Source organism: Suncus etruscus, chromosome 11, assembly GCF_024139225.1.
Source record: "Suncus etruscus isolate mSunEtr1 chromosome 11, mSunEtr1.pri.cur, whole genome shotgun sequence".
NCBI classification, from domain to species: Eukaryota; Metazoa; Chordata; class Mammalia; order Eulipotyphla; family Soricidae; genus Suncus; species Suncus etruscus.
The window spans coordinates 52,297,952-52,442,130 of NC_064858.1; the positions used below are offsets into that span (position 1 = coordinate 52,297,952).

At 35.4% G+C, this 144,179-nt stretch overlaps 1 long non-coding RNA gene and 3 other non-coding genes across 4 annotated transcripts; 3 read left to right on the plus strand and 1 right to left on the minus strand.

Annotated features, from left to right (window-relative positions):
• Positions 1-15,356: 15,356 nt before the first annotated feature.
• Positions 15,357-15,463, minus strand: LOC126023618 (U6 spliceosomal RNA). Its single transcript, XR_007500727.1, has one exon. It is a non-coding gene; the product is annotated as a U6 spliceosomal RNA (small nuclear RNA).
• An 18,455-nt stretch (positions 15,464-33,918) lies between these two features.
• Positions 33,919-72,199, plus strand: LOC126021979 (uncharacterized). The gene is made up of 4 exons (XR_007500258.1): positions 33,919-34,108; positions 67,927-68,089; positions 68,186-68,418; positions 71,407-72,199. It is a non-coding gene; the product is annotated as an uncharacterized LOC126021979 (long non-coding RNA).
• A 453-nt stretch (positions 72,200-72,652) lies between these two features.
• LOC126023623 (U6 spliceosomal RNA) lies at positions 72,653-72,759 on the plus strand. The gene has a single exon (XR_007500731.1). It is a non-coding gene; the product is annotated as a U6 spliceosomal RNA (small nuclear RNA).
• Positions 72,760-113,800: 41,041 nt separating this feature from the next.
• Positions 113,801-113,907, plus strand: LOC126023556 (U6 spliceosomal RNA). The gene has a single exon (XR_007500671.1). It is a non-coding gene; the product is annotated as a U6 spliceosomal RNA (small nuclear RNA).
• Positions 113,908-144,179: the final 30,272 nt, after the last annotated feature.

Here is a 144,179-nt window from a genome sequence, read left to right on the forward strand (position 1 = left end):
ATTGAAAAATCAATTCTGAACAATGATTATTGGATTCCATAGAACCACAGAAACTTGGCAGTGAAATTTTTCTGGAGGTGAGTGAGGGCATTGATTTTCCTTCTCATGCTTGAAGACATATGACACAAAGGATAAAGGCTAAATTTAGACTGGAAACAAAGCTAATTTGAAACAAAGTCTGAAAAACGAATTAATGACAATTTATTTTCTAAAAATAAGGAAATAGAATGAAGATTTGAGAATAAACCTGGTTTTCTTATATTTTTCTTACATTCATTTCTTTTCAGTGTTACTTTGATTAAATGATCAAAATTTTGCATGTAATTTAGATTTAGTGATTTCCTTGTGTGATAAGTTGTCTTTAGAGTCCAGAAGTCTGTCTCTAAAGCTGATTGTTAAGAATACAGTCACTTAACTTCTAAAAAAAAGTGTGTTATGTACATGATCACACTAAACTACTGGCAATCATTTGTGCATTTGATCTGTGTTTTACAGCTAACAATACCAGGTTTTCATGACATATATGTGCTTATTTTTTATTTTACAATTTCTTCCAGGGTTTGCAAACTTGAAAAGCTATACATAACACATGCGTTGTTTTACTGCATTGCTTAGCATTCAGTCCATGCAGGCAGACGGTGTTCCTAGGTTTGGAAGTATAAATCCCAGGGGAAGTGAGCTGAAGAACATTTTATGCATCACTCATTCTATTATGAGCCCTGCACTGTTTCATCTCTCTATAAGGCAAAAAATTTATTGTAAGTCAGCTTACAGCAATAGAGAAAGATGTATGCTAATGGCTCTTTCTTCAAAGTGTATGTTTTTGGAACTCATAAGGGGGACCATAGAAATTGTTTTATAAGCCCAATAACGATGGGAACAATTTGAGTTCCTTACACGCATACTAGCAAGCTCATCTGTCCCCAGGTAGTATTTGCTTGTTCTACCCTGGGAACCACACGGTGTAGTATCGTCTTCCTTGTGTGAAACGATATAGTAAATTGGTCATTTTTATAATGAATTTGCCTGAGTCAATGATCAGGGAAGACAATTCAGGCTTCATAGTAGAAAAATTACCAAATTGCCACTTTTCTTTGTTGAAGGGTAGAAATAATTTGTGTTTTATTACTATACAGGTTCACAGATTAGTCATAAGAAAGTTAAAACATAAAATAGTTCATGAGGTCAGAGCAATAGGAGAGCAGTAGGGCATTTGCCTAGTATGCTGCCGATCCAGGACAGACATAGTTCAATCCCCAGTGTTCCATATAGTCACTCGAGCCATGAGTGACTTCTGAGCACATAGGCAGGAAGGAGTAACTCTTGACTGTCACCGGGTACCCCTCCAAAAGAAAACAAAATAGTTGAGAGTTCATGGTAGTGTAAATAATTTGCTCAATAGTAATGTTTCCTTTATTTCTGGATAAAAATATTTTTCTGTCTTGGTGAAAATTTGTATTCTTTATTTCTTATCCTGAACTTTTAGAGTGGTGGAAACAACTAAACTGCTTACGATTCAATAGCCTCACTTTGAAACACCTAGTTCTCTGAATGTTTAACCTCATTAAAAATATTCTATAAGAAAGACCATATATTAGAGACTGCTACTGAATTCACAATTAAAGAACTGGAGAAAATACAAGCTTCTGGATGTCCCACTAATGAGGTAAAATATTATCATGTCCCGTACAATGGCATTATATTTGAGTTTATTCATCATTATCCCAGTCTCAAGAAAGTTTATAATTTTCAATTTGACATACTTGACATATATATAAATGTGTGTGTATACATTGTCACCAAAGTATTTAATTAGGGGATTTAAAACCAGGCTACTTAATATTTTATTTATGATTAAATTACCCAAATTGTGCTATTCTCCCATCCTTTTCTACTTTGAAAATTTTAAGTCAGTGCCATATGCTATATATAACTAAATTAAGAAAACTAGTTACTTTATAATTCTTGTTGGGAGCAGACATACAGTTCTTTAATTTTTTAAAATTTGCTGTGTGTAAAGGACAATGCCATGTTTTTAAATTAAAATGGGAAATAAAGGGCCGAAGCAGTGGTGCGGAGCGGTAGGGTGTCTGCCTTGCCAGAGCTAGCCTAGGACAGACTGCAGTTTGAACCCCTAGTGTCCCGTGTGGTCCCCCAAGCCAGGAGAGATTTCTGAATGCATAACCAGGAGTGGCCCCTGAGTGTCACCAGGTGTGGCCCAAAAACAAACAAACAAAAAAAAAGTGTGTCTATATGAAAAAGTAAGGTACAAAAGGTTCCAGAGAGAGGATGGAGTTTAGACATATTAAAAGTTCCAGGTGACTGTTGTTAGAATAAATGCATATTCAAATAACTTAAATTGCCTGCTTTATTTGGTATATATACTATAAGCCATCTAAGTGATCGGGTGATTTTGGGATTTCCCTTCATATTTTAAAAATATTAGCCTTTCAATATCACTACTTTTTATGTTTTGCCCAAATTGCCAATGTAAAAAATACATTTTATTCAAGTCTGTGTTACAAAATACTCATTCTTTGGGTTAAGCACATCCTATGAATTTTCCTAGAAAGTTGTAAAGATGATGTTCATTGTGTAATTTGTGGTTTTTAAATATCATGAATTTCTGTGGCTATTAACAAAAGAAGTGACATGCAAAACTTTCTATTAACTTAAACTGTATCATGAAAAAGTTGCAATTAATTAAAGTTAAATTATACCCAAGGTGAAAATACTTTTGAATGCCAACTTGAATGAGCACAGTGTCTTGACTCATTATCATTTTAACTTAGGTTTTTCATCTTTTGAAGTCTTACTGGATCCATCTTCTTTCAAACAAAAGATTTTTCTATTATGTTTTAGTTGGAAGTTAAAGAAAAGAAAAAAGAGCAATAATAGTGAATGGCCACATTTTCCCAGTACCATAAACAGAGAGTTGATCTAACTAATATTTTGAAAGCCTGGTCCATTTCATTCACCGTAGGCATAACAGGTAAAAATATTTTTATATTAAATAACAAACTGCTTCTTTAGGTTTTTGGTTTAATTTCTCATTTATCAGTTGGAAGGAAAAATAAAACGAGATTGGGTGCCAAATACCTGGGGTATTTAATCAAATGCCCAGCAACTCTTGATTATAAAATGTAGGCAATTCACTTTTGAGGATTAACTATGGTGGATTTTTGTCAACCCAGGCAGTATTTCCTTCTATACTGCACGATGGTGGGCTATTTTTTTTTTACAACAGCCTAAGTAAGATAGAGTTGATGAGTCCAAATCATTTTAATCATAATTTGTGGATTAACAGAAATCAAATTATAGGGTGAGCATTCTTATTAGCTAAAGGTATTTGCAAAATTCTTTCATCATATATTTTACATGAATTTTTTGCTTCTATTAGAGAAAGGCATTGAGTAGTTTTTTCACTGTGCTTTATTAATTTGATTACTATTTTCCAAATGGGAAATGTAAACATTATTGAATATTTTATGAAGCTCTTTTAATCAGGGCAGCTCAGAAAGCACATTCTGATATTGATCCCTAGCCTTTTGACTTGTTCCTCTGTCATGCTGGATGCCCTTTTCTCGTATTCTTGAAGACGATCGCTTAGGGAATAGAAAGGCTGTATCCCTTCTCTCTGAGCGGCAGGGGATATCCTTAAGAATGACAAAACTGAGATGAATGATATTAGTTTACATTTCTGCCATATGTATTTAGGATGAGTAAGATTGCTATAAGTGTCAGTTAGATTATATAAATGTAATATGTTTTTAAGCTAGGAAGATTGAAATTCTGATATATGATTGACTATTGTGACCATACCATAGCATATTGTATAACCAAATTAATATATTCATTAGGAAGCATTCCTTGAAATAAATTTTACAAAGCCTCTTCCTCCACTAGAATTATAGCCTTTATATACACCATTTAACTGAGGAAAATATCTTATATTGTTTAAAGTTCTCTGACTATCCGATGGATAGTTCTTGTTAGTCTGGTTTAAAAATTAACTGTGAATACAGTGGAAAATTTATTATTTTTTACTTTGAAGTTTGATGCAAATTTTCTGCATGAGTACTCAATAAATAGCATAGGGGTTAAGGTTGGCTTGCATATGAGTGGCCTTGATTTATTTTCTGTTACCAAATGCCACTTTGAGGGTTGTGGGTATGGCACTGGAGGAACTCAAGATTACCAAGTAGTCTGGATAATCCCTGGCATTGCAAGCCCCAAGAATGCATTGTCATGTCTTACAAAGAACCTGTTTAGTTTAGTGAGAAACTCCAGGAGGGATTTATAGGACTCTTGAACACCACTTAGAAATCCTTCTCTCCCTTTAGATGTATGAGTGAATAAAGAACCATATTTTGATATTTTTTTTGTTTATGGGCCATACCTGGCAATGCTAAAGGCTTAGTCCTGACTATACTCAGGACTCACTCTTGGTTAATTTGGGGGAACCATATAATGTTCTAGGGATTGAACCCTGGTAAGTCACTTACAAGGCAAGCCATCCTACCCACTCCATCCTCAAACCTAAAAATACCTGGGGTATTTTTAAGAACATGGAAATTCCAGGTTAAAGAGATAGTACAAAGGTTAAAACACTTGTCTTGTATATGACCAATCCTGATTAGGTCCCTGGCACTAACTATGTCCCCCCCCCCCCCCCAATGCCTTTTGCAGTGTTCCCTAAGCACAGAGCCAGTAGAACAGAGCCCTGAGTACTGCTGGGTATGGCTCTCCCCTCCCCCGCCATCTTCCAATATGAGGCCTCTTTTGTTGTAGCAATGAGACAAATTATTTAGTCAATTTGGTCCGCAGTTGAAAAGATTTTATTTTTAAATATTCCTTAAGTTTGATGAATCTCTGATACTCATTTATCTTCAAAAGAAATTAGGATCAATACATTTTAAATCTTACAAAATGTACTGTGTTTATCTAAAAACAATTATTTTGGACATTTGGCACAACTACTTATATAGCACACTTTGGGTACTAAAAGATCTCCTAGTTGTCTCATAGCATGGGTACTCAAATTTGTTTAGATATTGTTGTCTGTTAGTTTTATTTTAAAATCCTCTGGAATTGTCATGTTTCACAAGTAAGAGTGGAAGATAAAGGGTGAGGATGATTTTTGAGTGTGTCCCTTTTCCTCATTTGCTAGGTGAAAAATATAACAAATAAAGTGTTTTATTTTTATTTAATTTAATATTTACATGAAACCTGAATCACAGTGTATTTTTACTGGGAAGGAGACTGGCCCTTAGTTACTGAAATTCTTAGGCATTCACTCCGTGAGCTGTTAATAGTCTAAAGGAAAGATTGGTCATTTTCTATACAAAAGATAACATTTCTCTTAAGCAGATTCATTTGTGAATGTGAAGGGCAGTGTCCCACGATCCACGTTAAATATGCACACACATTTTCATCTGTATATATTGTTCAAATGTTTCAACCAAGTAATAGAAATGGGAGAGAGGAGAGATATAGAACCTAAGGGTCTGGGAAGTGGAAAAGGTAGTGAATCAAAGAAAATGCCTTTATAATAGGAAGTTTGGGATTTTGGCTTAGAAACTCACATTTTACATTCTTACATTCTATTCCATTATGGATCAACTTGTGATACTATTTAAAAAGTTTTAATATGCTCTGCTTTTAAACAAATTTGATATTTAATATGGATGTGTCATAGTTCTCTATTGTGTCTCATACAAAAACTATTTCTTGAACTTCTGCTTTGCTCAGTCACTCTTTTCTCCTCCCCCTCACTACTCTCGCATACACTCTCATAGTACTCTCATATAGTTTTTTTTTGTGTGTGTGTGGTTTTGGGTCACATCCGGCAGTGCTCAGGGGTTATTCCTGGCTCCAGGCTCAGAAATTGCTCCTGGCAGGCACGGGGGACCATATGGGACGCCGGGATTTGAACCCATGACCTCCTGCATAAAAGGCAAATGCCTTACCTCCATGCTATCTCTCTGGCCCCATACTCTCACATAGTTATATTCAACTTTGGAAAGAGCAAAATAGTGAAACATAAAGTCGTGAAACAGATTAATTGGTTCAATACTCAGGAATCATTGCTGGTGCTGCTTAGGGTGACCATATAAGATGCCAGGGATTGAACCACATGCAAGGCAAATGCCCTACTCACTATTCTATTTCTCTGATCCCTGTATGTACATTATTTATGCAGGTATTTTAGATGAAAATTATTTGAGATAAGCAGAAAGTCCCATCAAAAGTATAAGTCTTTGTTGAGGCCATTCCTCTAAGCTTCAGAACAGTGTATCCCAAAGTGAGCAATATTGTCACCTCTCCTTCCCAAAATGGGACTTTGTTCACTTCAATGCATGTCTCCAGTGGGGAACTTAAAGTGATTGTTTTTTTTCTGAAAAGGGGTCAGAAACCAAATAAGTGTGGTATCCTCTGATTTAGACTGTTACTTTTCAGAGATATAGAATGCTATTTCCTGTTCTGATATTTTTTTTTGGTGAATCCTCCACTATTGAAGAAATATATCCTTTTGTTTATACTTTTTACCTCATAGTTTCTATCTGTTCTAAAGATAAGTTTTAGAAAAAAAATTATCTTTTGTCTTTGTTAGTTCAGTGTGTATATGTACATGGTCTGTGTTAAACCCTGAGATGACACCATAGTGGATGGGATTTCTTCCTTTCATGCCATGTATGCTAAAATCATTCTAGCTAAATCAAGTGCAGACATTTCATATCTAAACTGTGGCTAGGTTACATATTTGTGTTCTTGTTCTGTCTTTTACTAGCTGAATGAAGAACATCTAACCCTGCTCTCACAGCTATTGCATAAGAACAGCAGCCAGAATCTCCCCCCATTAGATTGCTACAAAAAGTAAACAGAATAATGAGTGTAAAGAACAGTGTGTGACATATGGAAGCAATCAATAAAAATGAGCAATTATTTTTCAAATTACTGTTATTTATTGTATGTCTATGCAATATAAACAGACTGGCATGAATGTTGTTTCTTATGATGTATTATACAAAGAACTATATATCTAGTTAGGTAAACCCAATAAAGGCAATGCTATACTGACAGTATTGCCAATTTTTCTTGAGAAAGGGCACTGCCTTCTGCTTCCTTTGATTGTTCAGTGCACGCACTTCTTTTCTTCTTCCCTTTACTCCAGAAACCTAATTTTAAGTAAGACCCCAAATTTCAGCTGCACAAAGGTCTGGATGGTGAACATTTAGGATGTTGCCCTGGTAAAGATCACTGACTCTAAAGTGATGAGATTGCTAGCATCCAGTAGCAGCTGGTAAAATTTATTTGACAGTTTTGTCTTACTTGCCTTCTGCGGGTTTCCCCAGAGTGAGGATGGTTAACTGGGCCAAGGGCTAATGCTAGTTCTGCTGCTGTGGTTGTCTTCTGGGGCTCTCCTGGGGGCCATCTGACATCCTCAATGGCTGCCTCTCTCTAAGCCTGGGGCCATTTAGGGTTGTCTGTCAGCTTGGCCTGCTTTTTTTTTTTTCTCTCCCATTTATGTCTGTGGGTTTTGAATCTACTTAGATCTTCTATCACAGGCTTTGAACATTTCCTCCTAATATTCTTCTCTATTTTAGAATAAGCATTCCTATCCTCCATCTCCCCACCAACATTAGATCCAATTATATATATTAATATACATATGTTAATGTATATATATTCATTACATATAGAATGAATATATATTCATGTACAAATAAATATATATATATACATATATGAATATGAATACATGTATATTCATTCTTGGTTGACCATTGTGTTTTTGTCACAAAGGCCTGTGTTCATGAAGGTTTTTTTTTCCATGCTTCAAATTATTATCTTGAGATATTCTTCTTGAAATGGTCTTGTTAAATGTGGCTTTACTTCACTTGTATTGTTTCTATTCAGATTTGGAATTAGAAGACTTGGGTATAGAAAACTTGGGATTGGAAGGCTTTTCAGGTGGAAATGTGTGCTAGAAGTCTGGAAAGCCAGCTCGTTCCTGACTCTAGTCTTACTAATGAAGTGTTAGCAGGAGGATCTGCTCTGGCATTGAGAGAATTATTTTACAGTGTTGTGTATACACAAAACTGTTATGGAAATTTGAGAAGGGACTTTTGTTTTTGGTATTAAACCAACCTCTGGGGCCGGAGCTGTGACACAGCGGTAAGGTGTTTGCCTTGCACGAGGCTGACCTAGGATGGTTTGAGGTTTGATCCCTGGTATCCTATATAGTACCCAAACCAGGAGCGATTTCTGAGTGCATAGCTAGGAGTAACCCCTGAGTGTCACCGGGTGTGGCCCCAAAACAAAACAAAAATAAAGCAACCTCCTCAATTATTGTATAGTTTGTGATAGTGAAAGGATTATCTTTTTTATTTTTTTATTTATTTTTTTGGCCTTTTCACTCATTACTTGAAATAGCAGTTTTCTGTGAAATCGCTGCCAGTCTCCATTGTCATTACAGTATTTAATGCAGGTCAGGGAGAATATGCTTGCAGATGAAACGTTAAGAAGAGAAATGTCCATTACTGAACACTGAGATCAATTTTAATGGCGTTGAACTTCCCTCCAAAAATCTAGATCATTTTTCAGAGCATGGTTTCTTACATTTTTCTACTCACAACCTCTTTTGGCCTGAGGATTTTTATACATGAGACCAGATATAAAAGGAAAAAAAGCATTATAAATTAAACATTTACTGATAGTAAATCATAAGTTTATTATAAAACTATTTTTGATGATTCCCACATTCTTGAAGTGGCAACCCAATTTAGGATCTTAGTGGGTTATAAATAGACAAAAGGGCTAGTGCATGCTCTGTTTGTTCTCTGGTAGAGTCTGACTCCAAAACACCAAGCAAGAAGCACTGCCAGGCATGGTTGCATGTCTCAGAACTCTATCACCTCTCCATAACACCACCACCAAGCTAGACTTTTGAGTACCTTTATGTATAGGATCAAGCTATGCTGTTCTCAGGTTACTTGAAAGTTCAAAGCCTTGAAGCAAATTATTTCTTTACTTTGTTTGTTTTGTTTTTCGGTCACACGTGGTGATGCTCAAGGGATATTCCTGGTTATGTGCTCAGAAATCCCTCCTAGCTTGGGGGACCATATGGGATGCCAGGGATCGAACCCAGGTCCATCCTGGGTCAGCCACTTGCAAGGTAAACCCCCTACCACCATGCTATTGCTACTGCCCGAAAGCATACTATTTCTATAATATTTTCATCTACATAAGCAAAAAAAAAGATTAAAGTTGATTTTATCTCATATCTACTATGCTGTACTATGTGCAATACCATTTTCAGTCATTGTCACTGTTTCTTTTTTTCTTTTCTTTTTTTTTTTTTTTTACAAGAACATACTGGCACACTTAGTTATCAATTTAGCTTTAACTGGATTATTAGAGCTATGTGGTGACAATGGTATTGGCTTGACTAGGAAATTAAGAGCTTTGGTCATACCAAAGTCAATGCATTCTGTTTGATTTTTCCCAACAATCTTAAGATAACACTTTGTACATTTTGCAAACGAGGTAATTGGGGCACGTGTGGATTAAGTGACTTGTCGCCATGGCATTGTGAAGAAGACCTGAACTTTAGGAAGGTCAGCTACACACAGACCTGCATTATAATTCTTAAACAGGACCACCTCTCTCTTCATTTGATTTGGAGTAATACCTTTACAAAATAAAAATAAAATTGAATTACTGGAAAAATAAAAAAAGATAAAAAGACAGAAAACATAAGCTCATTCTTTTCTATTAGATTCAATAAACATGCAATTACATTGTCACATTGCACTTTTGAACACTGGCTCACAATTTCTGGCTTAGGATATGGTGTACAGACAAGAAAAAACTGTAGCAGCATTGATGCATAATCATGCCCAAGGCAGTAACACATATTCTTTTTGGACTTCAATACAATATAGTTGAACACAGGGCAGTTTCCATACTTATTGACAGAAGTCTTAGAGACATACATTTTGTTCAGTTTTTACTCATCAGGTCTTGGTTACTAATAGACTACTAAACGACAGTTCAAAGTTTAAAGTTATGGCCTCAAGTTTTGTGAATTTTTTTAATCCTAAAAGTTAGAGTCTTAATAATATTATAATAGGAGCTAAATCAACTTTATGAGAAATGCACCTATTCTTTGAAAGTCTTTTTTCATAATAGCCCTACATAACCAAGATATGCATGCTACTGTACACTAGCTTATTTGAGATACTAGAGTTAACTATATTGCAGGCAAAGCATTCACTGGAGGACAGATTCACTGTTGTCGTGATTCATTAATGCCCTCTCCTACTGCATCCAAGGTGAAAGAAATTAAAAGAAGCGTAACAAAGCCAGCAAAGCCAGCATTCTAGTTAGTTTCCACAGTGACTGGAGAAATGCTTGGAACTTGCTTCTACTGGCTGAGCAGAGTGAGTGGCTTAGTGGCAATCCCTTTTTCATCACTCCTGAAAGCGAATCTTAAAATAGAATGACCATGAAAAACAGTGAGCATGTAATTCCCAGGGGAGAACTGGGTCTACAGCAGGTGCTTCTCTCCACACCCCTCTGTAGACATGTCTACAGAAAATAGAAAGGTTTAATATATAGAGAACATCCAAGTAGCTATTTTTGATGTTTATTTAACAATTTCATATTCTGAATTGAAATTCAAGATCATGCTATATCCCTCTAAGAATATCATTGACTTTTCAAAGGCTAAATTTGCAGGGTATTATTATTCCCAGTTAGGGTTAATCTGAATTGGTTTTAATTGCATTGATGAGGAGCTAGATTAGAGGATATGTTTGGAGCTACCACTGAATTATAGTCAATGAAGAATTTCCCCTGCATTCGAGAGATAATAATAATGGCAGAGATGCAGAAAATCCTTATTCATCCTTATAATGGACTTTGCTGATTCTTACACTGTGTCATTCTATTTACAGAAATATTCATTCTTACTTAAACACCTTTCTTTAACAATTTACTTTATCATTCAAATTTAATGTAATCATTGGTATTTCTTCGTGGAGTATTTTATGTGTTCTGGATTCTATTTCATTTGTGATGTGTCCTGAACCCTATTTGATTTGTAAGAACTAAGGATAGCAGTAGTTTCAAAACACTGTAGGACTTGTTGTACAAAGGGCCTATTGGCTTCTAAAAATATAAAGAAAGTAACAAAGAGTCTGTAAAGACAGGAAATGCTTTGAAAAATTGGGGTTTACAGCATAGCTTAAATAAATATGATATATTAATGAGCCGGTGATGTGGGGCTAGAGGTAAGGTGTCTGCCTTGCAAGCGCTAGCCAAGGAAGGACCACGGTTCAATTCCCTGGCGTCCCATATGGTCCCCCCAAGTCAGGGGCGATTTCTGAGCGCTTATCCAGGAGTAACCCCTGAGCATCAAATGGGTGTGGCCCCCAAAAACAAAAAAAATAAATATGATATATTAAAATGTAGTCATGATAATAATTAAATGTAATTGTACAATATGCCTTTCCTGAGCTCTTTTAATTTATGACCTATTTTAAGAGGAAATCTTAATCTCTCAGTGGAGCTATTTTAATCAACTCTTTTATATTGTTTCTTTGCCTATCTTTATAAACTTCCTTATATCTGGGTAGATAAAACTTAATACAGATTAAAGTCAATTTTGTTAATTTATTCAATATCTCCTTAATATCTCCTTATGTTGATAGACAAAGATCTTTCTACTTTTAAAAATTCAGCATCTGGAATTGGATAGATAATACAGTGAGTAGCTTTCAGGCCTTGCATGTGGTCAACCTGGATTCACCATATGAGCACCACAAGGTATTCTCTCAAAACCGACAGCATCTCCCCTAAAAAACGTCATTGAAGCATCTGCTGATTTTTTTGGCTTCCTTATTTCTTGAGTTAAATGAACTCCTAATCATAAAATCAAACAGTAACCTTGCCCTCAAAGATCTACAAGACAATTAAGACACATTGAAATATGATTTAATTTAAAATTAACTGATTCAGTTATATTAATTAAATAATGACAAATGGAGATTTTTGTTTTAAATAGAATATAATTATGTTACCTATAGGGTAATTAGATAATAATTTTAAACATCCCTTTTTAGACATCTCAAGTGAATAATAGTACAAATAGAGAAAATAAGCATTTTGAGGAATTAAAACTATCACCATATATTGCTCACTGGCAAATCTGACAAGAACAGCAAAAAAAATAAAAAAATAAAAAGATAAAGTATAAGAAGAAAAATTTTCTAAGTAAACCAAATAGGCTGCTTCAACATGCTTTGTTACTTCGTTACTAATCATATATTGCATGGAGCCATAAAGAATGTTAAGGTCAATGTCAGCTAAAGTCACACAGTCAATAACTTATGTCATTGTGACACAGTCAATGTCAGCTAAAATGTGAATGTAGAAAATCTTCATAGTTGTCAAGAAAGTGGCAAGACTAAATCTCAATCTTTACTTTTTATTACCATTCAGATCCTTGGAGTTCTGATATGAATTAAAAGTATCCAGACATCTGAAATAGAGAGTAAATGTGAGAGAAATAACAACCTTTGTTCATTTATTAAAATAAGTAAATGCAATTAAAATGTCATTTTTTTTGGTTTTGGTGCCACAACCAGTGACAATTAGTTACTCCTGGCTATGATTATTGCTCCTGGCATGGGGGTGGGGACATATGGGATGCCAGGGATCAAACCTCGGTCTGTCATAGGTCAGCCACGTGCAAGGAAAGCACCCTACCACTGTGCCACTGTTCCAGCCCCTAAAATGCCATTAAAAAATTAAAGCTTGGCATCAAGCTTTTACGTGCACCCAATGGACACAAATCTTGGGATTGGGCATACTCTAGTCAATGACAAACCCTCCTCATCTCGTACCATTTTTGACCCATGGGAAATGAAATTAATCTATTGATAAGCAGAGGACAAAAAGGTAAGTGGGGATACAATGCTGCATCTAACCTGGAGAAATAATCATAACATGGAGAACTAGTCATAACATGGAAAGCTATGCCAGACAAAGATTTTGGGAAAATGCCTGTGGTAGACAAGTTTTACGTTGGAGCTGAAGCATCAGTGAAGCTGAAGCTTTCCGGGAGTGAATTAAGTTTGTTTGGGTAGAACTTATCATCTAAGTACAGTATGTAAGAGAAAATCATACTGAACAAATTATATAAACAAGTGTGGATGTCATAATAGTCTAGACTTAGTTAAATTATAGAATATAAGAATATAATAATTGAGATATAATTAGTTGTTCAAACAAATTGGCAGATCTATAACTAATGGTAACTCAAACCTTGCCAGGGGAAAATTTAGAAGAGCCTCTTGTTCTATTTTAACTTCTTTCTCTAATCAGTACATGGTGAAATATAAATATAACAATGTGTGGATTGTTAAGATGAATGTTCTTTGTCAGCAATAAAGCATAGGTGGGGATACATTTTAAATTTTATTAGTTAATTTCTAGTAGTTAAATTTAAAGGGGTATTATTATTCTTATATTTATTTTCATTATATCATAGATATCCTAATATATACAGATATTCATTCAAGATATGAGGAAAGGGAAAATAAGTGATTGCTTTTTACTTATTACTCTCCTGAGTGCTGCCTTATGGAAAGACAGAAAATGATGCTCTGATTTACACTGATTAGAGAAGGAAAGAATGAAGGAAGTTGCATAGGATGGATTACCTTCCTGTTAACTTTGATCACTTCTCTTTGAGAGTCTTGCATTTTAATGTCCATATTATGTTCACTTTTATTTTACTATGTAGTTGGTTGTATAATCATCCCATGCTCTGTATCTCCAACTTCAGATGAATGAGTCTGAATCAGTGTCGTGCAGGAAATAATCCAGACCAGGCTAAGGATGAAACATGTATAGTCTGGCAGTCTTCTACCTTGTATTTCCAGTAAGCTGCCTACCAGAACTTTTTTTATTGAGTAGATAGACCACCCCCAAATGGGGCAGTAAGCTCAGGCTATTCTGAGCCTGTCCCTCCTAGGATTACAAATAAGACTATCTTTGTTTTGTATGAAACCAAGTTGTAAACAAACAGGTTCAAAGAAACCAGGGATGATCTTTGTTTTGAGTAATATAAGGTGTAACATAATAGTTAGTGACTTAGGAAAGACTTTAATGGGAAAATATATGGCTTTTGTGTTCATTGGGTATTTTATACTTAAAAGTAGCTAAAATTTTATTTTCTGATGTGGACAAATTATTTAGGATATTAGTGAAAGATCAATGTAATGATTTCCCGTAAGATATTCACAAAGCAATGAAAAATAAAACACTTCTATTATTAAGCTTATAGATACAAAGGAGCATCAAAAGAGTCTGAGTTGGGATTGCCTAAATAATCAGTACTGAGTATAACTATTCAAAAGAACAATTGCAGATGAACCTGAGTTTTGACAAAAACTTAAACAAAAATTGACAGCTGCACTGGGCTCTTTTCAGGACTTTTTTCTACTGCAGTGTAGCAAATGTTCCAATATGACAACACACTGAAAAGAATTCTCATGAAAACAGTAACACTTGTTTTTTTATAAGAATGAATACCCCAAATTTCTTAATATGAACTAAAAATGATTTCTTTCATGTAAGTAATAGTGACAATGCCAAGCATTGCAAAAAAATTAACTAAAAATACATATTTAGGTGTTTCATGTTAATAATAAAGTGGGTAATACACCAATACTTTCTTTTTTCTAACATCACTATTAATTTTATATATTTTATAATTTTATAATTTTATCTTCTCGAGATATTTTATATAATGCAAATATTTTTCAGAACTTAATTTTTTTTCATAGAACTCCATGACAGGTTTAAAATGGATTTAAGAAAACTGCTTGTGAAGTTCCTAATTAAAAAAAAATTAACTTTGATTTTTAAATTTTTAGATTTGATGAAAGATGGGCCCAAGAAGATGATAGTAAGATGCTTAATTTTTATGTATAAACACAGTTTGGTCCTCAGCACATCGTAAAGTTTCATGAGCACTACCAAGACTAATTCTGAGTGCAGAGTCAGAAGTAATTCTTGAACATCGCTGGGTATGGCCCAAATCCAAACAACCAAAAAAATTGATGAAAAGAAAATATGACCAGATTTAGTTTGTCTGAAATGTAGTCTTTTAGTATATACTACAAGAGGAAAATTATGAAATAAATTAAAGTATGAATATATAAAAATTTTAAAGAGTCAATAACATAAATATATAAACCAGTAAATATAAAGTTATTTTGTTGTAATACCATTAAAATATTTTCAAGATATAGAGAGATAGTAAAATAACTAACAGTCTTTTTTTTAATATGGAACGTTTCATGAATTTGCGTGTCATCCTTTCGCAAGAGCCATGCTAATCTACTCTGTATCGTTCCAATTTTAGTATATGTACTGCCAAAGCGAGCACAATAGCTAACAATCTTGCTTGCATGCAGCTGACCTGGATTTATTACTTAGCATGACATGTGGTTCCCTAAACTCCCCCAGGAGTGATTCCTTAGCAGTAAAACCTGAGCATAGTGGGATGTGGCCCCTAAACAAACAAGCCTAAAAACAACCGATTTTCATTGTTATCAGTGTATTTAGGGGTATGTCTAATTCTTAATATCTAAATCAACTAGGAAGATGAAGCAACTGCTAAAATATTAGATATTATGTTAGACTTATAATAATGAATAAATTATTGTTAGATGCATCACGTACCTTTCTAAAATGGTTCCCCCAAAATTTTATATTTTATGGCCTATTTTTTCTAATTTGTAAAAGTTAATATAATGAATGCAATGTAATTAAAATAATGGTCAGCATTTTATGCTATCTAAATTTGTTATCAGTTTTCAATGATCAATGTAATTCATATGCTTATTAAAATGTTTATCAGTTAATAGGGTTTTGAGAAAATATTACATTTGCAATACTGAAGGAAACTCAAAGTAGAGATCTCCACTATTAGCAATATGTAAAGTTCTTTTGTTTTGTTTTATTTTGTTTTTGTTTTGTGTTGGTAGTGCTCAGGGCTTACTCCTGGTTTTGCACGTAGGAATAACTCCTGGTACGTGCGGGGGGTGGGGGGAATGATATGAGGTGCCATGGATTTAGTTCAGTGAGCAGAGTACAAGGCAGTTGCCCTAATGTTTTACTATCTTTCCTGTCCTACATGTTGTAACTTTCATTTTCATTTGTTCTTTTTGAGAAAGTTGAGTTCTTGAATGGAGGAGGTGGTATTTATGTAGCAGCAGAACATATTTCCCTTCAACTTGAGTACCATAGATGGAAACTTGGCAAAGTAGCTCTCATTTTAAGTAGAACAGAAGAGTTTATCAAAGGGAATAAAATGAAACATGGAAAAGTTAGAGAAGAGTGACACCATAGAAACCAAGAAAAAAATGGATTTTTGAGCTGTAGTCCTATTGGTGTCACTTTTACTAACTTGTCAACTATTATGAAAACCAAATATCAGCCTTCTGTTTAATATAAGGAAGTCTATGATCATCTAAAAAATGTGAATTAGTAGAAATGTACAGACTTAAAAAGGCTAAGAGGCTGCCTGTACTTTTACACATTTGATACTGAGGAGAGAGGTAAGTGGTAATTGAGTCAAAAGAAAGCTTTTAAGCAAATAAGAATTGAGCACATTTTTAGAAAAGGATATATATGAGAAAAGAAATAAGCACAAAGCTTCAGTGGGAAATATAGGAAGGTGGGAAATTGCAGAGGCCTGAAATCCAGTAACCAGGGTTAAAAACAATGACAACAAGTCATTTTCTTGGTACAAAAATGTACTCTGCTTCCATAGGAGAAAGTAAAGAATCAAATAGTAATTAACAATTGACTAACTAAAGATATTTATTTCTTCTTTTACACTTTATTCTGAAAGTGACAGGGAATAGTCAAAATTTTTGTTTGTTTGTTTGTTTGTTTGTTTTTTGGGCCATACCCGTGACGCTCAGGGATTACTCCTGGTTATGTGCGCAGAAACCGCTCCTGGGGGACCATATGGGACACCAGGGATCAAACCCAGGTATATCCCGGGTTAGCCACTTGCAAGGCAAACGCCCTACCACTGCGCTATCCTCTGGCCTCAATAGTTAAGATTTTTAATGGCTGCTTCAAAGACTTAGGAGAGAGCTGAAAGGAGCCAGTGAGTTTATGATATCATTTCTTTGTAGAGGCAGCAGCCTGCTCAAGAGTGTCAGCTTTTTCATCATCATTCAATAGCTTTGTACCAGTATTTGAGGTCTATTAATTAAATTATCTAAAGTTAGAAATTGATCCAGGGTTATGATAGAAGGGCAGGAGGACACAATATAAAAGCTCAAAGGTGGCAATATGGCGGTGAAGGGTGGTAGAGACTAAATAATCAAAGCTTTTAACATTGCTTTGATTTGTCATTGCTCTCTTAGATTTAGGCAAAAAAGGCTTCAGTTATTCTTAGGAAGCTTTAGAAGAAGAGATAAATATTTAGACAGGAATCAGTGCCTCTTCTTTACTAGATTCATCATTGTGTAAGGTGTAGACAGGGAGGAAAATAGACTTGCTGACCTAATTTTCTCTAGTTTTTGAAGTAAAATTAGTTTTCAGAAAGCCTATGTAATTGCCTGAATGAATTCTTATGTGTCTAGTTAGTCAGGGTCAGTAAAGATATACCTTTGGGACAAAATAATCAAACTTTATTCATGAAGATTTCATTTTAGGCAGCAAATGGTACTAGCATTACTTAGTTTGCTGGAATGTGGTCAAAACTTTAATTTATTGTTGTGAAAATTGTTAAAGTCTCCAAGTATAGAAAGCTTTTCCATTAATGTATTCTCTAGCCTCTTCTATAGTGGCCTCTATATTGAAGGCCTGGATGTGCTCTCAACTCTGAATTTGTCATTATTTTATGTCTTAGAGCTTCTACAGCATTAGTGTGAAAACAACGTTACTTTTCTCTAAGGTTCAGTCTGAGATCCTGCCTTGAAGAGAAATCATCTTATAATCAAATCCTCTTAGATGTTACTATGTTCTTTCAGTCCCCTCCCTTGCCTACTTTCCCTTCTTCCTGTCATACTGATGAGGTCAGAAAATAAATATATAAGTAACATCAAAGCATTTCTACTTTTCATCACTATTCCTTAAACACAAGTGTTCTTCTAGCTTTATGTAACTGCTTCTCTTGCTTTGTTCCTTGTACAATTATATTCCATTCATCCTGTTAACACATATTTATTGAGTACATATTCAGTGAATTTCACTTTCCTGAGTACCAGGGATACATTTGAATTTGAGCTATTCTCCATAATATTTTCTTTAGCCCACTAAGTTGACAACATATGCACATCCATTAGCAGTAGTCAACCAAGGCCATAAGTCCCTTTGTGTTCCATCAGGATATTCAAAGAGGGCCATAATGGGAATATCATGCAAATGGAAGGTATAATACACATCAGAGTAGGAGGCCAGTTAGTAGGGCCTAAGGCCACAGGAAGAAAATAAGGTTGGAAGGGGGCCATTTTTAGTGAAAAGTTTGGAAAACACTGCTCTAGACTATACCTACCATAAGAAAAATATATTACTTTATTTCTTAAAATACCCATAATCCAGCACAGTTTAATATATAGTGGAAGATCAATAAATATTGAAGGAATAAGTTAATGTGTGTTAGTACATTTATAATAAATACTTATAATACTTATAACTGATGGAATATATTTAGAAGATATGACTACCTCTTATAATGTAGAGATGTACTTTTAAGTAAAAATAATCACACTTAATTAACTTGATTTATTTAATGACTTAAAATAAAGAAACTGATTTTGTGATTTTGGTTATGCTTAAAATTCCAAAGGAAGCATTTTTAAAAGGTTCAAGAATAGACAGAACCATCAAATTGTTATGAAAGTAAGAGATGCACAGATTAGTCTCACAGGGAAAATATTATCTGTAAATGTTATTGTTGCTATCTAATAACTGATTGTTGTGAGTCACTTGTTTGCTTTGTAGTTGAGCAGGTCATAAAATGAATTGAACATCCGCAGATGTGTAGCAAATGAAGATGAACCATCACTTTACTTAATGATACATTAAGTAAAAGCATCATTAATGCTTTTACCTCATAAAAAATTGAATTTTCAAGCTGGTTTTAAAAGTTGGTGCTTTGTATGCTTATAATACCATTCATTATTTTAATATGCCATTATCTTGTTTGAGTAGAATGAGAGCTTATTTGAAAAAAATATTTTCACTAGATTGGCAGTCATTTGTATCCATTGCTTTGATCCTTTATCAGACAGGAGGTACTTCTTGAACTGCGGTACGTGATACAAACACCATGTGCGTTTGCTCTGTAACATAACACGCACCAAAAAAGGTAAGACTTTGAAAACAAAACAAAACAAAACAAAAACAAAAACAAAACCAGGGCCTGGAGAGATAGCACAGCGGCGTTTGCCTTGCAAGCAGCCGATCCAGGACCAAAGGTGGTTGGTTCAAATCCCGGTGTCCCATATGGTCCCCTGTGCCTGCCAGGAGCTATTTCTGAGCAGACAGCCAGGAGTAACCGCTGAGCAAAGCCGGGTGTGCCCCCCCCCCAAAACAAAACAAAACAAAACAAAAAAACAAAAATAGTTTATCACTAATTTATTTGACTTTCTTACCAAACAAGTTGGTAGGCTGAATTTATTTTCCATGAGATTTTTTTTTACATCTTGTTGTGTTTAGCTTTGGAACCAATACTCAGTGGTGTTTCACAGGGTACTTCTCTAAGTTTGTGCTCAGGAATAATGGTTGGCAGTGATTGTGAAATCATACATAGTGCTGGGGATCAAACTGAGGTTGACAGCATGCTAGACAAGTGCCTTAATCCCTGTACTATATCTCCAGCTTCTTTCAAGGTATTTAAATTGAATTTAGTAGTCCGATTGTTGTACAAAGACAATTTTTGCACAGAGTTCCATATTTGGATTGTTTACCTCTTCTAAACTTATCATCATTTATTTCTGCTTTCACTAACTTCTTCAGTAATGGCAATAGAAATTCAAAAATTGTCATACACTTCAAAGTTGAAATTTCTTACATTATTTTAACTTCCAGTTGTTTAAGGTTATAGATTAGAGAGGACAAAAATAGCTTAAGAAGGATGATTTTTACTGGGAAATTGCAAAAGTCTTTGTGAATGGTTCTCCTCTCCTATTTTAGTTAGATGGAAAGTATTCTATAGATTCTCTCTTTAGAATTTCCTGCAATTATTTTTATTTTCACATTTTCTGTAAATTATGCTATGACCCAAATAAAGTTTCATTGTTTCATATGACTCATGCATGAAATAATGAGTGTCCTTTTGAGGAAATGAATACAACAGAATTGAATATGAAATTTATACATATCTATCTATCTAATGATGCTACTTGTAGTTAAAAATTTTAGTGTAGGCTAATGAGAATGATTGCTTTATAATAAGCACCTTTTGTTTATATGAATTTGCATATACTTTTAGCTATTCTAAACACCTACCCAAACCTCAGGACTATATTCCATATGTATAAAATCTTACATTTAAAATTTTAAAAATTGGTTTCATGACTACAGAATAGAAAGTCAAAAGTGTAAACAAGCACATCTTTGGAAGCTCTAGATGATTCTTTTATTGCTACATTTCATCACAACATATATTGAATGTGTATTATGAACTCTGTGTTAAATGTGGAGCAATAAAATGAACGGACCAAAATTTTTGGATTTTTTTGTTTATTGTTTACAGCACAGCCATTAGGGTTTATTCTTGGCTGTAAGCTCAGGGCTCTCTCCTGGTGTTGAACATGTGCAAAGCAAGAGCCTTATCTGATATACTATCTCTCTGGCACCAGAGCAGAATTCCTATATTTATAGAACTGCTTTTCTAATTAATTATAAATTCAACCCAAAACAAACCCAATAAAATTATTCTGAGAAAGAGGTAATTCATATTTGTATTATAATTTCTAGCTATAATTTATCACTGCTCTAATGAACTTTAGGCTTATGGACATATATTTTGAGGTTCATTTTTGATGATATGGATAAAATATATTAATTAACTAATTGGACTGTTTATAGGAGACAACATCCTGATATTTCTCAAATTATCTCTCACAGTTAGAAGTGTGCATAAGATATGAGGGATAAAACTAAGTCAATTATGCCCAGACAACATGGGGTATAAAATAGGATAGCTTATCTCTATTGTTTGCGATTTAATTCTTAGAAAAGCCAATAGACAGACAGACTTTACATTATTTAAAAGTAGGACTGAATCAAAGATTGGAAATCTGTTGTGATTATTAGTGCAGGTCTTGTAGTAGTACTAAGGTCTGAACTTAGGGTCTCAAGCCTAAATGACGGTTTTTATTTCCAAACTGAAGAGTCATTTTATAGAGAAGAGGCTTTCAAGACTCGAGATTACTGGGCCAGAGCGGTGGCACAGAGGTAGGGCATTTGCCTTGTCCGAGGCTGACCTAGGACAAACCACGCTTCCGTCCTCTGGCAACTCATATGGTCCCCCAAGCCACGAGCGATTTCTGAGAACATAGCCAGGAGTAACCCCTGAGCTTCACCAGGTGTGGTCCAAACACAAAAAACATAAAAACAAACAAACAAAAAAGAGAGATTGTCAGCTTTAGATTTGCTGAAGCTAAATCAAAAAAAAAAAAAAAAAAAAAAAAAGAAAGCAGTCAGGATCTAATAAATTGGAGACAATTAAAATGTGTCTTGGATCCCATAAGCTGTACTGTACCATTTTTTTTTGTAATTAAACACTAGAGCAATTTATGTTTCCTAAGGGTCCAAAATCAACTGCTTCCAATATCCTTATAGATTCTTGACCTTCAAGGTTTTTTAGCGTTCTTCAACACTAAAAATACCTCTCTATCTATTAAATTTATAGAAAAAAAGAGAATAATTACAGGCCAGATACAGGTAATGTTTATCAGATATATGGAATTTACTTATAAAGGTGACAACATGGAGATTTGCTATCTAAATCCATTTTCTTTTCAGGACTGATGATGACAAGTTATTTTAATGCTCCAATATTAATTTCTGTGGCATATCTATATTTCATCACCTAATCTTCTATGAATTTTCTGGATTTCGATTAGCTTGTCCTAAATTCCTAGCAAGCTAAATTTCTCTAACAATCTTCAATTCATTGCATTAAATGCCTGTTCAACCTTGAAAGATATATTGATTTTCTTTTCTCAGTAAAGTGACAAATACCATTTTCATGACTATAATAGAGATTGATTACATATTATGGAATGAAGAGAGAGAGCACTGATCTAGTGGGCCAACTTTCAGGCATACAAAAATGAAAAAAGCATTTAAATTAATAATGAAGTTAATGAATTCATCTGTTACTGATGAAGTGAGTGTTCTGAAAACATGAAAACTTGTACAGCTGCACAACCATTGTGAAAAATGTAAGATGCGTTTCAGTACTTTGGAAGTGCTAATTCCATAAGATGTTTTAAAAGTGAATAAGTGTTTTCAAAGTTCACAGTATGACATTAACCCAGCACACCTGGGCATGCTGTGCTATAGTAATTATATTGAAATATACTTTTCAATTAAGTCATGGCACATGTAAATCATGATCAAAGTCAACTAAATTTGAATTATTGAGCTCTCTATGGAGAACAGTATTTTTGATTTGACTTCTGTGGCTTTGATTGAAAAATAAATTGGTTTCCTTTTCATTGTAGGATTTTTTGTCAACTAGAGCAAATGCCTGTATGGTTTCATGGGTTTGTCTTATTCTCCAGTATCTTTTATTGGTAACCCAGGGTAGAGCTAAAAATAATAAAAAAGAAAAACTTGTATATACACCATAAATTTATGTAAAGAATACATACTGCATTTCCTTTAGAGTAAATTTCAATAAGAAACAAAAATATATTAAGGAATTGTAATCAACTAGGCAAAGCTGTAACACACTACTATGGGAGATTAAGAGACTAGCTCACTGAGTCATTTGTTAATTGAATCACTTCTAATCTTCCCATCATATACTGTACCTACTATACTAGCAAACATGTAGAATGTATAAGATTTGTTAAATGCAAAAGCGATTTTCTGGAACCAGAGATCTAACTAATAGGATTTAGTACAGGAGAGTAGGATTTGATCTTCAGTACTTCCTGGTCCTTTGTGTACCACTAAGAGTAACTTCTGGGCAGAATTAGTGGTTTAACCCTCATGTAATACCAGGTGTGAAAACAACTTTCCCCCGAAAAATACAGAAAAGGCACGTTTACTTTAAGAGTGAAAAGGAGTAAAATCCATCACAATAAACAATGTTTACTAAGTTACTAATATATATTATGGAATTTTATCTTGTTTTAGTCCTAACTTTTATAATTCCTATATGGCTACTAGGGGATAAGTCTGGGGTGATAATAGGATGAGGAAAAAATTTCTCAAGCACTTCATATATATCTTCTCTATTGTCAGGTCATTCCTTAAAAGTAATTTAAATAAAACTATAGAGAGAGATAGGTACGAAATAGTCTCACTCTTCTATGAGTTTTCAGAAAAATAAAAGACAGTATGATAATAATACTCAGAGACAATAGAGATGAGGGCTGGAAGGACTGGCCCATGATATGAAGCTTACCACACAGAAAGGTGAGTGCAGTTAGAAAATTAACTACACTAACAACTAGCATGACAATGGTAGTGAGTGAGAGAAGTAGAATGCAAGTCTCGAAGATGGGGGGCATTGGTGGAAAGAGACTGAGATCCAACCATAAGCATGTTTGTGGCCATGATGATTGAATAAAGATATTATTAGGAAAAAATAAAATCAATGTACAAAATATAAATAAATAAATAGTTTTATTTGTAGTGCTGTAGTATTTGCTAAGCAAACTCTTATAATCAAATGTTTTTATAAAAAGTTTTATGTTATTTCTTTTTAATGGATTTGCCTGTTAAAGCTATTAACTTATACAATGACATAAAGTTAGCAAAAAGTGTGCCTTTGATTTTTATTACTAAATATGTAAAAATATGATTTAATTTAACATATCACTTTTTCTCTTTCTTCCTAATGTTTTAAAATGTGGGTACAACTACAACTTGAACTTGATTAAAGTTAATTTCTGAAATTGAAAACGAAACTACAAAAATACATAACTATTCATAAATTCTCTATTATTCATAAAATTCTCTATTAATTTTATGAAGATGATTTTTCTATAATGTTGAATTAAATTTTTTGGCATTAAAATGCATGAATTGGTTTTTCTTAATTTTCTTAATTGCTGTCTTAGTATGGGACAAACTATTGCTTTTACAGATTATAATTTAGTGATTTACACAGTATCTGTTGGATTTCATTTGGATAATAAATTACTCTTAAACTTAATTTTAAGCAAGGTGTTCATTTTCATCAGTTCCATATGTTATCATATATTTTATGTAGTAAATATATAACAGTGCTAAATTATGAGTTAGGAGGCCTTTGAAGGGTTGCACATTAAAGACAAAAAGTAGATAGATTATATAATTTATCCTTAAAACTCCAAAATTTTGTGCAAATGTTTAAAGTCTCCTCTATTATTAAAGGCACTATTATTAAAGGCAATAATAATGTCATATTAAAATTGTATGAAGATCAAAGTCATTCTTAAAAATATACTAGAAGCTGAAAATAAAAAAACAGTGGGTTGGGTTCTTGCCTTTCATAGTTGGCTGGATAGTTGGATCCTGATTGAATCCCTTATAGCTCAGATGATTCCCTGATCCTTGCTAGGGGTGCTCTTTGAGTTCAGAGCAAGAAGTAATCCCTGAAAACTTCCGGTTGAGATCCAAACTGCTGTCCCCCACTGAAAAAGTATATCATATTAGATTGATTGTATGCTAAAGAATCTGATGAGATATTTTTAAAATAAATGAAAATATTTTGCTTGCCTAGTTTGAGGTGAATATTATGACCCCATATTTGGTTTAAAATAAGAACTTCTGATTCAGACCTGTTCTTTGCCCTGAACTGCTTTAGATCGCTCAGTTGTCCTTTCCCTCATCCTTATAACTCATATCTCAGTTTATTTCTCTCCACATACACTAACATTTGCCTTGTTGCATCTAAGAAATTAGCAAATAATAAAGTTGTGTGTTCCTACTTTTTCTCAATTATTTTTCCACAAAACCATGATTCACAATGTATGTAGTGAGTTAAGTCAGGGGATATTTCAGAAGAAATGCCAGGCAATTATTCAGACTACATTCTTAAAAGGAGTCAGGGTATATTGTTTATGTGCATGTAAAGTCTTTGTTGTTTTTTTCTTTTTTTGTTTTTCTTTCATTTTTTTAAATAGTGAAGTTTTCTTTAGGAAATAGGAGGGAATAGTAGGTGGTTAAGGAGAGAAACTCTGGGGTTCCTTGCTGTTATTTATGTTTCATGTGTACTTCTTGTCTGGATCCCTCATGGTGCATATTGCAGATATGCCTTGTTCTTGATTGTTTGGGTGGTTGGTTGAGTGAGTGTACTGTAATTAGACTGCTTAGGGGCAAGTCAAAGGCTGCACTTCAACCCTGATAAGCCACTTCTTAACATTTTGTAACTTGTTCTATTCCTGAGAGTCTCTAATACACTTGATTCAAATTGAACTGCGTCTTTTATTTTATTTTTTTAGTGACTAGAACAAAAGCTCATGTCGACTATTTATTTCATAGGTTAATCATGTATTTAAATTACCTCAATGTCTGCTTGGGGAAAATTAATACATACCAAAGGCAGAAAATTAAAAAAATATTAGAAATCAATTGAGTATAATTCCATATGGGTATTTTTCTCCAGTAGATCTGAGTTGCCAAAAAGCATCTGCTTAGCTTTTTTAAAGTGATTTAGATTGGGGTGGTGCTGGAAAGATAGTACAGAGGGTAGGTTGCTTGCTTGTCTTGCATGCGGCTGACCTGGGTTCGATTTCAGGTATCACATATGGTCTTAGCACTGTTAGGATTAATTCTTGCATGTAGAACAAAAAGTAAACTGAGCATTACCCAAGTGTGTGACCCCAAAACAAGACATAAAACCAAAATAATGTGATTTATTTATTTAATTTATTTATTTTTATTTAGGAGTATTGGAAAGCACACCCAAGAATGCTTGGGGAGGTACCATGTGGTTCTGGAGAAAGAACCCAGTTTCCTGTATGCCAAGCATGTGCTCCATCTTTATGCACCATCTCCTTGTACCTTAATTTAGTTTTCTTAAAATAAAATTGTGTTTATGGTCAGAATGACTTCTCATCAGTAGTTAGAACATAACATTGCTGTGAGATGATTAGAATAAATGTAGCATTTGTCACGGCATTGAATCTTAAGTGCACTCAATTACTTGCTGAATCCTTGCTATATAGAATCAAATAATATAATTCAGCATAACTATGTGTGTAATTTGGCACCAAGCTGCTAAAAATTGAGACACACTTTAGATACTGGAAAAAAAAAATCTATAGTAACAATGTGATTCAAACTTATCTCAAGGAAAGGCCTATACATTTGAAAAAAAAAATTGACCATGAGGTAGACATCTTCCGAAACTGCTTTTGTGATTTGGGGAATTTTACACTTTTTGCTCTCAATTTTTGGAAAACAAAAAGCCAAGTAGTTTTAAGTCACCTTGGGCAATAGAGGCAAGATATTAATTTGGCATTCTTTCCAAGCCCCCCACACCCCACCCCCAACTAAAACATCTTGACAAACAGAAAGCTGTTTGGACATACATGTTCTTTGCTCTTCAAACTAGCAATTTAATCCATTAGTGAGAGTCTTTGGCCAGGCCGATCTCCTGGAGGTTGGACTGTGGAGGAAGGAGCAGGTGTGCGCTTGCAGAACATCGTTACAAGTGTCTCTGGGGGACTTTCCTCCCACGCCTCGGCAGGAGACAGCTCATCTGTTTAATCCTTATGTTTTAGTCAACCTTTCTTATTATGCAGACAGGGCTCAGAGTCTCAGCTGGATTTTGACTCTTCGAATGAATTGATGGGTCTCTTTGATCTTCACCGTGTATTGCATCTGTTTCATCTTTCCTCTTAATGCATAGTCTTCCAAACTCTAGTTCTAGGTGATGCTCTTAAATAAAACGTGCATTATACAAACAAACAAAGAAAAGATACCAATTAAAATTAGGGTTCAAATTCTCCTTTTCATTTTGGACTCTTTTCTTTCATTATAAACCTGTGTATTGGGGGAAAGGGGAATTCCTAAAGCAAGCTAATTATGCTGTAGCCAGACAGTCAGAATGAGGACTGTTGAATCTGTGTACAAGTATATAGAGGTATTGTAGGTTCGTATTTGTAAAGAAAATTATAAAAATGTCTTTGCAATGTTAAAAATTGTTTGATAGCATGAATCTTTCTTATTAGATACTAAGAACAAAAGTGTACCATCTACTTAGAAAAATTTGCCTTGGAACTATAACATTCCTGCCAAGCAATATCTCTTTTTTGATGAGAGTGAGAGAGGTCAGGGTGAAAAGACAGTGAGAGTCAGAATTAATCCATATGGAGAAATAATTCTGAGATGCAAAAATAACATCTTTTTGTAGACAAATGTTTAAAGTGAAAGCTTAAACCTTTTGCATGATGTGCGAGTAAAAAGGAAAAGCAAAAATTATTTGTTATTTTCCCCACATATAAGCATTTGTGGTTTTGATTAATTGAACCAGAAAAATATCAAGTATTTATCTGATTAACCTTTGATATTTTAATCTGGTATTTTGGGGACTTGCATTTATGATTTTTAATTTTAATCCCCTAATCATCATTTATCTTTAAGTATAATATAATCTCATGATGATAACATAATGCAAAATCGAAATCTGATGTTTTACAAGAGCCAGAAGTCCTTGAATCAGTTATGAAGAGACCTTTAAAAGAAGAAAATTGTAGTATGGTCTTCTAGTCTGTTAAAGATATTAATTTATCCTTACACACATACAAATGTAATATTTGGTAACAGTAAATTCTCAAACTACACATTTTTCTTAGGAACCTTTAGAGATAAAGTATATTAGGAATTTGAACTGTAATTAGAAGTACATAATATTACTATTAAAAAGTATTTTGCTAACTTTTTCTAAAAGTCTCATCCCACACACAGTGCTCAACTCTGAACTCTGAAAAAATTAATCACTATTTTTGTACTTCCCATATGGAATTAAGAATAACTGTGCAGGAAGAAATCGGAAAGGTTATCCAGTACTTCTTTAGTCAGAACTACAGTAAAATTTACTAAAGAGGGTTACATCCTTTTCCCAGATAATTTCTTTTGCTGCCAATCGGAATGAGTTTTCTGTGTATATACTTATATAGGCATTGACTAATTAATGGTTCAACTGGAAGAAAAAAAGATCTAGTAGACAAGTTAATAAAGTTAATAAAATTTTGAAATAAAATTGGGAAATTCATGGTTTAAGCAACAAACAAACCAATGCCACTTAATTGGAAATCCACACATAATTTTTGACCTAGCCAAAATTTAACTATTGGTAGCCTAACCTTTTCATATACAAGAAGCACATTTAATAAATTTTTACAAATGATATACATGTACTCATGGATATTACATACTATATTCTTTAAAAAAAGTAATCTAGAGAAAAAAAGTCATAGTGTATCATAGTTTTTCATTCTTATTTTACATAGGGTGGAAAGAAAATGAAGAAATTAAACTTTTCCTTCCCCTACATAAGTATATATGAACATTTTGAAGCTCTTTTAGTCACAGGCAAATTGTATTTCAATTAGATCTCTTTAAATTAATTGGCTTTCTTTACTTATATCACATACATTTGTGTTGTGTTCCTTTTAGTGCCCTTTTTATCTTTCATTAGGTTTACCAACGTTGGTCTATAGTCATTCTTAGCTTTTATTATTATTATTTTATAATAGTAATTCATCTGACTTCTATTACACTATGTAGCTATGAAAGAAAAGAGACAGTTCTTATATTGAGTGTATTTATAGAGATATGGTTTTGAACTATTCATTGCCATGAATAACCTTGAACCCTTTCCATCTATGACATCACATTGTGTGCTTGATGCTTGCTTGACTATCTCTTGTATTCATATATTTCCTGAGAATCAGCCTTAGCTTCCAAAAATTATCCAAGTCCATATTACTTTAAAACTTGTAAGTTTGAATCAACATAACTGATCATAACTAGCACTATAATAAAAAAGCAAAAGGAAGAATCAAAATATCAAAATATATCTTTGAATATGGTATTTGCTAAAACTTTTCTTACTGTGAATCTGTTGATGAATATCAATACAAAATAAAGCTGTATTAGATCATAGAATCTCCAAGAAATGTTAGCCTGGAGGCTGGATTTGGGGATTAAATATATAATTTAATTATATAAAAACTAATTTTTTCACCAGCTTACTCACATAAACAAAGAAATTAACTCTTAACAATAGAAATGATGATAACTGGGGCCGGAGCAATGGCTCAGTGGTAGGGCGTTTGCCTTGCAGGTAGTTGACCAGGACAGAACATGGTTCAATTCCCCCGGCATCCCATATGGTCCCCAAGCCAAGCAATTTCTGAGCTCATTTCCAGGAGCAACCCCTGAGTGTGGCCCCCCAAAAAAATCAAAAAAAGAATGAAAACTTAGCACATTTTTCTAGAATTGTTAAGTGCTAGACTGTGTCATCTTACTATATTATTATTGATTAAACTTTAGATTTAAGTAATTGTTTTAAAGAAAGGTAGAGATACTTAATTATACAGGAAGTATACAGACTACAGAAAAGGAATTTCATTTATACATTATTTCTTTGTTGTGCCAAACTGGATGGGTATAAATTTTGAGGATATATTTGTGCTATGACAAAAAGACAATAATAATTATTAATACTTTTTTTGGTTTTTGGGCCACACCCAGTGATGCTCAGGGGTTACTCCTGGCTATATGCTCAGAAATCGTTTCTGGCTTGGGGGACCATTTGGGATGCCAGGGGATTGAACTGAAGTCAGTCCTAGAGTAGGTCGTGCAAGGAAATCTCCCTAATCCTTGTGCCACCACACGACGCCTAATTATCAATCTTTTAAAGGAGCACAAAGTTAAATATATGCCATTCACTTTAAAATTTTGTGAATGTGACTTTTTCTTCCATCATGAAATATATAATTGTTACATTTTTCTTTCTCATTGTATCCATAAGTTATTATATTTTCAGCATATTTTCATTTTATTTCAGTGCTTTTGAAATATTTTAGGCTTTCAGTGATGTGTGCGTGAGAGAGAGAAGTACACATGATAATTTGGTCATATTCACAAACAAATGTTTTAATATTCACTGTATTCATTTACCATGTGGGACAGTTAGACTCTGTACAGTTCTCCGTGGTATATATGCTTGGCACACTGTGATCACCAGCACTTCTGGGCATATCCAAAATATGCAATGCCAGGAAAACTGAATAAACATTTCAATCTTAATAATATTCCCAAATGATTTACATAATCATTAAAATATATCTTCTTTTTACAATATGTTACTATATTGCACTTCCCAATGATTTCATCCCATAACATTTCCCCTTGGTGGGCAGTTAGGAAGAAGAAGGAACAAGTAGTATATCTAATCTCAAACTGCAATTGACCAATGAAAGAGTTTAAAATTAATAATGACAATGTACTGCTGGTGGCACCCATTATCAAATCTCCCAACTGCTGGCTATCAAACTAAACCATTTAATAACCATCTTTCTGGGACCAGAGCAATAGCACAGGTCAGTAGGAAATAGACAAAGTTTTATACACATGATCTGGTTAAATAGAAAAACTCTTTTCAGCAGGAATTAAGTTTCCATTTTACAAATGTATCATTTCATTTTTGTTATCACTCATTTTTGTAAAAGAAGACTTTCATCTGACATAACGCATTTGCTGATTTGGCTGTTTTGTTGTTGTTGTTGTTGTTTGTTTTTTGGTCACACCCGGTGGCATTCCGGGGTTACTCTGGGCTCAGAAGTTGCTCCCGGCAGGCTTGGGAGACCTTGTGGGATTTAGGGATTCAAATCAGGTCCGCCCTGTGTTGGCCGCGTGCAAGGCAAATACCTTACCACTGTGCTATTGCTCTGGCCCCTGACTTGGCTGTTTTTCTTCAAACCTTTACCCATATATACGCAGCGATCAATATATATATATATATATTTACAATGTATTCTGATTTATTTTCTTTGAGAAATTCTTATGTTTCAAAAGGTTGGCTAATGTCATCCTTTTTATCACAATGAGTTTTGCAAGTCAAGGTCATAATTTTGTTTTTGTTTGTTTTTAATATTCCACTTGGAAAACGTTTGGTTATTTCTATTTTTTTTAGACTATTGCAATAGCAATTGTTTGTGTATGCAGCAAGTCTCTTTACATTTTCTTGGGAAAAGTATTTTTTGTGGTTAAAGTTATTCTTTCAGAGAATTATTTTCACAGGAACAAATTTGTGGTATTAATCATTGAAACAGTTATATTGTACTTTTTGGAGAATTGTGTTTCAACAAATATTTCAAACTACTTTAGATATTACCTCTTTTTCAGTATCTTAAAGTTATAACTTAAATAAATGTATACCATTTAGTTTGTTTTTTTTTGGGGGGGGGCACACCAGTAGTTCTGACTAGACCTACTAGTCAGATGACTAGACCATGTGCCACTGATGTTGTCTTTTCTGGTAGAGGCTCCCATAGGCAAAGCTGGTTTTCCAGCCTGTTACCCATCTTTTGGCCCCTGTGTATATGTCTATAATATATAGTCATTGACATAAGACCTGAGTGCAGTTTATTTTCACATCATTTTATTTTAGAGTAAATAAATTGGTCTTTAAAGTAGATAGTGGGAACAACAAAAATATTTATTCTTCATCTCAATCTGTATATCTTGAGAAGACAGATTTAAGAAAATTTTATCCTCATCCTCAAACCTCCTAGCTTCATTATTCCTTGGCTCTCACAAAATCTGACTTATTTATAAAATTAATTCGTTCAGGACAAGTAATGAAGGATAAAAAGATTTTACGTTTAGATATGTTTGAGAAAGAAAAAAATTGAAGAAATCTGAAACTGTATTTTCCACTTCCATCGTTGTTTTAAGAAATACCTTTATCTGCTTAATATTTTTGCAGTATTTTACAGTGTGGTTTGGGGAAAACCTATAAATCATTTTGTTCCTATTGCACATACATAAGATTATAAATTATATCTAGTAACATTAGTCTTTCCTCATGTTTATTAAATAAATCAAGAATGATGATTTTAGAATCTCTATTATAGGAACATCTCAATGTGTTAATAATTCTAAATATTATTGCATTGTCTATTATTCTTTTTAAATTTGGCAGTGCAAACTACTGTGTTGATGCATAGACATTTCTTTGTGGAAAAAAATCCTTAGGTCGCTGTTGTATCAATTATTGTATCAATGTAATGGTTTATCGTATAGGTCAGATCTTTAATTATTAACTAGAGGTTTGCCTGCCAAATTATTATTAGGGTCAAAGAGATAGTATAGATGTTAAAGTATTTACCTTGCACATAATTTGAATCCTGACATGGCATATAATTCCCCAGACATCAACAAGAGTGATTTCTTTTTGTTATTGTTGTTTTTAGGTATTTTTTTGGGGGGTCATACCTGGTGATGCTCAGGGGTTACTCCTGGCTCTGAGCTCAGAAATTGCCCCTAGAAGGCTCAGGGACTATACAAGATGCCGGGATTCGAATCACCTTCCGTCCTGGATCAGCTGTATGCAAGGCAAATGCTCTACCACTATGCTATCTCTCCAGCCCCAAGAGTGATTTATGAACACAGAATCACGAGTAAGTCCTAAGCGCTGCTGAGAACAACTCTTAAACAAAACATATGTTGTTATATAATTTTATGGAATATTAGTATTATGTGTTAACTAATGTTTATTTTTTATTGATTATATGTATGATTCTACTTGTAGACGAGCTGATGAATAGACAGATTGATACTTCTATATGATTTTAGTAGACTGACCTTTCCAAAACATCATTTTGTTGGACTGAGATTTCGAAAGAAAATTTTGCTTTGATGTAAAGACATTTGCCTCTCAACTCAAAGCGATGAGTTATTTTTAGCTGAGACGTCCAAATTAATTTCCTCATTATACTGTACAAATATGACTTGAACTGGTAAGAGAAGCAAAATCCCAGGAGCTGGAACTTAGAGCATTTTTGATGAAAAAGGAATAGCTGGAAATAACTGCATAATGTCAGATTACTGCTCTCATGGGTTGACTTGAGGCTACTTACCTCTAATGCTGGCTTTGCCTGGTAGCTACCCTTAGTCATTACCAAGATAGCACAGAGGCAGAAAGAGAATTAAAAGGCACCTGAAAAAGGAAGTGTGTGATATTTTAAAACATTCTCCCTAAATGTCTAATTCCCCATATTTCTAATATCGGAATCAAAATGCTTCCTATTGCAACTTTGTACGTACCCTTCTATTTGAACTCAAAACCCCAGAAACTACATGTCTGAGATCTGAAAGTATTCTTGGTCCCAAATCAATCTTGTCATTCTTAAGAAAGCAATGCAAGATAATAACTAGTATTCACCTGATTGCTTTCCTGCTCTGAGACAGCTGGTGACGTGTGTCTTCCTGATAACCAGGAGTTTTCAGATCTAAGGCAGGGATAAAGGGAAGCTGGGAGCTTGCAGAATCTAAATTTGACAGTCCATGGCTGAGGAGAGGGTCAGAAGGGATAGAATCTGTGACACTTATGGAAAAAGAACAAAATTTATCTGTTCTGGTTGCAATGATTAGATGTCTTTTTGTCTGGCTTTCTTACAGCTTTGACTGATTGTACTCACCAGCTGGCTAATATCATAATTAACAAAGTTGCTTCTATGTCTGCAAAGTTTAATGGAGAAATTTGCCAGTACTATGATGATATTGTCACAAAGATTACAAGAGGACACGCAGCTGACTTTTGCTCAAGGTGGAATGGCAAACCTGTGTAGACAAGATGAGAAATCTCGAACTTACTCACCCCAAGGTATGTTTATTTTGTAATGCCACATCCGGAGCTTTCTTGTTAATATTTTGTTTTTGTTTAATTGTTGGAGAGTTCTATTTGTTTTGTGACCTAAATCATATTCATATAAAGATCTAGTTATCTGGATCTTCATACTTCTTGGGCGTTTATAGAATTTTTTTCTGAAAGCTTTAGCACTGCTATCCCCCAAACTAAAATTTCAGAAATTCATATATATTAAAATAGCTTCTTATGCTGAAATTCAACATTTATAATGTGTAGCATGAAATTTATTTTGCTCAACTATGTAAAAGTCACTGCTTTTAATTGTAAGTTTAATTCTATGGTGTCAACCTAGTTAGAGGAGACGGAAATGAAAACAAACACCATTATAGAATCTACATAAGTCCTATTTTAGTTTTAAGAAATGCTTTATCTAGGGACAGGGAGGATAGAGAGCTTGACTTTATTAAAACAAAGTAATTAGGATTTTTAATAATATTTAGAAAAACTAGCATTTCTTGCTTTATGTGCTATAACCCAATGCCAGTCTGAATAGTAACATTATACCTGTGTTTTCTTTTTACTCTGATTTACCTTGCTTGACTAAGTATAAAGGCTCTAGGGAGTTTCCCAAATTATAGTTTCCACATATTGCTTATTAATAAACATGAATATTGATGAGGAAGTGCATGTGGTGCTGTGTAGACGGTTGTGTATTTCCTCTGAGTACAAAGAGAGGGGAAGGCATCTCAAAAATATGCAGAAGGGAAAGTTTGGTTTATTTATGTCGTGTCACAGTACCACTACAATGCCAATATTTATATACAATGTAAGCAGATTATATATATTAGAATTTTTGGATTTTGGTTTTCACTTTTCTTCTATGATAATGGGGTAATTTTATCACCAAAGAATATCATTGTTACCCATCATTATTATTTTTGATTAAATATCAGATTGAACATCATGATATAAATTTTAGAAACAAATTAATGAACAGCATGATCTTTTATTAATCCCTTTTAAACATTCTCCTGGCTTTAATTCTAACCATGAGAGGCTTGTTAAAGTATACGTATTTTAAAATTTGGAAATCAAATTTCATATTTTCAAATTTAAAACAATGAGCCATTATACAAAATCACTAGTTCAGAAATGTGTAAAAAGAAAAATACAATTTAGTTGAATTTCAGTTAAAATTTGACTTGACACATTTCTCATTTTTACTTAAACTAAATGGCATTGCTAATAATTTAAGAGATGTTTTAGCTATTATTAATATGTTTTTAACATCAATTTTCAAGAGAATGTTATTTTCACAATAATCTTTTTGATTTTTCCATTATACCCTTACTAAATTTCGGCTTATAGTAGATATTTAGTTTATACATATCAAGTGAATGAATTTAGGTCTTTCTCCTGTTACTAAAATATGGTTAGCATTTTCCCCCCAAATCAATAACTTTTATATAAAACAAACATTATGGACAGATACAAGAAGATGGGTGGCATAATCTAAGACAGTAAGGGGGATTATATTTCTAAAAAAATTTGCTGTTGTTTTAACGTAACGCTCCATAATATTTGGTGTAATTGAGATTTGCTATTCTAAGAACTCAGTGGGAGTATCAGAGGTGTGTGAGGATTAGAAAAGGCCAGAGAAGTGTTTCACAGCTGATGCATGCGTTTTTTAAAACAGGATTATGTCTTGAGATGTGTAGAAATGAACTCTTGTCACAGTTTCAAAGGAACTAATATTTTTGGTTAAATGTGCTAATATAAAGAGTTAGCAGATTAGTGAGTCATTATGAAAGCAATGCATTCTTTTGCATGGAAATAAAAATATAATAAATTGTCCTGCAGGTGATTGGGGCTGTAGCAATTTTATTAAAGATTAAAGTTTGATTGACCTTTGTTAGGGTGTTTAACCCTTCTGAAATTAAAAGCCTGAGCTGAATTATTCTGACCAATTTAAATGCAAACATTGAGTAGGCCATATGCCATTCACATAATAATAGTAAAAAAAAAAAAAGCCCTATTTTAATTCTCATTTTTGCGAATCTAAATTTGAATCAGAAGACTCACAGTGTTGGCAACAACATTATCATGGCAGAGACTATAGAATAATGTATTGGTCATTGAAAACATTTGAGAAGAATTCCAGGAATCACTCCCCTCATTTAAATCATTACACCAAGCTCACCAACAAAAGCAAGAGTCTAAAGACTATCTCCTTACACTGACAATGCTTTATCTCCAAAGGAAAACAATGTAGGGATATCAGAAAAAGATTCACAATAAACACCAGTGACATCTCAGTTTAATCCAGTGCCCATCACCCATGCCTCACTTAATTTACCTGCTCTCTCATGAAAATAATATGTTTGAAGATTGTTATGAAGATCTTAATAATAGCTCTTAATAATTCTTTCCAGTGTCTGGAATTTTATTTTCAATGATTTCATAGTCTATGAATCTATTCCCATTTGTAATAATTAAAAAAAAGTTCTACAATAAAGCAAACTCTTAATACTTAGTCAGTTAACTGGATCATTTTATTTTTCTTTGAAACTTTCGGAGTCTTTTGTTAAAAGCTGCATGTTCAGCTTTCTCCAAAAAAGACCATTTCCATTTTTCAGATCATATTAAAATTTTTCATTACTATGACAGTGAATATTTTTAGTTTTAGGTTCTATCTTATAGTGCATGCTTCATCTTTTTATGTGCTTATGGACTATTAAATGACAATAAAGACTCTCCTCATTCCAAGTGTAATTTATTTCTTTTTTTCCATCAAAGATTTCACTCTGAATATGTCAAGGTAGAAAGGTCCAAGGTATTATAGTGAAAAATTAAGAAGTCTGAAGTGCTGTAAGTTTATTTTGCACAAGCTTTTCATGCACTCTTTAAACAAGCTTCTAACAGCAAAGCAGCTCTTCCAGACTTAGGAAGAAAGTCAAAGATAAAAAACTTGCTAAAATATGTGTAAGAGTATTCAGCTTGCAAAGTGACTCTGGCATTCTCCAGAGATCTGCTTAATACCTTGAAGCATAGATTAATAACATGTTTAACTAAGATCTGTTTGCTAGAAGGATAATATTCTAACTCTTAATATTTGTAGGGCTAGTATTTAAACATAAATTGCAAACAAATGCAATGTTCTGTACCTTGCCTGATAAAATGTAGATTATTAGCTTCGCTGTGGTACATTGGATTAACAAACTAACACCAAATTCAGCAATTCCATGATAATACTTTTTTCTTAGTGAACATAATTTTCCCAAGAAAAAAACACAAATAAAATAAATCCCTAAAATAAACACTATTAATTCTTCAGATATAATTCAACAATTTTCTTTAATGTGATTATCTTCATTTCATCACTTACCAGAACAAAATTAAGTTTTTGCATGAAAACATATTGTAAATACAGTATTCCCTAAACAGAAAAAGCTAGTCTGTGAAGCCACTGAGGATCCTTCCTTATGTTGTCATTAATTATCAGAACATTTTTCATTAAAAAAGATTCTAGATCAAGAAGAACTTTGTTTTGCCTTAGAAATAAAGAATTGGCAAAAGAGCAAAGGCAAATAAGATTATATTTATATTTTGTTCACTTCCAAATTCAATCATTTGTTTTGCTTGAGTGGGCTTAGAATGCATTATTTTATTTCAATGCCTAACATGCAGCTGCTAAAAGATGTGGAGAATATATATAAATATGAGTAATACCTTTGGCAGGAATGCACAGCTGAATAAAGAATTTTTCCTTGTATTTTTTGTCTTTTTTAAAATATCTTTATTTAAGCACCATGATTACAAACATGTTTGTAGTTGGGTTTCAGTCATAAAAAAACACGCATCTTCATCAGTGCAACATTCCCACCACCAATGCTACCCATATCCCTCCCCGACCCCTCTGCCTGTATTTGAGACAGGCATTCTACTTCTCTCACTCATTAACATTGTCATGATAGTTGTTAGTGTGGTTATTTCTTTTATTTTAAATTTAAATCTTTATTTAAACACCATGATTACAAGCCTGTTTGTAGTTGGGTTTCAGTTATAAACAGAACACCACCCCATGACCAGTGCAACATTCCCACCACCAACACCCCCCCACCCCCCCCACCCACCCCACCCCCGCTTTCCCCACGTCTGCCTGTATTCTCGACAGGCATTCTACTTCTCTCATTCTTTAACACTGTCATGTTAAGTTGTTAGTGTAGTTATTTCCCTAACAGAGTTCACCACTCTTTGTGGTGAGCTTCAAATTGTGAGCCAGTCCTTCCAGCCTTTCCAGTCCTTAACTCTATTGTCTCTGGGCCTTATTACAGTAATGTCTTTCATTTTTCTTAAAACCTATAGATGAGTGAGACTATTCTGTGTCTATATCTCTCCCTCTGACTTATTTCACTTAAAATAATAGATTCCATTTATATACACGTATTGGAAAATTTCATGACTTCATCTCTCCTAACGGCTGCATAATATTTCTTTGTTGCTTTTATTTTTGCCTGTTTGTTCCCTTCTAATCCATTCAATCTCATACCTGATATTTTCTCTTATAATTAGGAAATACTGAATTGATCATGTACCCATTTTTATTGGAATCCTTTTTTCTAAAGAAGTGAGTGGTGTCCTTTATATTCATTTCCTATTTTTTTGTTGTATGTCCACAATATTTTAATTTCTCAAAAATTTAGAGTAAACCTGCCTTGAGCTATTTTATTGTTAGAGTTAAAATGAGAGAGAACATGTGGCAAACTCAATATTTTTCAGGGACATAAAATCAATAATAGCTAAAAAGTTGTTGCAGGGGGATTTTCAAGATGCCCTTAACAAGCAGTCATTAAAGAATAAAATTATTTCATTGATTTTAGTTAAATTACTTATTATAAATTGATGAAGTGATAAAAGTACATCTTTAGAGACAAGGGTATAGTACAATGGCCAGAAGCATGCCCCACACTCATCCCACTGGGTTCCAGCCTTAACACTATATGGTCCCTGCAGTGTAACTGGTGCAGCTTAGTGGCAAGGGCTACGAGGTACCCAAGTAAACCCGGTACCATATCCTCTCCCTACCCCCTATTAAAACTCCAGAACCCTCAGCAGCATGTTCTTGCACTTATCCGTCATGCCAAGTAACAGTATTGAGCACACACACACACATAACACACACACACACAAACACACACACACACAAGCGCACGCGCGCGCGCGCGCACACACACACACACACACACACACACACACACACACACACACACTGGTCAGCACCGGTGGGGGAAAAAAGGGTGTCATCTCCTTTCTCCTCCCATACACATACCCATGGCCAAAAAGAAAAGGGTCTTCTAAGATCTGACTTTTTTTGGGGGGGGGTACACAGAGTGACGCTCAGGGGTTACTCCTGACTCTGCGCTCAGAAATCACTCCTGGCTCAGGGGACAGTGTGGAACGCAGGGGGCTCAAACCACGATCCTTCCTAGATCAGCAGCATGCAAGACAAACGCCTTACTGCTATGCCACGGCTCTGGTCCCTTAACTTAGACTTTTAAAATGTTTTCATTTTAAAGTCAGAGGTGTCTTTCTCCAGCCATATATTATTATTGGTTGAGTACTTTGTCAACTCTTAAAATAATGTACCTCCATATTTTATCACTTTTGATCTTAAGCCTGGATATGAGCATAAAGTCTGTTAGATTTCTGTCTCACAGAGAATCCTAAAAATTGTTTATGATAAATATGGGATGGGAGTCTGGAGAGACAAGATGGATGTCTAGAAAGGCACTGGCTTTGCATATGGCCTACCTTGATTTTATACCCCAATAGGGTCTCCCTGAGTCTTCCAGTTATTCACTGTGATTTCTGAATACAGAGCAGGGGAAAGCCTTGAGCACTGCTGAATGTGGTATAAACACAAGGAAAATAAAAAGAGAATATGTGAGAAAATATAAATATATATAAAAAATATGGGGCCGGAGAGGATAGCACAGCAGTAGGGCATTTGCCTTGTACTAGGCTGACTGGAATGGACCCGGATTTGATCCTCCACATCCCATATGGTCCCCTGAGCCTTTGAGGATTTATTTCTGAGTACAGAACCAGGAGTAACCCCTGAGCGCTGCTGGGTGTGGCCCAAAAACCAAAATATCAAATAAAATAAAATAATAAAATAAAAAGCATAAATTATAAAGGCTAACTACAATATGAGAAATAAAACCATCATCCTACTTACCAAATTGTTCCAATTTTTCAGTGTATTATGAGAACAAAAAAAAAATAGCATTGATTAAGCAATAACTAAACTTGTGCAAAATTACCTAGGAGGTTTCATAGGTTTGCAATTGAAAATTAGATTTTTTTTCTTGTACCACTTGGTTTATCTTTAGAAATTTGATTCTTGGGGCCAAAACGATAGCACAGAGGTAGGGTGTTTGCCTTATATGTGGCCAATCCAGGATGGACCTTGGTTCGATCCCCGGCATTCCATATGATTCCCCAAGCCAGGAGCGATTCCTGAGAGCAGAGTCAGGAGTAACCCTTGAGTGTCACCAGATGTGGTCAAAAAAACAAACAAACAAAAAAAAACAAAAAAAAAAACAAAAACAAAAAAACCCGAAATTTGATTCTTTCAGTCTATACATTATCTGAGTATGAATCAAAGAAGGTTCTAGGAATTCTATCTTTGGATCTATCCAGAGGACCTAAAAGAGTGACTAAAATGTGGCCGATATCAAAAACTTGTTAGCTATATTTAAAATGACTATTACGCTGCCCCTAAAATAAATTTAGAGGTACTGTACTGAATCTTACATGGAAAGATTTACACTTGCTCTACAAAATTAATCAAAACTGCAAAGCCTAAAAGAGAAAGGATTAGGTAATTGTAGGTAAAGAAGATAGATGATCACTAGCTACATCGTTTGATAAGTAGCTTAAGAATGCCTTGAAAAATAGGCCATTTCTCTTTTTATATTTGTGTCACACCCGGCAGCACTCAGGGGTTACTCCTGGCTCCATGCTCAGAAATCACTCCTGGCAGGCTCGGGGGAACATATGGGATGCCCGGATTCAAATCAATGACCTTCTGCATGAAAGGCAAATGCCTTACCTCCATGCTATCTCTCCAGCCCCTATTTCTCTTATTTTATGTGTTACTCTAGCCTTAATTAGTTGGTCATTTATTATTTACCAATAATTAAACTGTTTTTCTCAACTGTTTAGTGCATGAATAAAATTCACAGATTAATTTATACTTGTAGAAAAATAGAAAAATGTTTATAATATTTATATTGAAAATAAATGAGAGGCTGGAGAAATAGCACAGCGGTAGGGTGTTTGCCTTGCATGCAGAAGGATGGTGGTTTGAATCCCGGCATCCCATATGGTCCCCTGAGCCTGCCAGGTGGCGATTTCTTAGTGTAGAGCCAGGAGATCACACCCTGAGCACTGCCGGGTGTGGAAACCCCCCACCTCAAATAAATGAAAACTCAACTAACTCAGGGGCACTGTATGGAATTGGAAAATCATGGGAGTAAATGCAGGTAAATAAGAAATTATTGTAACTCTAACTACATATGAATGTAATACTCCAGCAGAGAAAAAATTAAACTGTATAATAAAACAAGATAGAGTAAAGACATTTTCCCTCAGAGATGCTAGACAAGATGAAAGAGCACATTTGACCAACATCTCTTCTAATTTATAAATACTTGAGCATTCATTAACCATTTGAGTCCTGCTTAATGGTGATTAAACCCTTAGGCAGATGTGAATCAGCTTTGCTATGTGGAAACATTGAGGCAAACATTTATGAAAAGTATGATCCAATTTCTGAGCATACAGACCAATTATAGTTTGAGATTTAATTTAGGAATTTTTACTTTGCAGAAGATTATATATATATAAATATATATGCATATATTAATAATGATTTTTTGTCCATATTCTTTATTTTCCTAAGCCGATGGAGAATTTTACTTATTGACATATGACTGAAGATTCTAGTTTTCCTACAAAATTACACATTTTTTGCATAAATGTGCCTAATTACCTGAATTCAGTTTTGATTAGCAGTGTTAATTGATGCAGCTGTGGATGGTATCTGTTTACCTAAATTACTATGTGCAAACAGCAATATGTCTGGAAGTGAATATGCTAAACTGAAAATACTAATTAGCTAAGACAGATTGTTATTCAAGTCACATAGTGGAGCTTTCTAATGAAAGCCTGGATGTGTCAGGGTTTTATGATATGCAGACAGAAATGTCTATATTACATATGATTTCTAAATTTAATTCATAAGAACAGATGGGATGTCAGCCAGGACTCTTCTTCTTTATTCCAGTATTAATGTGAATATTTTACACAACTGGAGATAAATTTATTGAGCATTTTTTTGTAAGAAGCTTGTCACGTGCTTTGACAATGTTCCAACCCTGCACATCTAGATTCATCTATTTCTTGACCAATATATTCACAGATTATAGCCACCTACACTGCACAGAAAATGAAGATAAATAAACCACCTTGCAGGTTTAATCACATCAACTGGGTAATTTAATGGTATCAAATAGCAGAAAGGTTAGATAAATAGACAACTTATTCTGAATAGTATTTTATGGGGTTTTCATTTTGCATCCAAGTGAATATAATGAAATTTCAGTCATAGATTTCTTGAGAATCAGTGAGCATTTCACAGGGTTGAAAGGTGAGTTAATATTGCATTCAGCTTGTCTTATCTTCAATCATTGAAAAATTGAGAACAAAGAAGAGCTTATTTTCAAAAGGACCCACTTTTTTGGTTTGGGGCTAAGTATCTCCCAAACAATGCTCAGGTTGATCAGGGCACCATTCTCCAGTGATACTCAAAGTTCATCCAAGGTGCTTGCGATTCCACATTGTGCTGAGTATGGAGTTTGAGGACTTTAGCTTGTAAGGCTATGTATGTTCTGGCCATATGAGTTTTTACCTGACCCTCAAGCACACACAGTTTTTAAGTGGTGTAGTATTTTTTGGTAAGCATTGCATCTGTCCTAGCTACCATCTGCTGTTTTGAATATGTCTCTCCACGTAGGATATGAATCTTAACTGTTTACTGTGGTGTGACATAGCACATTCATTAAAGGCTATGTGACCTGGAGATAATCAAAGCTGTAAAACCCTGTACATCATCTAGTGAAGAAATAATGACCTTTGTTCCTTTCCCAAAAGGTTGAATATATGCATAGTACATAATAGCTCTGTTCCTCTCAAAGGCTATGAAAATAGGGCCTCTTGACTCAAACTTAAGAGTTTAAGATCCCTTATTAGATATTTAAGATGCCACGAGCAAAATGGGGATAATTTTCATGATGCAAATTTGAACATAATTATAGTTTGGTATATGTAATCTAGGTTTAAGTGTGAATTATAATTACCAAAAATTGAATTATTTTAATTATGCTAATGTATTTCCCCAAAGTTTTGTGTAATTTGGGTTATCTAAGAAAGATTTAGATATAGCTAACTTACAATGGAATTTAATACTAAAGTAAGATTTGTGAGTGACTCTGCTATAGTTATATCTTAGCTGCAAATGTTAAAATACAGGTTATTTATCCAGGAAAAAAGACAAATTGCTCAAAATTGCTTAAAATTAAGGTGGAGAAATGAATATTAAGTACTTTGTGGAACATTTGCATTCCATTTTCTGTATCAATAGCTATTGTAGCATATTATTATTACTCATGTCTAATCAATGAGACTAATCTCAGTGTTTGGAAAATACAATTCATGTATAGTGAGTACTGTTTAATAGAACATTTTGAAAAGTCACCTGAAGAATTGCCTGACCTTTGATCATTGTTTTAGCTCTCATCCTTTCAAAAGGATTATTGCAAAATGCCTTTATTCTTAGAATTTTTTTATTCTTGAAAACTTGAAAGGTTTTATTTCTTCATGACTAAGTAATGTTGACAGATGACAATTCAAGTTCAAAATAGTTCAGTGGTATAAAGACTCTGTGTGTGTGTGTGTGTGTGTGTGTGTGTGTGTGTGCGCGCGCGCACGCGCATGCACGTGTTCACATGTGTGAGGTCACTCAATTTGATTATAGTCAACGAGTGAATTTAGACACCAGTTTGCATGTTTAACTTTTATTGTCAAGTTGGTTTATTTTTCTGTGCTCCTGTATTCACTAAAACAAAAAAAAATTGTAAAGAAACATGTCTGTTTTCAGCGCCTCAATTAAAGAAGACACCTTATCCCCATAAATTCATTTTCTGTTTCATCCAAGCCTTTTTAGGCACTCATCATGAGAGCATCAAACTGAATATTTTAGGTTTCTTTCTTTTTTTTTTTGTTACCATCTCTCTTTTTAAAAAATTTTTTATTTAATCATCATGTTTACAAAATTTTTATTCTGCAGTTTGTTACTATCTCTAAATGTGAACATGTCCAATGTCAGAATCTTTTCTATGATCTTTATGAAAATGCATATATGGTAACCTTAAATTTGGAAAACAGGTCAGTGATGTGAAATGTGAGAAGTTAATTCATTCAAATATTACAGTGAATTTTCTTTAGGCAAATAATTTAACTTCAGTGTGCAAATTAATTTTTAGAATAAATATAACTATATTCATGAGTTATTAGGGATTTATCACCGTGCCCAAAGTTCAATGAATCTGCAAATGAACATACAGATTTTTCCTTTGAACTCTAATTGGCATAACAGGGGAAGCAGGTCAGACTGAGTCAAGCTGAGGATCTTAATCCTTTGATAAAATTTTGATTTAGTTTTAGTACTTATAAGTATTGCTAATGAATTCTATGATTAGTCTGACTCTTTGTTTATTCTTGTATGCTATTTAATTTTCACATAGGTAGGCTTTAGGTAAGTTCTCTGAGAGATAACTTCTGCTGCTTGGTTAAAGTTATTTTCACAGTGTTTTATCAAATGATAATTAATCGCACACAGTAAGAGCCCTGCAGGTTCTTTTTCAATGATCTGTAGTTACCAGAGAAAAATCTAGGTCATTAATTCCATTTAAACTTTCAGTAATAAGTATTACAGAATACTAGTATTACCTGACCAAGGTCTGTAATTTGAAGAATGAAAGCTTCTGGGAGAGATTGCTTATGGGATTAGAGACTTTGCTTTGCTCACTTAAGCCTTGGGCTCAGTCCTCGGTACTGTTTAATCATCTGAGCACTTCAGCGAAAGAAACTATCACCAAATCTCCAAATACACTAAATATAACCACAAAGTTTAAACAAACAGACAGACAGACAAACAAATACATTTCGCATTATTTTAAAATAGTTTCCGATTTAAAAAAAATTAGTTAGGCTCTGGTCAAAAGAACCCTAACCCTTCACAAGGGAACCCTAACCTTTCACAAGTTCACAAAGGAACATGGTCCCTAAAAAGTAAAACATATACTACCCTTTTTATTTTTTTTTAATTTTGGGTCACACCCAGTGATGCTCAGGGGTTATTCCTGGCTATTCAGAAATTGGTTCTGGCTTGGGGGACCATACGGGATGCTGATGGGTGGGGTCCTGAAGGGGATGAACCGTGGTCTGACCTGGGTTAGCAGCATGCAAGGCAAACGCCCTACTGCTGTTCCAGAGCTCCAGCCCCATGCTACCCCCTTTTAATGAAAATTTAAAATAAATGGAACTTGAATTAGCAAACATCTTTTTGAAGAAAAACAATGATCATTTGGCCCCATGATGAGTGATTTAAGGGACATTTCTAAAATTCTTTGCAAGTGTTGTTTATTCACATATAAATGAAATAATATATACTGATGTAAACTATATGATTAATAAACTACATCATCAATATAAACACCATAACCCAGTTCCTAGCATCAAGTTGATACTCAATAAGGGATAGATATGTCTGTTATAAAAATACAGTAGATCCGCATCAAAAAACCATGAAGGTAATTAAATGTGTCAATTATTCTTAAAGATTTATTCAGTTAAGTTATTCTTATTTCAACATTCCAAAATTATGCAAACCTATTCTGTTACAGATGTAGCTGTATGTATTTGTGTGAATATACATGCACATATCATTTATATCAAAACAAAATTAAACTCCTGGTTTCTTAAATAGACAGTCTATAAACTTGCATCTTCCTTCTTTTTTTTAAATAATATCTATACTTTTATAAGTAGTACAGTATATCCAAAGCTAATTTTTACAAACTTATCATTATAATCTTCAAATAAAATAATATCACATTCTTCTTTATGAACATAATATACAGAGATTTTAGGTGACTTTTTTTTTTTTGGTCCACACCCGGTAACGCTAAGGGGTTACTCTGGCTATGTGCTCAGAAATTGCTCCTGACTCAGGGACCATGTGGGGTGTCGGGGATCTAATCAGGTCTGTCCTTGGTTAGCCACTGTGCTATCTCTTCAGCCCCTTTAGGTAACTTCTTAATGTCTCTTATGATAATGAGGGATAGCAAAACATGAAGAGTATTTCTTTAGTATATTTGTAGAAACAAAAGCAATAATGCAAGTTCTTGGAATAGTGACAAAAGATAATGTTTTACATGATTATCATTACCTTAGGACAGAAAAATCAGAAATAAGTATATTATAAAACCCGTGACATTATCCTGGTTTTGGCATATAGAGTCAAATTTAATTTTCCTCAATAAACAATTGTCCAGATATTCAAATCTATTGTATTTTTCACAACAGTTAGACATTAACATTTTCATTGCTATAGGGAATATTGGGAGAAAATGATACAGAAACCTCAAGTCCCCTATGGGCTTGGAAAAAGACCTCAAAATCTAAACATGACCACAGGTCTAGAGATTTCTTATGAGATTGGCAAACAGAAACAAATCTTAAAAAAATATTATTTTGCTAATTACAGAAGAAGGATAATGACCTTAGGAAGCCATTCTATTCATTAATATTTATTATATTGAGCTAAATATTTCACTGATTTAACAGATATTCCACAAATGATTTGTAGTTTTGAGGTGCTACAAAAGATACTATAGAGGTATTAAAGGTTTAAGAATTAAAATAAAGTTCAAGAATTTTAAATAACAATCTCATCATTTTTAAGCTATCATTATAACAGTGATCTAATTTAAAATATAAAGTTACTCCTTTAAACCAAAAGATGTTAAGCAATGCATTAGCCATCCATGTATTTGCTTATGTAAGTGCTTATTTCTCCTGGCATTAAAAACTGGAATATAAATTGGTCTTTGGTATCAGATAATCTAGGTGTAGATCATTTGTTTGCCACTACATAGATATGGCCAAATTATTGAAATGTTCAACTTTCTTAGCTATAAAACATAATTAATCTTAGTAGGTTGACATGGAGTTTATCAGTATATGTAAGGCGCTTCGTACCAGATGGAATACATACGAATGATCTTTCATGAAAATGAATGTACCAATGCTCAAGGGATATCAAAATAGTTAGAGTAGAAGTTTGCATATGTAAAGAAGTTAAAGAATGTTAACGAAACTGTAGCAAAATGCTCACTCACCAGTGTGGTGCCTAGATTCTAGCCATGTGTTTGTTCAAGATATTCAGTCTGATGAACATCTCCTAGAGACCCACACCATTTGTTCAATTTATATAGGACCAGACTTCAAATCCCAGAACATATTCAAGGCAATTTCCTATTCAATGTGGCTGAATAGGACAACATCCATCCGTGGATTTTGGTTCATGAATTGCATGGTCTTAAGTGACATGGGGTCATTGTCTTTTCAGAGAGCACACATGGTAAAACTTTGGTATATTTGGACTTGTTCAGGGTTCTTATGTCTAGAAATTCCAAATTAGATTTTTGTCATTAGCTTGTCAAGCTTGTGTTAAGCCCCCTTAATGAGGCCTGTGGGTGGAATGTCTTTTATGTTCTGGCCCTTGAGGCTTAGCCTCAGCTACTCTAAACTAAAGCTGAAAAGTTAATGAAGTTACCACAGTGCTCACTTGTTGTGGAAGCTTTTGAGAACACACCTCGTATGTGTTTGGTTATTTAAAGTCTGTTTTCTAGCTTTTAGGGTTTATATTCTTATGGCATTCAAGAGCGATGGAAATAAGACCAGATGAATATGACAACCAGCCATTTGGGAAATTTTAGAAAACCAGTGTGCATATGTCTATCTGGATGTGTTCATATGCTGGATCATCTTTGCAGCATCCAAATGTATAGGATTTCAGTGAGGCAATTACCTAAAATATTAGTTAAAAAATTTCTTGCAGAGAAAAAGCCAGGTCTGAAGCTACCATGGCTGTTTTTTGACCATGACTGATTTTGTGATCAGATTGAAAGTTTGCTATTATTTTCCATTAATATTTTATTGGATTTCAAAATGTTTATTTATATTTAATTTTCTCCACTATATTTATTGTTACAGATTGTATATTCTAAACTTGTTTCATCATTCACCTGGAATGTAAACTCTAAAAGGACAGGAAGTTTTGCTGCATTGATTATATGATATTATATCATAGGGTTTACATTCTATGGTAAACTTTTTGTGTAATCATGAATATATTAGCTCTCACTGAGAGAGTGAGATATTTAATTACCCCTGTGTTAATTATCCTGACATAGTAAGAAAGACAAATAATATTTTTGAATCTATTAGATAAATATCTAATTGTAAATAATCATGATCATTCTAAGAAATATTTACTTTGTGCCATGTGCTATTCTAAGCATACACAAAGACTTTTGATCTAAGGGCTATTAAACTTTTTAAATAGGAATGAGAAATCCAAAATACAAATAGCACTATTTGGTTGCCAAGATTGAACTTCTGATTATTGTTGAGACATGACTTCCGTGATTTGAAAATAAATCATTTGAGAAATTTATCTACACTTTTAATAGCAAAACCCATCATGTAACTATGATATCACTATTTTATATTACTTTAAAATCTTTTTATTCCAATGCAGTGGAGTCAGGAAAATTACTCTCATTTTACTCTCAAATCTGTGATTTTTTTTTACTTTTCATTACTTTCTTCATTAATTCGCCTACCTATTGTTCTTTTATGAATAAAAGGTAAATAAGAGGATACCTGCTATTAATAAATACTTCACATTTCTGTACTTATTAAAATGTGGTACTAACAAGCACATGCAATTGGATTCTACCTTGGTTTACTTATGATTACTAGAGTTTCACTTTACTAAAATAAATGGTGACAGAACACCCAAATTTACAATAGGAAGATTATATATTATAGAGCTTTTTAGAAGAAATGTGCTTGATCAAATGTGGTTCATTAATTAAAATTAAAGATTAGTTTTCTACCTCAATACAGATTTGCCCATGTTTGTGTATGATTTGTTTTGAGTGCTGAAAGAAAGAAAAAGGTCAAAACATGTTGCAACACTCCTACAAATTGGTTAAAAATTACCTCTAGACACAAAGGTAATTGGGAATAAACAGTGTTTAGGATGTAATAACCGATAATTCTGCTGAAGAAGGACTTAGTTTGCAGAAATGCATTTATATATTGGAGGAACATTGTTCTACCATAGCCAGGAGTACTTTGTCTTCATTACAACTGGGAATTATACTAATTATCTGTACATTTTCCTGAAACCTTGCTTATTGCTATCTACATAAAAGTACTGTTTTACCAATCTATTTCCCTGAGTCCTCTTTTTATTAGTCTGATGGCAAAATCAGTTGTTTTGTACCAGTTCAGAAATAACAAGCTTTATAAAATCCCATTCAAATATGAAATAAACTTATTTTTGGCCAACTGGCTACCATTAATTACTTTCAGATAATATATATTTTGTGTTTTATACTCTTGATATTAGTATGATGCAATAAACATCCCTGCCCTAATAATTGGATGCTATAATTTATGAAAATGTGTAATAGTAAGCCCATAATAAATACCAATAAATAGCAGCTTTTACCTGTAAATATATTCAAACTCATAGAAAATAACAGGAGAAATATATTTTATACAAGACTTTTAAAAGGAGACCATGTCTTCACCTTCAGAGTCAGATATACAAAACTGCATGGTCATTTTTTAATATAATTTTTATTTTGATCATAGTGGCTTATATATTGTTGACAATAATATTTTAGGTACATATTTCATAAAATCAGGGGGATTCCCATCATCGATTTGTCCTCCCTACACCTCCGTTTTTGTCCTACCTCCCATATCCTCTTCCCTCACCCCCTGGACTGCTAGAAAAAGTGGTCCCCTCTGTACTTAGTTTACTACTCAGTAGTCTTGCACCTGTTTGGTCTTGGTGCCTCCCTTATTTCCCATTCTAACTGGGAGGCAGGACTAGATAGTTCAATTTATGTGGTTTTGTTTGAAGAAGAGAAAAGTAATACACGGGTAAAAGTCTAATATGCCGAAAATGGGCGGAATCCCTCTAGAGGCTCTCTTCATCGGTTTGAGAGACGCAGGAGAAAAATTAGGTGAAACACCCCAACAGTACAAAAAGAAGTGTCAAATATCCAGTGAGCACTCCAAGAATAACAATGATAAGCACCACAAAAATAGCCATGGTCTTGAGATAAAAAACATGGCAGGGCACATAAAGAAAGAAAAGAAAAGAAGGAAAAAACATAAATATAAATGGGGACATCAACTTCAATAACCACACCAAAACAAAGAAATCGACAAAAAGTAGATAGCTAAATAAAATAAAAAATAATAATAATAATAAATGAAGATACAAAAATAATATATAAAAAATAAAAAATGTTTTGTGCTTTTTGCCTTTTTTTTCCCTCCTGCACTGGCACAGTAAATATTGGGGTCATTCAAAAAGGAAATCACTTGGCCTAAGAGATATGGGATTTCTCCACCCTTGGAGTATATTGTCATGGGATTCACTATAGACTCAGTTCAGGTTCATTTACTCTCCCCTTGGTGCTTTCATGGTGTTTGGAAGACTTCTGCTTCATCCTGGGTGATAAAGTCAGACCTCTGTATCCAGAGATCTCAGTATCTGCACAGGTCCAGGAGTGGGACTTATGATGAAGTCTTTCTTTGTGGTTCTAGAAGTTCTGTTTCCTCAGTGTCATTTTAATCCGTCTTCTGTGGTTGGTGGTCTTGGAATTTGTACTGATCCTAGGATGGAACCTAGTATAGTGTCTTTCATTGTGTTTTCAGAAGCCACATTCAGTTGCAATTGTCTCAGCCAGACCTTTGGAACTGGGGATCATGGTTGTTGTGCAGGTCGCGTAATTCAAACCCTAGACTAGGGCTTTTTTATTGGTCCCAAGATATATGCAGTCTAGTCATGGTTCTAGTAGCCAGTCATCTGTAAATTGCGATTTTGGCTTTTGGACTGTGCATGGTCATTTTTAAGTCATGATCTTATTTCTTATAATTACACTATCTGTAGACTTGCTTCTTAATATCGTTATATATTATGCAATCATTTCTTCCTCTTTTAACAATAATCATTATTACCATATGACCATATATAAAAAATAAAGACCACTCTTAATAATTATGAACTAATTTACAGTTTAAAGTTTCAATTTATAGTTTAGATTTTTTTGTTTCCACACCCTCTCTGGTTGACATTGCATATAGAGGAAACAAATCATTGTTTCTATTGTGGACCAGATTTAAGATTTAAAATGTGATTCTCAGATTGTATTTCAAATAATAAATGGGAGACTTTTTTTCATTTATTAGTACTGCAGAACATTTTTAGTAATACCTCTAGACACATTCTACCTTTATAGAATAAATTTTAGAAAAAGCCATTTTTCAAACTGATGAGCTACTAAACCTGACCCCCAACTTAACCATGTCTCTTCTAGCATCTCGAAGTTAGTGACTTTGGAAAGGATTCTTACTATTGACTTTCATCTATCAAGTAGCTCTTCTCCAAGGCAGAAAGAAAGTAGTTGAATATTTTACTTTTTATTAGGATTGTAATATGACAGGACCAGAAATAAAACAGGTCATAAAAATGTCATGACTTATCTTTAAATGCAGTTAGCTTCCCTACATAAATGAGAGGATACAAAAGTTTCAAAAGATAGAAAAGTTTTTCATATAACTACTTCTGTATATGTTCAGATCCCCTTTATATGTTCATATATGCCCTGAAAGCAGAAAAGACATCCCCTCATTCCCTAAAATTGTCTGCCTTCACCAAATTTATTTCCACCTTCTCCTCAGTCATCCATCTTTCAGCTACTACTGAAGAGGTCATTGTCTGCTATGGTGCAATATTATCAATCAACATCATCTATCAGAATCATACACTTTACCAAATAGAAACCTATTTTAATGTATTCTATTGACCAGAAGTTTGTTATTTACCTGTAGGTTCATTCTTTGTGTTATGTATTCTATGATTTCAGACAAATGTCTAGTGATATATATTTATATATATTTATAATCATAATATCAAATCAGTGCTTTACTGCCTTAACTATTTCAAGTGTTTTGCATACTCATCTTTCCCTGAAATCCTGTCATAACATTCCTGGCAACCACTAATCTTTTACTGTCTGTATTCATAATTTTGCCTTTTCTGGAGCATGATACTGTTGGAATAAAGCAGCATGAAATATTTCCAGATTGGCTACGTTTTACATAGCAAATATGTGTTGAAGTTTCTTCCAAGTCTCAGTAGAGCTTTACAGAATATATTTAGTATAAAATAATATTACAGTTTATTTATTTACATACTGGAGGAAAGCTTGCTTATTTATTTACATACAGGAGGAAAGGTTGCTCAGTTTATAGCATTTGGTGAAGAAATAAAAGGACAAACAAATTATCTTTAGAAACATAATATTATTGCAATTCCAAGTATATATGCATAGTAGCTTGATAGTTGAAGAAAAGATGAATAAGGGCATGTTTACAGAATGTTTCTGTCATGGGGTAGGAAGTAAAATGGGAATATGCCCATTCCTTATTTAAGTGATAGTTACCTAGCTGACATTACATTCCAGATAAAAGGACGAATTTATCTGTGCATACAATGCTAAATGCTTAGTCATTGTAGGTAAAGAGAAAATGGGTAAAGTACAAGGCTGATCTAAGTGTACTGAAGAGAGGTGCATTAATCAATATTATCAGTTGTTACTATTTTTCCTTCAAAATCCAAATGGGGCTGTCATCGTCATCCTGAAGAGTTTGTATCTAAGCAGATAAGTATAACAGTTTTTATTGATTTATGTTCCTACTGATCAAGATTATTTGAAAAATACATACTTGAGGACACTTTTAGCCATTTGTGTCTTCTCTGCCCTAAAAGCAGCTTTCCCACCACAGCCCCTCATTCCCTAAAATGTCTGCCTTCACCAAAGTCATTTCCATCCCCTCCTCAGTCATCCATCTCCCAGCTACTACAGAAGAAGTCACTGACTGCTATGGTTCAGAAAGGATCAGAGATGCCCGCAAACGAAAACCTTAGCATCTTGGAAGCCTCATGTCCCATGATCTCACAGTAGCTGAAGCTGCCCCAGTCCGGTGGCTGGCACTGAAGCTGGAATTGGATTTGTATTGAAAAACCTTATCATTATTTATGCCAAAAAGAAACAGCTCTTTTCCTGCACCATTTTGGCCTTATTGCTCTCTTAGGTCACCAATTAGTAACTTTATTCATCTTCTTTACCATATGAAAACGTCTTGACTTTTAATACCTACTTCTCTTGTGTCTCTTCTGCTCTGTATACTTATCTTAATGAACTTTCTTTACCACCTGGGAAAAAATAGTTGGCATGAGCTTTGATAGAAAGAAAACAAATACTGTATTAATAAGAATAAAAATAAAAGAAAGAAAAATACCTGATAATGATCAGGAGTTACTCCTGGCTCTTCACTTTCTGGGATGTCAGGGATTGAACTTGGGTCAGTCACATGCAAGACAAGCATGCTACCCATTATGCTATTGTGCCAACCTAGAAAGATATAATTTAAGGAACAGGGATGAATTTATTTTTTATTAGTATATACTTAATCAAGAAAATATAGTGTTTAGCTAAATTTTTGTGGCTGATCATTTTCTGGTGACTGATGAAGGCAAGCCTATTTTCTTATTATATGTAAAATAAATAAAGTTTACCAAAGATAACCAAGTAGAGGTTGTCTTAAACAATCATTTTATTTTATACAACTTTCAAAGTGGAAACTTTCAAACATAAATTGGGAACATTAGAAAACAGAAAAAAAATGTTTATTTAGAATTTGTAGAGTAGCAGTTTTGTCCATTCTGGGATGTTCTCCTTGAATGGTTTTAAAGCCTGAAAAGATAATAAAACAAACACATCTGCACACTATTAGCATGAAAACATGGCCCTGTAAGAAGGCAAATTATCCTTAAGGGGGGAAAAAAAGGTTGAGCTGCAAATCCTTTTTGGATTGCAGCAGAGAACATGTTTTACTTACCATATGACTGGTAAAGCGTTGAGAATACTTTTTGTATACATATGTATTCATTTGATTTGTAAAATAAGCCCATTCCTTTCATGGTTGGAGGCGCTGTTCTAGAAGGCAATCTCAATATTTTCAAATCCCCAAAGCTAAACAAGCACTAAGTTTAGGTTTCTCTACTGAGCTGTATCTTTCATAACATTTTCCTTTAACAGCTGGCCCTAAAGGACAATAAACTATGCCATCATTAGGCCTGAAAGAATTAAAATATGATGGTGTGAAAGGGCATCCAGCAACACTGTTCTCAAATGTCTATTGCCAGATATTTACTTAGTCAAGCAGATAAGTTCCAACAGGAAATGTAGACAGGACAATCACTTGCATTTGAGCAAAACAACTAAGAATTTCCTTGAAGTATGCTATCACAGGTTCAGCTAGGGTAGCATATTTGTCAAAAAAAAAAAAAAAAGATATGTGACTTTTTCGTCTTGATTTCACTCTTCTATGAATCATTTTTTTTTTTTTTTGGTTTTTGGGCCACACCCGGCGGTGCTCAGGGGTTACTCCTGGCTGTCTGCTCAGATATAGCTCCTGGCAGGCACAGGGGACCATATGTGACACCGGGATTCAAACCAACCACCTTTGGTCCTGGATTGGCTGCTTGCAAGGCAAACGCCACTGTGCTATCTCTCCGGGCCCTCTATGAATCTTATTTCTCGTAGTAGCAGAGAGGTGGGTGAGTATATACATTCAATAAATTGAACTTAATTTTTCTGGAAACTTAATATAAAAAGTAATGTGAAAAAATATATATAAAGAGGTAAAAATATAAAAAAGTGAGACCGGAGAAATAGCATGGAGGTAAGGCATTTGCCTTTCATGCAGAAGGTCATTGGTTTGTATCCTGGCATCCCATATGGTCCCCATGCCTGCCAGGAGCAATTTCTGAGCATGGAGCCAGGAATAGCCCCTGAGCACTGCCAAGTGTGACCCAACCCCCAAAAAATATATATATAAAAAGTAAAATTTATATTTATATAAAAAGTAATATATATAGTAATGATTAAAGTATAGGTTTAAATCCTGTGCTATATAGAATGAAGGTAGTAATCCAAAAAGTTTACTTTCATATTTCTACAGGATTTAATTTTTGTTTATATTGTCGTGGTGTCTCTTATTGCATCTAGCAGTGTTAGAAATCGTGTTTAGCATTGGAGGCTCATGCCAAGGATCAAACCTCACACGAGCAGCTTTTAGGTCTCTATTATTGACTCATCACTGAACCCTACAGAATTCAGTATTTTATAAATAATATACTCCTTTCCCTTTTACATAGCAAGAGACATACATATACAATGTTTTCCAGTAATTAGCATCAATCAAAATTTGGAGTTGAAAATAAGTTGAAGTGAGGCCAGGAGATATTACTGCAAATAAAGAGCTTGACTTGCTTTAAGATCAGACTTGGATTCAATCTCCAGAATCTCAGATGGCCCCCTAAACCTGTTTAGAGTGATCGTTTAGTATAGAATCAGAAGTAAGCTCCGAGCACAGCTAAGGGTGGCCCAAAATCCAAAAGTAAAAAGAAAGTAAGTTGAGAAATTAAGTGATATGTTATTGGCAAAATGAAACACAAACAATTCTGTTTTACCTGCTCTATTAACTGCAAAGGGAAAAAACCTTAAAAGAACTAAAATAAATGGTGTTCAGTCATAGCAGCAATGACTGTTGTGATCGTTCAACATAGGGCTTGTTCAGGGAATTCACCTGATAGTTCAAAAAATTGTCAGACAATTTAAGGTATGATTGGAAAACTCATACTTTTATAAAATATTTGTGGGTTTTCTTGAAGCACTGCAAAGTTCAATTGAAATTCCTGCTTTTGGCTTCATGAAACAAAGTATTTCTGTAGGATCTTTATTTTTATCAACCTTATTCTATTGGTATGACTTATACTATCACCAACATGAAACTCATGCCACCATTAATTCATCCAGATAAACATTTTGTGGCATCTTTTATTAATAAAAATCTTCTGGATCATACATTTATTTTCAGAAATTGTGAATGGGTAAGCAGGATTAAAGCAGGATTAAATACCAGGTTACAAAAATTACAGTTTTCACAAGATCTACTGAGAATAAATTAATTGAGATTTCTTTTTATTGAGCTATTCCAGGCTATTTAAATATAGATCTTTTAATTTACAACCCAGAAAAGTAGCCAATATTCTTAATATTATATAGAAAACAGAAGTTGTGTTCAATAAACTTTTCCAGGGTTACCCATATAATATTGTCTTTTACTACTACTACTACTACTGCTGTTGCTGCTGCTGCTGCTGCTGCTACTATTAATCTAGTGCTAGTGCTACTACCATCACCACCACCATTACCATCACTATTCCTACTCTTTTTTTTTTTTTTTTTGGTTTTTGGGCCACACCCTGTGACGCTCAGGGGTTACTCCTGGCTATGAGCTCAGAAGTTGCTCCTGGCTTCTTGGGGGACCATATGGGACGCCGGGGGATCGAACCGCGGTCCTTCCTAGGCTAGCGCAGGCAAGGCAGGCACCTTACCTCTAGCGCCACCGCCCGGCCCCACTATTCCTACTCTTACTACTATACTATTTATTGCTTAGGGAACTTGGAGACCCTTCTGTATATTGAATCACATTGACCAGTGGTTCAATGTGAGAACTTGAACATATAGTGCTGCTTGAACTTTGTGGTGCTAGGGACTATAGGAACACCTGATGGTTTTCAGGGGCCTCTAGGGCTATACTTAGCAGTGCTCAGGATATTCAGGGACATGTGGTATCAGAGATAAATCAAGATCAAACAGCTTGCTTTGCATGTACTCGAATCCAATTCCTATGCCCTCTCCCTGACTTTGAGATCAGATTTTGTTGCTGTTATTGTTTTATTTTATTTATTTTTTTATAATTTTTATTTTGATCATAGTTGCTTACATATTGTTGACAATAATATTTTAGGTACATATTAACATAATATCAGGGGGATTCCCATCACCAAATTATCCTCCCTACAGCTCCGTTCCCATTCTACCTCCCATATCCTCCTACCTCACCCCCCAGGTTGCTAGAATATGTGGTCCCCTCTGAGCCTAGCTTACTATTTAGTGGTCCTACACCTGTTTTGGTCTTGGTACCTCCCTTGTTTCCTCCTCTAATTGGGAGGCGGGACTAGATAGTTCAAGTTATGTGGTTTTGTTTAAAGAAGAGAAAAGTGATAAACTGGGGTAAAAATCAAATACGCCGAAAATGGGTGGATTCCTTCTAGAGGCTCTCATCATCGGTTTGAGAGACAAAGGGGAGAAAGAAGGTGAAACACCCCAACAGTACACGAGGAAGTGTCAAATGAAATATCCCGTGAGCACTCCAACAATAAAGATAAGCACCGCATAAAAGCCATGGTCTTGAGATAAAAAGCATGGCAGAGCACCTAAAGAAAGAAAAGAACAGAAGAAAAAAATAAAAAAATAAATATAAATGGAGACAACAACTTCAATAACCATACCAAAACAAAGAAATCTACAAAACCTAGATAGATTAAAAAAAAATAGAAAAAAAAAAGAAAAAATTGTTTTGTGCTTTTTTTCCCCCTTCTGCACAGGCACAGTAAATATTGGGGTCATTCGGAAAGGAATTCCCTTGGCCTAAGAGATACAGAATTTCTCCACTCTTGGAGTATATTGTCAAGGGATTAACTATAGACTGTTTAGGTTCATTTACTCTCCCCTCGGTGCTTTCGTGGTGTTTGGAAGACTTCTGCTCTGTCCTGGGTGATAAAATAAGACTGAGATCAGATTTTTAAATGAAGACTATGCTCTTGCTGTTATCCACCATAATAGATAACTGCCATGAGAGGTTAGGATAATTTGAAACCACAAAATGACTATTCAAGGTCAATAGTTGACAAATAGTAACAAACAGCTTCTTTACAGTTGAGGCTCCTTGGTACTTTTGGTAGATAAGTGGACAAGATTAACATTTTAATGCAATACAGAGAAAGATGAAAAGGTAGCTTTGTATGGGGAAAACAAGAAATAAATAATTCAAGATATTTACTTGGTAAGAATGATTAAAGAAAGTAGAAGAAGCTGTTTTCCTATTTGTTTCCTAATTTTTCTTGGGGGGGGGAGGGTTTGGGCTATATCTAATGGTTCTCAGGGCTTATGTTTTTCTCTGTGCTCAGGGATCACTCCTCTCAGGGATCAAAGCAACATATGGGGTTCCAGAGATGGAACGCAAGCACCCTTCCCACTGTACTATTTTCCTTCACTCTGATTATTTCCTGTTTAAGAGAGAAAGGGGGAAACAAAAAATAGTTTGAGAGTTATTTCTCCTTTTCTCTGGTCATTCCTTTCTTTACAGAAAAAGAATTTTTTTGTTTGGCTTTCAAGTTGGTCTTGTCATGCAAGAAGTGTACTCTAATTCATATTTTCTCCTAACTTTCTTTTGGGGATAAGCACTTTGGTTTTCTACTGTTGATTATTTCAAAGACATCTATATGCTAATACATTTATGCTAATTATTTTCATGTTTTCCCCTTAGGCTTTGCTTTATGTCATCCACCAGGGAGGATCATCTCTCATAAAAACTTTCAAATTTGATTTCGGAAATTATTCAGAAAAATTTAAACCTTGCTATCTCCCAGTGCAGGAAACAATATGCTCTGGAGATTCCTATAATTCAAAGAAAATGGACTGGGATCACATTCAGGTTATCATGCTACCAATTCTCTTAAGAAGGATGGTCAGGTACATAAAACATTTATCATTGTGACATTGAAAAGTTGCAAGAGTAATTAAAATAAGAATCTTATTAGAGGTTTATGGAAATCACTGAATGACCATTTTGTTCCAGAGGATAGAAGTGCTCTTTCAATCTCTACATAGTCAGAGGTGTGTTAATTGCCTCTGTTGCTATAAATATCATATTTTGATTATGCATCATTATTCCTTAACAGAATGTATAAAAAAAGTTAATGTGCTTTCAGCTTTTTGTTACAAAGAATCCATATAAAGTTCATAATTGATCTTGAAAAAAGGTTGTCATTTTAAGAAATAGGAGAAATTAGCCAATTAGCCTGTCTTAAAAATGTTTATCCAGACATCTCTTGATGATAACTAAGGCTAAATAAAAATGTTAGCTCAACATATTAAAAATGAAATTGGGCCAGAGAGATAGCATGCAGAAGGACGGTGGTTCAAATCCCGGCATCCTATATGATCTCCCAAGCCTGCCAGGAGCGATTTCTGAGCGTAGAGCCAGGAGTAACCCCTGAGTGCTGCCTGGTGTGATCCAAAAAACAAACAAACAAACAAAAATGAAATTACTTTGTATGCACTTTTACGTCTCCTTTTGGGTAGGGGTTGAAGTCCCTTTATTCTCAAGAACTTTAGGAGTCCAAAAAAAAAAAATCCCATTTTATACTCTGCTCTAGTCTGTATTTAAGAAAAGCAGGGGATCAGATGTTCTATAGTTCCACAGTCATACTTAAGGTTTCTAAGAGTGTGTTTCCCCCTCTCAATCTATTCCTTTCTCCACCATTAATAGCAGCACCTAATTATGTTTCTATCTTAAATAATTTCCTTTTTAACTATCAACAGCGACTTCATTCTGCAAATAATGCTACTCAGCTGCTACTGTGTCTTCTTTGGGCTCCTTTTACTGCCCTTTCTCTAGGAGAATTCCTTCTCAGCCTTCCTTTTCACTAAAAAAAAGTGTCTTCCAAAAGGAGGCCTTAGGAGTAAATTAGACACTCTTTCAGACTGACATATAGCTCAGAGTAAGCTGAACTATGACCATGAAGCCAAGTGCCCAGACCACATGTACTATGATTGTCCACTAGCATTTCAATACTTACAGAACTCATTTTGGAACAGGAAACGTTATTGTTGGGTATACATTCACTACAGTGGTTAGAAAAAAATAAATGTTATCCAATGAAGGTAAAATAGCATTTTGATGGAACTTACTCGTGTTTTGTACGTTGTTGAAGAACAATGACAACAAAAACAAAAAAACCCGCAGCAGTATTTATGTGCTAATCTTTTCCAATTTATTATTTTTGTTCATTCTACCTATTTGCTTTAATAATAACAAGAGAGCTACATTTTTTTCTTTTTTACAGTTGATGTTGAGAGAATTTACATTCCATTTTAATGCCACCCATTTAAGAAAACAAAACAAATCAAAACAAAGCAAAAACTTTACCTCCTTACTCTTCTCTAACATAATTCAGAGATAATTCAAAGAGGAAAGCAAGTTGTATGCAATTAAGCTATAAAATTTAGCAGGTATAGGTGAACCATACAACCCCCCGTATTTTTGCTTTGTGAGTATTATTCTTCTCACAAACTAAATACCACATGGACAGGAAAGACAGCTATCAACTATGGCTCATTCATAGCTCCAGGAAGAGTATACAGTTTGTGAACTTTGAGCACATGTTGTATGGGCACAAAATTTATTTCCACTCAACCCCAGAAATGTTATGAGAGCAGAGAGGGAGCACATTCCTGGGACCTAAAATGCTCCTGGAGTATCGGTAATTAAATACATGGGTTTGGAATAGATGGGTCTATTATTTTGTTAGTAATAATACTTTCAGGAATAATCTTATACTATTAATGTGATATTAATGGTTGTGCGAAAGGTTGGGAATTTTTTCTTATGGAGAACTTGGGTAATAGAATCTTAAAAATGGACAGACCCTGCATGTTCTTTCTGCAAGAAAAACGGCACCTACAAAATAAAGCTGTAAAAGGCTTGAGCTTTGAATGTGATTCACTGGAGGCCTCGAACACCACTACCAAATTTTTATTTTTGTTATGGCTAAGATACAGTATACGGTGAAAAAAATAAATCCATCCTATTGTATTGCTTAATCAAAACCATGTCAAATATTTGGGAAAAATAAAATATTCAGTTAGAATCTAGAGAGTTGTGAGAGTTGCACATGCATAGAAAAGCACCGAGAGATGAATTAATGAGTTGGCGTTTGTTTGTTTGTTTGTTTGGGATTTCTTTGCTTGTCTTTTGGGCACTGATATTAGAAAAAGCTGTTTTGTGATCATCTTCCTGGGTTACAAATTGTGATGGCCTTGCTGATTAGAAGGTACAATTGGATCTACCTGAATCTTGAGGTATAGAATTGATCCAAATGAAAGCAGTTTATAGGAAAAGCTTTCTTGATGCTTGAAAAGCCTTAGGGACCTACCAGCTCTCTTCACAGAGCCAAAACATAAAATGAAAGCACCCAATGTCTAGGCCATTAAAAAGTTTCAGCCTTGCTACTACACAAGTGAAGAATAAATAGGCTTATGTTTGCCTCCAAAGTACATGGCTCCTCACAGACATGAAAGTCAGAAGATAATTAAACCTTTGAAGGGCTAGCATGGAATGTGCCATTCGGTATTGAAAAGTCAGTACTTTGCCTCCGAAAGACCATGCAATGTATTTGCTAACAAAAGATTCTTACTTCATAAAAGTCACCTGTAAAGTAAAAAGAGACACCTTTTTTCTTTGTTTTTAAAATGTTTCTAATCACAAAGGAACTTTATTGAAAACACCGTTTTATGGTTTTTTTTTTTTTGTTTTGTTTTGGTTTGGGTTGGTTTTGGGGTCACACCCTGCAGCGCTCAGGTATTACTCCTAACTCCAGGAGCTCAGAAATCGCTCCTGACAGGCTCAGGGACCATATGGGATGCCAGGAATAGAATCAGGGTCCGTCCTGTGTTGGCCGCATGCAAGGCAAATGCCCTATCACTGTACTATCACTCCGTCCCTAAAAACACAGATATTAAAACAATAACATATTTATCTTTTATTAATGTTCACTTTCTGTGCTAGGAATCTTCCTTTTTCAGGAAGCTGTTCTCTCAAAAACAAAATATGGACAAACCACTGGTTTGTTTCATGATTAATAAATAGCATTAATTACCTTTCACAATGCATCGCTATAGTAGAAGTTAAACAAATAGGAATTAAAAGCACCTATTCTTTAGAATAGAGCAATGTTTCCTTTGATTCATTTCCATTCTGTCATTCTTCAGTGATGCTGGTGTAAATGTTGTTCAGAGGAGCAATATTTGGGATTGTTCACAGCCACAAGTGAGAGAACAACGTGGGAGAGATTTTCATTTATTCGACTGACTTTTCTCTTATCTATTGGTCTTGCTTGCCAGACTGTCTGTCGGTCTCTGGAAAGCAAAGTCAATAAAAATGATTAGAGCTGGCATCTCACAATTGTACACCCTTAAACCATGAAGCAGTAATGCTGTGCAGGAAATATTTTTCTGACCTTTTCAAATTGCATCCAACTGTCTTGGGAATTTCTCAGTGACTAGAGGTAATAAGGTTCAATCCGTTTTACTGGCTGACTTCAAATTTAGTTCCTCGGAATCTCTAACTTATCTATTGTTTGCATCTTGGCTTTGGCCCCCCATTCAACAGAGAAATTCATGCATCTAATTGTTTTTCAGCTCTTTTGTTTTAGATTTCTGAACACACACACACACACACACACACACACACACACACACACACACACACTGAAATTAGCAAAATGTGACAAGTCCCTCTCCTATTGCCATTTCAAAAACAAAATTTTAACATGGGGGAAGATTTTGGGCTTGTTTTCTTTGGGAAGTTCTGGTTGAATTTAAATTGGTTTTAGATTTTATCTCATTATGACATCTTCATTTTTACCTATGTGATCTCTGTAATCTTCTCATTACCTGAAACGTTTCCAACTTAACTGTGTCACAGGCATTCTTTTGAATATTAGAGGCAAAAAAAAAAGTATGTGAATTTATTTTGTGTTGAAATTACTTCAATTTTTTAGTGAGTCCAAATATGCTGGACACACTGCTCCAGCGAGGATAGGAGTCACCCAAGTGTGACTAGCTAAAAAGCAGCTGGCAGCCTTCTTTACTGTGTGCCTTGAAGGAGAACCAAAAACAGAAGCTCAGGACACATTTCTTGACCTCATGAAAGTGCTGTATGTCAGGAAGCCTTGACAAGAGGCTAAAAAGCTTGTTTTACTTTTCATACGTAAAGCCAGTCCATGCTGAATGTGATTCTGGGGAGATAGTTCTGTATTCTCTTTTGTAAGACAAACAAATTCAGTACATTCTCTGTCTTCTTACATTACCTTTGTTCTTGCTGCAGAGGTGATTAGAATCTTGGCTGGAAGTTCCTGAGGTCAGTGGAGCTTGGAAGTGTCTTTTTGCTGTGCCTCTGTTCATGGGCAAACAGCCATCAGGAGGAGGAAATCTTTCAGAAGTTGCTCTTGTAAAAATCTGCCTTTGCTTGTGCAAAACAGTTAAGTTTGATCACTATAAGAGATTTGATTTTATGAAACTAAGATTCTTTTACAGGGCTGTAGAAAAGTAAAGCAGGTCAGGCACTCATTTTCCATGTGGTAGATCCAGGTTTGATTCTCAGTACCACATATGGATCCCAAGCATTGCCAGGATTGATCCCTGAGCACAGAGATAGTAATAAGGCTTGGACAATGCTGGGTGTGGTGCTTCCCTGTCCCCCAAAAGACAAAAAAAATGACATCATTTCAAATAACTTTATTATCAAAATAGATTTAGTGAGGAAAGGGGGAAAGGAGGGGATAAAAAAGCAGACATTTTAAATTCACAGTTTAAATTCCCTAAAGGAGACCAAGTATGCATATGTCCAAGTTATCTTCATAAATAAGATCTCTTCTATTAAAATGTAGTGGTTTGGATCAAACTTAAAAGGAAACATTGGTTCAGAGTTGTGACTCAGTGGCTCAGCAATTGCTTCACATGTTGGTGATTTTACATTTGATCTTTGATACCACAGTGGGAGAAACAACATATATATGTGATTGTTTTTTGTAGTTGAAAAACATTTGAGGGCATATACCTAGCAGTGCTCGTGACATATTCTTGGCTCTGTGCTCAGAGATCAATCCATGTAGGGCTCAGAGGACCATGTGGGGTGCTAAGGATTGAAGTCAGGTCAACTGTGTGCAAGGAAAGTCTTTCCCTATATTTGAAAGTTAACCCATCTGATAATAGGGCTACAATCCTGATAGTCTTCTTATAAATACTGGGTATTTTGTTTAGCTGAGAAGAAGCATTTTGGCAGTTTTAGAAAACCAGCTTTATTCAATATTTACAATGCCATGAAGTGTTTTTATCACTAGTTGGGAAACAGTTTTGGGTCAGGTTTTGGTCTGGTTCATCAATCTGCAGTACACATGATGGATTGCAAATTATTGGAAGACATATAATAGGTAGGGTTGAGAATTATAATTTGGGAATAGAATGCAACAGCTCCCAAGTCAAATAAATTCGCATCTACGTGAAGATCTTGAATTTTTCCAAATTGGGTACTCAGCTATTCCTAGGAATAGGAACAATTTTAGAGCAGAGTAGTTTACCAGCTTGCACAGTTCATTGTATACTTAGTGCCCACTCTCGTGTATTTCCTAGATACATCAACTTTCCTTCCTAGGGACCTGTAAATAAAATCACAATGTTTAGTTAGTCATCCCCTCACACCACTCCCTCAAATACATTGCAAATGTAAAGTGATTTGCAAGTGGAGAAGAAAGGAATGAGGCAGAGTCAGATTTTTCTTTCTAAAGGGTAATTTTGTTTTGCATTGCTGGGCATTCTTAGAGCATGGGGACTGGCTGGGAATCTCCTCAAGAAATTCTGGGTAGTAAGGCACAAAGAAAAGAAAACCCTAGTTACTATTAGCATTGCTGTGAATATGAAGAATTGCTATGGGTAGCTGTTTTTAATGGCAGTGTATCCTAGACAATTCATGGAAAGCAACGTTGTCTTCGGGGGACCCTGTAATACAGGCACAAATCTCTTCATTGACTAGTCAGCAGTGAGGCTTCTAGGGCTTGTCACTGAGTATGTAAGTAGCAGGGTATTGGAGAGAAAATGTGTTTTATGTGGCAAGGAAGAAAACAACTCATTTGTCATTCTTAGAGGATTTTGATATGGCCTCTACTTCCTTCTCTCCTTTCTGCTTTCTCTTTTCTTCTTACTTTGCTTGTCTTTGTCCTTTTTCTTTTCTCCAAGAGAGAATGATGAGGCCAAACAGTTAAAGCTCTGTCTTTCTGTGTCTTCTTGAGTGGGACAATGATTCTTCTCCCCTTATAATAGAGTTTCTTTCAGCAGAGTTCCTTATTTAGTTATTTCGAAAGTAATAATGGACGAGAGTTCTGGCTGGTCATAAGGTCATTTTTATTCTGTTAAAATAATAACAGGCGAAAGAAGATGGTGATTATGTGCTGTCCTCACAAGCTTGCATTCAGCTCTGCCTAATCTATTTTTTGTTTGTATTATGGAATTACCAGGGTAAAAGAAGAATGGGTTGGAGTAAGACACTGTTCAAGGTAATTCTTTGGATAATGAAAGAAAAATGATGGCTATAAATATGGGGTTTTAATATCTGGATATGTAGGAAAATAAGTTTCTCCCTAAATATACACAAAGCCATTTTTCTTCCTTTGCTTCACATATCAATATTACAAAAAATAAAATTTCTCCATTGCCAAAGCTGGGTGGTTGTGGCTTGTAATCAATGGGCATATTGATGCATAAGAATTCAATTTCACTCTTCTGGTGATGCTTCACATACTTCAATTTGTTTCTCACTGAAGGGGTTTTGTTATTTATTTTAGGTAAACTGGGCTTCTTATGTTGCCACAGCATCACTTAGTCTCTGAAACCAAGGCCAGCAACCTGATGGGTCCTCAAACAGAAAATTATTTCAAATCTAAGCAGAATAGGAACAATTCAAAACCTCCATCAACCCTGTTTATTGCAAATACATCAGTTCTGAGTGATGTTTTGAAATCTCACATGTAATAAATATCTACTTTTTAAAAAGTTCAGTAGAATAACAATAAAAAAGGAGCATGACATTAGATAAAAATATAATTTCAATAGTTTCTCCCTGTTTCATACACACACATCCATACACCTTCTTTGAGTCTGGCCTCTTCCATATGCTTGTGAATTCACAGAAGCTTTACATTTTGCACAAAACCCACTTACTATACTCCTATTTCTGTTACTAGAGAGAAACTCAAAATAACACAAACAAATGAACAACAAAAGAAACATTCAACTTTCCTGGAACAATCAGCTACATTTAATTCATTTTTAATACTTTGCTTTCCATGATTGTGAAAGGGGAAAGAAATGACAGCATCAGCTTTGAATCTTTAGACTTAGTAGTGAGCACCTGCCTGTGTTTCTGAGATAGAAAGTAACCTTTCCATTTTGTCAGGTTGCAGCAGTATTTATTTTTCCTTAATTGGAACCCCACTGATACCTTGTGGGATTTCCTTTTCTTGGCAAGGCAATATATCCATATAGACATAGAGCACAGCCACTCTAGTCTATCATATTATTATAGCCAGAAATAGAAGAAGTGGGAACAAAACTTAACTTACACTGAGCAAATGGAGTTTCTACACTGCCTTCTTATAATATAGAGATTCATCATTTACTTTTCCAGTGTTTTATCTTCAGAATTTAAGTAATATCAAAAACCCAAATTAAATGCATTTAGTTGTAGTGATTCTTCATTGCCTCGCTTTGAGAAGTAAGAAGATGACTGATGAAAATTATTGGATATCATGCAATATCAGTGTGAACAGATAACACAGAAGGGTGGGGCATTCCATTCAAATGTTATTGTATTATCATTTTGCTGGTTGGTGACTAAATGCAATAAGATCAAATTTATGAAACTGCCTGGCAATTCTTAACTTTATTTAAATTAAGTTAACAAGAATGAAATAAATCAATCAGTGAATCGCCTTTTCTTAACTTCTTGTATAAATACAGGATTGGATTTGTTGCCTTGAGAAGGCCACTCCATTTTCTTTTTTTTTTTATGGTTTCAGCATTCGCATTCACTTCTTTCTTGTGCTACTTTTATTTTTGTCACTGGAGTTCATGAAGACTTAATCATCAGTCCTCTAATTTTCCAGGGGAAAAATGTTGATTTATTGAACTGGTTACAAAAAAAAAAAAAGGAAAAGAAGAAGATCAATCTGACATTGTAGGTTAATAGCAGGGAACAAAACACATTCATAATTAGAAAAGAAAAGGACTTTCCTTGTTCATTCCAGTTCATAATAAAAAAAAAAGCCCCTCACCAAAGTGTCTTAGAAAATAATGCATTCAGACTGAGTCGAATTACTGGCTAGCAGATTCTATTTATCTGTAGCTTAAAAAGCAGCTGCGTTTTTATAAAAAGCAATGAATGTGGCAGTCCTACTTAAAGGTAGAAGAAAAAGAACACCCCTTGTTTTGTAATAAGGGGATTTTCAATTTAAAAGAGAGAGCAAGCCTGTTGTGTGAAGTAGGGTTATTACATTCACTGTATTCTATCTCACCCACCAGGAGACTAATAATGAAGGGCTGGGGAAGGAGGCCAGTGCTACCAGGGTTATCTCAAAGCCTCAGATGCTGGATAAGTCGGAGGAGGCAGAATCGCTTTGGGATGACATTCAGAAAGGCTGGCGGGATTATTTGGAAGAGAAAAGCCTGCCTGTTCTTTTCCAAGGTAAACAGTTTATTTCATCTGTCAGCTTCAATTTTTAGTAAGAAATTGTTTATATGAAGATATCTATAAAGTTTTCCTTAAAAAATATCTTTTTAGGTGTATTCCCTCAGTTCTGTCCACTGATGAATTCTTAGCATCTTGCCTTAGACAAAGGCTGTGCTTGGAACCCCACCACCCCTAAAACCATGCTTTGAAGGATCTGCCATGCTCACTTTTAATCACGGAAAGAAATTACCCACATGGAGTCAGCAGAAAATGAGAAAGTGGAACTCGTGCTGAGAATAATTCCAGCAAGTGCCAAGGGTCTAGTTGAGGAATGACTTCATGAGGTGAATATCTTTAGTTTGTACTTAGGGTTTGGTTAGTGTATAATCATTTCTCTTTTAGGACACGGTGACTATTCTAAGTGTATTCTGTAACGAAAGAGTGCTCTGCGCATTTGTCACAACGTTGACAGGTTGAATGTTAGTCTAGTCCTTGTTTTTATTTACTGTGACGAATTTTACATTTGTAAATATGCCACAAATGAATGTAGGTTGAAAAGGTTCTCTAAGCCAATGACTCTTAATGACTGTCTGCATTTGTGTGCATTTCTGTGAGTGTGTCTCCAGCAATATCTGTCTCTGTGTACCTCTGTGCCTGTGTTCTGTCTTCTCTGTTGTATCCATAGGTGGGTGGGCTGGCCAGCTAACGGGCTCTGAGATGTGGTCCAAGGCTTTCATTTGGGTTTGGACCAGGAAAAAAGGAATGTGTCACATCATGATTAATGGTCAATCTGAATTTTCAGTTTTTATGAATGGAGAAGCAGGAGGAGGCAATGAGCTCAGTGATGAGACTAACCTTTTCCCTATAGGAAGAGCATAATTCAAATTAAACATGGCTTTCAGTGTAAAATTAGTTTGAAGGCTTTTGTTGTTGTTGTTACTTATTTAATTCCTTCCTATCCATGCTGCCCCTGAGATTAGATTCACCGCCAATAGCCCCTGCATCTATGTTTTATTTTCCAAACACTTCAGAAACCGAGAAATGTTTAAATGATTCAATTTTTATTATTTACAGGTAAAATCTTCTCTAAAACATATCATTTCATTGGCCCTAAACTAATGTCCTACATCAGACTCCCAAGCAATAAACTAATTCATGATCTACTAAAAATAATATAGCTAATGAGGAGGGAGAGGGCAAGCGATTTTTTTTTAAGTTTAAGCACTTTCTGCCAGTTTCGCTGGTTGAGAGAACCCCAGAGGAAGAATGGCAACAAAAACCTCTCAAGTGTGCCCTTAGCTCTCTGGTTTCTCATATAAATGAGCCACAGAATCACCATGCCAACCTGCAGCAACTTTGGCTCCAACCAAGCATGTGTCAGGACACTTTTAAGCAACCCTCTGTACTCATTGGTCAGAGCGCACAGCCTGAACTTGTAGAAAAAACCCACTGTCCAGGGAAATTCGAGGCTGCTTGCTCATTTGTGCACACGCTGCCTTAGTTGGCATCATTGCGGGTTGATTAGGAGTTGATCCACTTTCTGGAGTGTGATGGTTTCTGAGAAATGGGAAAGGATTAAAAAGCCTCAGAGGCAGGACTTTGGTTTTCACAAGGAAGCTAGGAGGTCACTTTCATTTCTTCCGGAAGGATGGTGAGGTGTTGCGAAGGTGAGGCAGCTGGAGAGATTTGTTGTGAAGGAGGTGAGGCAGCTGGGGTAGAGGTGGGGTGAGGGAGCTGGAAGGTGGCGGCAGATGAGCAGCTGTGTTTATTTGAATACATATCATTTAACCCTCACCTAAAAACAAATTGGAGAGGTTTGGGAGTGCATTAATCTGGACCCAATTAAGCATGTCTTTCTCCTACAAAAGTGCAACCTGAGATTAATGAATATAAACTAGAGTTTCAGATGCAGTGCTCAAATCATTTGCATGTTTCATGCATGATAATTGAATTTCTGTATGCACTTCCTTTCACTTAACTATTTCCAGTCTCCTCCCCATGATTCGCCTAGACCAAGATTTCATTATAGCAGTGTCTAGGTGGAAATAGCTGGCAGGACCTTACTTCTAACGAGAAATTCAAGTTCATGGTGTTTTCTGTTTTATTTATTTTAATTTAAAAACTAGTTTCTCTCTTTCAAAGAAAAACATAGTGTTGGTATGTTTTGGAGTCCATCAGTACCTTTTCAAAGTTTAATTTTGAAAGATTAGAAACATTTATAGGAACTTTTGGCATTGAATTTGTAGTGGTATTAGAAAATTCTATTATCATGGGGCCACTCTCAAGTATCTTATTTATTACAGGATCAATGTTACTTTAATTCAGTATAAAGAATGTACCTGGGCTCTGGACCTTAAATTGCTGAAGGAACTCAGGGCACCATTTTATTGTCTTTGGCATCATAGCTATTTGCTTCTGTACATGGGGTGGGGACATACTGTCAGTCACCATTAAGGATTGCACTTGAGTGGTTAGCACTTAAAGTTCTCTAGAAAACTATAGGGTTTGCCCCTGTTTTCTTCCTTTCTTTTGTAGTTTAAGTGTAGACCGCCTACTGCAAGGAGATCCCACTTCACCGCTCAGTTGAAAACTTTATCGGGAAGAAGTTGAAGTGGCTTGCAATAATGCCCCTGGTTTCAGCTTGTATCAGTGATTTGTCTGTCTTCTGTCTTTCCTCATGTGTTTCCAAGTCCAGTGTCAAAGTGTTGAGCTTTTCTCCAGGAATTCTCCCCAGTGTCCTTTGTTTTAAGTGAATTCAATGGTTGAGTGTTGCTGAGTGCCTCCTAGTCTTGTTTTCTGGTCTTTGTAGCTAAGAATGTCGTTGAAGGATAAAATCTTGTTAATTTGTGATGTCACAATTTAAGTGTGCTTCCTGTCACTTATGTGTAGTTTAAAATGTTTCTTAATGTAGCATGAAATGATTGGTTAGCTTTGAAATGGTTGTGAAGTCATGTGAAGAAAATAAGTTTTCATCCGACCGAGATAAATTCACTCTAGTGCTTTATGGCTTTTTATTCCTATGTGATAGTAATAAAGTCTCATGTAGGGATGGAAGCCATGAAATACATTGTGAAAAATCATCAACTAAGAAGGGGCCATCAGTATAGAAAAATTTTAGCCTGTGGAGCTGTGAATGTGATGGAGAAATGATTTAGTGTATAGATTTGCTGCATATGTGGTGTTTCTTTGGTTTCTTTAGATTTTGACAGCAAAGAAATCTAGGTTTACAGTTGATTCATCTTCGTAATCATTGAATTACATGCACATTTTGGGTTTGCATGTTTCACTTATCATACATTTTTCTCTACCTTTTATTAACAAACATGCTCTAGGAGAATTATTCATAGTTCACCAGTCAGGTAGGCAGCACTCGGTCCTCCTGTGTCTTCTTTCTCCCTGTGGTCTTTCTTCTGAATCAAAGAAGAAAGAGTCAAATCAGACCTGACTTCTTGGAAATGTGGTCCAGATTGCTCTACTCCCAAGCTCCAAACAGGTATTCATTGGGGTAGCAAGACAAGTACCTCCTCAGATTCAAGAATGCACTGAGAGTTGTCTTTCACCTAAAAGTGTAGTGCAGTAGAGAAACACTTGGTGGTTAAGAAAGGATGACATTAGAATGAAGTGGGTTCCAGTTTCTCTACCACTTTTCTGTTACCTGGACAAGTTATTAACATGCTGTGATCCTAAGAAAAGGAAAAAAATACCTTGTAAAAATATTTTCTCAGAAAAAAAATGGAGTAATGTATATATGCCTATAAAGCTTGTTTATAAGTGTAATGAACTATTAGTTTCTCTCCCTTTCTCTCTTCCCTCTCTGTTCCTTTTTATCCTCTCTCATCCCTTCCTCTCTCCTCTCAAGGTTAGTCTAAAAACAGCACCTTTGAGAAAGAAAAGAGTTCTTCAAGGACGTCTAGTTGCACCTCCTTCTCATATGTGGCTACAAAGCCTAGGGTGGATCAATGGCTTATCTTTATTTAACTGTTTAAATATTGATAATTAAGCTGTATTCAGTTTTTACTGTTTTGTGTACACTTGTTTCTATTTTCTTGTTTTTATATTGACTGTTGACTTCTGCTCATTTTGAACTGATTTTCTGTTAATTTTTAAGAAAATTCAATAAAAAATTATTTTGTTATCTTTTGCCTCTCTATTTCCTCCACACCATGCAATTTTAGCCTGTCCTTTGAAAATGTTGAGGCTGACAAAAAAAGATCATTTATGTCCTTTTCTTAGAAAATACCCAGCAGTAGAACTAAAAAAACTATATTCTCTGTACTTTCGTATCATTGATGTTTGGAGAAAACTTGTCAACTTAGTTGTAATTCCTATGCTAGTTTAACTTAAAAACATATAAATGACATTTTGACTTTATCACTAAAATATACTGGATATTATTTTACATAGAAAAAGACTTTTAAAAGTACACAAATATGGACTAAAAATAGATATGTATAAGTGTATTACTATTACTATAAAAATTACAAATCCCATAACACTATTTCCATATTTCTGTTAAACAAATTTTTTCTTTTCAACAAATTCAAATACTATAAATTTGTTCTTAAGAATCCCATGGTTGTGCTTGTTTTAGCAGCACATATACTAAAATTGGAATGATACAGAGAAGATTAGTGTGGCCCCTGCACAAGGATGACATGCAAATTTGTGAAGCGTTCTATAAAAAAAAAAAAGAATCCCATGGTTATTTTGATAATCTAGATCCCAATAATGTTTCTGAATTCAGTACATATTTAGTTCATTCACATCTTAATGAATAAATAAATAGGGAGATAAGGATAGAGGGAGAGGGGAATTAAGTAAAAAAAAGTCATATAAGGGCACGGAAATATAGCACAGTGGTGTTTGCCTTGCAAGCAGCCGATCCAGGACCTAAGGTGATTGGTTTGAATCCCGATGTCCCATATGTTCCCCCATGCCTGCCAGGAGTTATTTCTGAGCAGACAGCCAGGAGTAACCCCTGAGCACTGCCGGGTGTGCCCCCCCCAAAAAAAAGTCATATAAAATATTAGAACTATTTTGTGGTTAGGAGGATGACACACTTATAAATAATTAAAGGCTTTCTCTCAAAATGAACACATTTAAGTTTATAGTAATATAACTAGGCTATCCAAAACAAACTAGTGTGGATAACATTGAAAAAAATTACCAAAATTCTAGGGAATTGTAAGGAAAGTTTCCTAGAATCAGGGTAAGTAGAAAATGAAATAGAAAAAAAGTATCAGAATTTAAAACATACAAAATAATTTTCATAAATAAGAGTTAAGGATTTACAAACTATCAAAATTTTATACAAAGCTCAATTATGTGATTCTTGGGATTTTCCCCAATATACAAATGTTCTACCCAGGAGAACATATTTACTTCAAAATATCTTCACAAGTGCCATTAGAAGCAGATAGTAGATGTTAATGGACATACTTAGATTAATTAGTTGCTGCTGAGTCTCTGTGGGCTGCAATTAGCTATTACTCATGTGGGACAGGTTGAGTCTAAGCTGCCAGCATGCCTGTGATTTCAAAGATGGCCATGAATTATCCCAGTTTCCATAACTTTATTGGCCCTATATAAAAACTCCAATATTTGCCATCACTTGACGGCAATTTTCTGAAAAAGTGTTACATTCAAGAAGGACTGAGAATCCTGAGAGCTCTGAATATTGAATCTAAATATTGAATCACCAGAATCTTAGCTTCTCTGAATTCCTGGCTGACAATAAATCTCACAATACATTCTCATGTAAAGTACATAGAAATACTTTGACCAGTTTGAAGAAGGCTGCAGTAAAAACCGAATCCATAAGTGATCAAATATCATGGCAAAAACAGTGAACCTGAGCATCAGAATAAAAGATAGTATGAATAAATAGACTACAGACTTCACCTTATTTCTTTCCCAAGTCCTAGTCCTCATTAAAAGATTTACCTCTTCAGAGGTTTCATCAACCACATACTCTTACTAGAGAATAATATTCGTGGATATGGGCTTGGGCAGTTTCAGAAGAAATTTATATTATTTTATATATTCAAATCCCAAAATGGAACTTAGAGTTCAGTAGTAATGACATTTCCCAAAGTGTCCATTTCAGTTAGGCCTGGCCCAGCCTTTATTATTACTGATCTTATTCTTATAACTGTTCTCTATTATTAGACTGTTCTTTGATTTGAAATGCCTATGTCAATGAGTAAATGGAATGCAGTTTGAGAATGACTCATGATTAGAGGACATGTCACAAACCTTTTATAGGAAAAGTACCTTGTACCAGAGATTTAAGGGTTTAAGTCCTTTGCTTTACACATGCCAACCCTGGTTTTATCCTTACCACCAAATATGGTTCCCCAAGCAATGTCAGTGATCCCTCAGCAGTAAGTCAGGAGTAAGCCCTGAGTACCAACACTTGTAGCTCAAACATCTGTCACTCAAAAATGATCCCAGGCATATGGGATAGCAAGGAATGAAGGTCACTGATGCATCCTCCTCTCCCACCTTCTTATCTTTAGTTCTCATTGTGACAAACATTAAACAAGCTGGTTAGTTTAAGGTAATGATATTAGACTTCCCTGTCAGTGTAATTATTTTTTTTGAGTTATTTTTATTTTATTTAAGAACTAATAACTATACATCATATTTTATTTAAAGCATAAAGATCCTAATATCAATTGTGATTTATAAGTTTTTAAATTTTATTTTGTTAACACTTCTCTTTTGTGTCTTTAGTAGAATGCCAGAGGGAAAGAATGCTTCCTTGACAAAAGATTAAAAATAGTCTCGATGTGTTCTTTAGCAGGGAGGTATAGACAATTTATTGGTCACCCACAATACACCCAAAATACACAATGAAGGCTCAATAAATATTCATGCCTTAAATTCTTATTTAATTAAGCTCAAAGTCTGTACTGTGATCCACTAGCTTTTTGTGGTTTTACACTCTCCCTCACTTTGACCTGATATCCTACTTCTGGTTCTTTAGTCTTGCTTTGCTTTTGTTGTTGTTGTTGTTGCTTGATCACACCAGGGGCTCTCAAGAGTTACTCCTGGCTCTGTGCTCAGAAATCGCTCCTGGCAGGCATGGGGACCATATGGGATGCCGGGATTCGGATCACCATCTGTTCTAAATTGGCTTCGTGCAAGGCAAATGCCCTACCGCTGTGCTATATCTTCAGCTCCATCTTGCTTTCCTTTTTCTGGTTGTCTGTGATAGACCAAATATGCTTTTCCTTTGGACTTTCTGCCAGTTTTGCTCCTTCAACTTAGAACACTCTTTTTGAACATGACTCACTCTCTTCTGAAATGAGAGTGCAAAAATAATACTGTGATTTTTACTCAAAGTAATGTGCAATGTTTGTTCTTTAATTGCGTGCCACACCCAGGGATGCACCCTGCTTGAAGCTCAGAAGATTGTTACTGGCAGTGATTGGTACCTTGGGTCAAAGCTAGGCCTCCTGAATAAAAGCATTTTGAAATACCTCCTGGGGCTCCTATCTATCACCATTTATGTCAATCCTTTCTTGAAATAAATTTTAAGTTTAAGAATAACTAAAACAGAATTTGGCAGACAGTTTATGGCTCTAAGATATATTGTTACCAAACTACTTTCCAGGTAGGTGGCACTTGTCCATAGTCCTTGAAAAAACCAAGGAACTTTGACTTGACTCTTTAAAATAAAATCAGTACTATGCTATTTCTGCAAAATTGACCAGTTCACCTTGTTCTCTTTTTCTTTTCCCCTTCTGTCTTCCTGAGTGTCACATTGTGTGATTTTTATATATTTTTTTCTAATTTGATTCTAGAATTTGAGTATAAGAGAAATAATTTTAGAAATAGGGAAAGAAACCCACAGGTTTTGTTTTCAAACTCTCCAATTCTACATACAAGGAAAAAGAGTGTCACGATTATCTCAGTGTTTTTGAGCATAGCTAGGAAACAGGCACTCAGAGTTGAGTCTCAAGTCAGACGGGAAATAGTTTCAAGCTCTGAGTCACAGAGTAAGCCTTAGAGTTCACCATGCTAATGTGAGAGATAAGTTTCTGCCTGTTCTTTAAAGAGAATGTCAGTAGATCTCAAAAAATGTCTCTTGATTAGAGATTAAGTCAATTTGTGATGTGCAGAGTATAACCTTTAAGTTGAACTACCTGTTCCACTTGCTGTGTTAGCTTGTCATAAGTCTTTTGTTTACCTTCTTCTCTTGTGCGATCTGGTACCTTCATATTTATCTGATTTCTGAATTTCATGAAAATTATAAGATATCCAGGAAACAAGTGGCATCTGTTGCATTTTCTTTTAGTGGTGTGTGTGTGTGTGTTTGAGGGGCACACTTGGTAGCACTCAGGGTTTACTCTTGGCTCTGTGCTCAGAGATTGCCCCTGGCAGGCTCGGGGGACTATATGGGATGGGATCCCAGTCTGTCCCAGGTCAGCCCCATGCAAGGCAAACGCCCTACTGCTGTGCTATTGCTCCAGCCCCTGTTGCACTTTTTTTTGACACAAACAAAATAATTAAATTCCTGGGTTTACTAAATAAAATGGTTTTGAAGGCCTAACAGAGTAACTTAGCTTTTAAAGTGTCATCTTGAACTGGGGATAGATTATGTAAGGTAGGACATGTGCCTTGTATGAGGCTGGTCAAGTTGTTTTCTATCTGCAATGTGACATATAGTCTCCTGAGCTCTACTAGAAGTGATCCCTTACCATAGAACCAGGATCCCTTACCATAGAACTGAGCTCTTCCAGGTGTGAAACAGAAACAAATAAAATAGAATTCCTCCCTTGCTGGTATAGGGTCATAAGTTCAAATGCCCACTTCAAATCCTATAATTTACAAGCACTACCAAAATATGCTACCCCCCCAATAGAATAATATATATATATATATATATATATATTGGGATTTTTTTGGAGTTAATAGAAAATTTTCCTTTGGAGATGGTAAGAATGACTAACCAACACATGCATTTATTAAAAGCTTCATACCAATGCAAGATCTATTTTATGAATAAAGACATAGTTTATTTCTCAGAAGAGAAATGCACATTAATGAAAAACCTAGAATTATATTTTGCCACTCATTGAAATCCTCAAACATAAACTTATATTTTTCCCACATGCTTAAGCTTTTATAAGATTTCAAATAGTGCCATTATGTTCTTCATGTATTAGTAGTTATAAGAATACCATAGTTATGGTTAACATCCAAAGTAAGCAATAATTAATAGAACTTTTATTTCTAAACTTATCTAGAGGGATCCATCAGTCAAAACCATAGTTAGAATCTCATGCCATGATAGCATGCACTAACATAGGACTCCATACCTTAAAACGGGTCCTACCTTAAATGTTGGAAGCATTGAATTCCAAACCTTGGGGAATATACTGTTATTTACCAATTGATATGCCTCCAAAGAAAATATGAGCCCAAGAAAATGAATGATACTGTCAGGAGAACATCACAGAAAACAAGGACATATAATTGTAGTCATTTACATGGTTGTATGTAAGTAAGCAGATTCCTTTTCTTCTCAGGAACACACAATCATCTTAAATTTAAGGGAAAGAAGTTGTGAGACTTGCCTGAAAGAAACCTGGCTTTGAACAAGTCATATACATGACAATATTGCAAAGTTCAATGTTAAATCTTATCTTAAGTGTTTGCTGTGATTATGAGTCCTTTTGTGTGAATTATAGACAATAATAGAAAATATTTCTCTGAGTTTTACCAAATCCAAAATTGACAACCAATTAGACCCTCATATGATCATATTGAACTAATATAATAGGTTCTAAGGTATTGCGGTTTATTTTCTTTCCATTCTATGCTATTCTACTTTCTCCCTAAGGGGCATGGGAACTAAGAAAAAAAAATTCACCAGTAGTCTGTTTTGAGTTATATCTTTTACACATATAGTCATGCATCTTTAGTGATGAGACAGATTCTAAAAATGAGCCATTTGACAGTTTTGTTGCTATATTAGTGTCATCTAGTGTAATTACCCAAAGCTAGATGGCTTAGTGTAGGGCCCCTTTAACCTTTTCTGCTACCTTTTGATCTAAGAAGTGCAACACAGGAAGTGCTGTCAGAAACAGGGAGGTTTCAGTACAAGTCTGAATAAATTTTTTATTGTTAGTCATTCAGAAATATTTTATTGTTACCAAAATATTTTTGGATTCCCTATATTTAGTTACCCACATGGGGCCATGATCCACAGTTTACTGAGAAAGGGTGTGAAATACTGTATATCAAGTCTCTGTGTTACAACTTGTGATCACAAATGTAATAATGTAGCTCAACTTTGAACCAGTATTAAGAAGTGTTAAATTATATCATCTTAATTATATAAATAATATTAAAAACTAATTGTTTTTATTCATTTCCAGATTTGGAAGCTAAGGTTTGGAAACCCTGACTCATAAGGCACCTTTGATGATAATCTCATTTTATCCCTGATGTCAGTCTTCAACCCTAAGGCATGACTCATGCTTAGTCTACTGGCTAGAAAGATGCTGTCTTCCAGCTTTATGCTCTCATATATTTTGTGTATGGTGATATAATAGTATCTCTCCATGGCTTTTATTTCTTTTATAGTTAACTCTGCTGAGGACAAGGAGGACTTGCAAACCCCAGTTATGTCCCCTGTGCTTCTCTCTGTTGCTGCTAAAATTTCGCAAAAATTACACTAAAGTCCAGAGTGTTCTAGAAAATAAAAAAAAAAAAAATGGCCCTATCCAGGTGAAATGTCATCTCAGCAATATGCACCTTGCTTCCCAGAAGAAAAGAAATGCATCAAGGGTTTTTGGTTAGGTTTTTTTTTTTTTTTTTTTTTTTTTTTTTGGCCACACCCGTTTGATGCTCAGGGATTACTCCTGGCTAAGCGCTCAGAAATTGCCCCTGGCTTGGGGGGACCATATGGGACACCGGGGGATTGAACCGCAGTCCTTCCTTGGCTAGCACTTGCATCTAGTGCCACCTCACCGGCCCCGGTTAGGGTTCTTATGTGAGAGTTTCTAAGACAAAATAAGAGATCCTCCCTTTTGTGTAGGTCAAGTAGTGAAACCCAGTTAGGTTAGGTCAAATGATATTAAGAATCCAGGAAAATGCAAGAGTAGATGTTTTCAAAATTTAGCTATTCTTTTGCAATCCTTGGAAGATTAACAGAATACAGAGCATGCCTTCAAAGACATCTGATGAATATAGGACAGAATTATTGTCACAGTGTCTAGTGTTATTTCTATTAGTAGCATTACCATGAGAAGACCACTAGTCTTATGTGTCTCGATAACCAACCTATAATTTGAGAGTAATTTTCATTTTCTCATTTCAGGTTGTTTTGATGCTCAGTTAAAGCCACGCTGTGGGAATATAAAATGATGATGTGAAAATGTGAAATCTAGAGGTTGGTTAGTATTAGGTTAATTATCAGGTGGGCTGATACAAATAAGGCAAAAACAATTTTAATTTTTTTTTAAAATTTTATCTGGAAATTTTAAGTTAATTTACAGGTTTATGTGAAAAGCATTATACAAAGGGCTGGGGTAACCACAAAGCATAAAGCAGGTGTACCCCTCACTGGAGACATTTGGTGGAAGTCAACACAGAGTGGACAAGCAGTCAGAGTAGAATTATAACAAAGAATTTCTTAGAGTTCTATATATGCACAGTGGTTTCTTTTGGAGAGTAGTGAAGGTCCTCTTTATAGAAGTTTCTTTCATATAAGTTGAGAAAAAAATAAAGGGACTAGAGACATAGTATAGGGCCAAAGCATTTGCCATGCATAAGGTGATCTTTTCTACAACCCTGCATAAGGTCTATTCAGCACAGCCAGGATTAAGTCCTGAGTAAAGTCGGAAGTAATTCCTGAACACTACTGGGAGTGGCCAAATATCCAAAAATAATAGAGAGTTTAAAAGAGAGTTAATTCTGGTTTTATTTATTTTTTATAATTATCTTTATTTAAACACCATGATTACAAACATTATTATAGTTGTATGATTACAGTCATGTAAAGAACACCCTCCTTCACCAGTGCAACATTCCCACCATCAATTTCCCAGATCTCCCTCCTCCCCACCTCCCCACACCTGTACTCGAGACAGGCTTTCTACTTCCCTCATTCATTCACATTGTTATGATAGTTTTCAGTGTTGTTCTGGTTTTAAAGTTAAAATGCCACTAATTCCTGAATATCATCAAACTATCTAAAACTGATGATCTCCCTTTCTCTGATTTCCAATTTTTAAGTAATGGTTTAGTTTTATTCGTACTGTAGTCATAAAAGTATAAACATTAAAAATAATTATTTGGTTGAGGGAGATAAATTTTACAAAGAATTTTTTAAAATTTTAATTCTTGGGCCAGAGTGACAGTACAGGTAGGGTATTTGCCTTACACGTAGCTGATCCAGGACTGACCGTGGTTCAATCCCTGGCATCCCATATGGTCCCCCAAGCCAGGACTGATTTCTGAGTGCATAACTAGGAGTAACCCCTAAGTGTCACTGGGTGTGGCTTACCCCAAAATTTAATTTTTATTGCTTGCTGAACTGGCTGGGTGTTTCCTGACATATGACTGAGAGATGCACCCTCATTTTTCCTCATAGGTATCCAATAGCAACCTTATCACCATTTCTTTAAGTAGATACAAATATACCTTCTTAACTTTTCATAGAAAGGGTTTATTGTATCAACTTTTCTGTGCAAAGGTGAAAGATAAGCTACTCTTCTAGTTACTTCCCTAAATATATCTCCCTCTTCAAGTACAAAAACTTTTTCAGATAATTGTCATTGTGCATAACCTTGGTCATATTATTTAACCTCTCCTTGGAGAAAGAGTAAAACCAAGATTATTTCTTACCAGGCTTCTCAGCTGTTGAGCGACTTTTCATTTTAAAAATATCTGGAGTAGAGTACATTTTGCACAAGTTTTCCCAAATAACATGATTATAACCACATATTTTTCTTACCCACTATTTATTCACTTCAATTTGCTAAAATACATGACTCATATTCATATACAGCTTTAATAAGGTCACCAATAACCTTCATGTAGCTAAAATTAATCAAATGTTTTAGTTCTTATTTTACTCACTTCTTGTGGGAATATATCTTGTTGATCAGAACCTTTAATATATGTATATCTATACATATACATATACTTCTGCTAATTTTTTACATAATAATTGCTTATTTTTACTTCTTATAAGAAATGATTTCTGCTGTTGACTAGTTCTTGGGGTCCGGTTGAATTAGAGGATTTCTTTGAGTCCTCTTGAGGAGAGTATGCATGGGTGACGAAACATGAAGAAAAATAAAAGCACATACAAATGTGTATGAAGAACTTTAATCTAACTTCAATCTCCCAGCTAGAAGTTTTATAAGGGGTAAATGCCAGTCACAGGTAGAAAAGAATGTTTACAATTACAAAGCACAGATTAACAATAAAACAATACATCAGGTTAGGGTGATAAGCAGTAAGAGTTCTGAGTTACAAAGAAGATTAAATTTAACCTCACAAAGCATTCTTGGCAAACTAACCTCAGATGTAAAATAAGGGATTAGTGAGAAATAGGAATACTGTTTTCAAGGGGAGAGGTCCTATTGTTTTAGAGGTTGAAGTGAAGGAGAGAGCTAAATCTACAAGGATGGAATTCTCAATTTCCTTCCTTCCTTCCTTCCTTCCTTCCTTCCTTCCTTCCTTCCTTCCTTCCTTCCTTCCTTCCTTCCTTCCTTCCTTCCTTCCTTTCTTCCTTCCTTTCTTCCTTTCTTCCTTCTTTCCTTCCTTTCTTCCTTCCTTTCTTCCTTCTTTCCTTCCTTCCTTCCTTCCTTCCTTCCTTCCTTCCTTCCTTCCTTCCTTCCTTCCTTCCTTCCTTCCTTCCTTCCTTCCTTCCTTCCTTTCTTCCTTCTTTCCTTCATTCCTTCCTTCCTCCATCTCCTTCCTTCCTTTCTTCCTTCCTTCTTTCCTTCATTCCTTCCTTCCTCCATCTCCTTTCTTCTTTTTCTTTCTTTCTTTCTTTCTTTCTTTCTTTCTTTCTTTCTTTCTTTCTTTCTTTCTTTCTTTCTTTCTTTCTTTCTTTCTTTCTTTCTTTCTTTCTTTCTTTCTTTATTTCTTTCTTTCCTTCTTTCTTTCTTTCTTTCCTTCTTTCTTTCTTTCTTTCTTTCTTTCTTTCTTTCTTTCTTTCTTTCTTTCTTTCTTTCTTTCTTTCTTTCTTTCTTTCTTTCTTTCTTTCTTTCTTTCTTTCTTTCTTTCTTCTTCTTTCTTTCTTTCTTTCTTTCTTTCTTCTTTCTCTTTCTTTCTTTCTTTCTTTCTTTCTTTCTTTCTTTCTTTCTTTCTTTCTTCTTTCTTTCTTTCTTTCTTTCTTTCTTTCTTTCTTTCTTTCTTTCTTTCTTTCTTTCTTTCTTTCTTTCTTTCTTTCTTTCTTTCTTTCTTTCTTTCTTTCTTCTTTCTTTCTTTCTTTCTTTCTTTCTTTCTTTCTTTCTTTCTTTCTTTCTTTCTTTCTTTCTTTCTTTCTTTCTTTCTTTCTTTCTTTCTTTCTTTCTTTCTTTCTTTCTTTCTTTCTTTCTTTCTTTCTTTCTTTCTTTCTTTCTTTCTTTCTTTCTTTCTTTTCTTTCTTTCTTTCTTTCTTTCTTTCTTTCTTCTTTCTTTCTTTCTTTCTTTCTTTCTTTCTTTCTTTCTTTCTTTCTTTCTTTCTTTCTTTCTTTCTTTCTTTCTTTCTTTCTTTCTTACTTTCTTTCTTTCTTTCTTTCTTTCTTTCTTACACACCCACCACTTTTCAGGGCTTACTCTTAGATATGCCCTCAGAGATCCCCTGCAGCTTTTTAGGTGACTATGTGGGGTGCTAGGAATCAAACCTTGGTAGCTGTGTGCAAGACAAGTGCCCAGTTTGCTGTGCTAATTTCTCCTCCCAACACCAATTTTGATTTTGAGCTCAATTTTGTCTATACAATGACAGTAGAAATCAGTAAAGCATGTAAGCATGTTGCTTACAACAAAAACAAGTTCATCTTCTTTTCCATTAGACTTGAATCTCCACCATTTTCCTATCTTAGCAGTTTAGTCCCATTGCAGAAAGTAGGAATCTCAGAATATACTTGATAGAGTTCATATCATATGGCCTTATTTCATATTGTATCTATTTCTACTGAACCCCTTCTTTCTGTGCCCACTGCCACTATTGAAGGTCACTATGCCAGACTGATGGCAATAGCTTTTAATTTGGCACTAATCATCTCAGCTGCATTCTGCCTAGCTCTACCATCTTACTATGCAGCCAGATATAGCTCTTCAAAAGAGCTCTCAAAAGTCAAATTCCTCTTTTTCTAGAAAATTTCAAGGTGTTTAAACACTGTGCCACAAATGCCAAAGTTTCCATACCACCATGTCTGCAGGTGGTAACCTTATCCCTATTGCTCTGTGTACTCAATTTTTCTTAGTTTCTTAATCATTCAAACACGTTCTTTTCTAAGTGTGAAAGCATGACTACATTGTTTCGGAAGGTTCTTCAAGTTCACTCTGTATTTCTCATACAAAGAATCTCATAGTCAATAAAAGAGTTGAACATTAATTAGGAAATAATAAAGAGTATAGCAAAAATAAGTGATGAAGAAATTAGATAAAAAATACATAGGGTCTATGTCTGGGGAGATTCTGCAAAAATTATAAGGCATTTACCTTGATGCAGCAACCTACACCACTACAGATGGTCCCTTGTACCCACAAGGAGTGATTTGAGCACAGAACCAGCTGTAAGTTCTGAGCACAGCTGAATGTAACTCAACACCCCATATCAATTAAACACACAACAAAAGGGACAATAAAATCAGGTGTTTTTTTAGAAGAATAAACAAGATTGACAAACTCTTAGATAAAATCATGAACAAGGGGGCCAGAGAGATAGCACAGTGGTAGGGTGTTTGCCTTGCATGCGGCCAACCCAAGACAGAGAGTGATTGCCCTGCAGGGGCAATATCTGAGTGCAGAGCCAGGAGTAAACCCTGAATGCTGCTGGGTGTGACCCAAAAACAAAACAAAACAAAAATCCAAAAAAATCAGATCATTGATAAAAGGGTAGAATTATAAGTTACCTCACAAATTCAAAAGAAAACACAACAACAACAACAACAACCATGTATTTGCTATAAACAACTCAATGCTACTGACCTGAAGAACTTAGAAGAAATGATTGAATTTCTAGAAATTATAACCTGCCAAGATTGACTCAGAAGAAAGTAGATAATCAGAACAGAACAATTACAAATAAGTAAATAGAAACCATAATTAAAATGTTCCCAATAATGAAAGCCTGGATCACAATGGTTCACTAATAAGTTCTATCAAAGTTTAAAAGAAAACTTAGTTTTTGCTCTCAAAGTTCTTAAAATACATCCAACAAACAAGAATTCTTCCTAAACATCATCTCGAACATTTCTCAAAATGATGCCTTTTTGATCTTCATAATTTCATCCCTCGATAAAACCCTTCAGTTTCTCGGGTAGACCAGTTTCATTTGTTATGTATTCACATTAAGTGAGTTTATTTTTTTAAGCTATTTCACTCAGCTTGGGAGTTGAAAGTTCATTATGGAGGCCATAGCTGTAAGGCATTTGCCTTGCATGCAGCCACACAGGATTAACTATGGTTTGAATTCTGGCATCCCATATGGTTCACTGAGCCTACCTGGAGCAACTTCTGAGCACAGAACCAGGAGTAACCCCTGAGCGCCACTGGGTGCGACACCCCTCCCCCCAAAAAAAGCCAAAAACAACAACAAAAAGAAAGTTCATCATGTGATTAGTAACTATCATATTTGCCCCTATATTTACTCCCATTGCTTGAGTTCCTACTACATAGAAAAGTTCAATATTTATGAAATAAGTAAATAAGTTATTACACCATACAAGGTCATCAAAAATATTTTTCATTTGTTTTCAAAATTTTAAGGCTTGATCTTACTACTACAACTCAAGAAAGACTTAAAGATAATAATTAAATTTTTTGACTAAAACATCATACTTTTACTTCAGTGGTGTGTTTTTCTTTTAAAAAAGTGAAAGCATAAGATAGAAGATAATAGAATTTGTATATGTATCCACAAAATAAATATACAACATTTAAATATGAGCACAATAATTAATCTATAATCTAAATTGTAATTTGTAACCACAAAGTAAGAAAATACTGAAATTAATTGCTATTGTGACATTGACTCATGTATAGTTGTAGTACTTTTCATAGCTGTAATATTAAACTACCTTCAGAGGTTTTCCACATTTAATGTTCTGATTGATTTAATTGATTATTTGACATTTTGACAGGTCGTAGAAATTGCTGTACAACAAAGACTTCTTTTATTCTTCATTATTTGCTCTCTGAGCTTAATGCAAATTCCTGAGAAACAAAGGTATGAAATTTCCTTTTGTATAATTTCACTTTAGTGGCATAATTTTATGAATAATAGCAGTTTCTATGCCAAATTTTCACATTATTAACTTATATTGCATTCTCCCTAGTTAAAATATAATTCATAATAAGATATAAACTTCATATTACATTCAACTTTTAGATAATATTTTGTAGAAATTACACACTATTATATTCTTTTCATTGAAGCAGTGGAATAGAAGGCACATTCACTGATCAAAATTCTTTTCCATTTGTCTGCTAGTGCATCTTTTGGTTGAGTGAGTATTTCCAAGTGGCTGGTTAAATGATAGTTTGGGTATTGTTTATACTAACTACACTGGCCAGACCAGGACTTTTTGGTTTCAAGCTCATTTTCTCTTGTCTTTTCTGTTAGTACTGATTATGTAAATATTGCATAGTTGTCCTTCACCCACTGCAGTACCCATAGACCTCTATTTACAATCTTTGTCCAATTTCAGACTTGCCTAAAGTTCCACAGGGTAGTAGCTTCTCTAATAAAATGCAGAATAGTCTCAGTCATCTATGGGTTTTAAGTAAAATGAAAGACATTCTTGCAATAATTTTCAGAGACAAAAGAGAGGAGGGCTGGAAGTTCCAGTTCACTTCATGAAGCTCACCACAAAGAGTGATGAGTGTAGTTAGAGAAATAACTACATTGAGAATTATCCTAACAATGAGAATGAATGAGGGAAATAGAAAGCCTGTCTAGAGTACAGGTGGGAGTGGGGTAGGAAGGAGGGAGATTTGGGACATCGGTGGTGGGAATGTTGCACTGGTGAAGGGGGGTGTTCTTTACATGATTGAAACCCAACCGTAATCATGTTTGTAATCAAGGTCTTTAAATACAGATATTAAAGAAAAAGATTCACATGCTTCAACAAGAAGAAATGGTGTTTGTTATGGGGATGATTGGATTTAGAAAGGCTATCCCAATATTCATTGAGTTTCTTTTAAGTGAACTTAATAGAAACTTTTCAGTAAATTAAAAAGCTGCTCTCTTTTAGTTAATAGAATGAGTTAATAGAATATAGACTCTGTAAAGACACAGATTTCTCTTTAGTGCAAGTTACTTGGTCTCAAGTGAAGGAAAATAAATGAAGATGAAATCTATTCACTTCTATATTGAAGGAGTTAACTATTTCCTAACCACATCTGATAAGTAGTGGAAAGCTTGATAGGAAGTAACAACTTTGTTTAACTATAAAGAAAATTGTTGGGGCAAATATTAATTAGGACTGCAGGTTACAAAAAAACATTCAGAATGAAGCAGCAGATTTTCTTAACCATAAAAATCTCATCCACCAAAACATGTAATCAATTCAATAGACCTCAACTATAGGATACAAAAGATTACCTAAAGAAAGAAGCAATTCAAGTAGAAAGTCTAAGGATATGTCTAATAAGGAGCTCTCTTTTATCTGTGTAAGAAACAGAGCAGGGCTCCATAAACTTGTTTCTGTACATAAAATTCCCCTTTTTTAGTATGCCTTTGCAAAAATGAATGATGCCATATTATATTGCTGTTGTGTTTGGGGGTAAGAATGTCAGGCTACACCAGTGCTTCTCAAATAGTGGGACGTGCCCCACAGAGGGGGCGCGAGGCTCCATAAAGGGAGGCAAGTTTGACCTTGGCAAACATTGTCATAACAAGCTAAGCCCCGTGTTTATGTCTGTATGCCTCGAGCTGAGAGTTGCTGTGTCCTGCTTCAAACCCTGCTTTGAAAAGCTATGCATTGCTCATTGTAGCCATTAATCCAGACATCACCTCTGATTAAAAAATCAGTTCAAATTATTTTATATATTTTTGTTTTGCAGGTTAAAGTTTTTTTTAAATAAAGATACTATTTACAGTCGTTTCAGGGGGGAGGGCAAAATATTTTCTTCTTCCTGGGGGGCATAACAAAATAATTGAGAAGTACTGGGCAACACACTCTCTATGTCCTGGTTTTGATCTGAGCTTTTATCCTAGGCAAGACTTTTCTTCTTGTAGGTTTTTGTACTAAGCAGGACCAAAACAAGTAAAGTTAAAGAGAAAAAGAAAAAAAAATTTTTTTTGCTTTTTCGGGCCACACCCTTTTGATGCTCAGGGGTTACTCCTGGTTAAGCACTCAGAAAGTGCCCCTGGCTTGGGGGGAACATATGGGACGCCGGGGGATTGAACGGCGGTCCTTCCTTGGCTAGCGCTTGCAAGGCAGACACCTTACCTCTAGCGCCACCTCGCCAGCCCCACAAAAAATTTTTTTTGACTCCAGGAGATCAGACAGCAACCATCCAACCCTGAACCCTGAACCCTAGAGGCCAGTCACAGAAGGGACACAGTTCCCTGAAACAGCACCAGGAACCAAACTACCCCTGAAAAATTCCCAATACCACGCACTAGCACCAATTTGTGCCTGTTTTGATATGACAAAGAAACAACAACAACTTGATCTAAGAGCAGGTTGTCCTATCTAATCACCTAACTGTAAGATGAAATCAGAAGACACATCATCTTTTGATCTGTGCAGAAACTAAGATTGCTAACTACAGAAAACTGACTTGGACAACTATGGCTGGACAGAACTTATCCTGGGACCAAAAAGAAAGACCCTAGCCTAAGCTTTGGCCTAGGATTTATACAATAACCAAGCTCTCTAATTCCAGAGGTCTGACTTTGACAATTGAGACTGAGCAGAACTTCTGGAACCATACTGAATGACACTATCCTAGGCTCTGTTCTAGGATCTGAGCAAAAACCAAGACCACCAATTACAGAAGACTGATTACAACAACAGTGATGGAACAGAACTTCTTAGAACAGTAAAGAAAGACGCTATCCCAGCAGGCATTCTACCTCTCTCAGTCTTTAACATTGTCATGCTAGTTGTTAGTGTAGTTATTTCCTAACAGCTTTCACCAATCTTTGTTTTGAGCTTCAAATTGGTGATGGCAATGTTGCACTGGTGAAGGGGGGGTATTCTGAAACTCAACTACGAACATGCTTGTAATCATGGTGCTTAAATAAAGATTTATATTTAAAAAAAAAAAAAGGAAAGATGCTATCCTAGGCTTTATCCTATGACTTGTGAAAATACCAAGATCTCTAGTTAGAGGCCTGATTTTATCATCCACAAATGATTGGAAAGTTTTCTGGCACCATAAAATGTCATTGGGGTATGAAAAGAATCATGCATGGAGCTTGTAGTTATTTTCAGGAAAGTATGTTTCAAGGGCAGAGAAACCTTGTATCGTTTAGGGTAGGCCAAGGGAATTCTCTTTCTAATTTCCCCAATATTTACTGTGCCTATGCAAAAACATAAACAAGAAGAAAACCTTACCACACAGCCCTCCTTTCTTTTTTCTATTCTCTTCTTGTTTTTGTTGTTTTTTTTTCCCCTTTCATTTACTTAGTTATTGTTTGGTTATTGTATTTGTTGCTGTGGTGCTTTTTTGTATTTGCTGGTCTTGGTCTTTTGTTTGATTTTTGTTTCTTTTGTTTTGTTTTGTTTTATTTTGATTTTGTTGTAGGTTTTTGTCTTTTGTCTTTTTTTTGTTGTCTTCTTGCTTTTTTGTTATGTTTTTCATTTTTTTTGTTCTTTTCTTTTTTATTTTTTTTTCTTCAAACAGAACCACATAACTTGAATCATCTTGTTCTGCATCCTGAACTGAGGGGGAATAAAAGAAGGTACCAGAAACAAACAGCCATACGAACATTGAGTAGATATTAAAAAAGATCAAACTTAAACACCAAATCCAAAGTCAAAGACAACAGACTCAATAGACAATTTTCATCAAGCTATACACAGAGTGGACCAGTTACTCTGGCAGTCTGGGGGGCAAAGGAGAGGTATGCTGGAAACTGGGGTGGGAGGAGAATAACACTGGTGGTGGGAATACCTCTGATTCAATGCCACTATGTACCTCAAATATTAATGTGAAAGATATGTAATTCATGTTGATCACAATAAAAGTATTTTTTTACTTTGATACTAAGTTTATTATTTATCTCTGAAGACTTCAATAGCAACACAATTATAGTGGGAGATCTCAACACTGCCCTGTCACACCTTGATAGGTCAGCCAAGCTGAAACCAATAAGAATATACTAGCTCTGAAAAAAGAAATGGAAGAAAGTGAATTAGTAGATATATATAGAGAACTCCAGTCCCAGAAAACTGGATACACATTCTTCTCCAATGCACATGGGTCATTCTCCAGGATAAACCACATGCTGGCCCATAAAACATTGTCCTGGCCTGCAGGACTCCATTATTCTTGGGTGCAGAGGGGTTCCAGCCTGAAAAGAATGGGTGCAAAGAAGAGAAGGAGACCAAGTAAAGTGCCTTATCAAGGTCCCAGTTTATTGATCGGTACAGGCTTTTTTTAAGCACTATTATACAGGGGGTGGAGAGAAAGCAGGATGGAACAGCCTGCATTACAGAGATCATCTTGTGGGTAATCTTTACATGCCATTTTTACATAAGGAGCACAGGAAGATCTCAAGGTTAGTGAAGTTTCAAGGATGTCACAAGCTTCCTGGAATGTTTGACTGATAGGACACTGTGGTATTTCTTTGGGCTCTGGGGCTAGCCAATGCCTTAGGTTACATACTTCGGCCACACAAGACTAGTTTTTCCTGCTGTATTCCATTTTAGGGTTTGCTCTCTGGCAAAACATATCTCTATAAAGAAATTGTAAAGACTACCTTCTAAGATCACAAGGCACTAAAACTAGAAATTAACTACAAAGGGTCACAAAAAGCAAAACTTTGATTTCAGTCTATGTTTGTTCTGACTATTCAGGTGTGTTTCTTATAGACAGCAGAAGGTTGGGTTCATCTTTTTGATCTATTTCGCTACTCTGTGTTTCTCAATTGATGCTTTAGTTCATTGACATTGAAGGAGATGAGTGTCATGGGATTTAATGTCATGTTTGTGTATAAGTTTGGTGTGTTTGTTGGTCTGTCTTGTCTTAAATTAGACCTTTCAGTTTTTCCTTTAAGGTTGGTTTTTCATCTGTAAAGTTTCTGAGCTGTTACTTATCTGTGAAGCCATTTATCATTTCTTCAAACCTGAACATGAGTCAGGCTGGGTGTAGTATTCTAGGTCAAGCCTCCATTTCATTCAGTCTTGTGACAATATCCTACCACTGTCTTCCGGCCTTGAGAGTTTCTTGTGATATGCCTGCTGTAAATCTTTATATTTTCTTATTTTTTATTATGAAATCAAAGATGCAAAGAAAGAGGACAAGGTAAAGTTACAGTGGGAAGACAATCACCCATACACAGAATTCTCAGAAGAAATCCCGTTGCTGACACCCAATTTTGAATTTTCAGCCAAAGCACATTAAGAAAAATAAAACAAAACCCATGCACAATTACTTTGTCCCACAAGTCCCCAGATTGTATTACATTATAATATTTCTTAGCAGTACACAAAACAATCTAAAGCCACAAAATTTATGTAAATTTTTTAACATTGAAAGCTTAGTATTTTTTTACAGTTCCATGCACATGTATATTAGTTTAAGTTAACCTCAAAAGTTTAAGTGGTTTTTTTAAGGATTAGAATCAAAAAAGCAAAATTAGAATCAAAATGGTGTCAGAGTGGCAATTGTTTGCATAGGCCCATCAAAATATAGGGGGCATGAAAAGGTAAAACCTTGGCCTAAATATGAGGAGACCTTACCTCGGAAATTTTCTGGCATAAGACCAACTCTAGGCTCCAGGTACAGTAGGCCGTTTAACCCAAGTCACTGTCTCTATGCCAACACACCTCCACTTTTCACACTTTCACTGCTGTTGGTGTCAGGTTTCTGTAGTTAAAGATCCTGGAATCTGTGCATATCCTACATAGAAGTCGAGATGCTGTGGAGTGTCCTCTAGCTTTACCTCACAATCAGAGGGCAACGCAGAGAACCCTGTCCTGAAAGCAGGTCATTCTTGTTGTTAAGTCTTCTGAGTATTAAGGGAAGTCTCTTTTGAGTAGGTCGATGTGAGAGCAGCGGTAATGTCTTCCCTGGTAGAGGACTGCTCCTAGGTGATGTTATAGATAGTGTTGATTGTTTCATAGATACCATCCCTGGTTCAAGGGTGAATGGAGAATGCCCGTTCTTCTGAGGCCTGAGCCAGGTCATTATGACAATGTTCAGGGTGTAAGGTCCCACTGTATTACAAGATTTGTGTTTTCTTATCTCTATTAGATAAGAACTTGTTTGTATGTATAGTACTTTCCCATTTTAATGTGCCTATGCAAAAGAGGCACAATGCCATGTGGCATTATTGGTGCATATGGGGGCCACTAGGACAAATCCAACTATCCCCGTGACTTGGTTCAAATATAAACTTTAAACTGAGAGACTTTTCTACCAGAATTTCTTATTGAACAGATCACAAAGGGAAGAACAAAAATAGTGGGGGAAATAGTCACTTTATAAGAGAATATTTAGTAAGAGTTATAGCTGTTAAGGAAATACACATAAAAATATTCAAAAGACATATGCGTGTCCCTTTTCTGTCTTTTGAAATATTTGGGGGGTGTTAAATATGGTGTACCAGTTTGTCTGTGATTTGGCCTATACAGTACTGCAGGTAAAAAGGGTATGTGGGGTAATGATGGTTGGGCATGAGGGAGTGAAAGACTAGAAATGAGCTGGTAAGGGTGTGAGAAAGGGAAATATACAAGATGGACATTCTGCATATGCAAAACACACCTTAATCATAGGGATTACTATTATTATTATATATTGTATATGTTGAAAATGGAGACCGGTGAGAAACAAAAGTTGCCAGTGACTGCCTTAGCACAGCCCAGCATCGCAACTAAGTCTGCCTAGCTTCCCAGCAACCCAAGCTAGGGAGAAGGCCTTCGGCCTGGGTTCTTCCCAAACCCCATGCTGGCAAGAGCTAGCTTCCAGATCAAGAAAGGATTTGGTGGAGAACTGGACGCCAGACATCTGCCCACCCTCCTCCTTGTCCTGGGGGAAAAGCGGGATAGTCTAGGGACCCCTATAGAGCAGTTTTCCCTGAACCCACCTTTGTGACTGCCTGGGCTGGCACCCAAGGAAGGCCTGGAGAATGGGGAAAGAGGTGGACGACTGGAGGCCTGTCTAGCCTCCCAGTACCCCCAAGCTATGGAGAAGGCCTTTGGTCTGGAGACTCCCCAAACCCCATGCCAGCAAGAGCTAGCCTCCAGATCAAGAAAGAATCAATAAAAGTTATTTAAAAAAAATATGGACCTGAAAATATATTTTTACATATTGTGGCTAGAAAAAAATGCATTCAAAATACCTGAAGCTCTCCTCAGAGGCCTTGGAAGCGCACCCCCAAAAAACTGCAATCTGAAGCTGCCCAGCTAGTTAGTGAGTAAAGTCTGGCTGTGGGGATCGCCAAGCAGAAAGCTGAGCCCTCTGGTCTGCGGAGACTCTGCCCTGCTGTGCTTTGATGATTCTGAGGACTCCAAGGGAAATCTTTGCTGCGCCTGTCTGTCTTTCCTGAATACCTGAAGCTCTCCTCAGAGGCCTAGAGAGTGCACCCCAAAAAAACTGTCTCCAAGACCCCGCAGAATAGCATGGCTGCTCCACTTTACTTCATGGCCATGCACTCTTTCTAACCAAAGAACTCCAACACAACACGTAGAAAAAAAATCACACTACAAGTGTGACAATGGGGGAACCTCGCAAGCAAACACCATGCACAGAGAATGAAGACAATAGCTCTTGATGACCTAAAAAATTCCAAACATCTGATTAACCTCTCGGATAAGGAATTTAATAAAAATATGGAAGATGTTTGTAGAACTCAAAGAAAGCATAGATCGATCTGAACAGAACACAAAGACAGATATCAGAAAACTCCAAACTGAAATAACAGATCTGAAAATATGGTAGCTCAACTTAGAAATTCAGTAGATGGCCTCACCAGCAGGGTGAAAGCAGCTGAGGACAGAATTAGAAGATGAGATGCAGAAAAACTCAAAACAGCAGAAGAAATTGGAAAAGAATCTTAAGACAATGATCAGGCAATGTAAAAAGTACTCAAGGAATATGAACAGATGAAAATAGAAAACTTTGATAACAGAAACAAATAAGAATCACTGGAATCCTAGATGCCCATGTAGGAGATCACCAGGAAGAATCAACTGTCAAAGACATCATCAAAGAGATACATGCAATCAAATCCTGCATGCCCGAAGAGTAGCAGCTAAAAGAGACCCAAAGAAAAACACCCCAAGACACATCCTTGTTACAATGACAAATACCACAGATAGATAGAACACTGAAAGCAGCAAGATCAAAAAGGGAAATTACATTCAAAAGAGCATCCCTAAGACTTACAGCAGACATGTCACAAGAAACTCTCAAGGTCAGAAGACAGTGGTGGGATATTGTGACAAGACTGAATGAAATGAATGCATCACTGAGAATACTGCATCCAGCCCGATTCTCATTCAGGACTGAAGAAAGGATACATAGCTTCATGGATAAACAACAGCTCAGAAATTTCACAGATGAAAAACCATCCTTAAAGGAAAAACTGAAAGGTCTAATCTAAGACAAGAGAGACCAACAAACAGCAAACTTATCTACAAAGATGACATTAAATCCTATGACAATCATCTCCCTCAATGTCAATGGACTAAGTTCACCAATTAAAAGACACAGAGTGGCAAAATGGGTCAAAAAGATTAATCCAACCTTCTGCTGCCTACAAGAAACACATCTGAATAGTCAGAATAAACATAGACTCAAAATCAAAGGCTGGAGGAAAATTATCCAAGCAAACAACACCCTCAAAAAAGCTGGGATGGCCATATTAATATCTGATGACACCAACTTTATACTCAGAAAAGTTGTAAGGAACAAAGAGGGACACTATGTACTAATCAAGGGATATATGCAAGGAAGAAATCAGACTATTAAACATATGAGAGACCAGCAAATTATCTAATACAATTACTGACAAATCTGAAAGAAGACATCAATAATAACACAATAATTGTGGGAGACCTCAACACGGCCCTGTCAATACTCAATAGTTCAACCAGACTGAAATCCAACAAAAACATACTAGCCCTGAAAAAGAGGACTAGTAGATATATAGGAAACTCCACTCTAAAAAACCTGGATACACATTCTTCTTCAATGTATATGGATCATTCTCCAGGATAGACTACATGCTGACACATAAAACATACCTTCATAAAATCAAGAGGATAGAAACATTGCAGGCTACCTTTGCTGACCACAAGGCTCTGAAATAAGATGTGAACTACAAAGGCACACAGAAGAAAGACTTTAACAATTGGAAATTAAACAGCCTGCTACTGAACAACCAGTGGGTCTGAGATGAAATCAAAGAGAAAATCAAAACTTTCCTGGAAACAAATGATAATGAAGACACAAACTGCCAGAATCTCTGGGACACAGCAAAAGCGGTCCTGAGAGAAAAATTTATAGCTTTACAAGCACACATCAGGAAGGAAGAATGGGCATTCCTAAATAACTTAATGACACAGCTCATAAAATTAGAAAATGACCAACAAAAGGAACCAAAAATAGGGAGATAGAAGAAAATAACAAAACTGAAAACAGAAATCAATGAAATGGAAAACCAAAAGACAATCCGAAAGATCAATGAAAGTAGAAGTTGGTACATTGAAAAAATAAACAAGATTGATAGACCATTGGCAAAACTCACAAAGAAAGAGAGAGAAACCTGATAACCCGTATTAGAAATGAAAAGGGAGAGATCACGACAGATATTGCAGAGATCCAAAGGGTAATCAGAGACTACATTGAGAAACTTTATGCTACTAAACATGAGAACCTAGAAGAAATGGATAAATTTTTGGACACTTTTAACTTTCTACAGTTAAATAAGGAGGATGTAGCATATCTAAACACCCCCATCACTATTGAGGAAATTGAAACTGTAAATAAACACTGCCCAAAAAGAAAAGCCCAGGCCCAGATGGATTTCCTAATGAATTCTTTCAAATCTTTCAAGAGGAGCTACTACCAATGATAGCCAGGCTCTTCCATGAAATTGAAAAAATGGGAACACTCCCAAACAGCTTTTATGAAGCCAATATCACCTTGATACCAAAACCAGACAGAGATGCTGCCAAAAAAGATTACAGACCAATATCCCTGATGAATGCAGATGCAAAGATCTTCAACAAAATCCTGGCAAATAGGATCCAGTGCATCATCAAGAATATCATACATTAAGACCAAGTAGGTTTCATCCCAGGAATGCAAGGATGGGTTAACATCCATAAATCTATCAACATCATACAAAACATCAAAAACAAGAAAAATAAAAATCACACGATCATATCAATAGACGCAGAGAAAGCATTTGATAAGGTCCAACACTCATTCTTAATAAAAAAAAAAAAACTCTCAGCAAGATGGGAATGGAAGGAACCTTTCTCAATCTAGTTGAAGCCATCTACCACAAACCAATGGCAAATATTATCCTCAATGGAGAAAAACTAAAAGTTCTTCCTCTAAATTCATGAACAAGACAAGGCTGTCTGCTCTCACCACTCCTCTTTAACATAGTACCGGAAGTGCTTGCTATAGTGATCAGGCAAGAAAAAGATATCAAGGGACTCCAGATAGGAAAGGAAGAAGTCAAGCTCTCACTGTTTGCAGATGACATGACACTCTACTTAGAAAACCCTAAAGACTCTACTAAAAAGCTTCTAGAAACAATAGACTCATATAGCAAGGTGGCAGGCTACAAAATTAATACACAAAAATCAATGGCCTTTATATACACCAACAATGATAGGGAAGAGAAGGACGTCAAGAAGGCAATCCCATTCACAATAGTGCCACACAAACTCAAATATCTTGGAGTCAACTTGACCAAAGATGTGAAGGACCTATACAAAGAAAACTATAAAGCCATGCTCCAAGAAATAAGGGAGGACACACGGACATGGAAACAATACCCTCCTCATGGATTGGCAGGATTAGCATCATTAAAATGGCATTACTTCCCAAAGCATTATACAGATTTAATGCGATCCCTCTAAAATTACCCATGACATTCTTCAAAGAAGTGGATATAACACTTATGAAGTTCATCTGTAACAATAAACACCCTCGAATAGCTAAAACACTCCTAGGGAAAAGGAAAATGGGAGGCATTACTTTCCCCAACTTTAAACTGTACTACAAAGCAATAGTTATCAAAACAGCATGGTATTGGAATAAAGACAGACCCTCAATCAATGGAATAGGCTTGAGTTCTCAGACAATGTTCCCCAGACACCTAAATTTTGACAAAGGAGCAAGAAATCCTAAGTGGAGCAGGGAAAACCTCTTCAACAAGTGGTGCTGGCAGAACTGGTTAGCCACCTGCAAAAATGCGAACATAGACCCCCAATTAACATCATGTACAAAGATAAAATCCAAATGGCTTAAAGACCTTGATATCAAACCTGATACTATAAGGTATATAGAACAACACGTAGGTAAACACTCCAGGACATTGAAACTAAAGGCATCTCAAGGAGGAAACTGCACTTTCCATACAGGCGGAAGAAGAGATAAACAGATGGGAATACATTAAGCTGAGAAGCTTCTGCACTTCAAAAGAAATATGCCCAGGATACAAGAATCACCCACCATTTGGGAGAAACTATTCACCCATTACCCATCAGATAAGGGGCTAATATCCCAAATATACAGGGCACTGACAGAACTTTACAAGAAAAAAACATCTAATCCCATAAAAAAAAATGGGGAGAAGAAATGAACAGACACTTTGATAAAAATGAAATATAAATGGCCATAAGGCACATGAAAAAATGCTCCTCATCACTAATCATCAGGGAGATGCAAATTAAAACAGAGATGTACCATCTCACACCACAGAGATTGGCGTACATCACAAAGAATGAGAACGAACAGTGTGACAGGGATATGGAGATAAAGGAACTCTTATCCACTACTGGTGGGAATGCCGTCTAGTCCAACCTCTATGGAAAGCAATATGGAGATTCCTCCAAAAACTAGAAATTGAGCTCCCATTCGAGCTATTCCACTCCTAGGGATATACCCTAAGAACACAAGAATACAATACAAAAACCCCTTCCTCACATCTATATTTATTGCAGCACTATTCACAATAGCCAGGCTCTGGAAACAACCAAGATGCCCTTCAACAGATGAATGACTAAAGAAACTCTGGTACATATACACAATGGAATATTGTGCAGCCATCAGGAGAGATGAAGTCATAAAATTCTCCTATACATGGACGTACAAGAAATCTATCACACTGAATGAAATAAGTCAGAGGGAGAGAGAGACACAGAATAGCCTCACTCATTTATGGGTTTTAAGGAAAATAAAAGTAATTTTTGCAACAATCCTCAGAGACAATGAGAGGAGGGCTGGAACTTCCAGCTCACTTCATGAAGTTCACCACAAAGAGTGGTGAGTACAGTTATAGAAATAACTACACAGAGAACTACCATAATCATGTGAATGACTGAGGGAACTGGAAAGCCTGTCTGGAGTACAGGTGGGGGTGGGGTGGGATGGAGGCATATTTGGGACATTGGTGGTGGGAATGTTGCACTGGTGAAGGGGGGGGGGTGTTCTTTAAATGACTGAAACTTAGTCACAATCATATTTGTAATCAAAATGTTTAAATAAAAATATTTAAAAAAAGAGTTTGGCAGTACTGCTATGAAGAATAGTATCACAATGAGGCACGTTAAAGAACATTTGAATAGTGAATATGCCATGTTCATTGGGAAAATAAATGATCGAATTAAATATCAATAGTAAAAAAATGCATTCTCATTGAAATAATAATACTTTTTAATTACTACATTTTTTCCTAATACTTCCTCATATTTGATTAACAAAGCTTTTTAGGTAAAGAAAAAGAAGGTAAAAATCTAAGATATTAAGAGTTAATAATATATTCAGTGCATATGTAGCATAAAGCTTCTGTTAATTTGTGTACGTGCATGTAAATTTTCAACTCATTGGATATTTCAACTCATATATATATAAAAAACTCAATTTTTGAAGTAATTTAGACATACAATTTCTGAATCACATCATAAGAGTATAATTTAATTTTATAAAAAGTCATCAAGCTGTCTTCCAAAAATATAATTTGTCCTCATAAATAGTGTATAAGAGTTTCCATTTCTGGGCTGGAGAGATTTCATATCCTTGCATATGACTAGCCTGGGTTTTACTCCTGGCACTGCATATGGTCCCAAAGTATTGCCAGGAGTTGTCCCTGAGCACAGAGTAAGCCCTGAATATTGCTTCATACGGGTCAACTTCTTCCTCCCTATAAAAAGAAATTTTATTGCTACACTTCCTCATTAGTATTTAATGCCTCAGTGTTCCAGATTTTGGCTTTTCTAATAAATGCAGAGTGGTAATTCAATATTGTTTTCATTTGCATTTTTCTGATGACATATTGTATAGAACAGCTTTATAAATACTTGCCATCTTCCATTTTACCTTATTTGGTGAAATATCTATTAAGTTCTGTGGCTGCTCTTTTGTAATTTAGTTTTAAAAATGCTTAGATAACAGTGCTTTATCAGATGTCTTTGCAAAATTTTTTGAGTATTTAGTTTATCATCTTTATATCCTATTCCCATGTTTAACAAAGCAGGATTTAAAAATCTTTATAAAATTTAGCTTATCAGTTGTTTTCTTTATAGATGGGATTTTCAGTGTATCTAAAACGATACTAACATATCTGAGGTCATCTATGTCTACTACTATAATATCTTCCGAAAATATTTTAGCTTCACATCTTATAGACCTAGATTTATTGTGAGATTTTTTTTGTAATGCTATATGATCTGTGTATATGCTTATTTAGTTAATCTTGTGTTGAAAACACTAGCTATGTTTCATTTTATTATCTTTGCATCTTTTTCTTTTTGAGGGGAGGGTGTCATACCCAGCAGTGCTCAGGGGTTAATCCTGGCTGTATGTGCAGGCTTGGGGAACCATTTGGGATGCCAGGATTTGAACCACTGTCCTTCTGCATGCAAGGCAAAAGCCCTACCTCCATGATATCTCTCCGGCTCCTGCATCTTTTTCAAGTACTAAGTTAAGTTGATTAAATTTTTGGATAGGAGTTCTATTACTGGATGCTCCACATTGCTTATTGATCTATTCCTCTATTATTTTACTAAAGCTATACCATTTTGATCACTAAGGTATTTTAAAAATCCAGATTAAATATTTGAAGAAATAACATAAGGAACAAAATCAATAATGAAAAGCACTATTGCTTCATTGAGTTTATTCCTGGGCAAGCTATTTATTAAGACTTCCTGCCTCAGGGTCACTATGAAGAGTAAATAAATCAACATTGAAAAATATTTGGATGACAGTTGAAATGAATTAGGTGATATGTTTGTTTTCCAATTTCTTTAAAATTTTTTGTTAAAGTCAAATTTATATTTATGATTATTTATAATTAAAATTATGCATAAATACTTTAATATCAGTCTCACCACCATTTCATTTCCTCTCTCCATTTTTTGATAAGGTTTTTTAAAAAAAGGTTGATTGCTCTTTGTGAGTACTTTATGTATCTGAGATATCAAGCCTTGATCTGATGTGTTAAATAAAAAGTATTTTTCCCATGCAACTAGCTATTTTTTATTTTGGCCTGTGTTTCTTTTTTTTGGGGGGGGACATACCTGGTGGTTCTCAGGGATTATTCCTAACTCTGTGTTTAAAAATTACTCCTAGCAGACCTCAGGTATCATATGGGATACCAGGGATCAGATTACTGAACATATTTAAGGTTCAAATTTTGGAGAGTTCTACCTAAATTTTCCTCAATGTGCTTTATGGTACTTGTCAGATATCAAGGTCTTTGTATTGTATTTTACTTTTGTGTAAAGTTTGTGATATAAATCAAGCTTTAATTTCTTACACTTAGTTGTTCAGTTTTCCCAGCATCATTTGTTGAATCGATTATCTTTATTTCATGTTGTGTTCTCATTTCCTTTATAAAATATTAACTGCTCATATATATGGGGTTTTGTCCTTTGATGCTGGCCCATTGATCAGAGTCTACTTTGCTTCATTACCAGGTAGATTTGACCATTATAGCTTTATAATACTGTTCCAAATTAGATAATGGAATATCTTCAGATTTCTTATTTTTCAATCTGGCTTTGTTTAGTCATGGTCTCTTCTGATTTTGTATAAACTTTATTATTGACTTCTCTAGGTTCTACAAGAAAGTCATTTGAATTTGGATGAGAATTGCATTGAATCTTATAATTGCTTAGGTTGGATACTCATTTTTTGTTTTATTTTGTTTATTTGTTTGTTGTTTGGGGGCCACACCCGGTGATGCTCAGGGCTTACTCTTGGTTTTGCATTCAGAAATCGCTCCTGGCTTGGGGAACCACATGGGACATCAGGGGATCAAACTGCCATCAGTTCTGGGTCAGCTGAGTACAAGGCAAATGCCCTACCGGTGCACCATCACTGTGGCCCCGGTAAATGAGGATACTCATTTTAACAGTATTGATTCTTCTAATCCACGAGAATGGAATATTTTCCATATTCTAACATCTTCTATCTCTTTCTTATGTGATTTAAAATTATCTTGGTATAGATCTCCCACATTTTATGCTAAGTAGATTCCCAAGTATTGATATTTTTAGATACTATTTTAAGTGGAATAGACTCCCTGAATTCATTCTCTTATGATTTATTTTTTTGTATACTAATGCAACTAATATCTGTATGCTGGTTTTGTGTCTGGCTATTTTGCTGTATTGGTTTATTGTTTCTAGGAGTTATTTTGTGAACTCTTTTGGGTGTCCTATGTATATTATGTCATCTGCAAATATTAGTAGCTTGATTTCTTTCCAGTGTGGATTATTTTGATTTTTAAAAAATTTCTGATTGCAATAGCCAAGACTTCTATTACTATGTTGAATAAAAATGGAGACAGTAGACATCCTTGTTTTCCTTATATCAAAGGAAATGGTTTCATTTTTTTTCACTCATAAGAATAAAGTGGCTCTGTTTGTTAAAGTCTGAGGTGAGTTCTTCCACCTCTATTTTGTTGAAGTGTTATCATGAAGTTATGATGTATAATTATATTTCACTTCATCAATTAGTATGATTATATGTTTCTTAACTTTGTTTTTATTAATATGATTTTCATACATTGAACTATCCTTGCATTCCTGGCATGAATTCTACCTGATGTATATGATTTTTTGATGTTACTGAATTAGTTTAGCTAAGACTTTGTTAATAATTTTTGTATCAAGGCTCATCAGAAACATTGATCTAAAATTTTCTTCTCTAGAAATATCTCTATTTTGGATATTAGTGTAAGTCAACATCATAGACAGTGTTAAGATGGAATTCTGTGTCTAAAATTTTGAAACAGTTTAAGGGGTAAAGGCAGTAAACTTTCTTTAAATAAATGTTTGATAGAATACATCTGGACTTGTACTTTTATTTTGGAGAGACTCTGAATTACTTTTCAGTTTTCTTACTTGAGATTGGCCTATTTAGGCTACTTTCTTCTTGTTCAGTTTTGGGTGATTACAAGACTCTTAAGAATCTGTTGCTTCTATGTTTCCCAGTTTAAGAGCATAAGGTTGTTAATAGTGACCTCTTCCTTTATTTTGAATTATAATAGTCCATTGACATTTCTTGACTTTCATCTCAGATTCAATTTATTGAAGCTTTTTCTTTCTCTCTTTTTTTTTTTCCTCATAGGCCAGTTAAAGGTCTATCTGCCCTATTTATTCTTTTGAAGAACTAAATTCTGATTTCACAGATTTTTTTATTTGCTTTCTTGGTTTCTTTGTTGTTGGTTACTGTTTGTTTTTACTATTTCACTTCTATTACATTTTGGGTTTGTTTGCTGTTCTTTATCCAGATTTTTGTGATATATGTTTAAGTTGTTTATTGAGGTTTTTTCTTCTTTCTTAGCTGTTTTTTCTCCTTTCTTATTGTAGGCCTGTTGAATATCACTAGTAGTACAGCTTTTGATACATCCCAAAGATTCTAATAGATTGTATCCTCATTATCATTAATTTCAAGGAAGCTTTTCTTAATACCTTGATTTTCTTTTTACTCTAGTTATTGTTTACCAGTGTATAGTTCAATTTCCACATATTTCTTTCTTCATGGCATTATGATCTGAGAAAAAAATTTGTACCACTTCTATATTTGTAAATTTATATATATTTTGGGTTAGGCCTTCAAATGTGATTTATCCAGGAGAGTATTTCATGTTACTAGGAAGCAAGGTATATTTTTGTTCGGGGGATAAAGAATCCTTTATATGCCCCAAATTCCAGTCTTCAAGCTAATCAGTTACGGCTCTTGTCTCTTTACTGACAATTTTTTCTGATCGATCTGTGTAATGGTGAAAGTGGATTGTTGAAACCTCCCATTAGTGTGTTTTCATCAATGTATTTTTAAAATAATTTTTATTGTGAGCCTGGAGCAATAGCACAGCGGTAGGATGTTTGCCTTGTACACATCTGATACAAGATGGACCTGGTTCGGGCCCGGAGAGATAGCACAGCGGCGTTTGCCTTGCAAGCAGCCGATCCAGGACCAAAGGTTGTTGGTTCAAATCCCGGTGTCCCATATGGTCCCCCGTGCCTGCCAGGAGCTATTTCTGAGCAGACAGCCAGAAGTAACCCCTGAGCACCACCAGGTGTGGCCCAAAAACCAAAAAAAAAAAAAAAAAAAAAAAAGATGGACCTAGTTTGATCCCTGTCGTCCCAAATGGTCCCCTTAGCCAGGAGTGATTTCTGAGCACATAGCCAGGAGTAACTCTTGAGCATCACTGGATGTGCTCCCCCCCCACCCAAATATTTTTTATTGTGACCAATGTGAATTACAAGTCTTTCATAGTTATATTTAAGGTACATAGTGACAATGAAATAGGGCCATTCTCATCACCTGTGTTGTCTTCCCTGTTCCCATTATGCATCAAATACTTCCTCCCTTGCCCCCTGGACTGAAAGTGCAATAGGTTCCCTCTGTGTATAGCCTTCCATCAATGTATTTCTTTAGGTCTGTTAACAGAGATTGTATGAACTTTTGGGGGCCTTCATTTGGTGCATAAGTGTTGATAGTAGTTATTATATATTGTTCCCATAAGCAATAAGTAGTGTTCATCACTGTCTTGAATTACCTTCTTTATATCGAAAGCTATTTTGTCTCATATAAGTATAGCTATCCCAACCTTTTTTTCACCATTGGATTCTATGTTTGTTTTCTATTGTCTCCTTCTGAATCTGTATTTATCCTGTGACTTTACATATGTTTCCTATAAGCAGCAGCAGTTGAATGACTTTCTTTCCTGACCCATTCAGCTATTTTATTCTTCTTTATGGGAGTTTAATCTATCGACATTGAGAAAGATTAATGATACATAGGGATTTGTTGCCATATTTTGTGTATGTGCGTGGAATTTAGTTTTTCTAGTAAGAATGCTTTTCAAGGCAGCCTTTCAGTAATTCTTAGAGGATTGGTCTGGTATTGCAAATGCTGCCAATTCTTTTCTGAAAAGGTTCTTATTCCTCCCTTGAGTCTAAATGATAACTTTTCTGTGTAATGGACTCTAGGATGAAAATATTTTATTTTATTTTTTATTCAATACTTAGAATATGCCATTCCACTCTATCCAGGCTTATAAGATATATAAATGTCTGTTGCAATTCTTACACTATTTCACAAAGAGCACTAAACGAAGTAGACTCAAATAAACATTACATTCTCTTTCATCTATTTACCTAACTTTTCTTTTGTCACTTCCTTTTTGGTGATAGCCAATATTTTGTTTTTAATATTGCATATAAGTTTCTCTGCATGTGAATTTTGTTGCTGTGGTTTGGTATTGCATTTTTAACTTCTTCAGTTCAATTTGCATTTTTAACTATTTCTTTAACTTCTTAAATTCATTTTGTATTGGTCCTCTGATACTCTGGATCAGTTCCTCTTTCGGTTGTTTGAACTGTTCTTCCAATGCTTCCCTTATTTATATGGTCATTATATGGTTTACATTCTACATGGAGCTTTATGATCAGTGGGATCATAAAGATCCAACTTAAAGATCAGTGGGACTGATTTGAACTTCAGTTTTCCAATTGCCTAAGATATGATTTTTATTCTACTTAAATTCAGAAAACTGTTACTCCTAATTGTTTGTTAATCTAACAATCTTTATACCCTAAAACACTATTTCAGTGTTCACGCAGGTGAATATATAATAATCTTGACATAGAGGGTTATTATGGAGGGTTTTTATTTTATTTTATTTTGTTTGGTTTTTGGGCCACACCTGGTGACACTCAGGGGTCAGAAATCGCTCCTGGCTTGGGGGACCATATGGGAAGCTGGGGAGGTTCATCCTAGGCTAGCACAGGCAAGACAGATGCCTAACTGCTTGCACCACTGCTCCAGCCCTAGTATGGAGGTATTTTAGAGAAGATATCAGAGCCAGTAAAATTTAGAATTAATAGGTCAAGGAGGTGAAATTGTCATGAAGATGCTATGCATCTGCAAAGTTTTGGGTTTGAAAGGAATTACCCATATCTCAGGGTCAATGGGGTGGGAGGAGGGTTCAGAATAAGGCACAATTTTTTAATTTCCTCGTCACATCTACAAACTGACTACATAAAATTTTTATGCCATTATTTTTTCATAAAATAAAATAAAAATACTTTAAATTATTGTTTGTTAGAAAAAAATTAAAATCTAAAAATGGGGCCAAAGAGATGGTAGAGAAAAATTTTTGTCTTGCATATTACCAACCATGATTTAACCCAAGAATGGTCACCTGAGCATTGCAAGGAGTGATCTCTGGCCACAAAATAACACAGAAAAGGTTCTTGCAATGGATCCAATTTAATCCCCAATTTTAATCCTACCATTAAATGTGGTATCCCAGCATCAAATATAGTACTCCTAGTGTTCAGTAATTCTAGTTACTCCTGAGCACCATTCAAGGAGTAAGCTCTAAAAACTGCAGGCTGTGGCATAAATCATCGCCAACATAAATATAAAATCAATCTTGATCACACTATTCAAAATTATAATAGAGTGACTATTCAATCTCATCAAAATAAGGCGACAAAATATTTTTGTATTATATAATTATTATATTGCATAAATAATTTAATCAGAACTTTTAAAACAGAACTTTTCCTGGGATCATAAAGAAAGACCTTAGGTTTGACAGCTAATATGCCTGAAGCCTGTAATTAGTCTCATGACTGTATGCTTCAAGGGTAGAAATACCCTGTATCTCTTAGGCTATGGCAATTTCCTTTCTAATTTCCTCAACGTTTACTATGCTTGTGCCAAAAACAAAACAAAAACTTGCCACAACTTTTCCCTTTCCCTTTTTTACTTTTATTTCTTTTTCTTTATTTCTTCTTTTACTTTTATTTGTATTTATAGCTTCTAGATAGGGGACCCTGACTCTTTAAAAAAAAACATAGAACATGAATCATCTTGTTTTGCCTCATATTTATATGTCTTTCTACAAACCATAGAAGAAAAAAAAGTGGATGGGACCAAGGGGCCAAGTGGTCTCAGGAGCATTGAGTAGAAATAAAAAATGGTCAGCCCAAAATATCCACACCAATGTCAATGACAGTAGAATCAAGAGGCCCAAACTATAACAAGCTATACACAAAATGAACTTGTTACACTAGTAACCTAGGAGGCTAAGGGTGGGGATATGAGATGCATGCTGGGAACTAGTGAGGAGGGAGGTCAACACTGCTGGTGGGAATGCCCCTAATTTACTGTCACTATGTAACTGAAATACAACTGTGAAAGACTTATAATTCACATTGGTCTCAATAAACATTTTTTAAAAATAAGTCTTGATCGTACTATTCAAAAAATTACAGAGTAAGTCATTCTCACCATCAAAATCAGGTGTCAAAACAATTTTTGTGTATTTAATTTACTATTTTATATGAACAATTTAATCTTTATGAATCACATACAGTTTTGGTTGCATAGTATTGTTATTTTAAATCATTTAAAAATACTGAAACAATTTTTATTTCATGTCCTTTACAAAAGTAAGTTCTGGGTTTTGTTTTGCTGGTCATTGATCCAACCTTTCAACTTGCTATTCAATCAGCACTACTCTTTTATTTACAGATTTCTTCTTAGTACTGCACTACAGAGATTGTATACTTTGATGTGTATTTAACAGGAAAAAATGAATTTACTACAACAAAATAGCCAGGGGACAAATATTATCTTTTGAACTTTTGCAATAGGATTCAAGTAAAGAAATCTCTTTAACGAAATCATGCTTGGAAGGGGAATCACTTGGCCAAATGGAAACTTTATTAGTTCACATATATCCTTGAAAATATGCTCTTATATACTAGATTAGAAGATTAATGGGCATTTAGTTTAATTATCATATTACAAATATTCTGAGCTGCTAGAATACTGGTTTAATTATTAAGGTTGCAAAGATGAATATAAAGGTCACTTTCTTGGAAAACATCAGAATTTACAAAGATAAATTTTAGATAAAATATCCAAAAAATAACATGTTAGACTTATGATATCAGCTCTACTTTATTGCTTATTTAGAAAACACTACAGACAAGTTCTGGAGAATTGTCTTGAGAACTAAGGGGAAAAATAATTTAAAAAAGTCATCCATAAAAATGCCAGGTTACTTTATGACTCTGCTTTCTTTTTGGTTCAATTTATTGCTTACACAAAATATCTAAAATATGTCTCATATTTCCTCAGGTTTTTATTTTTTCAGGTATATTTTTGCCCTCCTTCTAACAACTATTAAATCCATGAAACGGACACAGGAAAGATTTCTAAATCATGGACCAGAGGGGGTGGGGAGGGAGAGAGGGAGAAAAGGAGAAAGTACAAGTGGTAAGGTGTTTATTTGCAGGAGCTAGACAGGGCTCCTTCAAAAAAAAAACAAAAGAAAACTAAAATAAGAAAAAGACTTCTGAATCACTGATGCTTTCTGCACATAGAATGGATCTCTTTGTACATAATGTGTGTTTGCATGTCTTTGTATTGAACTGAGAGTAGGGTAAATGCATATTGTCTGTCATTGGTAGAAGTGGGTTAAGTCTCTGAACAAAAAGGAAAGCTACTCTGCTTTCTTGATCTTTGAAACAACCAAGAATGCTCAGTAAATTATATCACTCAATCACAACTCCAGAGCAATCACCTTCCAGCGCCCCACAAAGCTAGTCCCTACGTGACATAACTCGAACCATCTCAGAGCCAAAGCCACAGCATTAACAGGATGTATCAAGTTGTTTGTGATGCCACCTTCACAGTAATCAGAAAAATAAGTCAAGCAGGCACATTCATCATGGTGACCGCAGAGCTTGTAGTGAGATGCTCTGAAGGGAGAAGATAACTTTGATTAAGTTAAGACAAACTATAATAGATGAGAGTTCTGCTCTCATCCCATAAATCACCAGAGCCTTTTCAGGCTAGCATAGATAGAAGTCATTGGTAAATTAAAATTTGCTGCACTTGCTACACTGACGCCTTTGGTTTGGATGGATTCTGTGTAGATCCCACTGCAGTGGAAAGCAAGAAAAGGAAATCTAAATAATTTTGAGAGAATACTTCGATTGAGAACTATAAAATATATGACCCAGTAGACTTATTCAGGGATATGCTTTAATAAACCTTAGAAACTTTTAACTATAGGATTTGGTGAAAGTTTGCTGAGCTCAATTTTAGCAACCAGTCTGGCAGTCCGAGATGGCAGTAGTGTCAGGAATGTTATATATGCATGTGGCTCTTTTCCAAGGGGCCGAGAGTCAGAGGTGTCATTTGAAATAAGGAAGTGTGAGCCTTTTTGTTTTGGGTTTCTCTGTGTCCATAAATTTTTGGATTTTTTTCCATGGGATTTGGAGTTCATGAATAAAATATGAGTATGTTCTGTTTCTTTTTCCTTAATGAGAGATTGCCTTGAATGCTAGGTCTTTCCCTACACAAAGAAAGTCACACAGTGGATTTATTAACTCTTAGCAAATGTTTGCTCGATGCTGAGTAATGAGGAGGTTTGCCGGCATGGAAAGATAAAAGGCTTCCCCCACTTTGTGTTTATCCTCTGGGTAATGAAAAAACAAATTGGCGATTTTGTGTTTTTACTGTTGGATATTCGTGAGGTCACTCAAGGAAAATACAGAAGGTTAACTGGCATGAACATTTGCCTGTAAGCATGGAGCTGGGAAAGAAAGGTCAGAAATGGATGAAATACACCAAACCATAACCAGTGCCCTACAAATTCAGGGCTTGAGGGAGAGAAATTGCATTTAATGAAAGGAGACCTTTGGGAATTGCACTGACTAGTATGCAAGGAATCCTGTGTTTTCATCATACAAATAATGAAACAAGAAAAAGCTTTTTTTCAAAGTCAGTAGAATAGAATCTTCCTATTAAAAAACCTTCATGTTGTGTCCTTTAGGTCCCATCATTTCCTCTCTCCCTCCCCCATCTTTTTACTTTATACCACTTAGTTTTTTTTCTTCATCTTTTTTCCTACAGTGAAAGGCTTCTTCCTAAGGGTAAGGAGTGTGAGAGAGGCTTGGAGAACCTTAAGCTGCACATTCACCAGTGACTGATAATCAATGTGGCTTTCAGGACTTCCAGACCTGTTTTACGTTTAAGTAGATAACTTTTCCTAACATGCAGCAGGAGTGGTCCTTTTCCCCTTTTGTAATATGTCTACTCATGAATAATCAGAGTAGTGGGATTTCCTGCAAATTTGTAGAATATTTCAGTCAGATATTTTTGCTAAAAGATTTCACTGGTCAGATGAGTAAAGCAGTTTTGTTAAGGATTCTGTTAAATTAAGGCTCAGAGACCAAGGTCCTTTTCAACTAGCAATCTCATTTATCTGCTTTGAGAAAATTGCCATTCTCAATATTTTTAGGAATCCCTATTGTGCTCCACAGCAGTCTATATTGGGTTAAATTTAGTGGGGGGGGGGCTGCTCATTGTTTGATTGCTTTCCCTAAAAGTAAAATAATCTCTGACTTGAAGTGGAAATGTTTGTGACCAGAAAATGAAAACTGAAGAACAAATGGGGGGAAAGTATGTAATAAAGTTTAAAAAGTGAATAGAGAACTGGAAGGAGCAGTAGAAGAATGGAAGCAGTGAAGGTCTAACCTGAGAGCCAGAAATAAAGAAAAGGAAAAGAATGGGAGAGAGGAAGCAGACTGGGGAAAACTAAATCTGAAAGTAAAGTCTTTTTAAACTTGATTGAACAAGGGTAATGGGAAATAGATTTATTCAGAAGAGGTTCATATTGCGTTGCCATTATTTTACTACATTTCTTTTCACAAAAATAAAGTATGAAATTCTGTCTAACTATCATTTCACTTATGGATGGAAGAGCTTTTACCAAAAGACACCAAGAAGACATGTTTACATGTCAAGTCTTCACTTGAGAGATTTGTAGAAAAACTTTAATGCCATGAAATATGGTTGGAACCTTTATGTGGTTATACAATCTTCAACTTGGAAGATACCATTAATATCAAGCTCATCTTCCTCATTTATTTTACAAATGAAAAAAATCAAGGCCCAGATTACTGGAAAAGCTTGTACAAAGTTGAGATAGTGGCAGTGCTTATATTTAGGAATAGAGCCCAAATTTCCTGCCTCTCTGACCCTAACTTCTACTAAAATGACCATTTACTTTTTATGGTGGGTGAATGGTTATGATAAAGAACTGGGTTTTTGCTAGCTGCTCATATCTCACAACTGCTAGAAATGACAGAAGGCTAGAAAAGGTGTCTAAACCTGGTCATGGTGTAACAAAATTGGATTGACCTCAATGAAGGGTCACTAGCAGATGAAGAACAATGACAACAGAAAAAAATCAAAACATCATAAAGCCCTCATCAAGTATCCAGGTGATCTTAAATACATCTGTTAATCTCTGGATCCAATTTTCTTACACTTATTTATTTGTATATAGAATCCCTGTAAATTACAAATTATACATGGTTGAGTTTCAATTGTACAATATACCAAAACCAATCCTTTAACCCTTAAAGTCAGAGTTTCATAGTTTATTTTCAATTTCAATAACTGGGGGTTTTATTTTGTTGCTTTGGTTTTGCCACACCTAGCATTGCTTACCCTTGACTGTGTCCTCAGAGCTCACTCCTGGTGGGTTCAGGAGGCTGAATGGGCGTGGGGAATCAGGCTTAGGTCTATTGTGTGCTAGATACATGCCTTACTTGCTATGCTATCTCTCTGGCCCCCATAGTTAAAATGACTTTTAGTGCTCCCTTGCACCTAATAAATTATATTTTTGAACCTCTTTCTGAAATGTTGACAGTTAACATTACTTAATTGTGGCAGCTGATAGCCTGTGGTATAGCTGTCATTTTTTACCTCACTGTTGGCTGCACAAGCCATGAAGTATATAGGTGCTCACCAATGTCCCACAAAATGGCATCTCTAACAGTTTTCCAGAGATTGGACTTAGGAATTTAAATGAGCAAAGGACAGGAGGACACACATATCTGTTTAACTTGTTTTCTTTGATTAATATGATCCAGGTCAATAACCATAAAATAGAATTTGCACAGTAATCATCTTTGTGCCAGTTTCCCTAACCCCATCCAGCTAATAGGAATAGAATTCCTAATTTTCTGGCCAAAGAAACCTGATATAAATGAGGAACAAGTAATTCTCTCATTGGTGACACTGTCATTGTGATGAAAGCCTAACTCCTTAATAAGTTCAAATCAATTGTTCTCCTATTCTATGTTTTAAAGGTATCATTTCAGAGAAAAGAATTTCTCTTGGCAGAATTATAGACTTAAGAAGAAGGTTGAGAATAGGCCAATATATGGAGAAAGGAGAGAAACCAAAAATACGTTATTTTGTCATATAAAATTCCCTCTACATTAGAAAAGAACTTTTCTGAAGGAGAAAATTGTAATGTAAGAAACTCTACTAATAGTTTTAGAAATGTCATGTGGACTGTTCAAGAAATATTCTCTGGGGTTTAAAAAATTAACTTGCAAATACTGAATTAACAAACAGCTTTGGGATATTTGGCAAACACAGGGAAATGAAACAAGAATTTATTATTGGATAAGCACAAGTACTTTTAATTTAACTTTTATATTATCAAGGTTGATAGAATTGACATTTTGCTTTCAAATTATTATAAAATCTTTACTACTTGACTTAAACATTGCAAGAATTTCCATTATTATGAATATGTAATTTTACAATACAGAGCCAATGTGCACTCTGATTCTAACTCTTTGTGTTAAACAGAAAAGTCAACTAACTAAAATCAACCCAGATATAATACAAAAATGATGGCAGAATTAGGGAAACAGAGAGACAATACTTACACTGTGTAAACTTGAATGCCTTGCACTCATCCAACCCAGTTTTGATCCCTGGCACCTTATGTAATTCTCTGAGCCCCACTAGAAGTGATCCCTGAGCTCATAATCAGATGTATGCCCTCAAAACTGCTGAATGCATGCCCCCCATTTCCCCACCAAATAAAAATAAAAAATAACTAAGTTGTTATATTAGTGATTTACACTAAATATTTAGGGAGAAAATAACCAGACAGACCTGATATCTGTGGGGAAACATACAAGCACGTGCTGACCAGTGTGATTTTCTTTTTTCTAGGATTTTCCTACTTTCAGGGTATTTTTGGTTAATATTGTTAACAAAAACAGAAGCCCTTGCAGATTTGCATGGGCTCTTATCTACCGTCCATAACAATCTAAGATAAACTACATATGTACTGTTAATAGAACAGAATTTTCAGAGGTCAGGTAAAAAACAAAACAATGGAAAATAGTCAAGTCATTTAGATGCTAGAAAATGAGATGCCTCGTATTCCACAGAAAGAAAATAGTTTATATTAAGATCAGTGAGGAACCAGTGAAGGAATTTAAATAAGGATCAGAATATCATTATCCCACTTGAGAAAATAATAACAAAGATAGTAGAGCAAAGTGAAATGCAACTGTCATAGAAAAGATTATAGAACTTAATGAAAAAAAATCAAGTCTATCTTAAGTTTTATCTTCTCTATGATGATTTTGGAAGGATGTTATGGAGTTTAATATTTCTCTGTAGTTTTCTAATAAAAGTAAGTTTATTTACAGCAGTTTTACATTTATCTGAATAATAAAATGTCAGGTATTTATATAGAGAGAAAAATGCAAAAATGGTGTACCCATTTATGTCTTTCCATCTTTGGAAAGCGTGTCACCTCCAGAGACTTGCAAATTCATCTGTCCCTGAAGAAAAAAAAAATAGAGAACCTTGATGAAAAGTAAAGAAATTAAAAGAGATGCAGGGGCCAAAGCAATAGCACAGTGTTAGGGCATTTGTCTTGCATGTGGTTGACCCGAGATGGACCCGGTTTCGATTCCTAGTATTCCTGATGGTTCCCCGAGCCTGCCAGGTTGATTTCTGGGCACAGAGCCAGGAGTAAACTGTGAGCTCTGCTGGGTGTGCCCCGTCAAAAAGATGCTTCTCAAACTAAACAGAAGGAGAGAGGTTATTAATTTACATCATTAGAAACTCAGGGTATAGATCTAGTTGTAGACATATTTGGATCCAAAGGGTCAAAATTTCTCACCTGGGATTGACTTTTTCCCATATATTCTCTTGAGTTTTCTTTTTGTCGATTACATTGTCTCATGCACCAGTTTCTAACATATCCTATTCTTTAACAAGTTTAGTGAAAAATGATAATGTCCTACTTCAAAATTATCCAAAAAAATTCTAAATTGGACTCTGATGTGTCTTGATTTGAGTCAAGGACTTTTGCCTCTAGCCAATCACTGGAATAGACAGTTTAATCTCTCTAGTAATATGCCAAAATTTGGAGCTGAAGAAATTGAGTCTGACCATCACTAAAATTAAAAGCCTATATATGATAAAATATTATTAATAAATGGCTCTCAAAATTATGTTGTACTAACTTTAAGAAAATATGAAGGATGATGAGCTCGACAAGCAAAAAAAAAAAAAAAAAAAAAGCTAAACAACCCACCCCTTTCTCATACATAAAGATACCTGTCTACCTTTTAAAGTCAATTTTAGATTTTATATTTATCCAGTTTTATGCATAATAGGATAAACCCAACCAAGAGCATTTAGTAATAAAGTTCACTAAATTTTATTCTGTGGTTGTTTATACTCTAAATCTCAAATAGTTTTCTTATTGTTTTAAACTGCTTACTTTATAGTGAAAACCAAGGTATAAAAAAAAACTTACTTCTTGTGCTTGCTTCGGCAGCACATATACTAAAATTGGAACGATACAGAGAAGACTAGCATGGCCCCTGGGAAAGGATGACATGCAAATTCTTGAAGCATTCCATATTATTAAAAAATAAATAAATAAAACTAATTTCTTGGCATGGGTCACCCAATAAAATATGTTCTTACATATTCTCTGGGCTGGGATTATTCCTTGGCAAGGAAATAATGGCACTTGCCTTCTATATAAAGGAGAACCATGAATAGCTTATGTCTAAAATAAAAAAGCCAGTGTGCTACTTCCAAACAACAGATTGTCCCCAGCAGTGTCACCCTGGGTGACAAATGAAGCCTTCTTAGTCTGTCCACTGTACCTTAGTTGTGTTTCAAATTGAGAGTTGTAGCTAAGAGTCACTAGGGCTCAGTGCCCAGATAATGCTTAGTATTCGTGCCAAGATAGTCAACAAAGGGTCTCATTATCATTGCACAGTGGAACCGTGACTACCGGTACACTAGAATCTGGTTGGTGATCACCAACTCACTGAAGAAATGTCTCTCAATCTATCCTCTAAATAAAAATCAATGTTTGGCACTTACTATTCATGATAATACCATTCTCATTGTGTGCATGCTTTTGAGTTAAAAGAACTAGATATGCTAAAATTAAGTCTAACTTCTAAACTTCAGAGAGATTTACACATCATTGAGAAAAATTAATTTAGGATAATAATGGTTGGTCCTGGATTTTAATTACTAAATTTGGTGATATGTGTCTGATTTTCCTCATGAGTTAAAAAAAAAAAAAGGAAAAAGAATGGGCATGAAAATTCCCTTAAATTTCCCTTTAAATGTTCAATCTCAGCACTACTGTGCTGGCTCTTTCTCTTTATTTTTTGCTAAATGTTCTCACTTTCATAAGTTGGATGTTATTCTCTTGAACCATTTCAGACAGTTTTCTATTATTACTTTAATTCTCTGTAAGCTGTTGGCAATTGCTATCAAATTGCTTCATGGATCAATTCTTCCCTTATAGCCCATTAAATTTTGCTTTTGTGTCCCAAGTAAGAAGTCACAATCACATTTGGTTACATTTGATCAGTTGGCCATAAGTCCTTTATTCCTGTTTAGAACTTACTGCTATGGATTTGTATTAGGATTTCTAAATGTCTCTATATTTATGGGAGCTCTTCCATCTTCATCATCATATCCTACTATAATGAAAGATTTTTTTATCCCGTGTAATTTCTTGAATATGTGACAGGGAAGCAACTTATTTGTATACTGCATGGTTATATTGGTAAAATACCCACAATCGTATTGTAGATTAAAAAATCAGTCACAAATTAGTCCTCTATCATTATTAGGAGGTTTGTAACATCTTTTATAAAGAAGTGTGTCTTTACCCCACCTCTTTTATATGTCCTGATCTTGTGATTTATTTTGATCAACAGCCTATTGCAGAAATCATCATGTATCATTTCCAATCCTTGTTTTAAAAAACTTTGCACACACTCCCTTTACTTAACTTGATCTCTAATTTGTCTAAGTTGCAGCAAGTTGTATGATCTTATTCTTTCTTGCAATTCCATAATACTGTAGTATATAAAATATAGTGTATATATGCATATATAAACTGTCTTTGGACAGCTGAGTTAGGTTCATAACATAATTATCATATTAAGTAATGTATTCAATAAAGTTGTGAATATTTCCTTTTGAATCAATGTTTGTATCTTTGCAGTGTATCAATAAGTGGAATTGCTAAATAATATGAAAGTTGTATTCTATTTTTTTGAGAAATCTCCATAATGTTTTCTATAAGAGTTGCATCAAACACCATTCCCAGCAGCAATGGATAAGAGTTTCTTTTTCACCACACCCCCACCAATAGATTATTTCCTGTTTTTTGAATGTACCATTCTTGGCTGTGTGTGATATTTTATAATCTAAATTTAGATTTCTTGATAACAAGTGATAATGAGAATTTTTTCATAATCCTATTGACCATCTGTTGATCCTCAGAGATGTCTGTCCATTTTCTACCCCAAGGTTTTGGTAGGACTCTTGGATGTTTTGTTGTTGACCATCGTGAGTGCTTGAATAATAACCCATTACCTGGTGGTTGAGTGAAGAAAATATTTTCTCCCATATAGTTGGTTATCCTTGAATTTTAACCTGTGATATTTTTGCTATGCAGAAGTTTTTTAATTTACTATAGTCCTATTTAATTTTCTTGTTTTGGTTTCCTTTGATATTGAAATCATATCATTGAAGACACCTCTGAAGTCCAAATCTTAGAGCATTATGCCTATACTTTTCTCAAAATCTTTGAATATTTTTTCTCTTTTACAATTTATTTTTATTAATATATTATAATTTACAAAGCTGTCTATAAAACAGTTATCCATGCACGCAATGTTTCAACACCAATCCCATCACCAATGTCTCCTTCCCTACACTAAATTTCCCAGATTCTCTGCCACCCTCCATACCAGGGCATGCCTAAGCTTTTAGGGGGGCTCAGCCCACCAGATGTGTCCTCAGATTTTCCTGGTGGGTAGAACTAATTTAACCCCCATGAGGTTCCTCAAAAGGCCTGCTTTGGATGCCTTTTTCCCCTGCGTTGATGGTTGAGGAATTTCCAAAGAGACGCCTGGCATTACATTCTCAGCCAGTATTTTCTTTTTTTATTTAAACACCTTGATTACATACATGATTGTGTTTGGGTTTCAGTCATGTAAAGAACACCCCCCCCATCACCAGTGCAACATTCCCATCACCAATGTCCCAAGTTTCCCACCTCCCCACCCGACCCCCACCTGTACTCTAAACAGGCTCTCCATTTCCCTCAGACATTCTCATTATTAGGACAGTTCAAAATGTAGCTATTTCTTTAACTAAACTCATCACTCTTTGTGGTGAGCTTCCTGAGGTGAGCTGGAACTTCCAGCTCTTTTCTCTTTTGTGTCTGAAAATTATTATTGCAAGAATGTCTTTCATTTTTCTTAAAACCCATAGATGAGTGAGACCATTCTGCGTTTCTCTCTCTCTCTCTCTCTGACTTATTTCACTCAGCATAATAGATTCCGTGTACATCCATGTATAGGAAAATTTCATGACTTCATCTCTCCTGACAGCTGCATAATATTCCATTGTGTATATGTACCACAGTTTCTTTCCAGTATTTGACTGTCTCTCCTTTGTATATATCAGGCAAAATAATAGCCTCTATCAAATAATTTGGCTCAGAAATTTCAGCACCAAAGTTTGAGAACCCCCTTTTCTGGATATAGTCAACCCTAAAAGCAAAGACAATTTTTCTCTCCTTTTCAAATATGTCCTTTGCAGCTGCAGTTTCTGATAATCAAGGGTGTAACCAGAATGCAGATTTTGACTTTTGACCCCCCTGAGGATTTGGTACCTCCCTTCATTTAACCTCTAAAACAATAGAGTCCAGCCTAGAAAGACCAAGTTTCTAGATATTTCCTATTTTCTCCTAATTCTGATTTTGCATTTAAAGCAAGATTGCTAAGAGTTACCTTGAGCTGTGACCTTCTTTCTTGTAACTTAGAATTTTTATAGTCACACCCATAGCTTAGGTATTGTTATTGTTATAGTAGGCTTTGTGATTACAATTATTCTTCACCTGTGGCTAATTTTACCTCTATAAATTCCCCTGCTCAAAAAATTAAACTTGTCTCACTTCTGCCAGAAACGTGTTGACTTCACATTCTCTGTGTGGTTTCATTTATTTCATATTTCATATTTGGCCACTCGTGTTACCCGTTTTCCTCCCGTGAAAGGATTATGACCCATGAGAATTGCTGAGATGCAGCACGTCCACAGCATCTCCACCTTTCCACCTTGCAGGCATATAAAAATTTTATTTCATATTACTTGCTTTAATAAAATTTAAAGACGTTGCAAATGGAAATATCACAAAATAAGTCAATTTGTGATAGTTTATCATATTTATTTACATTTTATTTTGATATATAGATACATTAAATAATTTAGTACAATGTAGTATACTTCCTATTTTAATTTAGATAACTATTTTCAACTCTTCCAAATAAAATTTATTGCATTACATTTTATTTTGTGCTTGAATCTATTGTGATAATTATGTCATAAACAAAGCTTTTTTTTAAAATTTTGTGTTAATATGTTTTAGAATTTCCATTAAATAGGCAAACCCTACAAATGTCAAATTTAGTAGGAGTTAAGAGAAGCAAAACATTTAAATGGTAAAATAAATAAACCTATAAAAGTACAGAATGTTTTAAGAAAGGGAATATTGGTTTTGTAGCAAAAGATATTTTATTATAAATACAGATTAAGTGTCTGAAATAATGATTAAAATAAATATTTTTATTAAATTAAACTTAAACTTAATCTTAAACTTAAATCTTAAACGTAAACTTCATCATTATTATGGTGTTAGTAAAATTTTTTCTGAGAATTCACTAACCTGATGATATTGTTCATGCCTGTGATAAAATTATTCAGTTGCTCACTAAACTTGGTGTATTTTTTTGTTTGTTTGTTTTGTTTTTGGACCACAGCTGGAAATGCTCAGGAAGTTACTCCTGGCTCTGTACTCAGAAATTGCTCCTGGCAGGCACGGGGGACCATATTAAATTAAAATAAATAATTGCAATAAATATCTCTAAATATAAAAATTAACAGACCAGATATAGAAGAATCAAGACAAATGAGATATTATTTTGTTACGATCTTATTATATTTATATTATAGATATTTTTATCATTAGTATATACAATCACTTAGCAAGCCAGGAGTAAACATGTTTTATTTAACCTAGTAGAGCAAAAACATTTGCAACTCATAGTGAGTATCATACTCAATTCAGATAATGGGAAGTTGCTCCTCTCTTTAAGGGGAGCACTTTTTTTTTCTTTGAGTGCTCCTTAAGATATTTTATTTCAGTTTGTTAAATATCACTAACAGTGTTTCTCTCTTCAGTAATAAATAAAACAGTAGAATAAAAACATAGTAATGGCAGTAAGATGAAATTATAGAATTGAGAAAGTGATTAGATTATAAATGTAACCTGATGATTAGTCAGAAAATAAGTGCTTTAACTTTTTTTTTGTTCTAAACATAGAGCAGAAGTCTTCCACACACCAAAAAAAAAAAAAAAAAAAAAAAAAAAAAAACACCATCGGAAAAGTAAAGGATCCTGATCATGAGCAAAGTCTAGAGTTGATCCCATGACAGTATGCTCCAAGGACAGAGAAACCCCATATCTCTTAGGCCAAGTGAATTCCTTTTCGAATGACCCCAATATTTACTGTGCCAGGGCAGGAGGGAAAAAACAAATACAAAAAGCACAAAATCTTGGTTATTTTTTATATAAATATATATATTACCTTTATTTATTATTGTTATTATTTTTGATTTATTTATCTATTTTGGTCTATTTTTCTGTTTGGGTGTGATTATTGAAAGTGTTGTCCCCAATTATATTTATTTTTTTTCTTTCTTCCTTTCTTCTCTTTCGTTATGTGCTATACCATGTTTCTTAATTCAAGACCATGGTGTGATTTTTGTTTGTTTGTTTTTGTTTTTGTTTTTTTTGTTGTTGTTGTTGGTTTGTTTGTTTTGTCTGTTCTTTGAGGTGCTTATCGATATAGCTGGAGCCCTCAATTCATGGGAGGACTGCCCTGGTTTGTCTCTAAGGAGGCGAGATTGGGGAACAGGTGACTGGGCTGCTAGAGCAGTTCACATGATCTGTGGTGGTTATTCGTTGAAAATGTACCTCATTATATCTGCTTTTGCTTTTCTTGGGCAGCCCTGTCAGCCAACCCACCAGCTGTTAAGCAGTTTACAAGTAAATGCAATTTTTTTTTGTTGTGGGGTTTTGTTTTTTTTTTATATTTTATATTACATTTTGTTTAAGGGGAGCACTTTTAAATATTTCTTGCAAAATTGGTTTCAGAGTCATGAGCTCCCTAAGCTGTTGTATGTCCAAGAATTTCTGTATTGTGTCCTCAAATGTGAACAATAATCTAGCTGGCTGTAGTATTCTTGGTGGAGTTTATTTCATAGAGGTCTTGTATTATTATTCCTCCATTCTTTCCTGGCTCATAGACTCTCATTTAATATATTTGCTGTAAATCTTATGAGTTTTTCACTGTAAGTTATTTTTTTAAATCTTGCTGATTTAAATATTTTGTCTCTATCTTTGGGTTTTTTCTTTTTAAATTTAAGGTATTCTGGAGTTTTCCATTTTCATTTGGACCCTTCATACCTCTTGGACCCATTGCCTATATTCCTCAGCTCTGGGAAATAATTCTTAGCAATGAATTCCTTAAGCTAATGTTTCTTCATCGAATTTGTTCTTCAGAGACTCCAATGTTTCTTAGATTGTTCCTTTTGAACTAATACTATAGTTTATTGGTGGTATGCTGTGCAAATCTTTTCAGACTTCTTCATCTTTTGTTGTTTTTTCCTCAGATTGGAGCTCCTTGATCTATAAAAGTATAGAATGTTTTTTATTTTGCTGTTGTTCTGCCTTTCAGAGTTTCTACTGGGCTTTTAAAATATCTTTCATCATGCTCTTCATTTCTGTCATTTCTGATTGCAATAATTTTCTCATTTCAATTCATATGTTATTTTGCTTTGCTGACTATCCAAACCATCATTTTCTTGAACTCCTTAAACTTCATCATCATCATGGTGTTAGTAAAAAATTTTTCTGAGAATTCACTGACCTGATGATATTGTTCATGCCTGTGATAAAATGATTCAGTTTCTCACTAAATTTGGTGTATTTTTGTTTTGTTTTGTTTTGTTTTTGTTTGTTTTTTGTTTTTGGACCACACCTGGCAGCACTCAGAGGTTAATTCTGGTTTTGTGCTCAGAAATTGCTCCTGGCAGGCACAGGGGACCATATAGGATGCCAGGATATGAACCAACATCAGTCCTGGATAGGCTGCTTGCAAGGCAAAAGCCCTACCTCTGTGCTATCTTTCTGGCCCCAACTTGGTGTATTTCTATATATTTTTCCATTGTGTGTGTGTGTGTGTGCTGTGCTTAACCTAAGCTTTTGTAGTTAGATGTTATAAAATATGCTGAGGGATTAGATTTGGAGTTGCTTACTTACTTCTCTGCTTTTTTTCACTGAATGACACAGGGTGTATAGAACAGCATGTAGTTTGCTGAGTATATTTGTCTTATGGTTACATATGTGGCTGGACCTTTCATTATCTCTGGTGTGTCTGTAAATATGATGTTGGTTGGGTGTGTAGGCTTCTCAATGTGTTTTATGAGTAATGTTTTGATTTAAGGTCCTTGGTCCACTTCAAATTGCCTTGTGTAGGATGTGAGATATGTCCAGCTTTATTTTTTCAACTTGTGCTTACACCACATGTTAAAGTGTCTATCATTTCTCCAATATTCCAATACTTTATTAAAAAATTAGTAGTTCCCATGGTAGTATGATTCAAGGGAAAAGAAACCTTATATCTCTTAGGCCAAGGAAATTCTCTGTCTAATTTCCCCAATACTTACTGTGCCTGTGCAAAACTAAATAAATAAATAAAAATAAGCACAAAGCCTTGCTACACCATTCTTCTCTATTTTTTCTTTCGTTTTCTTCTTTATATATATATATATAAATATATATTTTATTTGTGTGTTTGTTTTTTTGGCTACACCTGGCATTGCTCAGGGGTTATCCTGTCTGTCTGCTCAGAAATATCTCCTGGCAGGCATGGGATTCGAACCAACCACCTTTGGTCCTGGATCGGCTGCTTGCAAGGCAAATGCCGCTGTGCTATCTCTCCGGGCCCCTTTTTATATTATTTTAAATTTTTTTTTTTTACTTTCATTCTCATGGTTATAATATGATGGTGGTGCCTATTCTCTTTATTTCTTTGTAGATGCTGACTTTTTTTTGTCTTTTATTTGTTTTTGTTTTGTTTTGTTTTGTTTCCTTTCACTGCTTTCTTCTTTTTTTGTTCCTTTTTAATGTAATTTTTATTTTGATCATAGTGGCTTACATATTGTTGACAATAATATTTTAGGTACATATTTACATAAAATCAGGGGGATTCATCACCGATTTGTCCTCCCTACACCTCCGTTTTCATTCTACCTCCCATATCTTCCTTCCTCACACCCCATGGCTGCTAGAATATGTGGTCCCCTCTGTACATAGCTTACTACTTAGTAGTCCTGCACCTGTTTGGTCTTGGTGCCTCCCTTATTTCCCCCTCTAACTGGGAGGCAGGACTAGCTAGGTCAAGTTATGTGGTTTGTTGGAAGAAGAGAAAAGTAATACACTGGGGTAAAAGTCTAATTCCCTCCTGCACTGACACAGTAAATATTGGGGTCATTCGAAAAGGAATTCACTTAGCCTAAGAGATATGGGGTTTCTCCACCCTTAGAGTATATTGTCATGGGATTAACTATAGACTCCGCTCAGGTTCATTTACTCTCCCGGTGGTGCTTTCGTGGTGTTTGGAAGACTTCTACTCAGTCCAGGGTGATAAAATCAGACCTCTGTATCTAGAGATCTCAGTATCTGCACAAGTCCAGGAGTGGGACTTATGATGAAGTCTTTCTTTGTGGTTCTAGAAGTTCTGTTCCCTCAGTGTCATCTTAATCCATCTTCTGTGGTTGGTGGTCTTGGTCTTTGTACTGATCCTAGGATGGAACCTAGGATAGCGTCTTTCATTGTGTTTTCAGAAGCCCCATTCCGTTGCAATTGTCTCTACCAGACCTTTGGAACTGGGGATCATGGTTATTGTGCAGGTCGTAGTTCCAACCGTAGACTAGGGCTTTTTATTGGTCCCAAGATATATACAGTCTGGTCATGGTTCTAGCAGCCAGTCATCTGTAAATTGCGATCTTGGCTTTTGGACCTATGAAAGGGTGACAAGTCTTCTGATTTTGTCTTATCATTAGCTGGTAAGGTAGGATAACCTACTCTTAGGTCAAGTTGTTTCCATTTTCCTCGTTGTCAGGATATCATATTAGAGCTGGCACTTGTTGGTGACCCAGCAGTATTAAGGCTGTCCCAGATGGGATTTGTTTCCTCAACTGTTGTGAAGAAACTGTGTCATTTCTATGTCTGGGATCCAGGGTTCAAGGCTGGATGGATGGTGTCTAATCACCTGAGGTCTAAGTTGGGTCCACGTGACATATTTTCAAGGTAGGAGATATCCCTGTATTGTAAACAAGTATGAGTTCCTATCCCTAGTAGATAAGATTTTCCCCTTTTTTAGTGTGCCTTTGAAGGGAGAAATGGTACTACATTATATTGTCGGTGCATTTGGGGGTGGTCAGAGAGGAAAAACAGAAACCCGTCACACACCCAAAAAAGATAAAAATAGGAATAAAAATATATGTGCTCATTATATATATATGATGTAGTCCCATTTGTTTATGTTTGATGCTAAAGTTCTTGCCATTGGTGCTCCATCCTTGAAGACCTTTTTGATATATAGGTCTTCGAGTGTTCTGCCTATTTTATTCTCGATAAACTTTATAGATTCGGGTCTGATTTCAAGGTCTTTTATCCATGTTGAGTTGACTATTGTATAAGGAGTGAGGTATGGGTCAATTTTCACTTTCGTACATGTGATTTTCCAGTTGTACCTACACCATTTGTTGAATAGACTTTCTTTGTTCCATTTCAAGTTCTTCCCTCTTTTATCAAATATTAGTTTGCTATATATCTGGGGGTTTATGTCTGGGAATTCTGTTCAAACCCACTGGTCTGAGGTCTGTCTCTGTTCCAGTACCATGCTGTTTTGATTATTATGGCTTTATAGTATAGTTTCAAATTAAGTAAGGAGATGCCACCCAGCTTCTTGTTTTTCAGTGTGTGTTTGGCTATCCTGGGTCTTTTGTGGTTCCAGATGAATTTTGTGATTGGTTGTTCTAATTCTTTAAAGAATGATGTCTGAATTTGGATAGAGATTGCATTAAATCTATACAGAATTTGGGTAGGATAGTCATTTTGCCTATGTTAATTCTACCTATCCATGAGCATGGGATGTTCATGCATTTCTTTAGATCCTCTTCAATTTCTTTCTAAAGTGTTTTGAAGTTTCTTTGGTATAGGTCTTTCAATTCCCTTGTAAAGTTGATTCCTAGGTACCTGATAGTTTTTGGTACTATTTTAAATGGAATTGTATTTTTAATCTCTCTCTCCTCTACTTTGTTATTTGTATATAGAAACGCTACTGTCTTTTGTGTATTGACTTTGTATCCAGCCACTTTGCTGTATTGGTTAATTGTTTCTAGGAGTTTTATTGTGGACTCTTTAGGGTTTTTGATGTATATCATCATATCGTCTGCAAATAGAGATAGTTTGAGTTCCTCTTTCCCAATTTGGATTCCTTTGATTCCCTTCTATTGTTGGATTGCTATTGCTAGGACTTCTAAGGTTATTTTGAATAAGAGTGGAGAAAGTGGACAGCCTTGCCTAGTTCCTGACCTTAGTGGGAATGCTTCTAGTTTCTCGCCATTAAGTATAATGTTGGCTGTAGGCTTTTCATAGATAGCTGTAACTATCTTGAGGAAGGTTCCTTCTAACCCTATTTTGCTGAGTGTCTTTAACATGAAAGGGTGTTGGATTTTGTCAAATGCCTTCTCTGTATCGATTGATATGATCATGTGGTTTTTGTCTTTCTTGTTGTTGATGTGATGTATCATGTTGATTAATTTGCATATGTTGAACCAACCTTGCATTCCTGGTATAAAACCCACTCGGTCATGATGTATGATCTTTTTGATGAAGTGCTGGATTCAGTTTGCTAAGATTTTGTTGAGTATCTTTGCATCTATGTTCATTAGTGAGATTGGTCTGTAGTTTTCTTTCTTTGTGGTGTCTTTGCCATCTTTGGGAATGAGTGTGATATTAGCCTCATAAAAGGAGTTGGGGAGGATTCCTGTTTTTTCTATGGTTTGGAAGAGCCTATGGAAAAGTGGTAGTAACTCTTCTTGAAATGTTTGATAGAATTCACCTGTAAATCCGTCTGGGCCTGGACTTTTGTTCTTAGGGAGTTTCTTAATTACATCTTCAATTTCCTCTGAGGTGATTGGTCTGTTTAGGCTTTCTAGTTCTTCCTTTTCCAGTCTTGGAAGATGGTATTTTGCCAAGAATCTGTTAATTTCTACTGTGTTCTCTAGCCTAGCTGAGTAGAGTTGTTCATAATATGATCTCATGATATGTTGTATTTCTTGGGGTTTTGTTGTATTACTATTACCCCCCTTTCATTTGTGATCCTACTGATTTGGGTGTTTTCCCTCTTTTTTTTGGTGATATTTGCCAGTGGTTTGTCTTTCTTTTTGGTTTCCGTAAAACCAACGCCTGGTCTCATTGATTTTTGTATAGTTTTCTTAGTTTCTATGTTGTTTATTTCTGCTCTGGTTTTTATTATTTTTATTATTTCTTGCCTTCTGGTTGTGGTTAGATTTCTCTGTTGCTATTGTTCCAATTTTTTGAGGTGATTCTTTAAACTGTTGATTTTGTCATTTTCCTGTTTCTTGACATAGGCCTGTATTGCTATGAGTTTCCCCCTAATTACTGCTTTTGCTGTGTCCCACACATTTTGATATGTTGTCTCTTTATTATCATTTGTCTAAAGGAATCTTTTTATTTCTTTGTTTCTTCCTTGAGTTACACTTTGATCCAGCTGTTGTTGAGCAGCATGTTGTTTAATCTCCAGGTATTAATTTTTCTTCATTGCTTCTTCTTGAAGTCAATTTTGACCTCTTTTGCATAGTGATCTGATAGGGTACTTCTAATGATCCTTACATTTGTGGTCGTATATAGGTTGGCTTTGTATCCTAAGACATGGTCTATTCTGGAGAAGGTTCCATGTGGGCTGAGAAGAATGTGTATTCTGCTTTCTGGGGATGGAGAGCTTTATATAAGTCTATTATCTCTAGATCTTCTAATTTTTCATTTAGAACTCATTTCTTTGCTATTATTCTGTTTGGTGGATCTGTCCAGTGGTGATAGTGGAGTATTGAGATCCCCTACTATTATCACATTTCCCTTCATGTGTGTCTCCAGGTTTGCGAGCAGATGCCTCACATATTTTGCTGGCTCTACATTAGGTGCATAGATATTGACCAGGGTTAGTTCTTCTTGATCTAATGTTCCTCTGATCAGTAAGTAGTGACCCTCCTTGTCTCTGATCACTTTCTTGGTTGAATGCAATTTGGTCTGATATAAGAATGGCTGTCCCTGTTCTTTTTTTGTTTTCCATTGGCCTGAATAATTACTTTCCATCCTTTTATTCTAAGCCTGTGCTTATCCTGTAGCTGTAGGTGTTTCTTGCAGACAGCAGAAGTTAGGTTTGTTTTTCCTAATCCAGTTTTCTACTATGTGTCTTTTAATTGGAAAGTTTAGTCCATTGACATTTAGGGAGATTATTGATAGAGATGACTGTTGTGCAGTTGTGTTGTGTAGGGTAGTTGTTGTTACAATCGGGGGTTTGGATTGTGTAATTCGTCTCTGAGTAGGTCATTTAGGATCAGCTTTGTTTGCATAAATAATTCAAGTTCATTCTTATTTGAGAATGGTTTTAGTCTGCCCTTCCATATGAATGATAGCTTTGCTAGGTATTGGACCCTGGGTTGGAAATTTCTTTCATTCAGTTGTTTAAATATGTCATTCCACTGTCTTCTTGCTTGAATTATTTCAAATGGGAGATCTGGTTTGATTCTTATGTCCCTTCCTTTGTACTTGAGTTTTTTTTCTTCCTTATTGCTTTAAGGAGTTCATCTTTCTATTTGTTTTTTGCCATTTGGATTACTATATGTCTTGGTGTTGGTTTATTAGGGTCTATTTTATTAGGGACTCTCTTCACTTCCTGAATTAGCATTGAAGTTTCTTTCCAGAGGGTGGGGAAGTTCTCTGCTATTATTTCCCTGACTACTTGTTCTACCCCTTTCCCTACTTCCTCCCCTTCTGGTATGGCCACAATTCTTAGATTGTTTCCTTTGTCCTTGTTTATTAGATACTGGAATTTTCCTTCTAGTGCTTTGCCTTTTATTTCTTTGTTGGTTTCTTGATCATTTTTTGTTTGCAGTTTTTCTTCGAGTTCTTCAATGTGCTTTGCCAATTCTGTGTTTCTGCTCGTAAGGCTGTTACTTTGTCTTTTAATTCCTTCAATTCTTTTTGTATGGAATCTCTCATGTTCTTTAACATTTCTTCTTTAATTTGGCTGATTTGTTCATCCATAGATTTCTTATACTCAGTAGGTAGTGTTTCTTTCATATCTTTTATCAATTCTTGCATTTTATTTCTCATGGCTCCTTTTAGGTCTCCTTCCCATGGATCTGTGCATTTTGGTGGTCTTGGAAACTTGCTAAGGTTTGTCTCCGTATCTCCAGATGTTATGGTTCTCCTTGATTTACCCATATTTCTTTGCATTATTGGTGTGGTTTGGAGTGCTGTGCCTTCTAAATTCAGCCAGCTTTGTTACCCTGTGGCATGTGAATGGGTCTCCACCCTACGGTTGGTTCTAGAGGGGCTGTTGGGTGAGCTTGCTGAGGTTTGGCTCCTCCTGAGCTCTTTATATGGCCTGATTCGTTGCTTTTCCCTTTTGTTGTCAGCTAGTGCAGGTCCTCTCCTGGCCACAAAGGTGGAGGGCACTGTTGAGCCTAACTCCTTCAGCCGCCCCCCCTCTGCTACCTGGAAGTCAGCCTTCCTTCAGTGGGTCTGGTCAATTTCCTTCTCCTTATTCCTGTCAGCCAGTGCAGTTCCACTCCTGGCCATAATGGTTGTGGGCGCTGTTGAACCTAGCTATCTGTCCTCCCTCCCCTATCTGGGAGTCAATGGAGCTCCGCCCCCTCCGAGCTTCAGCAGAAGAAATTCCTGCAGCCAAACCTACCCAGTAGCTGCCCTCAGCCCTTGGGGAGTCTCAGGTCCACTCTGGGTTTCAGGGGGGTAGGCTGCTCTAAGTTACCCAAAGGTCCAGGTGGCAGGCCCAAGCTCACTCAGTCTATAGGTCCCAGCCTGTCCCAGCGGCACAGAGTGGGTCTGGCGCAGGCGTCTCTGACTGGCTACTTGCCAAGGAACTGCACTCCCCTGTCTATGCTTCGGTCGGGTGGGGTGATCTCTGGAAACAGGAGAGCGAGTCAGTGGGTAAGGGGTCTCTGCGCACCCATGTGGAGCAGCCCCAGGGGAATGCACTCACCCTGGGTACCAGCAGGCGGGGTGGTGGACGCGGGAGTTTCTGCTAGTCCAGGTGGAGCGGCCTCAGGGCACTGCACTCACCCTGGGGACAGGCGCACAGGCTGGTGCGTGCAAAGGACTCTGTGTGCCCACATGGAATGGCCTCAGGGGAATGCACTCACCCTGGGTACCAGCGGGTGGGGTCGCGGACGCGGGTATCTCTGTGCGCCCAGATGGAGTGGCCTCAGGGCACTGCACTCACTCTGGGGACCCCCTTTCTTCTTTTAAATTGATACTTATAAACTCTAGAAGGAATCCTCCCAGGATTTTTGTTTTTGTTTTTCCAACAGAACCACATAACATGAATCATCTTGTTCTGCTTCATGAATTGAGGGGGAAAAAGAAAGGAGGGTAATAATATCGAACAGTCATATGAATATTGAGTGCTTAAATAATCATGGTGCTTAAATAAAGATTTATATAAAAATTATCAAATATAAGAAAATGATCAGACTCAAACCCCAAACCCAAAGTCAATATCAACAGAATTGATACCCAATCTACAACAAGATATACACAGAAAGGAGCATTTAACACTAACACTAACTGGGGGTGGGGTGGGGGTGCAAGAGAGGGAGATATGGGATGCGCTGGGAATAGGGATGGAGGGAGGACAACATTGGTGGTGGGGATGGCTCTGATTTATTGTCACCGTGCACCTTAAATATTACTGTTACTGTGAAAATTTATAGTTCACTTTGGTTACAATAAAAAGTATTAAAAAAATTAGTAGACAGGGGCCAGAGAGATAGCACAAAAGTAGGGCAAAATTTGTCTTGCATAACCTATCCCGGACGGATGTTGGTTTGAATCCCGGCATTCCATATAGTCCCCTGTGCCTACCAGAAGTGATTTCCAAGTGCAGAGCCAGGAGTAACCCCTGACACCACTGGATGTGACCCCAAAACAACAACAACAACAACAACAACAACAAATTTATAGACAATAGATCTGAGTGACCTCTTAAGTTGCCTTATTTTTGGTCTGTGAAGAGTAAAACTCTCTATAAATATAAAAAGTCCATTTAAATGTTATCTTTTCATAATTTTCCCTAATTATCTTGATCACAAGAAGGCATTTATTTTTCCTTTGGAATAATAAAAGGGCTTGGCTGTTAGTTTTAGTAAGTTTCATAACATTTTATATTCTCATCACTTTATATCCTGTGATATTTGTGTACAGGCAAATACTCCTACAATAGTAATAGAGTCTACTAAGGGCACATCGTGCTCTAGGCCCTCATTTGTGCAATTGGCACATATTAGCTCTTTTAGTCTTAAACACCCTATGGGAATTACTCTTTTTAAGTTAATATGTGGTTAAGTGAGGCTCAAAAGCCTAGACAATTGGCGCAAAATCCCACAACTCCTGGATTATAGATGTAGTATTATAATTGCCATTTCACTGAGTCTCTTAGGTATCTTGTACAGTCCCCTCTGCAGGACACATGGTTTTCGAAATAATGCCTTGGAGAGAGCCTGGTCAGATTGATGACCTCTATATTGGTCTCAAATAACCTCTGTTCAGTGCCAGTGGGCCAACTAAAGCAAGAGCAAATGCTGAGACAAGTCAGTGAAGTGAGGCTCTTTTGGAGTAACTGTTGATAATGCTGGTTATTATCAGGAATTGCATCTTTAACTTTCTTGGCTGAATCTAAAAAGTTCTGAAATATTTTATGAATTATAATCCCCAGAGAGTTGCTTGCCATTATAGACATTTAATGAGCTCCTGCTGATTGCTGTTAATTGGGAACTAATAACTTCAACTCCCTCCTACTTATAATGAATTAGAAGTATTCCAGTTTGTCTATAAGATTTAGGTGTCAACCTAAAAGTTTGAAACTTATTGATTAGTTCTTAACTTGCTGGAGACCTTTTGACTATCTGCACATACTTTGGGGCATGTCCTCAGTGGAGAGCGAAACTGAGGAAGTTTGGACTTGACACTTAATAGGTTTATAGATCATCCTCTTTCTATTTAGTAGCATATTTAAAACCAGTTCTAACTTTGTTAGGCTTGGAAAAGACAAAGTCATTCTCTTATAAAAATGGTAACATTTCCCTTAGCAGTAATTTCTTAAAACAGAAAAAAGATGGCTAAGCCTTTTTGTTTCAATATTCTTATAAAGTACTGAAGAGAGAAGCACTTGGATGCTTGTTTCAAATTATGAGAGCAATGGAGCAAAATCTCAGACTTTTGAGTGTGGCTATTTCAGGACAGTTTATTGGTCTATGGACTGCAACTGAGCTCTATTTCACTTAAAGAAATAACTACTCTTTATAGATGGGTCTGAATTGTATGCATATTTTGCTAATACCCAAGTGAAGTACCTCATCTGGGAAATAGTCATCCTGTGCCAAGTTCCTTTCCAGCTTCTTAAATTTCTCCACTCTAGTGAAGTTGCAGCAAGCATCTGCCAAGCATGTTTATAGTTCAATCCAATTCTGCAAATTTCTGAAGGGACAATAAAGACCTGATGGTGTGCTAGGTCAGAGAGGAATTAGATTTGTTTTCGAGTCTCTAATAAATATTCAAGGATATAAGTATATGACATTAGATAGAGGGAGAAAAACATAAAAAGGAAGACATGTCTTTCCTTTATTTTTCTTATCTATCAGTTTTTTTGAGTCACATATGGCAGGGCTCAGGTCTTACTCCTGACTCTGTGGTCAGGGATCACTCTTAGAAGGACTCCTGGAACCATGAATAATTATAGTCAATTACATGATGAGCAAATGTCTTTGTTTCTCAAAATTTCTGTGTCAGTTTAGGATAGTAAATAAAATAACAGCAAGAATAATTCTTAAATGAAGATATTTTGAGATTTAGACAAGAAATTTTAGTATGTTGATATATAATTACTATTATATAATAGTTTCTATTCCAAGTATTTCCAAAGTATTTAATACCATTTTTCATTAAATTGCCACAATGAAACTGAACTAATACATATTAATTATATATCCAAACAAGTTTAAATCAATACTCAGTAAATAAAGTTGTCTAAAACCATAGAATAGATTGATTTGAGGCTCTGGGCTATGTCTCAAGAGTTAGTGCACATGTACAGCATTTGCAAGGCCCTTAGTCCAATCCCTGGCATTTCATGGTCCCCCAAGCATGACAAGGAGAGTCTCAATGGCCTGCCAGTACTTCCAAATCCAAGCAATAAAATTCTAGGTATGAAAAATGAACCATCTCTTCAGCCTTATATTGGTGGTTCCTATTAAAACAAAAGAGTAAAAAGTAAAATGAGAAAAGCCAACTTGTAAGTCTATTATCACCACTTCTGGTAACCATAGAAAGCAAAATTTATAAGAAGAGAAATTCCCTAATCAACTTAAAAACACCTTTAAACACTGTACCATTTGTGAGAACCTAAAACTAACAAAGGTCATTTCTGCACAAACCAGATGGGCAATAAATTGGCTGCCCCTAAAGCAGAATCTCAAACTTGTGGCCCTCCGTACAATGTTTTGTGACCTGTGGATGGCCTTCAAATATAGCAGTATTGGCGATTATTCGCTTACCAAATAGTCACAATAAAAATCGCATTAAACATTCGTATACCCTGAGTAGTTCCGTTCAGGGTATGCAAATGTTTAATGTCATATTTTGCGATTTTTTCTTACTAATGCGATTTTTATTGCGAATATTTGGTAAGCAAATAATCACGATTATTTGGTGCCTAGCGCAGATGTCATTCCCACTGCTCCTGCGCGCTGTCCCTTGCATTATCGGAGGCCTAAGGGAGAGAAGGGAGAGTTTATTACAGAATTAGATTTTGTCATACCTTCATCATGACTTCATCAAAGCCTGCAGTGAAGAGAAAGATTGATGACGAGCACAGATAATTTCAGGAAAAGTGGGAGACACAGTATTTCTTTGTTGAGCATAGGGGCATCCCCACATATCTTATTTGCTCAGAGAAAGTTGCAGTGCACAAGGAATACAACTTGGAACACCATTATTCAACTAAACATGCTGAGGAATGTGCAAAATATCAAGGAAATGAGAGAGCCAAGCCGGTTGCCAGTCTTAGAGCATGTCTAACGAGGCAACAAGATTTCTTCAAGAAAGCAACCAAAGAGAATGTTGCATCAGTCGAAGCTAGTTACATGGTTAGCAAGATGATTGCTAAGGCAGGGAAACCATTCACAGAAGGAGAGTTTGTTGAAAAATGCATGTTACAGGCTGCAAGTATTATCTGGTCGGAAAAGAAAGGTCAGTTTAGCAAAATCAGTCTTTCTGCCAACACTGTGGCAGAGTGCATTTCTGACATGTCAAGTGACATTTATCATCAACTGTGTGAGAAAGCCAAATGTTTTGATGCATACTCAGTTGTTCTTGACGAGGGCACAGATATAACAGACACTGCACAGCTCACAATTTATGTCTGTGGTGTTGATTGCAATTTTGAATTGACAGAGGAGCTGTCACAATAATTCCAATGCATGGCCAGACCACCGCTAATGAGATATTTCAGCATCTGTGTGATGCCATTGATAATGCAGGTTTGCCATGGAAGAGGTTTGTTGGAATAATAACCATTATTATCGCCATCGATGACAGGGAGGAAAAATGGACTGGTGGCACTTGTTCAAAAAAAAAAAAAAACTTGAAGAGGAGAGTGTAGAGAAGGCCATTGTTCTTCACTGCATTATCCATCAGCAGGATGGGAATGCTATTTCCAAGTTGAGTGATCACAAATGGCTCATGGACTTAGCTTTTCTTGTTGACATCACACATAAGCTGAATGTACTAAACAAGATGTTACAAGGCCCGGGGCAGCTTATCAGTGCTGCCTATGACAATGTGAGAGCATTCTCCACAAAACTTGTATTATGAAAATCCCAGCTCTCTCAGACAAACCTTTGCCATTTCCCAGCATGCAAGGAACTTGTGGATGCACGCATACCATTCAGTGGTGAGAAATATGTTGATGCCATTTTTAAGCTAGAGAAGGAATTTGATCACAGATTTGCAGACTTCAAAAAGCACAGAGCCACTTTTCAAATTTTTGTAGATCCCTTTTTCTTTGATGTGCAAGATGCTGCTCCTGTGCTTCAAATGGAGCTCATTGACCTGCAATGCTACTTTGATCTCAAAGTCAAGTTCAAGGAGATTAGTGGAAAAGCAGACATGCATGGACAATTTTTGAGAGAATTGCCCCCCCCAGCTTCTCTGAGCTTTCCCGAATGTTCAAGCACACCATGTGCCTTTTTGGGAGCACATATTTGTGTGAAAAGTTATTCTTCACATTGAACTTCAATAAGTCAAAGTACAGGTCTAGACTTAATGATGATCATCTTCAAGCCATACTTAGGGTCTCAACTGCTTCTTCTCTAAAGCCAAATGTGGTTCAGATTTGTGAGAAGAAGTGCTGTCAAGTCTCTGGCAGCAAGGAGTAGGCAAAAGATGCCATGTTCAGAAGAACTGTTCATGATCTTCATTCAATGTTCTATTCATGTTCAGAAGAAATAATTAAAACTTTTAATAATGACGTTTGAGGGCTTTTTTTGTGAAATCCCTTATGTGGCCCTGCCTCACCCCGACTTTGCCTCCTGTGCCCCCCCAGGTAAATTGAGTTTGAGACCCTTGCTCTAAAGCATGATAATCCAGCCTCTAGCTTATTTTTCTCTAAACTTCCTTGTGGAATGATAATGTTATTTAGAAATTGAATACAAGAACTCTCATTTCCTTTATCACAGAAACTCATTCCTCTTTAATCACACATCCTACTAGAACCCTGCAGTCAAGTTATAATCTAGTTGATCTTCAGAAGAGTCTATGCATCATCCAAATTTAGGTCATCAGTCCCCATAGATTTCTCAGTGCACATTGTAGTACTAAAAACTCTCATTATTTTTATTTACTCTCTACTCTTATTACATGTCAACCACTCAGAAACATTTACAGGTGTTCATCTTGCCTCTATGGCCTTGAATGTCTTTAGCAGGGTGAACTCGAGTCGCTAGACAATATCCTATTAAGATTTACTATTGAATCTGGAATTTGGTCGTTTCTAATTTTAATGAGTTTGAGCTTTTCTACAATTGATTCTTGATAAAAGAGATTTCAAGGAATTTTATTTCTAGTTGTGTTTTCCAAGGATGATGTTGGCAGTCACCAACAATAAGATTTTTCAAGAACTATTCCTTGTTAAGTCTAACATACTTGTTTAATAACTTGGACTTGGGTTTTGGACACCATGCTGTGTTTGGGGAACTCCTATTTGTTGTGAAATTCCTAATGGGAATAGTCACAGTTGTTGCCAAACAACCAAAGATGCTGGGTTCCTGTGCTATCTCAGAAAACTTTGCCTTATGTTCCTTGATTTATGGATTCAGGTATACTGTTAAGTTCTTCACTCACTTAAATTAATGTTTGTGTATGGTTTGAGACATAAATCTGATTTTTATTTTCTTAACCAGTGGTTATTTTATTATATTTATTATTTTATTATCATTTGTTGAACTTAATTCTTTTTATTTAACAAATTAACTTTCTTTACATCTAATTATGCTCTTTTTATATATTATTCCATTGCTCTAGAAGTCTGATTTTGATCTAGTACTCTGCAGTCTAATGTCTAAAGCCTTAACTTATAGACTAAGGTTATTTAGAGAATGCAATACTTTCATCTTTTTCTACTATCAGAAAAAAACCCAGGGAGTTTATGGCTCTATATAAATTTTAGTAGTGTTTGTTCAATATCCTTAAAGAATACTATTAGAATTTTGTTAGGGATTAATTAAATCTATATAATGGTTTGGCTAATATGCTAATTTTGATTCTATTAATTTTTTCAATTCTTAATGTGTGATATTCTTCATTTTCCTGTCCTCTTCTTTTTTCTTTCTCTTTTCCTCTTTCCTCCATCTCTCCTTCCTTGTTTTATTTATTTTTTTCCTTCAACCCTCCATTCGTCCATTTCTCCCTCCTTCATTCCTTCACTTCTTCCTTCTCCTTCTCCTCTTTCCTTCCTCCTATTTCCATGCTTTCTCCTCTTTTTTCTTCTCTTTCTTTCCTTCCTCCTCTTTTTTTCTTCCCTCCTTTCATTCCTTCCCATTTAGCCTTCCTCCCTCCATCCCTCTTTCCCTTCCTCCCTCCCTCCCTCCTTCCCTCCCTCCCTCCTCCCTCCCTTCCTTCCTTCCTTCCTTCCTTCCTTCCTTCCTTCCTTCCTTCCTTCCTTCCTTCCTTCCTCTTTTTATTTGATTTTGGGTTTCACCTATAATACTCAAAGCTTACTTATTTATAGCTCTGAACTCAGAAATTATTCCTGGCAGGAATTGGAGGATTATATGGTAATTCCAGAGATCAAATTTGGGTTAGCTTATGTGCAAGGCAAGTACCTTCAGCACTGTATTATTTCTCCAAATTTAATCATTTCTAATACTTTTAGGGTAGAGTTTTTAGAATTAGGCCTTCATGTATATTATTATTATTATTATTATTATTCATTATTATTGTTTTTTCTAGTATGTTTTTTCTAGTATTATTTCTTCTGCAAATAATGATAATTATAAACCTTTTTGCCAATATAAATTCTTTTGAAAAAGTACTGGAAGCCTTTTATTTAAGATTAAATAACAGGCAAGGATTCCCACTCTATTTACTACTAGTTAGAGTCATTTTGAAAGTCCTAGTCACAACACTTAGGCCTTCAGAGCTTTTAAAGTAATGATTACAACCACTGCTTCTACTGCCACTTTTACTACAATTGTTTATGTGTCTTTGCTTTCTGTGACACACTTGGTAGCTCAGGGTTTACTTTTGGCTCTGTATTCAGGCATTACTCGAGGTAATGTTTGGTAATGGGGAAATATAGGATGCCGGGGAACAAACCTGGATTGGTCATGTGCAAAACAAAAAGCCCTTTCGCTCTGGGCCCTTATAATAAATACTTTTAGATGAAACATGAGGTTCTGTTTATTCAGGGTAGATATTACAGAACCAAGGCTGAATTATAGCAGAGTGGTAGGAAGTTTGCCATGCATGCAGAGGACCCAGGACAAATGATCAAAATCCCGGCATCCCATATGGTTCCTTGAACCAGCCAGGAGCAATTTCTGAGAGCACAGCTAGGAGTAACCCCTGAGAACCACAGGATATGACCCAAAAACAAAAACAAACAAAAAACAAAAAAAAAAAAGAAATTACAGAATCAATGTAACATAAGAACAGAACATTTTGAAATGGGTATTTGTCAGGTCAAAGAGGTAGAGTTTATTACTAGTCCCTAAGGAGAATTCTTGTGAGTTTTTAAAATAATAAATTTTAATGGGTGCAAAACAGAAAGAGGATTATTTGTGAGTATTCTGAGAAATGGAAGGATTTTTCCACGGCAAGGCATTGCATCACTTTTAGGTTCTTAGAAGATTATCTGACAGATACCATAAACAATCATGGTATAGACAGTTGTGTCAATTATTATCAATAATTACTCCGTTTGGATTTTACCTTTGTACATGATGTTAACTGGGGGGTCTATGTTCGCTTTTTTGCAAGTGGCTAACCAGTTCTACCAGCACCACTTGTTGAAGAGGTTTTTCCTGCTCCACTTACGATTTCTTGCTCCTTTGTCAAAAATTAGGTGATTGTATGTCTGGGGAACATTGTCTGAGAACTCACGCCTATTCCACTGATCTGAGGGTCTGTCTTTATTCCAATACCATGCTGTTTTGATAACTATTGCTTTGTAGTACAGTTTAAAGTTGGGGAAAGTAATGCCTCTCATTTTACTTTTCCCTAGGAGTGCTTTAGCTATTCGAGGGTGTTTATTGTTCCAAATGAACTTCATAAGTGTTTGATCCACTTCTTTGAAGAATGTCATGGGTGTCTTTAGAGGGATCACATTAAATCTGTACAATACTCTGGGGAGTATTGCCATTTTTATGATGCTAACCCTGCCAATCCAGGAGCAGGGTATGTGTTTCCATTTCCTTGTGTCCTCTCTTATTTCTTGGAGCAGGGCATTCTAGTTTTCTTTGTATAGGTCCTTCACGTCTTTGGTCAAGTTGACTCCAAGATATTTGAGTTTGTGTGGCACTAATGTGAATGGGATTGCCTTCTTAACGTCCTTCTCTTCCCTATCATTATTGGTGTATAAAAGGCCATTGATTTCTGTAGGTTAATTTTGTAGCCTGCCACTTTGCTATATGAGTCTGTTGTTTCTAGAAGCTTTTTGGTAGTCTTTAGGGTTTTCTAAGTAGAGTATTTATTATGCCATCTGCAAACAGTGAGAGCTTGACTTCTTCCTTTCCTATCTGGAGTCCCTTGATATCTTTTTCTTGCCTGATTGCTATAGCAAGCACTTCCAGTACTATGTTGAAGAGGAGTGGTGAGAGAGGACAGCCTTGTCTTTTACCAGAATTTAGAGGAAAGGCTTTTGTTTTTCTCCATTGAGGATAATATTTGCCATTGGCTTATGGTAGATGGCTTAAACTAGATTGAGAAAGGTTCCTGTCAAGTTTTTATTAAGAATGGTTGTTGGACCTTATCAAATGCTTTCTCTGCTTCTATTAATATGATCATGTGATTTTATTTTTCTTCTTGTTGATGTTCTGTATGATGTTGATAGATTTACGGATGTTAAACCATCCTTGCATTCCTGGGATGAAACCTACTTGGTCGTAGTGTATGATCTTCTTGATGATGCATTGGATCTTATTTGCCAGAATTTTGTTGAAAATCTTTTCATCTGCATTCATCAGGGATATAGGTATATAGAACAACTTGTCGGTAAAACACTCCATGACATTGAGACTAAAGGCATCTTCAAGAAGGAAACTGCACTTTCCAAACAAGTGGAAGCAGAGATCAACAGATGGGAATACATTAAACTGAGAAGCTTCTGCACCTCAAAAGAAATAGTGCCCAGGATTCAAGAGCCACCCATCTAGTGGGAGAAACTATTCAACCAACACCCATCAGATAAGGGGCTAATCTCCAAAATATACAGGGCACTGACAGAACTTTACAAGAAAAAAACATCTAATCCCATCAAAAAAATGGGGAGAAGAAATGAACAGACACTTTGATAAAAAAAAAAAAGAAATATATATGGCCAAAGGCACATGAAAAAATGCTCCTCATCACTAATCATCAGGGAGATGCAAATCAAAACAACGATGAGATACCATCTCACACCACAGAGATTGGCACACATAACAAAGAATGAGAACAATCAGTGCTGGCGGGGATGTGGAGAGAAAGGAACACTTATCCACTGTTGGTGGAATGCCATCTAGTCCAACCTCTCTGGAAAGCAATATGGAGATTCCTCCAAAATCTGGAAATTGAGCTCCCATTGACCCAGTTATTCCACTCCTAGGGATATATCCTAAGAATACAAGAATACAACACAAAAACCCCTTCTTCACACCTATATTTATTGCAGCACTATTCACAATAGCCAGGCTCTGGTAACAACCAAGATGCCCTTTAACAGACGAATGGCTAAAGAAACTGTGGTACATATACACAATGGAATATTAAAGAAACTGTGGTACATATACACAATGGAATATTATGCAGCCATCAGGAGAGATGAAGTCATACAATTTTTCTATACATGGATGTATATGGAATCTATCATGCTGAGTAAAATAAGTCAGAGGGAGAGAGAGAGACGCAGAATAGTCTCACTCATTTATGGGTTTTAAGAAAAATAAAAGTAATTTTTGCAACAATCCTCAGAGACAATGAGAGGAGGGCCGGAACTTCCAGCTCACTTCATGAAGCTCACCACAAAGAGTGGTGAGTGCAGTTATAGAAATAACTACACAGAGAACTACCATAATCATGTGAATGAATGAGGGAACTGGAAAGCCTGTCTGGAGTACAGGTGGGGATGGGGTAGGATGGAGGGAGATTTGGGATATTGGTGATGGGAATGTTGCAGTGGTGAAGGGGGTGTTCTTTACATGGCTGAAACCTAATCACAATCATATTTGTAATCAAGATGTTTAAATAAAAAAATAAATAGATAAAAAAGAAAAAATAATTACATTGTACATTATTACATTATAATAAATACCATTATATAACTTTATTATAATATGATTATATAAATATTATTTAGAAATAATGAGAAAAGTTGGTCAAGGGGGGGAAAGAACCTTTTGTTGTCTCATATCATCTTGAATTCAATGGTATTAACAGGTACAAAACTTGAATCATAAATCTGCATTTAGGTATCATAAAAATATGACAAAGAACACACTAGACTTTATCTTGATAGCTACTTGATTCCCTATCTTGATACTACTACTGATTATTATGATTAAAGATATTAATAATTTTTTCCAGTTGACATATTTCCTCTATGTAAGCTCCACATCTTCATCACAGATTTAGGTGAAAACCCAACATATATTGAATAGATGAGAAAATCAAAGAACAAATATTGTAAATAATATGCTCATAGTTACTGGAAAATAGGTGACCAACTAGTTATTTACATGTATTTTTTTAATTTTTTTATTTATGCACCATGATTACAAACATGATTATATTTTGGTTTCAGTCACAAACAGAACACCCCCTTCACCAGTGCAACTTTCCTCCCCCCAATGCCCCCTCCTCCTTCCCATCCCCTGCCTGTATTTGAGACAGGCATTCTACTACTGTTATTTTTATTTTTATTTATTTGTTCAGTAAGTTGTTTTTTTCTTTCTTAAAGGATAATTGTTCAAAAATAATACAGGAGTAAAGGTGTGAAAGTGGCAATCGCCATTTTTGCATAGGCCCAGCAAAATATTGGGAAAATGGGGGAAAAAAATCCTTGGCCTGATTACAAGAAGGCCTCACCCTAGAAGTTTATTGGCATAAAACTGACTCTGGGCTCCAGGCATACCAGTCTGTCCAACTCCTGAGTCATTCTCCATTACATGTAAATTTGTTTGACTTAAAAGCTCTTGATTTTGTTTTCAAGTGTTTTTACAAGTGACAGATGCCATTTGAGAGCTTACATACACTAATTTCTTAAAGAAGAAGCAACAGTGGGCTATGTCAAAATAGCCTATTTCTTTGAGGTAGAACTAATGTTCTAATGACCCATCCCTCTGATGGAAATCTTTACTAGTATTTTTCCAGAAAAGTCAGAGTTCTAGGGATTTGGGTGAAGTGACCCTACCACCTGGAAGCGTCTCTCAGGGCACTGGCACAATGTATATTTATATCACATACCTATATTTTTTTATTTCTGTCACATTTTGGGGGGAGATTTTGGACCACACCCTGTGACACTCAGAGGGTTACTCCTGCTATGTGCTCAGAAATTACTCCTGGCTTGGGGGACCATATGGGACACCATACCTAGGCTAGCACATAGCAAGGCAAATGCCCTACCACTTGTGCCACTGCTCCTGCCCCATATTTTTGCCACCTTTTTCTTTACCAAAAAACATTCTTGGAGAAGCTACTTTCCCTAAAATGTGTAAACAGAATTTTGACTTAGTTTCATGAAATATTATGATAATGGAGGTATTTTTGCATTAAAAACACATAACAATTTGTAGGTCTTCCAGAAAGCAGACTAAAGTCAAATCTAGTAACTAGCATAAAATTCCAACTGATTATCCATGAATGAGGTATCCACGGCAAATATTTAAACCCATGTGAAGTGACATATGTATAAGGAGCTTGAAACTATAAAATATTCTACAAATGCCAAATATGATTATTCCTGTCTATGTCAAACTTTCCTTCCCAGCAGGTTTATGCTGAGAAAATGCAAATGGCTTTGGATCTAAACTAAAATATGTATTATTGGGAATACAGACTATATTATGGTAAAGCCCAATGACATCAGTGTAAGAGTCTTAATATAATAGTCAGTAAACAGGAATATGAACCCTAAGCCTTGCTAACCATTAGTATTCACTGTCCTCTAAACCTAATTTTTCAATAATAATTCAATAACGAATAGTAATAATATATACAATAAAATAAAATTGTACAGTTATTCCAAGTCATGTTTTACAAGAGATTTACATATACTATAGCATTTAATTTCTATAAGTCTTCTATGCCTTCAATATCCATATTTTAGAGATGCATCAACAGAAGCTAAGAGATTATGATTTACTCCTGGTTTTATATCAGATAAATGGAGAATGCAATATTTGTATATAAAACTTCTAATCCTCCGTGCATTGTAATATAAAGTGAAAATTATTTTAGATTATTTGTACTTTGTTTCTAGTCTATCTGCAGAAGACTTCACTATGACTAGATTTAGATTCTCTAAAGAAGGAAAACATTGTTAGGATCCCAAGGAAAATAATAGACTCCTAATAAGTAAAGTAGGCACGTGATTGGTTATGACATTTTCCTAATGTGTCAGCTATGTTTTCTTGTTTTTTTTCCTTTTAACATACTTTTCAAACTGAGGACAATGATACCAGAAGAATTAGCTAATACCATTGGAGTATGTATACTACTATACTTAAGTTTTTGTTTTATAACTATAGAGTCAAATTTTCTTTCTTGTCCCTTTCAGATTGGATTATCTCTGCAACCCAGTAACAATCTCAATACCTGCCACGTGAATATTGATATTCAATAGAAAAAGCATGTTATTTTTTTGTTGAACAAATTATACATGAATAAGTACCTGACTCCTTGTCCTTACTCTGTTTTTTCTTATTTGAGCTAAATGACTTCCAGGTAGAGCTAAATTTTGTCTGTTGTCACTTGTAGTCTAACAACCCTTGTTTAGCAGTCAATTGAGTCAATTTTAGCACTTATTTCTCAACTATTGTAAGCCTCTACCTTATTTATAATAAAAGGATTATAGGTACTTCCCGGTCCCAAATCCATTTAACTTCTTTCAAAAACAGTTTTTCCCTAATGGTATTTCTTCATGTGGTTCTAATTGGAATATTTTTTATTCTTCAAGTCATAAATGTGAGGCCAGGGTCCAGGTATGAATATCCATTGTAAAAGCAAGGAGAATAATTGAATTAATAAGTGACGTAAGAATAGAAAAAAGCATCTTTGTGTTCATTTATTACTTTCCAAGGATTCTTTACAGCCAGCCATTGGTCAGAAGACTACTTGTAGGTGTCCTAAAAGAAGAAAAAATTAGTTTAGCCAGAAAAAGTTAATGAAAATTATGTAGATTTCTTTATAAATAGCGTCTAAAAGCCCTTTAAAAATGGAGTTTAATCAATACCTAAAAGAGTAGAAGAGTATGAACTTATTCTTTCAACAAAATTATTTTCAAAGGAATATTTAAACCAGTGGTCTCAAACTCGCAGCCTGCGGGCCATTTGCGGCCCTCCGTACAACATTTTGTGGCCCGTGGCCGGCCTTCAAATATCGCAGTATTCGCGATTATTTGCTTACCAAATAATCGCAATAAAAATCACATTAGTAAGAAAAAAAATCGCATTAAACACTCGTATACCCAGAGCAGTTCCGTTCGGGGTATGCAAATGTTTAATGGGATTTTTTGCGACATTTTTTCTTACTAATGCGATATTTTATTGTGAATATTTGGTAAGCGAAATCCCTTATGCGGCCCTGTCTCACCTTGACTTTGCCTCCTGCGGCCCCCAGGTAAATTGAGTTTGAGATCCCTGGTTTAGACAAACTAGGTGGTTGGAAGTTTTTGCGTCATAAAGTTGCCATCTTCATCCTCTACACATCACAAAGAACAAGAACAATCAGTGCTGGTGGGGATGTGGAGAGAAAGGAACTCTTATTCACTGCTGATGGGAATGCCATCTAGTCCAGCCTTTATAGAAAACAATATTGAAATTCCTTAGAAAACTGGAAATTGGAAAGATCCTAGGCTATGCTTTGGCCTAGGATATGTACAAAAGCCAAGATATCTTGTCCCAGAATCATGACTTTGATAACCATGACTGAGCAGAACTTCTGGTACCATAAGGAAAGAATCTATCCTAGGCTTAGGTCTAGGATCTGTGCAAAAACTAAGGTCACTATTTACAGAAGACTGACTACAACAAACCTTATGGAACAGATCTTTTAGAACCATAACAAAAGACTCTATCCTAGATGTTATCCTTTGACCCGTTGAAATACCAAGATCTCTAGCTACAGAGGACTGGTTTTGTCATCCACAACTGAGCAGAAAATTTTCTGACACCATAAAACGACCTTGGGGTTAGAGAATGAGCATGTATTGAGCCCGTAGTTGCTCCCATGACAGCATGCTTCAAGGTTGGAAAAATTCTGTACCTCCTAGGCCAAGGGAATTCCCTCTAACTTCCCCAATACTTATTGTGCCTATGCAAAGAAAAAAAAAACCACAGAGCCTTGCCACACCAGACCTTTTTTTTTTCCTTTTCTTTCTTGTGGTTGTGGTTTTGGTGATGATTTTTTTGTTGTTGTTGTTGCTGCTGCTGCTGTGTTTTTTGTCACTGCTGTTCATTTTTGTTTTGTGTTATTATTTATTTATTTATTTTTGTTTTTTTGAACCACACCTGTTTGATGCTCAGGGGTTACTCCTGGCTAAGCACTCAGAACTTGACCCTGGCTTGGGGGGACCATATGGGACACCAGGGGATCGAACCGCAGTCCTTCCTTGGCTAGCGCTTGCAAGGCAGACACCTTACCTCTAGCGCCACCTAGTCGGCCGCTGTTTTTTTGATTTTTGTTTTTGTTTTCCTTTTCTTTTTTCCCTTTCTCTTTCTGAACTGATATTTATAGCCTCTACTAGACAGATTCCCCCCGTCATTTTTTCCTACTCTTTCTTTTTTTTTTCTTTTTCTAACAGAACCATAGAATTCCACAGAACCAAGAATCATCTTGTTCTCTCTAATAACTTGAAGGAAGATAAAAAAAAATCGATGGTACAGGAACAACCAGTCGTATGAACATTGAGTGGAAATAAAAAATGATCACCAAAACCAAAGTCAACGACACCAGAATGGATACCCAATCTACAGCAAGCTATACACAAAGGAGTCTTCTTATACTAATAGTCCAAGGGACAAAGAGGGAAGTATGGGATACATGCTGGGAACAAGGGTGGAGGGAAGACAACACTGGTGGTGGGAATGGCCCTAATTCTTTGTCACTATGTACCTTAAATATTACTGTGAAAGACTTGTAATTCAATTTGATCACAAAAAAATTATTTAAAAAAACAACTGAAAATTGAGCTCCCATATGATCCAGCTATACTGCTCCTAAGGATAT